A 110123-nucleotide genomic window follows, 5' to 3' on the forward strand; every position below is an offset into this window, starting at 1 on the left:
GTTACTGGGAGCACTGGAATGGGATGCAGGGGTTACTGGGGGCACTGGGATGGGATGCAGGGGTTACTGGGGGCACTGGGATGGGATGTAGGGGTTACTGGGGGCACTGGATGGGATGCAGGGGTTACTGGGGGCACTGGGATGGGATGCAGGGGTTACTGGGGGCACTGGGATGGGATGTAGGGGTTACTGGGGGCACTGGGATGGGATGCAGGGGTTACTGGGAGCACTGGGATGGGATGCAGGTGTTACTGGGGGCACTGGGATGGGGTGCAGGGGTTACTGGGAGCACTGGAATGGGATGCAGGGGTTACTGGGGACACTGGATGGTCTGCAGGGGTTACTGGGGGCACTGGGATGGGATACAGGGGTTACTGGGGGCACTGGGATGGGATGCAGGGGTTACTGGGAGCACTGGATGGGATGCAGGGGTTACTGGGGGCACTGGGATGGGATGCAGGGGTTACTGGGGGCACTGGGATGGGATGTAGGGGTTACTGGGGGCACTGGGATGGGATGCAGGGGTTACTGGGGGCACTGGGATGGGATGTAGGGGTTACTGGGGGCACTGGGATGGGATGCAGGGGTTACTGGGGGCACTGGGATGGGATGCAGGGGTTACTGGGGGCACTGGGATGGGATGCAGGGGTTACTGGGAGCACTGGGATGGGATGCAGGGGTTACTGGGGGCACTGGGATGGGATGCAGGGGTTACTGGAAGCACTGGATGGGATGCAGGGGTTACTGGGGGCACTGGGATGGGGTGCAGGGGTTACTGGGGGCACTGGGATGGGGTGTTAGAGGAGCCCTCTCCTCTTCAGGGAGGGCTGCTCCTCCAAGCAGCTATCCTGCAGGATTCCTTAATTTTTATATTTTTTCGGATATTCCACTCTTTAAGAGGAAAAAAAAATCAGACTCTCTCACTTCTATTCTGCACTGACTTCACTTCTCAACATGAAAATCCACCCTGTCCTTGTTTCCTGCTGGGATGGAAAAATCCATGTTTTTCTCCTGAAAATCCCAGTTTGGAAGAAAATCTCCATTTTGGAGAAAATACTAATTTTGGAGAAACCCAATTTTCCCTCTTCAGGAGTATGAAATTCCAGAAATCCAGTGGGAAACTTCTGCTCAGCACAGTGGTGGAGCTGCAAAACCAATGGCAATCATTCCAGAAAACCTAAAATTGTTCCATCCTGCCAAGTGCGAGTGGGAGGATTTCTAATTTTTGAGGACGGCATCTGTCACAAAACATGAGATTTTCCAAAGAAATTGTGGCTGCTCCGTCCCTGGAATTGTTGGATGTGGCTTGGAGAAATTCGGGTGTCCCTGCCCATCGAATTGGATGAATTTTAGGTCCCTTCCCACCCAAACCATTCCATGATTCCAAGATTTTTTTTTTGCCAGAGTCAAACCTTTTGGAAAGAGCTCGTATCTGCTGGCTGCAGCTGTATGTGGTAATGAGCAATAATTAATGTCAATAATTAATATTTAGACTCAATATTTCAAAATCAGCAGGTTTATACTGGAAAATTATCAGCTAAGCAGCACCAGGAATAGTTTTTAAAATTCTTTAAATTTTGTGGAAAATTATGGGGGAAGGGCGAGGGAATGGCAAAGACACTTAAAAAAAAAAAATGCTCTCCCATTCTTGTCATCTTTGAGTCATTTCCTGAAGATTCTGTGTGGTTTAACAGTTGTGAAAGCACCACTAAATTCAGATAAACTGGGTTTAGTTCAAGCCTTTTGTCAGGGCTGGTTTAACTTTAGGCCTGATTTTAAGAACCCACCAGAACTATTTTAAATTTTTTGTCGTCATCACCACTCAAGCAGCACCTTGGGTTCTAAAGAAAGTTGCAGGGTGCCAAAATTGTTAAAAAAAAAAAAAAACCAAAAAAAAAAAAAACCAAAACCCAAAAATAAATCAAACCAAAAAAGCAAAAAATCTTAATTGGGTTGTGAGCGCTGCACGAAGACACCATGAAAAAGCACCAAAAATTTTCCCCAAAAATCACTGCCTTGTTGTCAAAATTGGCTTCAAAATTCATGGGAGGGACAGAACCGATCACAATTTTTAGGAAATCGAGGAAAACCAAGCCAATTTCTGATGTCACAAATGATGTGTCAGGGTGGTGAGGCCTTGCAATGAAATTCCCAGAGAAGTTGTGGTTGCCTCATCCCTGCAAGGGTCCAAGGTCAGCTTGGAAAAACCTGGGATAGAGGAAGGTATCACTGGCCATGGGAGAATTCCTGGAATGTGGAATTAGGAGATGTTTAAGGTTCTCCAAACCATTCCATAAGGAAATAATAAATGAGATAAAACCAGAGGAATCCAGCATTTCCACCAATTTCTGGGATTAACCCAGAAATGGATCCTCTCTGGTCATGCTTTCACCCTGGACTGCTGGCACTGCCCCACACAGTCAATAATTAAAAAATTGAATTATTTGCTGTACCCTGATGTCATCAGGAGCTCCCACTTGACTCATTCCTTCACAGTGACCAATGGAATCAGCAGGGATCACTCAATTTTGGGTTTTTTTTGCCCCCTGAATAAAAGAGGGAAATAAAACTCCAAATGACTTTTTAAAATTCAGATTTAAGTACGCAAGAACCTTATGAGTCAAGGTTTCCAAGAAAATAAAGCCTTGCCAATGTGACATCATGGGCTTGGCCTGTCAACACCCAAAAAGCCACGAGGCACCGAAAAGGGACAGAGAAACTCCACTTAAAAATGGGCTCTGACCTCCACAGGCTCCAGCTCCTCTCCTCAGCAAAATTAACAAAATAATTAAGTTTGGAAAAGGTTTTTTTCTTTCCAGTCCAAAGTATCAGAAGCGCTGATAACAAAATCCCTTTGAATTCTTTGCTTTTCAAAGCACTGAAAAAGGTCACATGAAATTCTACATTTCCTCACCAGAAGTAGTTCCCAGCACGAAAATACTTGGACTTTCACAGGGACAGTGACTGAATGATCCCGCTGGAGGTGGAAACTTGGATGTTCTGACCATGGATCTGCTCCAGAGATGCTCCAGAATCTCCTCACATATCTTAGGTCAAGGTACAGGGCTGTTGATTTTCCCCCCTTAAAGGATAACCAGGAGCACATTTCTGTCTCAGCAAGAATTCCAGGTTTTTATTTACCAGCAGGAGCTCAAAAAAAAAAAAACAAAACCAAAAAAAAAAAAAAAAAAAAAAACAAACCAAAAAAAACAACCCCATGCATCTGGCATGTTTGCTGTGAAATTCGCTATAAACAGCGCCCTGCCCTCAAAAAAAACCTTTTTCTTCCCCGACTTGTTTTTTTTTTTTTCACTGGGCACTTTGCACTCTGCTGCTGCCATAGCAAATTCTTAGGATGGGGGAAATATCCATAAAGGCACATTCCTGACTTATTTGGGTAATAAGTGACTCATAAATGAGTCGTCCCATTGTCAGTTCCTTCTATTTCTGAATTTGTTTGCCAATCTTTCCTGCAAAGATCTAAATGGAGACACCAGAGCAAGGATCAGGAATCAGCTTCTCCCCAAGTTTATTGCGGATGCAGCACCATGGATTGATGTTGGAACCCTAAATTCAGGCTGGGATTTTTGAGCTTTCTGTGCTTTCTGGCACTGACCCCCAGGAGAACACTGCTTTGGATCTGAGACTTTGGAGAAAACTTCCAAAATTGAGTGATGGAGTAGAAATTACAGGGACGCAGATAAAATAAAAGTGTGTGATCCCACATGGTGAAGGGATTTAAATTTGAGGTTTTTAGAATATAGTAACAGGCATGGGACAAGATGGAGGATTTTTGGGTGTTGTCTCTTTCCGTCTTCATGATTTCAGGTAATAGTTCGTGGTTGGACAGTTAGTTCTGCACTGCAGGTCACAGGAGTTTGGTTATTGGGTCAAAAGTATAAATAATTTAGGTGTTAGCTCTTTATTGGAATGTTTAGCTTTAAAAGACCTTGTCACTAGCCAGATCCAGCTCCATTTTATTCTCTTTCAGCTGATAGCTCCAAGTGTTGCAGAACTCTCTGTACTTTAGATGAGATTTAATCAGCCACCAAGTCCAAACGTGAGAAATTCGTCTCCTTTGTGTTTTTAATCCTGACTCTGAGTGAAGACAGAAGAAAACAAAGACAAGCCACTAATTAGGTGACCCTTTAGAGATCTTGTTGCCAAAAGCACCTGGAATGCCAAGTGGAATCCCCTCCAAGCTTCGCTGCCCATCCAAACACGACCTGAACACGAAGATCAGGACAGGGTGTTCCCACCACCTCTTGTGTAAGAGGCTGGGCAAGCCCAGATCTCCCTGTTCCCTGTCCCCTGCTCCGAGGGCGATTGCGACATTTGCCGTTTGAGGCGTTTCTGTTGTTTCTGCCGAGCCTGGTGAACCCTAAAAAAAAAAAAAAAAAATGATCATTTGCTTCTTCTGTACCACGTAGGGTACAATACCGGGGTGAGGCAACTCAGAACCATCAACAGGGACTTTAATGAGCCCCTTCCTTGATCCCCTCAGGCCCTTCCCTCAGGGCCTTTCCCCATCAAATTTTATCTGTTCTGACCCAGTTTTCCCTCAGTTTTTCATTTTAGATCTTACCCCAGTCCACTTCTCCTCGTTCCTTATTTCCCTCACCCCTCTCATCATTCCCTGGGTCCTTTCCTTCACCTCAGTCCTTGCCCCTCAGAACCTTACCTCAATCCCCTCAGCCCCTTCCTTTGGCTCTTCCCTCAGGGCCTTTCTCCATCATTTTTTATATGTTCTGGCCCAGTGTTTTCCCTCAGTTTTTAATTTTGGATCTTCCCCCAGTCCCCCTCTCCTCGTTTCTTCTTTTCCTCATCCCTCACATTATTCCCCAAGTCCCTTCCCTCGCCTCAGTACTTCCCCCAAAATCCCTTCCCTGAGCCCTCAGCCCCTTCCCTTAGGGCCTTTCTCCCGTATTTCTTCATCCATTTTGTCCCTTTTCCTCGTTTTCTCACCCCATTTGTGTGTCCCTCACCTTCAGTCCTCAGCCCCATCCCTGTTCCCGACGCCCCCTTGTCCTCCATGGATCGGGAGAACCCCAAAGTCCCTCGCGGCATGGCTCCAGGACACCCCCCCCCAACCCCCCCAGAAATGGATGTTCCAGCAGAAAAAGGAGTCATCCAGGTTTTCTGCACCATCCAGAATCTGCCCAGATCAGCCCGGCAAAGGAGAGAAGTTGTGCACAAGTATCTGTGGGAAGAGCTGAAGTCAAGTATGGAGGGGCTAAAGGGGTCAGGAAGGGGCTGAGATAAAATACTGAGGGGGAAGGGCTGAAGGGAGGGAAAGGGCTCTGGGCCATGGTGAGAAATGTGAGGGGATAAGGAAAGGAATTTTGGGACTGAGGAAAGGCCCAAAACAAGGATCTGAAGGAAAACACCAAGGGGGAAGGTCCGAGGTGAGGAAAGGGTGAGGGAACGGGGTTATGGGACTGAGGGAAAATCAGAAACTCGGAACCAAGGGAAAACCCTGAGGGGGGAAAGACTGAAGTGAGGAAAGGAGCTCTGGCCATGATGTGAGGGGACAAGGGAAGGAGCCTGGGCACCGAGGGAAGGTTCAAACCACGGCTCTGGGGAAGGCGCCGAGGTGAGAACTCAAAGCAGGAGAAGGATGAGGGAAGGGGCAGTGGGAAGAGCCGAAGTCAGGCACGGAGGAGCCGAGGTGATCAAGGCCAGGGCGAGATCCCCACCAAGGGCAAACACCGATGGCCGAGCCCACGCCGAGGCAGCAGCGCCGAGGGCCGGCACGGAACAGGAAAAGCCGGGCAGCCAAGCGCCGATGACCGCGGGAAGAGGAAAACCCGCGGGCGGCCCCTCGCTGTCTTTCCGGTTCAGTTTTCACTTTCTGTTTTTTTTTTTTCCCCCGCCGCTCCTGCCCCTCGTCCCCTCCTTTTCTCCCGCCCTCCCTCTCTCCCTTTCTCTCTCCTCCCCTGCCCGCCCCATCCTTCCACTTCCTGGGGCCGGCGGATGGCGGCGGCCGCCCCGCACCGCCTCATGCCGCCGGCCCGCTAGCGGGGCCGTGCCGGGGGCCGGGCGGGGCGGCCGTGAGGGACAGCCCCGAGGGACAGCCCCGAGGGACAGCCCCGGCCATGGGCGAGAGGCGGCGAGGGGAGAGCGGCGAGCCGGGCACGGGTGAGCGGGGCCGGGCACGGGTGAGGCTCCATCGCGCCTTCCCTGCGAGTTGGGCGGTGGTTACCGGCTCCATGCCGCTCTTCCTGAGCCAGGGAAAGGCGACCGGCTCCGTGCCGTTCTTCTGTGGGAAGGGGCGGATTTCTGGCTCCATCCCGTTTCTCCTTTAGAGAGGGGAGAGCGACCGGCTCCATCCTGCCCTTCCTTAAGGAGAAGAGTGCTCCCGGCTCCCTTCCCTGAGGAGAGCAGGGTTCCCGGCTCCATCCCTTAAGGAGAAGCGGGCAGGAATGACTGGCTCCGTGCCGCCCTTCTCTGGGAAGCAAAGGGTTATATTTTCCCCCGGGGAGAAGGGCGCTATGCCGGCTCCATACCTCCCTTGGGTGGGCAGCAGAGCTCCGTGCTGCTCTTTCCTGGGGGCAAGGAGGGCTCCTGGCTCCAGGGCAGCCTTCCCTGGGCTACCATTGCTCCCAGCGGGAGCTCCATGCGGCCTCGACCCCGAGCTCCTGGAAGCTCCGGGACACGCCGGAACCAGCTGGCGTTTGAAATTCTTCTGGCTTTCCCGAGGACACGTTGGCTTTTCCATGTGGCTGATCCCAAGGCCCGAGCAGCTGGGAAAGGGGCGGTGGCTTTTTTTAAATTATTATTTTATTTTATTTTTTTTTTTTTTGGGCGCACCTCGGGGATGTAGGTGCCCTTCAGGAGTGGGATTTGGGAATGAAAACATCGTGGGTGGGGGATGATCCCTCCCTGGAGCAGCTGCAGGGCTGAATTTTGGCTTAATTAGGGGAGAAAAACCCTTTTGTGCCCTGGTCTTGCACAATTCTAATCCCAGATTGTCCTCAAATTATCCCACGAAGGTTTGGATTGGAGCGGAGTTTGCTCAGCTCTGGGTCTGCACTCCTGATAATAATTAGGATAATCTGGGATGGATGAAACAAGCAGCAGGTTGGGTGGCTCAAAAATAATGGTAAATCATAGGCCTTGCTCCATGGAAACACGAGTTGTTGTTTTTTGTTTTTTTTTTTTTTTTTTTTCTCGTTAAAAATGTGCATTCTGTGAAGATCCGGAATGATCCAGAACGATGCAGGAAGCGCTCTGCGTTTTTGGGCTACTCAATTCAGAACATAAAATGAATGGAAATTTTTTAAAATGAAAAATTTTTAGCAAAAAAAATTATCCCAAGCCTTTGTAAAAAAAAGGGGTAGTTCTTGGTGCAGCTCCAGACTCAGTTTGGTTTTTATAGAAGGTGGTCCAGTCTGGAAATCACCGCTCTGCTTTAGAAGGAATTTTTCCTGTCGTAAGTGAAATGTCTGATTTCACAGAACTTGTTTTCCAGCCCTAAAAAATTGTTATCAGAGCATTTCAGACGCCCTTATCTCCTCTGATAAGAGTTGTGATTAATTACAATTAATTGCCTCGGACCAGAGGCTGTTAGGTGGCTGTGAAATTGGTTTTATGTATAATTTGCTTTGTTTATTTTTAGTGTTCCACTTAGGCCTGCAGATTGCCTTTTTGGCAACAGCACAGCCAGCCTCAATACTCCCCATTCCCAGCTCTTCACCTTCAATATTTTTTATTTCAAATTTCCTTGAAATCCCACCTTGGAGCTGGCACTTCCCAAAGTGACCAATTCCTTGTTCTTGCTTAGAATCCCTATGAGACCAGAAAGTAAAATTTTGGTTTTTTAGGGGGGATAAATTCTGCTTTTTGCCCAAGCTGGAATTGTGGTTTGTTTTTTTTTTTTTTTTTTTTGGTTTTTTTTTTTTTTTTGATGGTGAGACCTCACTAATTGTGTGGGAATCTTTGGATTTGAGTGCTTGGCTTTGCTTGTCTTTATTGGGAATTTTCAGGGGTGTGATTTCCCCAGGCAGAGGATCCACAGGGAATTTGTTTTGACTGTTTTTTTTTTCCTTTTTCCCAGAGGGAATTTCTCTGCCTCAGGGAGGTTGTTCCTAACACTGCAGCTCCATGGAAAATCACTGATTTTGCAAACAAAATGTTGCTTTTTTTTATTATTAATTTTTTTATTGTGCACGTGCCAAAAAAAAAAAAAAAAAAAAAAAGAATTCCTGTGTTGGTGTCTTTGGAAGAGTCAGGTGTCACCTGGGTGATGTGACAAAATTGGGGTTTTGGGATAAAAATTCCTGAGATAAAAGGCAGCGAGAACTGATTTTGATGAATTAATGTGTGGAATGTGGAAAAAAAAAAAAAAAAAAGAAACCAACACATTTTGAATTTCGTGAGCAGCTGAGAGGAGCAGGAGGGAGGTGGTAAAATGAAAAAAAAAAAAAAAGTTACTCGGATTTTAGATGGAGATTTTTTTCATCAGAGTGGGGCAGATGTAGCTTTGTCCAGCCAGGGCCAGGGATGGCCAAAAATTTCCCTTTTCCAGAGGGAAAATTCCAGCTTCTCGTCCTCCACAAGGTTTTGGGGTTTTTTTCCTTAATTTTTCCTCCAACTCCTCATCCAGCCTGAACCTCCCAAGGTTTTTTTTTTTTTTCCCCCTTAATTTTTCCTCAGACTTCTCATCCTGCCACGGTTTTTTTTTTTCCCTTAATTTTCCTCCAACTCCTCATCCAGCCCAAACCTCCCAAGGTTTTTCTTCCCCTTAATTTTTCCATCTGCTGGTGCAAGAGAGGCTCTGTCATTTCTCCATCTGCAGTTCTGGATTTTTCCAGCTTTTCACTCCAGGGTGAAACTTTTCTTATTGTTGACACTGTTTTGTTGGAGCCACCTCTGGGTGGGAATTTGGAAATGCCCAGATTTGTTGTAATTTCTGATGACACAAAGAGCTTGGTTGGTTGTTTGTTTTTTTTTTTTTGTTTGTTTGTTTATTTTTTTTAACAAAATTAAGGAACATCGCCTTCCCTCCCCGTGAGGAAAGTGATAAAATTCCCTAAAATTCCCACCCGGTGGGATTTGGATTTTGCTGTGAGATCAAATCCCAGCTGGTGCAGCTCTCTGAGGGGATGCCAGAAATTCCCTGCAGCACCTAAAAATCCAGATTTTCAAATCCAAATCAATCCTGTAAGGCCCTGAGAAAGCATCCTGCAGCCTCCACATCCTCATTCCCAGTATTTTTTGATCCCAAAGGGAATTGAAAAGCCAATCCAGCACCTGGGTTTGCTTAGGAACAGCCACCTTGAATCAAACACAGCAAAAGGAATTATTCCACCCCAAGCCAAGATATAATTCCCAAGTTTTTGTGCCAAGGAGGATTAATTTAGGAAGGCAGAGCTTCATCATGGAAACTTTTTCCAGAGGAAAAGGTGGAAACTTTGCATTTGTGGATTAGTTTTTATTCCTGGGACAAAACCTCCAGGATAACCGTGGGTGCTTCCATCAGCCCAGTTTATTCCAGAGGTTTTTGTGCTGATCCTAAGGCATCCCATTCCCAACATCTACCTGGAAAATCCCACTCGTGTTGGATCCATTTATCCAGGGTTCCAGTAATTCCCTGTGTTCTGGGGGGTGGGGTGGTGTGGAAAAAGCAGGAAGGAAAAGCTGGATCATCCAGGGGGAGACTCTCTTTTTTTCTGGGAGATTTCAAAAGAATTTGGGAAAAAATGATCCTATGGAAAGAGCACAATCTGTTGTTTTTTTGTTTTTTTTTTTTGGGGGGGGGGCGGGAATACTCAAATCAAGAGAAAAAAGCTCCTGGATTTATCCCAAATATTTGGTGTAAATCCACAGTGGGATATGGTGGTGCTAGAGCTGATCCTGCTGGTGATTCCCAATATTCCAGCTCATTCCAGCCTTGGGATCGAGGCAGGAAAATTGCTGCATCATGGAATTTTGAGGATTTGCCAACATCCAGATGTCTGCAGGGAGCACTAATCAAATTTTAATATTAAAAAAAAATAATAATAATAAAAAAAAGAGCAAATTCTGCGCTTCCAGAGCCTGGAGTTTTCTTCCTGGGCTGGGAACAACTTCCTTGGAAGCTGCTGAGTGCTGAGGCCATCCAGAAAAAAAGGGATGAGCCGAAGGAAAATGCTGGAGTTTGGAAGCTTCAGCTGAGCCAGGGGAGGTTTGGATTTCAAGGGAAAATTTCTCCACGGAAAAGTGGTCAGGAAGGGCTGGAGTCCCCATTCCTGGAGGGGTTTCCCTGTGGATGTGGCACTTGGGGACGTGGTTGGGTTCCATCCTAGACAGTTTTCTTCTGACCAAAATGATTCCCTGGCTCCTGTAATCCTGTCCAGGAAAAGGATCAGCAGAATTCCAAGGAATTCCATCCTTGGAGGATGATTTCTGCACAGTAGGGAGGGAAAACTCTGTGTTCCTTGGGCTGGGGAGCTGCAGAATGCCTGGATGAATTCCCTGCTAAAAGAGTGGGAATTCCCCAGGACAAGCTGGGAATTCCCAAGGATTTCAGGGCAGGGATCATCCTTGCTGAATTTTCCAGTCCTGTGCCATCCGTGTTGTCTGATCCCATTCCCTGAGTTTACCAATGGATCCAGTACACTTCCCAAGTTTCTCCTTCCCCGAGTGCCATTCCCAAGTTTCTCCTTCCCCGAGTGCCATTCCCAAGTTTCTCCTTCCCCGAGTGCCATTCCCAAGTTTCTCCTTCCCCGAGTGCCATTCCCAAGTTTCTCCTTCCCCGAGTGCCATTCCCAAGTTTCTCCTTCCCCGAGTGCCATTCCCAAGTTTCTCCTTCCCCGAGTGCCATTCCCAAGTTTCTCCTTCCCCGAGTGCCATTCCCAAATTTCTTCTTCCCCGAGTGCCATTCCCAAGTTTCTCCCTAACTTTTTCTGATGGATCCAGTGCCATTCCCAAGTTTCTCATTCCCTGACTTTTCTCCATGGATCCGGTGCCATTCCCAAGTTTTGCCCCATGGATCTGATGCCATTCCCAGGTTTCTCATTCCCTGGCTTTTCTCCATGGATCTAGTGCCATTCCCAAGTTTTTCCTTATGGATCCAGTGCCATTCCCAGGTTTCTCATTCCCTGAGTGCCATTCCCAAGTTTCTCCCTAACTTTTTCTGATGGATCCAGTGCCATTCCCAAGTTTCTCATCCCATGAGTGCCATTCCCAAACTTTTCCTTCCCAAATTTTTCTCCATGGATCCGGTGCCATTCTCAAGTTTTTCCTTATGGATCCAGTGCCTTTCCCAGGTTTCTCACTTCCCCTGAGTTTCCCAAATTTCTCATTCCCTGACTTTTCCCCACGGACCCAGTGCCATTCCCAAGTTTCTCATTCCCTGACTTTCCCCCATGGATCCAGTGCAATTCCCAAATTTTTCCTTATGGATCTGGTGCTATTCCCAAGTTTCTCACTTTCACTTTTCCTTCTGCCTTGGCCACTTTCACTTTCACCTTCTTCTCCTCCCCTTGGACGTGCCGAGATTTGGGAATTGTTTTATTTTTCACTTTTGTTTCCTTAGGGTCTGGACCCATCTTCCCTAAATCCAGGAGGGAATTGAGGGGGTGCAACCACTTGTGCTCAATTTCCTCTCATTAATTTAATGATTTATTAATTATTTTATTAATTATTTTATTAATTATTTTATTAATTATTTTCAAACCCCCCCCCCCATCTGTCTGGATTTTCATTTCGAAACTGCGTGGAGGAAAAATTATCACCTGCAAAATTCCTGGATTTTTTTGTTGGATTCCCAAAAGTTTTCTATGATTAAAAAAAAAAACCAAACAACTTTTATCCTTGAGAATATCTGGTATTTTCCAGAAAAAGTTGTGATGCTCCAGTGTTTAAAAAAAAAAAAAAATAATAATAATAGGTTGTGTTTGGTCCTTTGAGCTGAGCTGGGATTTAAAATTCCATGATTTCCGTGGAAAAATCTGAGCTCTAGATGCAGGAAACACAGGGGGGAAAAAAAAGCAAGAAAAATGAGGAAAAATGAACTTTTCTGCTTCTAGACATGATGCTGAAAAAGAGCTGGAAAATCCCTTTACTTCCCATTTTTCTGCTCCTAATCTCCTTCTCCCCCCCCCAATTCCAAGGGAAATTAATTTTGGATTAATTTTAATTTAGGATTTAAAAACAAAAAAAAAAAACAAAAAACAAAAAAACCCCCCAGGATTCCTAAAAGCAGGAAGTGTAAAAAGTGAATTTAGAAAGGCACAAAAGACCCCCCCCCAAAAAAGGTTTAAATCAGAAATATATTCTTTCAGGGCTTTTCCTTTGTGTGCTCCAAATTTTGGGATTCTTGGATCATTTTTAGATCCCTCCACGTTTCTTTTCCTCATCTGGATTTTTCCCCTTCACTTTTCCCTGCTCAGCCTCAAAAAAAAAAAAAAAAAAGAAATCAATTTAAACCACCCATTTAAAAAAAAATTTTCAATTATTCTTATTCTTATTGTTGTTATTATTAATAATTTATTTACTTCAACAATTTATTATTATTTTAATTATTATTAATATTTCAACAATTTATGTTACTTTCCCTGTTCCTGAAATTTATCCTTTTGGTTTTTTTTTTCTTTTTTTTTTCTTTTTTTTTAATTAAGGGTAGAAAAAACCAAAAATTATTCAATTTTTCCTATAAAAACAGGGATCAAACCCCAGATTGGAAATATTTCATTTTTTTTCTGGAATAATTTGAGATGAATAAAATTAAATGTTTGGGTTTTTTTTTTTTTTTTTTTTTTTAATTAAGGGTAGAAAAAAACGAAAATTATTCAATTTTTCCTATAAAAACAGGGATCAAACCCCAGATTGGAAATATTTCATTTTTTTTCTGGAATAATTTGAGATGAATAAAATTAAATGTTTGGGGTTGTTTTTTTTTTTTTTTTAATTAAGGGTAGAAAAAAACGAAAATTATTCAATTTTTCCTATAAAAACAGGGATCAAACCCCCAGATTGGAAATTTTTTTTTTCTGGAATAATTTGAGATGAATAAAATTAAATGTTTGGGGTTGTTTTTTGTTTTTTTTAATTAAGAGTAGAAAAAAACCAAAAATCATTCAATTTTTCGTATAAAAACAGGGATCAAACCCCCAGATTGGGAATAATTTTTTTCTCCTGGAATAATTTGAGAGGAATTATTTGATTTTTCCTTGTTTTTAATGAAGGGGGAAGGAGAACCCCAAAATTATTCCACGTTGCCCTTAAAAGCAAGGATCAACCCCTGCGTTTGGAATCTGACGAATAAAACCAATTTTTTTAATTCATATCTGATAAATTCTTTCACTTCTGGCACCAGCTCCAGATTTATTTGTTTTTTTTTTTTTCTTTACCTTTCTGTTACAAAAGCCTTGGGGTGCCCGAGGAGCTGGGATCCATCTTTACCAAAGGATGTGTGAACAGATGGAAATTTGGGGATTTGGAATTACTGAAAGGAATTTTTTTTTTTTTTTTTTTTGCTTTTTCTTTTCTCAGCTTTCCCCGTGGAGCCTGAGGAACCAAATTCCCTTCTGCAGAGAGCAGTGGCTGTGCTGCAGAGCTCCTCCCTGCACGGATTCCAGCACAGCAAAGCAGTCCTGCTGGAAAAGGAGCTTTTCCTCAGCCAGGTGAGCTGGGCATTTTTAAGGGGGAAAAAAAAAAAAAAAAAGGGATTTAATTTTTTTTTTTAAATTTTATTTATTTTATTTTTTTTTTTTTTTTTTTTTGGAGCTGCCGGCTTCTGGAAATTCTGATTTCTTGGCAGCTTTGTTTCACAGAGCTCCCCTTGCAAATCCTGAATTTTTTTTTTTTTTCTTTGTTTTTCCCCTCCATCGCAATCAAGAATTAAAAAACTCTGTGCAGCCAATGGTGTTGAAAATTCCTTTGGAATTGGGGGAATTCCCTTGCATGGGTTGCATTTCTGCTCAGTGAGCTCAAGGCAGATGTTTGGGATTTCTCTGCCTTCACCTTTTCTTCTGCTTTTTCCACCTGCCTGGGCCACTTTAAATATCTCCACATTCCCACTTCCAGAATCCCTTCATCCCCACCTTGCCACTTTTCAGAATCACTTAATTCCCACTTTTCAGATCCCCACATTCCCACTTTTCAGATCCCCACATTCCCACTTTCAAAATCCCTTCATCTCCACATTCCCACTTGTAAAATGCCTTCCTTCCCACTTTCAGGATCCTTTCCTTCCCACTTTCAGGATCCTTTCCTTCCCACTTTCAGGATCCTTTCCTTCCCACTTTCAGGATCCTTTCCTTCCCACTTTCAGGATCCTTTCCTTCCCACTTTCAGGATCCTTTCCTTCCCACTTTCAGGATCCTTTCCTTCCCACTTTCAGGATCCTTTCCTTCCCACTTTTTAGATCCCCACATTCCCACTTTCAGAATCACTTATTTCCCACTTTCCAAATCCCCTCATCCACACTTTCAAAATCCCCAAATTCACACTTTTCACATCCCCACATTCCCAGTTTGAGAATCACTTAATTCCCACTTTCAAAATCCCCACATTCCCACTTTCAAAATTCCTTCATCCCCACATTCCCACTTTCAAAATTCCTTCATCCCCACATTCCCACTTTCAAAATTCCTTCATCCCCACATTCCCACTTTCAAAATTCCTTCATCCCCACATTCCCACTTTCAAAATTCCTTCATCCCCACATTCCCACTTTTCAAACCCCTACCCTCCCACTTTTGGGATAGCATCACCCCCACATTCCCATTTTGCTTGCCATGAGAAGCAGGCTGTTCTCTCTGGCAATGGAAATATCCACTCTGGTTAGCATGGATTAAAAAAAAAGAACTTTAAAAATTATTTCGGATGGAAAGGAGATCTTCAAAACATCCAATTCCCAACCTGCAAAATGATGAAAATCCTGGATAATCCCCCTGGGAGCTGGATTGAAGAAAAACCAAAAAAAAAAAAAAAGGAAATCAGGAATAATGTCTCGATTTGCCTGTGAGTTGTAAAAGCTAAAGGAACAAAAGGGATTGTTCTTCCCTCACCTCCAGGCCTCCCCCATTGCCATCGTCCCTGCCAGTCCAGGGAGCTGCAGCTCTGCTTGCCCTGAGGGATTTTCCCCATTTCCCCCGCGGAATTCCCGCCGTTTCCCCCCCCCCCCCCCCCGCGGAATTCCCGCCGTTCCCCCCCCCCCCCCGCGGAATTCCCGCCGATCTTTCCCGTTGCCGTCGTGTTTCGTTTTCCTTACGCCTCAATTTTTCCTTCCTTTTTTGTTTGTTTTTGGTTTTGTTTGGGCTGGGATTTTATGGCTCAATAATTAAAACCACAGCCAGGTGTTTATCCAGCTGTGCTGTCACTGGTGTTCCATTTTATATTTTATTTTATTGGTTTATTTTATTATTTTATTTTATATTTTACTTTATTTTATATTTTATTTTATATTTTATTTTATTTTGTTATATTTTATTTTATTTTATATTTTATTTTATTTTATTATTTTATTTTATTTTATTTTATTATTTTTATTTTATTTTATTTCGTTATTTTATTTCGTTATTTTAATATTTTATTTTATTATTTTATTTTGTTATTTTATTTTATTTTGTTATTTTGTTATTTTATTTTATTTTGTTATTTTGTTATTTTATTTTATTTTGTTATTTTATTTTAATATGTTATTTTATTTTAATATTTTATTTTATATTTTGTGTTATTTTTATTTTATTTTGTTATTTTATTTTAATATGTTATTTTATTTTAATATTTTATTTTATTTTTAATTTTATTTTATTTTTATTTTATTTTGTTATTTTATTTTGATATTTTACTTTATTTTATTGTTTTATTTTATTTTATATTTTATTTTATTTTGTTATTATTTTATTTTATATTTTATTTTATTTTATATTTTATATTTTATATTTTATTTTATTATTTTATTTTATTATTCTATTTATATTTTATTTTACCTCGATCCTGAAAAAACCAAACCAATTAGACAAAGAGTTTTTATTTTTTTATTTTTCCCTTTGACTCTCTGTGCTGTCACCCCCTACCAAAATTCCAACGTTCCTTTGATCTGGTTTTGATTTTTGTTCTTCCAGCTGCAAAGCAAAGGAGCTGCTGGAGGCAGCCAGGAAGGGCTGCAGGAAACGGTGACATTGCTGCTCTTGGATCAACACCACGAGGTACAAAAGGATGGAATTTCCACCAGAACCCGGGATCACAGCCTGCTGCTGAGTGATGGGATGTGGGATCCACTGGAATTCCCTTTAACCATCAGTTAGTTATTGATGGGATGTGGGATCCACTGGAATTCCCTTTAACCACCAGTTATTTATTTATAGGATTTGGGATCCACTGGGAATTCCCTGTAATCATCAGTTATTTATTTATAGGATTTGGGATCCACTGGGAATTCCCTTTAACCATCAGTTATTTATTGATGGGATGTGGGATCCACTGGAATTCCCTTTAACCATCAGTTATTTATTGATGGGATGTGGGATCCACTGGGAATTCCCTTTAACCATCAGTTATTTATTGATGGGATGTGGGATCCACTGGAATTCCCTTTAACCATCAGTTATTTATTGATGGGATTTGGGATCCACTGGGAATTCCCTTTAACCATCAGTTATTTATTTATAGGATTTGGGATCCACTGGGAATTCCCTTTAACCATCAGTTATTTATTGATGGGATTTGGGATCCACTGGAATTCCCTTTAAGCATCAGTTATTTATTGATAGGATTTGGGATCCACTGGAATTCCCTTTAACCATCAGTTATTTATTTATAGGATTTGGGATCCACTGGGAATTCCCTTTAATCTTCAGTTATTTATTTATAGGATTGGGATCCACTGGGAATTCCCTGTAATCATCAGTTATTTATTGATGGGATTTGGGATCCACTGGGAATTCCCTTTAACCATCAGTTATTTATTGATGGGATTTGGGATCCACTGGGAATTCCCTTTAATCTTCAGTTATTTATTTATAGGATTTGGGATCCACTGGGAATTCCCTTTAATCTTCAGTTATTTATTTATAGGATTGGGATCCACTGGGAATTCCCTGTAATCATCAGTTATTTATTGATGGGATTTGGGATCCACTGGGAATTCCCTTTAACCATCAGTTATTTATTGATGGGATTTGGGATCCACTGGGAATTCCCTGTAATCATCAGTTATTTATTGATGGGATTTGGGATCCACTGGGAATTCCCTGTAATCATCAGTTATTTATTGATGGGATTTGGGATCCACTGGGAATTCCCTGTAATCATCAGTTATTTATTGATGGGATTTGGGATCCACTGGGAATTCTCTTTAACCATCAGTTATTTATTGATGGGATTTGGGATCCACTGGGAATTCCCTTTAATCTTCAGTTATTTATTTATAGGATTTGGGATCCACTGGGAATTCCCTTTAATCTTCAGTTATTTATTTATAGGATTGGGATCCACTGGGAATTCCCTGTAATCATCAGTTATTTATTGATGGGATTTGGGATCCACTGGGAATTCCCTTTAACCATCAGTTATTTATTGATGGGATTTGGGATCCACTGGGAATTCCCTGTAATCATCAGTTATTTATTGATGGGATTTGGGATCCACTGGGAATTCCCTGTAATCATCAGTTATTTATTGATGGGATTTGGGATCCACTGGGAATTCCCTGTAATCATCAGTTATTTATTGATGGGATTTGGGATCCACTGGGAATTCTCTTTAACCATCAGTTATTTATTGATGGGATTTGGGATCCACTGGAATTCCCTTTAACCATCAGTTATTTATTGATGGGATTTGGGATCCACTGGGAATTCCCTGTAATCATCAGTTATTTATTGATGGGATTTGGGATCCACTGGGAATTCCCTTTAACCATCAGTTATTTATTTATGGGATTTGGGATCCACTGGGAATTCCCTTTAACCATCAGTTATTTATTTATGGGATTTGGGATCCACTGGGAATTCCCTTTAATCATCATTTATTTATTGATGGGATTTGGGACCCACTGGGAATTCCTTTTTAGTGATCATTTATTTATTTGTAGGATTTTTTGGGAACCCACTGGAAATTCCCTTTTAATGATCATTTATTTATTTATAGGATTTTTTTAGGAATCCACTGGAAATTCCCTTTTAATGATCATTTATTTATTTATAGGATTTTTTGGGAATCCTAAAAACCCACCAAAAAATACCCCAGAAAATAAATTTTATTGATTTTTAAAATTTGATTAATTTTATTTTTTTATTCCCTGCAGGTTTTTCAGAGCGGGATCCTTTTGAACAGCAGCTCCTTTTGCACCTTGGCAGATTCCAACAAAGGTAAAAATTCCTAAATTTTATTTATTTTTTAATTTTTTTGGGGGAAAACAAATTTACACTCTGAAAATCAGCAGCTCCTGCAGAAAACCACAACTCCTGAGGAATAGTCTCCATTTTTTTGGGAGTATTTTTCAATTTTTGGGAATGTTTTTATGTTTGGGGGAAGCATTTTTCATTTTTTTTTTTTTTTTTTAGGAATATTTTTCATTTTTTTGAGACTATTTTTGGTTTTTGAAGGAATATTCAATTTTTTTGGGACCATTACTAATTCTTTGGGAGCATTTTTCATTTTTTTAGGATTTTTTTTCATTTTTTTTTAGGAATTTTTTTCATATTTTTAGGAATTTTTTTCATTTTTTGAGGAATTTTTTTCACTTTTTGGGAGCATTTTTCAATGTTTTTGGGAATCTTTCTCATTTTTGGGGAATATTTTTTATTTTCCTGGAAGTGTTTCTTATTTTCTGGAAATATTTTTCGGGTTTTTTTTTCTGCAAATATTTCTCATTTTTGGGGAATATTTCTCATTTTTGGGGAATATTTTTCTGTCTCCTGGGAATATTTCAGATTTTTTTGGAATATTTCAGATTTCTTGGGAGTATTTTTGATTTCTTGGGAAAATTTTTAATTTCCTGTGTGTATTTCTCATTTTTGGGGAATATTTCTCATTTTTGGGGAATATTTCTCATTTTTGGGGAATATTTCTCATTTTTGGGGAATATTTTTCTGTCTCTTGGGAATATTTTTGATTTTCTTGGAATATTTATCATTTTTGGGGAATATTTTTCTGTCTCTTGGGAATATTTCAGATTTCCTGGGAATATTTTTGATTTCTTGGGAATATTTTTGATTTTCTGGGAATATTTTTTTGATTTCCTGTGCATGTTTTTAATTTCCTGTGCATATTTCTCATTTCCTCTGCATATTTCTTATTTTCTTGGAATATTTCTCCTTTTTGGGGAATATTTCTCCTTTGTGGGGAATATTTTTCTGACTCTGTGCATATTTCTCATTTCCTGTGCATATTTCTCATTTTCTTGGAATATTTCTCATTTTCTTGGGAATATTTCTCATTTTCTTGGGAATATTTCTCATTTTCTTGGGAATATTTCTCATTTTCTTGGGAATATTTCTCATTTTCTTGGGATATTTCTCATTTTCTTGGAATATTTCTCATTTTCTTTTGCTGCCTCTGCTCCCATTTCCGTGAGGAAAACTCCCAATTTACCGAATTTTTTGGGAATAATTTTCCCTGATGCCAAATAATTTCCATTCTTTGCATTCCCAGGGATTTATATTTCCAAATATTCTGATTGCCTGCAGCCCAGACCTTGGCACCACGGAAAATCAGGATACGTTGTCATCTGTAAACTGATCAAGGTAAAACCTTTTATCCCAAATTATTCTGCTGGGGTATAAAATCAAACTCCAGTTTTTTCCTTGGATTTTCAGGAATTTTGGGATGTTTGAGGTTTTTTGGTTTTTTGGTTTGTTTTTTTTTTTTTATTTCTTCCTTTTCTGGAGCTGATTCCAAACCCAAACTCCTGAAATTGGAATTTCTCTTTAAAGGAGATTTTGTTCCCAATAATTCTGCTGGGATTTAAAATCAAACTCTAAAATTTTCCTTGGATTTTTCAGGAATTTTGAGGATTTTTTTTCCCCCCCATTTTTAATGATTCTTTCCCTCTGGAGCTGATTCCAAACCCAAACTCCTGAAATTGGGAATTTCTCTTTAAAGGAGATTTTGTTCCCAATAATTCTGCTGGGATTTAAAATCAAACTCCAGAATTTTCCTTGGATTTTTCAGGAATTTTGAGGATTTTTTTTTCCCCCCCATTTTTAATGATTCTTTCCCTCTGGAGCTGATTCCAAACCCAAACTCCTTAAACTGGGAATTTCTCTTTAAAGGAGATTTTTGCAGCCATAATTCTGCTGGGATTTAAAATCAAACTCCAGATTTTTCCTTGGATTCTCAGGAATTTTGGGAAGTTTGAGGATTTTTTTCTTCTCCGTCTTCCTTTTCTGGAGCTGATTCCAAACCCAAACTCCTTAAACTGGGAATTTCTCTTTAAAGGAGATTTTGTTCCCAATAATTCTGCTGGGATTTAAAATCAAACTCCAATTTTTTCCTTGGATTCTCAGGCATTATGGCAAGTTTGAGGATTTTGTCTTCTTCCTTTTCTGGAGCTGATTCCAAACCCAAACTCCTGAAATTGGGAATTTCTCTTTAAAGGAGATTTTTGCAGCCATAATTCTGCTGGGATTTAAAATCAAACTCCAGATTTTTTCCTTAGATTTTCAGGAATTTTGGAAGGTTTGAGATTTTTTTCCATTCCTCCATCCCTGTGGAGCTTTTTCCCAACCCACCCTTCCACCACTTCATCCTCCCATCCCAATCCCACCTGGATTTTTGGAATTCCAGCAGCTCACTGTGCCCAAGGCCGAGCTCCCAGCAGTTCCATTTCCCAGGAATTCCAGCTGCTGGGAATGATGGTTTGGGGTTTTTTTTTCCCCCAAGGGCAAGGTGAGAGCCATGGCTGAGAGCTCCTCGGGCAGCTCCGCGTGTCCCTTCCCGGGCCACGAGTGCCACCCGTGCCCCCGGCCCGCCCGTGACAGCAGCCAGGTACCACAGGTGTCAGGAATGGGGGTGGGAAAGGATATGGGGGAGTGGGGAGAGGGGAATGGGAATAGGGGAAAGGATATGGGGGTGGGAGGGGATGGGGGAGTGGGGAATGGGGATGGGGGAGTGGGGAATGGGGATGGGGGAGTGGGGAATGGGGATGGGGGAGTGGGGAATGGGGATGGGGGAGTGGGGAATGGGTATAGGGGAAAGGGGATGGGGGAATGGGGAGAGGGGATGTGGGGGAATGGGGATGTGGGGGAATGGGGATGTGGGGGAATGGGGATGTGGGGGAATGGGGATGAGGAAAGGATATGGGGGTGGGAGAGGAGTGGGGATGGGGGAATGGATATGGGAGAAGGGATGGGGGAGTGGGGAATGAGGATGGGGGAGTGGGGAATGAGGATGGGGGAGTGGGGAATGAGGATGGGGGAGTGGGGAATGAGGATGGGGGAGTGGGGAATGAGGATGGGGGAGTGGGGAATGAGGATGGGGGAGTGGGGATGAGGATGGGGGAGTGGGGATGAGGATGGGAAAAGATGGGGGAGTGGGGAGAGGGGAATGGGAATAGGGGAAAGGATATGGGGGTGGGAGAGGATGGGGGAGTGGGGAGAGGGGAATGGATATGGGAGAAGGGATGGGGGAGTGGGGAATGGGGAGTGGGTATGGGGGAATGGGGAGAGGGGAATGGGGATAGGGGATGGGGGAGAGGGGAGAGGGGAATGGGGATGGGGAAAGGATGGGAGAGTGGGGATGGGGAAAGGGGATGGGGAAAGGATGGGGGAATGGGGATGGGGGAAAGGGGATGGGAAAAGGATGGGGGAATGGGGATTGGGGAAAGGGGATGGGAAAAGGATGGGGGAATGGGGATTGGGGAATGGGGATGGGAAAAGGATGGGGGAATGGGGATGGGGGAGTGGGGATAGGGAAAGGATGTGGGGATAGGGGAATGGATGGGGGAGTGGGGATGGGAGAAAAGGATGTGGGAGTGGGGATGGGGAAGGATGTGGGAGAAGGATAAGGGAAAGGATATGGGAAAAGGCTACGGCTCAGCTTCCCAGGGACAGGGATTCTCAGCTTGTACCTGGGGTGGTGGAACCCCAAATACTGGAATTTTCAGTTTTCCAAAGCTGGGAACTTTCCACTCCCCAAAACTGGAAATTTTCCACTTTCAAAAATGGAATTTTCAACTCGTGCCTGCGACTGGGGATAAAAAAAACCCAACCCGCAAAACCCCAACACCAAACACCAGAACTCCCAAAAATCCCAACCCAAATAACCCCAACCCTCCTGGGGGCTGAGGTTCCAGTTCTTGTTGGGCTTGGGGTTTTGGGGGTTAGGGGTTTTGGGGTTGGGGTTTTTGGGGCCGGGGGTTGGGGGGGTTTGGGGTTTTGGGGTTGGGGTTTTTTGGGTTTGGGATTGTGCTTTTTTGGTTTGGGGTTGTGTTGGTTTGGGGTTGTGATTTTTGGGTTGGGGTTGTGGTGTTTGGGATTTTTGGGTTCGGGGCTGTGCCGTTTGGGGTTTTGGGGTTTTTGGGGCTGTACCTTTGGGGTTTCTGGGTTCGGGGCTGTGCTGTCTGGGGTGGGTTGTGCTGTCGGGGCGGTGCCAGCGGTGCCCACAGCTGAGGGGCCGTGTTTGGGGTGTCCCGTGTCCCCAGTACTACGTGTACGAGGTGAGCGGGGGCAGCGCGGCGCAGCGGCTCCGGCAGGTCTGCCCCTACATCTTCCTGCACAGGGAGCACAAGGACACCCCCCTGCTGCAGCCCCTGCACGAGCTGTAAGGAACCCCACTGCTGCCCTAGAGCCCCCTGCTCCTCTGGGAGTGCTCCCTGAACTGCTGATCCCAAATATCCCCCCTGTTCCTCTGGGAGTGCTCCCTGAACTGCTGATCCCAAATATCCCCCCTGCTCCTCTGGGAGTGCTCCCTGAACTGCTGATCCCAAATATCCCCCCTGCTCCTCTGGGAGTGCTCCCTGAACTGCTGATCCCAAATATCCCCCCTGTTCCTCTGGGAGTGCTCCCTGAACTGCTGATCCCAAATATCCCCCCTGCTCCTCTGGGAGTGCTCCCTGAACTGCTGATCCCAAATATCCCCCCTGCTCCTCTGGGAGTGCTCCCTGAACTGCTGATCCCAAATATCCCCCCTGCTCCTCTGGGAGTGCTCCCTGAACTGCTGATCCCAAATATCCCCCCTGCTCCTCTGGGAGTGCTCCTTGAACTGCTGATCCCAAATATCCCCCCTGCTCCTCTGGGAGTGCTCCCTGAACTGCTGATCCCAAATATCCCCCCTGCTCCTCTGGGAGTGCTCCCTGAACTGCTGATCCCAAATATCCCCCCTGTTCCTCTGGGAGTGCTCCCTGAACTGCTGATCCCAAATATCCCCCCTGCTCCTCTGGGAGTGCTCCCTGAACTGCTGATCCCAAATATCCCCCCTGCTCCTCTGGGAGTGCTCCCTGAACTGCTGATCCCAAATATCCCCCCTGCTCCTCTGGGAGTGCTCCCTGAACTGCTGATCCCAAATATCCCCCCTGCTCCTCTGGGAGTGCTCCTTGAACTGCTGATCCCAAATATCCCCCCTGCTCCTCTGGGAGTGCTCCTTGATCCCAAAATTTCTCTTTTTTTCCTTTCATTTTCACTGCTAATGCCAAATTTCCCCTTTTTCCCCTATATCTGGGAATGTTCCTTTTATTGCTGCTCCCACCCCTGAATGTTTTTATTATTTATTTTCTATTAATTTATTTTAATATTTTATTAATTATTATGTATTACAAATATGTAAATATATTTATATATTTAATATTTATTTAATTCTTAATAAAGTTTATTGTTTGTCTTCTGCAGAGTGGAGAGAAACTACCAAGGTGAGAGAGAGCTGCAGGGTTTTGGGTTTTTGGGTTTGGGGTTGTGGTTTTTGGGGTTGTGGGCTTTGGGGTTGAGGTTTTTGGGCTTGGGGTTCCAGTTTTAGGGTTTGGGTTTGTGATTTTTGAGGTTGGGGGTTTTGGGGTTTGAGGTTGTGGTTTTGGGGCTTTTGGGTTTGGGGTTGTGCTGTTTGGGGTTGAGGATGTTGGGTTTGGGGTTTTTGGGGTGGGGGTTGTGATTTTTGTTGTGTTTTGGGGTTATGGTTCTTGGGTTGGTTTGTAGGTTTTGGGCTTGGGGTTCTGGTTTTTGTTTGGTTTGGGGTTTGGGATTTTTGGAATGGGGTTGTGGTTTTTTGTTGGAGTTGGGATTGTGGTGTTTGGGTTGTGGTTTTTGAGGTTGGGGTTATTTTTGTTGGGGTTTGGGGTTCTGGTTCTTGGGTTGGTTTGTAGGTTTTGGGGTTGGGGTTGTGGTTTTTGGAGTTGCAGTTTTGGGGTTTTTTGGGTTTTGGTTTTCGGGGGTTGGGAGTGTAGTTTTTAGGGTTGGAGTTGCAGTTTTTGGGGTTTAGGGTTCTGTGGTTTGCGGTGGTGGTTGTTGGGTTTGGGGTTGTGCTTTTTTGCAGTTTGGGTTGGGTTCATCCATGGACTTTTACCTCTTTTTCTCTCCTGTGTTGTCCCTCTGTCCCTGTGTCCCCGTGTCCCTCTATCCCTTTATTCCCTTTATTCCCCATGTCCGTCTGTCCCTCTGTCCCCATGTCCCTGTGTCCTCGTGTCCCTCTATCCCTTTATTCCCTTTATTCCCCATGTCCATCTGTCCCTGTGTCCCCATGTCCTTGTGTCCCTCTTTCCCTTTATTCCCTTTATTCCCCATGTCTGTCTGTCCCTGTGTCCCCGTGTCCCTCTATCCCTTTATTCCCCGTGTCCCTCTGTCCCTTTATTCCCTGTGTCTGTCTGTCCCTGTGTCACTCTGTCCCTTTATTCCCTTTATTCCCCGTGTCTGTCCCTGTGTCCCTGTGTCTGTCTGTCCCTGTGTCCCCGTGTCCCTCTATCCCTTTATTCCCCGTGTCCCTCTGTCCCTTTATTCCCTGTGTCTGTCTGTCCCTGTGTCTGTCTGTCCCTGTGTCACTCTGTCCCTTTATTCCCTTTATTCCCCATGTCTGTCTGTCCCTGTGTCCGTCTGTCCCTGTGTCACTCTGTCCCTTTATTCCCTTTATTCCCCGTGTCCGTCTGTCCCTGTGTCCCCGTGTCCGTCTGTCCCTCAGTGCCGTACTGCCCGTGGCGGGGCCAGCTGTCCATCCAGGGCCGTCTGCTGTGCAGCATCGCCCTGAGGAGCCCCTACAGCTGCACCGTGCCAGCCCAGCTGTGAGTGCAGCCGTGGGTACACCAGGGGACACCTCAGGGGACGCGTCCGCTGGGGACGCGTCATGGGTCACGGGACGCGTCCATCGGGGACGCGTCATGGGTCACGGGACGCGTCCATCGGGGACGCGTCATGGGTCACGGGACGCGTCCATCGGGGACGCGTCATGGGTCACGGGACGCGTCCATCGGGGACGCGTCATGGGTCACGGGACGCGTCCATCGGGGACGCGTCATGGGTCACGGGACGCGTCCATCGGGGACGTGTCATGAGACACCTCCGTCAGGGGACGTGTCATGGGACACGTCCATCAGGGGACACGTCACAGGACACGTCCATCAGGGGACCCATCCTTTGGGACCCATTGTATGGGACCCATCGTATGGGACGCATCCTGTGGGACCCGTCCTACGGGACCCATCCTACGGGACCCATCCTACGGGACACGTCCTGGGACCCATCCTACGGGACCCGTCCTATGGGACACGTCCTGGGACCCGTCCTACGGGACCCATCCTACGGGACCCATCCTACGGGACACGTCCTGGGACCCATCCTACGGGACCCGTCCTATGGGACACGTCCTGGGACCCGTCCTATGGGACACGTCCTGGGACCCGTCCTATGGGACACGTCCTGGGACCCGTCCTATGGGACACGTCCTGGGACCCGTCCTACGGGACCCGTCCTACGGGACCCGTCCTACGGGACCCATCCTGGGACCCATCCTATGGGACACGTCCTGGGACCCATCCTATGGGACCCATCCTACGGGACACATCCTTTGGGACACATCCTATGGGACGCATCCTATGGGACACGTCCTGGGACACGTCCTATGGGACCCATCCTATGGGACCCATCCCAGGATCCATCCCAGGACACTTCTGTCCTTCTCCCCCCTCAATCCTTTGCTGGAATGCTGGCACAGGCAGGAAGGTGTTGGGTCGCAGCTGAGTGAGGAGAGAAAATCCTGCACTTTTACAACAATTTCATTCTGACACCTCCCAGCAAATCAGATTGCTCCAAACCTGGCTTCGAACATTCCCAAAAGCTGGGGTTTCAGGATTTTCTGCTCTAAACCTGGCTTGAAATATTCCCAAAAGGTGGGATATGAGGATTTTCAGGATTTGAAAACTGGATCCTCTAATTATCCAAGCTGCACCTTTTCCAGAGGGTTTTTTTTTTTGTTTGTTTCTTGTGGGTTTTTTTTGTTTGTTTGGTTGGGTTTTTTTGGTTTCCACAGAAGTCCCAGCTCTCCTTAATCCTGAAATTTTGGTGTTTTATCCCCACAGGCCTCCCAACCTGGACATCAAGCACGTCATGGGATTGTCTGACTTGAAGAAAAAGCTGCCAGAAGCTGCATTTGGGAAAAAAAATTACACCAGGAATGAAGGTGGGTGTGAAATATTCCAATTTTCAGTGCTTCCACCAATTCTACCCCCATTCTTCCGGGACAGAATTCATGGGAAAAAGCACAGTTCCTACACCAAATCCTTATTTTTTCCTCCCAGTTTGCTTTCAGGGGATTTACTCCAGTCTCTATGAGGTGGAAATATCCAATAAGGATAAATCCAAAATGGATCAGCTGGTGGAAAATCTGAAGGAAAAGGACGTGGTGAGTGTTTTTCTGGGAGAAAAAAAGTGAATCAATTTCATTTTGAAATGAAATTTTCGGTGTCGTTATCCACAGTGAATGCAAAACGGATTGAATTTCCCTGCTTTCAGTGTTATTTTCCTACTTCATTGCTCTCAAAGATTTATTCTTTCTGTTTATCACCTGGAGATGAATGCCACGAGCTGGAGAACTTTCCTGGGGATGTATTTTTATGTTCTGTTTTTTCCAGCACACGTGAGCCTGGTGTCACATCCATCCCTGCTGGGGTTTGGGGCTGGGCTTTGCTCTTCCTGCTTCTCTCTCCCATTTGATTCCTCCTGGAAATCCAGGGCTGGAAATCCACAGCTGGGATCATCCTCCCCTGGCTCTGAAGTGCCTGGAAGTGCAGATTCCCCCATGGAATGTGCCCCAGGAAGTGTTGGTGGATCCCTGCAGGAAAAGCACCCGGACTCCCTGAATTCTGGAGCGATTTTCTGCTGCTGGAAGCGGGAGGAGCAAAAGGGGAATGGAGCAAAAATCTCTCCTTGCTGAGCTCCCTGCAGGGGCTGGGAATTCAGAGCCATCAGCAGAATCCTTCCTGCAGAGCATCCCCACCCCACGGGATTGCTCCAGGGCTGGAGCCATCCTGGGAGAGCTGGGAATTCCCAGGCTGGAGAGGGAAGGATCCAGAGAGAGCTTCCAGCACATTCCAGGGCCTGAAGGGGCTCCAGGAGAGCTGGAGAGGGGCTGGGGACAAGGCCTGGAGGGACAGGACACAGGGAATGGCTTCCACTGCCAGAGGGCAGGGATGGATGGGATCTTGGGAATTAGGAATTCCTGGCTGGGCTGGAATTGCCAGAGCAGCTGTGGCTGCCCCTGGATCCCTGTCAGTGCCCAAGGCCAGGCTGGACATTGGGGCTGGGAGCACCTGGGACAGTGGGAGGCCATGGCAGGAGGTCCATTTAAATTCCCTTCCCACCCAAACCATTCTATAATTCCATGCCAAACCAACCTGGATTAATCCAATGTCCCTCATTCCAGCCCCTTTGGGATGTGCTCCCCCCCTCCCTCTCCTTTGAGCTCTGTGGGTGAATCCAACTTTGGCAGCAGCTCCCAGGCAAAATTCCCTGGATTTCCTTTCCCTTGGAATAAAATGGAATTGTGGCTTTGGCTCCTGTTGGTGCTCATCTCCCTGAAAATCACCCTGGCACTGAGAATTCCCAGTTTTCCATTGGATTTTCTGGCTCTTAATCGCTTCTCCTGTCTGCTTTGAGCCACCCAAAGGAGGAGCTGCTGTCCCGAGTCCTGAATATTCCCCTCTGCATTCCCAAAGTTTTTGTGTTTTCCTGGAGGAACAGGCTTGAACCTGATCCTGTGTTGTGTCTGAGTGCCTGGCATGGGATGGGGGAGCTTCCAGGTTCATTCAATTCCTGGAAAATTCCTGAAAAGATGAAAGAAAAATCCAAATTTGGAGAAGGAGAGACAATCCAAACAACACCCAACCATAAGGAAAAGCTGAGATTTTCTCTCTTTAGCCATCTGCTCCTGGAAATTTGGGACAGAATTCCATGCTATTTTTACACTCAGGCATTTTGGTTTTCCACAAATTCATTGATGCTGAAACCCAAAATCCAGCTGAGCTCCCGCCAGGTGGTGCCTGGAATTTTGTGTTTTCCTGGCATTCTGGAATTTTGTGTTTTCCCAGGATGCTGGTAACAACCTTCCCCTTTGGGCTGCAGTTCCTGTCAGGGATGGATTATTCATCTCCGTTAATTAATCTTCATTAATTGCAGCCATCTTGATGAGGATATTTCTTGGTTTTAAGGAATTTTGATCCCAGATCCCGGCTGGCACAGGTGGCATGGAAGGGGTAGGGTTTGATTTTTTTTTTTTTTTTTCCCCCTGTGTATTCCAGGCAATCATCAAATATTTGGAGGACCAAGGAATTCTCATCCTCCTCACGTCCTCAGCCTTGGCACGAGAGGATGGTAAGGCTGGGGTTAGGCTGGGTTTAATTCCTGCTGTGTTTTGGGAGTTTAGGAACCTAAACTGAACCCTGTATCTTAACCTAAACCTGGTTTGTCAGGCTGAAACCTGGTTTCTCAGACCTAAACCTGGTTTCTTAACCTAAAACTTGTTCCTTAAACTGAACCTGGTTTCTTAAACTAAACCTGCTTTCTTAACCCAAATCCTAATTTCTCAAACTAGACCTGGTTTCTCAGACCTAAACCTGGTTTCTTAACCTAAAACTTGTTCCTTAAACTGAACCTGGTTTCTCAAGCTGAAACTCATTTTTCAACCTAAACCTGGTTTCTTAACCAAATCCTTGTTTCTTAACCCAAACCAGGTTTCCTAACTAAAACTTCACTTCTTAACCCAAACTTGGTTTCTTAACCAAAACCTGGTTTCTTAATCCAAACCTCGTTTCTGGACCAAAACCTGGTTTCTCAACCTAAACCCAGTTTCTCAACCTAAAACTTGTTCCTTAAACTGAACCTGGTTTCCTAAACTAAACTTGATTTCTTAACCCAAATCCTGGTTTCTTAACCTAAACCTGGTTTCTTAAACTCAGTCTGATTTCTCAAACTAAACCTGGTTTCTGAACCAAAACCTCACTTCTCTACCCAAACCTTGTTTCTCACACTGAACCTAGTTTCTTAAACCAAACCAGGTTTCCTAACCAAACACTGTTTTCTCTTCCCAGAGCAGTTTTTTGGCCCCAGAGCAGTTGTGGTGACCCAGAGCTGTTTGTTTTGCAGGGTTGGAGCCCAAGGAGCCCGTGAGCCTCCTGGCCCTGTTCCTGTTCCTCTCCCCCCGGGCCCTGGGCCCCCGAGGTAGGAGCTGCTCTCAGGCTCTGTTTTGGGCTGGAATCCACACTCAGTTTCTCATGAAAAGCTGATTTTTCTGCTCACAGCCACAGTGTTAAAAAGGGGGAGAGAAAATCTGCAGCTCTCTTGAATTTTGGGCTGATCTAAACCAGGCTTTGCTGGCTCATTGCATGTGATGGGGGTGACAAAAAATGATTTTTCAGGGAATGAGGGTGCCAAAAATTACTTTTAAGGGGATGTCAGTGCCAAAAAATTACTTTTAAGGGAATGGGAGTGACAAGAAAGTGACTTTTATGGGAATGGGAGTGACAAGAAAGTGACTTTTAAGGGAATGGGAGTGGCAAACAAAGACTTTTTAGGGGTTGGATGTGACAAAGACTCTCCAGGCAGTTTTGAACACCATGCACTTGATCCCTGAGCTCTCTGGGGTCCTGGCTCCTGCCCAGCTTGGCTCCCATCCCAAAACTCCACGTGGCACTTGCTGGACACAGCTCCAAAGGGGGGGGAAAAAATCCTCTGCTGAGATACCAAGGGAGAGGCCACTGCCTGGGGAGAGGTGGGGAAAGGGAACTTTTCCTTAAAACCAGGGAGGATTTGGAGTTCTCTGCTGTGGGATCTGTAAATTGGGGACCTACAGGGGCTGGGCTGAGCTTTGCTGCCAGCAGGGTGAATCTCAGCTCTGAGAGCTGGGAAGGGAATCCAGGCTCTTTGCATTCCCAAATACGCTGCTTTTCCTGAAGGACAAACTCAGGGAGCCTAAAAAATGCAGAGAGGGGGAAAATCCACTGTTTTTACAAGGATGGGGAGTGACAGGACACAGGGAATGGCTTCAAACTAACAAGGAGCAGGCTTAGATGGGATTTTGGGAAGGAATCATTCCTGTGAGGATGGGGAGGAGCTGGGATGGAATTCCCAGAGAAGCTGTGGCTGCCCCTGGAGCACCAGATCCCAGCCCTGGGGACAACAGCAGCAGGACCTGGAGCTGCTGGAGAGAGTCCAGAGGAATCCATGGAGCTGCTCCAGGGCTGGAGCCAGGCTGGGAGAGCTGGGAATTCCCAGGCTGGAGAGGGAAGGATCCAGGGAGAGATTCCAGAACATTCCAGGGCCTCAAGGGGCTCCAGGAGAGCTAGAGAAGGACTGGAAACAAGGCCTGGAGGGACAGGACACAGGGAATGGCTTCCTGCTGCCAGAGGGCAGGGATGGATGGGATCTTGGGAATTGGGAGTTCCTGGCTGGGCTGGAATTGCCAGAGCAGCTGTGGCTGCCCCTGGATCCCTGGAATGTCCAAGGAAAGGTTGGAGCACCTGGGACAGTGGGAGGTGTCCCTGCCAAATGGATGGACTTGAAGGTTCCATTCCATAAATCATCCCAAAAATCCCACTCTGTCCCTGAAAATGTTGTCCAAACATGCCTGGAATCTTGAAAATGTCCCTATTCCCTAAGGAGCCTGGTGAGTGCCCCAGCACCCTCTGGATAAATACTCTATTCCCAAAATCCAACCTGAACCTCCCTGGCCTGGCTCCTGTTCCTGTCATCGGAGAGCACAAACAGCATCAGGGACATCTGGGCTCGTCCTGAGGTGGAAAATCCCAAATCCCAAAGTCAATCCTGGCATCACCTGAAGCAGGGAAGTTGGAGGAGCAGAGGGATTTATTCCTGATATCCTAGGGGCGAGGAGAACAGGGAGCTCCTGGTCTTGTAGAGAGATTCTGTGGGAGAAGGAGCATCCCAGAGGGAAGAGAGCAGCAGCACTACTTGAAGGGAAGGGTTGGGGCAGGAAAACGCTGGATAACCCCGAGTGAGCGTTCCTGGTTGATCCAAACATGGATGGATCCCTGGGTGTTTTCCATTGGGAGCAGCAGGAATTGTAATTTCCTCATGGAATTACCCAAGCAGTCCTGCCTCTCCCCAACACCTCTTTTCCTGGGATTCCAAATGCTTGGGATGCATGGAGATCAGCAGGGATTTCAGATGGAAGAGGAGGATCTGCCCTGCCGTGGGGAGTTCCACATGGGAGTCATTCCCAGCAGAGACACAAATTTCCATATTTCCTGTTTCCCTGCAAGGCCAGGGTCTGTTCCCTCCTGTCCACACAGCCTCAGGAGGAATGGGAGCAGGAATTCCTCAGGAGCAGGTTTGGGATGTGTGTTGGGATCCATGTGGAGCAGGTTTGGGATGTTTGGACGTTTGGGATCCATGTGGAGCAGGTTTGGGACGTTTGGACGTTTGGGATCCATGTGGAGCAGGTTTGGGATGTGTGTTGGGATCCATGTGGAACAGGTTTGGAATTTTTGGATGTTTGGGATCCATGTGGAGCAGGTTTGGGATGTTTGGACGTTTGGGATCCATGTGGAGCAGGTTTGGGATGTGTGTTGGGATCCCCACAGGGATATAGCGTGATGAGTTTTTGTCTGGTGCCAGTCTGAACTCTCTGCATTTAAACAGCTTTAGAGATAAAAAATTCCAAGTCCTGGGTGCTTTCCGATCTCCTGGATGTTGGCTTTACTGGGAATTGCTGGAGTGAAGGATTTCCAAGCTGGAATTCCCTGCTGGATTGGGCTGGTTGATGCAGCACCAGCGTTCCCTTTTAGTTTTTTTGACCAATCACTTTTTTGGCTCCCACCTGGAATTCTTTCTTCCCTTAAACACCGAACCAGGACATTTCCCCCAGGGCTGAGCTTTTTTGCTTCCATGTTTTCCTTGCCTCTGCACCATGGTAGCGACGTAGGGAATGCAATCCTTTCCTAACTGGATTAAAAGCAATGATTATTTTCCTTCTACAGTTGGGAAGCAGGATCCCAGGGATGGCAAGGGAGGCAGTGCCAGGAGTGCCATATCCTTAAAAATCTCCTCCGTCCTGCCTGGGCTCCGCTACGCTTTAAGGGAAGCAGCCAATTCCTCAGGGAACAGCACGGGCAGCACCTGCATCCAGGAGCACCTCCGGGAATATTCCAGACTTCAGGAATGCTCTCAGCCCGCCAGCATTCCCTTTCCTTCCCAGGATGAAGGAGCTCACCCTTCCCAAAAACTCTGGGAGCCGTCCCTGGCGCAGCTGCGCCGATACCTCCACGACCCCAGCGACTACACCTTGGGAATTCCGGCTGCCTTGGAATGTCTCAGGGGTGCTGGCAGCAATCTGGGAGCTGCTCCCGGAGATTCCTCCTCCTCGGCGGCCCTAAATCCAGCTCTGGAGAGATGGACAAAAAGCGTCACCTCTCCCACCAAGCCCTGGGGCCGGGACAGCAGGAGGAAGTCCAGCAGGAGCGTCAGGAAGAATCCGAATCCGGCGGCCCCAAAGGCACGGGCGCGTCCCGGTGATGCTGGCAGCGGGAGCAGGGAGGCAGCCAAGAGCAAAGCCACGGCTGCTCCCCCTGTTGCCACAAAATCGGGATCCGCGGGCAATTCCAGCCAGGCCATGCTGAAATTGGCCAATTTGCAGTTGCCCCACGGCAGGAAAAGAGGTGAGTGCTGGGAAAATGGGATTGGCTTCTTCCTGTTTATCCAGCGTTGCGAGTGCCCGCAGCGTCGGGATAAATCTCAGGAATTGTCCTGGCTTGCGCTGCCGTGGCCTGAGCTGTTCCCTCCCTTTGCTTCCAGGTCAGAAAATGACTTTATTCCTGATTTTACTGGGAATAAGGAGAAGTAAAGTCATAAAAACAAACCAACAAACCCTTTCCCTCCATCCCTCCCTCTTCCCAATTAATTTTTAATCCGAAGAATTCCTAAATTTGCACAACCTCCTGCTTTTTTCCCTGTGCCAGGTGCAGAGGTGCTGGCTGCAGAAATTGTCCTCAAGCCCCAGTGTGAAGCTGCTGAGAAGGAAATTCCAGCTCCTGGTGCTCCTGGTGTGGAAGCAAAGAGGCCAAAAACTCTGGAGAATCTGGATCTGGACAAGAGGAAGATTCCTCTGGCTGAGAGTGCCACAAAGGCAGGGAAAAACAAAATGCAGAAAACCATGGAAAACAAAGCATCAAAAGCTCCGGAAAAGCAGCAGGAAGGGAATGGTGAGAGAGCTGCTCCCTTGGGAAAAAATCCCTTTAAAAGGAATTTAAAGGGGAAAAAAAATCCCTTTAAAAGGAATTTAAAGGGATTCAGGTGGATTGGAGCCCTGAACAGCAGGGATGAAACAAAGGGGTTGGGTTGAAACAGGGAAAATGTCAAATATTGGGGTGAAATCATGGAAGAGAATTCCCAGAAAAGCTGTGGCTGCCCCAGATCTCTGCAAGTGTCCAAGGCCATTCCAGAATTCCATGATCAATCAACAGCAACACAAAAAAAAATTATCAGAGTGGATCCTTCCACTCTGGGGGAGGAAGAGGAAAAAAATCAGTTTAAAAAGGGGGAAAATCAAATTAAGAAAGGAAAAAAACTAAATTTAGAAAGGGAAGAACTGAATTTAAAAAGGGAAAAACTCCATTTAAAAAGGGAAGAACTCCATTTAAAGGGAAAAAAATTTATAAGGTAAAACTAAATTTAAACAGGGAAAAAAAATATCAATCAAAAAAAAGTCAATTAAAAAAAATCAGAGTGGCTCATTCCTCTCTGACGTGGGGAAAGGAATGGAAAAAAATCAATTTTAAAAGGAAAAACTCAAATTTAGAAAGGAAAATATAAATTTAGGGAGAGGGAAAAAATCAATTAAAAAAAATCAGAGCGGCTCCTTTTGCTCTGGGGAAGGAAAAGGAAAAAAACCTAAATTTAAAAAGGAAAAAACTAAATTTAAAAAGAGAAAAAAAAAATCCCTCCACTCTGGGGGAGGAAAAGAGAAGGAAAAAAAATCAATTTAAAAAGGAAAATTTAAATTTTAAAAGGGAAGAAAAATAAAATTAAAAAAATCTGGAGCCTTTGGAGCTCTCAGAGTGCATCCAGCCAATGTCTTCCATGGGATGGCTCCTTCTAAGTGCCAAAAGAATCCCAAAAAAAAAAAAAACCAGTTTGGCTGTCAGAAACTCCCAGTTTTTTGTGCCTTATTCTGCCCTTCGCTAAAATTTAAAGCAAATTTTAATTTAAATTAAATTTCAATTTAATTCCCAGGTGTCTCAAACCCAGCTGGGATTTCAGGAGCTTTTAGATTTAGATTTTTCATTTTTAAATTTTTTTTTTTCCTTTTGTTTCCCTCTCCCAGAGCGGAAGGAGCCCCTCTGATATTTTTTTATTAATATTTTTCCCCTTTTCAAATTGAGTTTTTCCCTTTTTAGATTGAGTTCTTCCATTTTTAAATTTAGTTTTTCCCTATTAGATTTAAATTTTATAATTGAGTTTTCCCCTTTTTCAATTGAATATTTAAATTTAAATTTTTAAATTGAGTTTTTCCCTTTTTAAATTTGAATTTCATTCCAATTTAAATTTTTCAACTGGTTTTATTTTTTTTTCGCCTTTCTAAATGAATTTTTCCCTTTCCTTTCCCTCCTGTAGAGCCTCCGAGCGCAGCTTCGCCCCAATCCCAGAGCTCAGAGATCCTGAGGAATGGAATTGATCCCGCACAGATCCCGAGGGATGGGATTGATGCTGCAGAGATCCCGAGGGATGGGATTGATCCCACACAGATCCCGAGGAATGGAATTGATCCCACAGAGATCCCAAGGGATGAGGTCGATCCCGCAGAGATCCCGAGGAATGGGATCGATCCCGCAGAGATCCTGAGGAATGGGATTGATCCCGCAGAGATCCCAAGGGATGGGTTTTATCCTGCACAGATCCCGAGGAATGGGGTCGATCCCACACAGACCCCGAGGGATGGGGATGGGATTAATCCCTCAGAGATCCCGAGGAATGGGATTGATCCCGCACAGATCCCGAGGAATGGGGTTTATCCCACACAGATCCCGAGCAATGGGGTTGATCCCTCAGATATCCCAAGGAATGGGGTCGATCCCGCACAGATCCCGAGGGATGGGGATGGGATTAATCCCACACAGATCCCGAGGAATGGGGTTTATCCCACACAGATCCCGAGGAATGGGGATGGGGTTTATCCTGCAGAGATCCCGAGGAATGGGGTCGATCCCACAGAGATCCCAAGGAATGGGGTTTATCCCGTGGCCATCCCTGCTGGCTGTACCCTGCCCGGGGACACCTGCGAGCCCCACGCCTTGAACCTTCTGGCTGACCTTGCCTTGAGCTCCTGCATCCCCGCCTTTATTCCCAAGAATTGTGGGATCGTCGCGCTGCCGGGATCCCCGCAAGGATCCGGGGATTCCTTGGAGCAGCAAAACCTTTCCAGCCCCAAATCCCCACTGCGGGTGGCTTCCGACCATAAATACCACAGGGCGGATAAGCAGGGGAAACGATCCAGCTCCAGCGGGGTGTCCCTGATCCAGGAACTTCCTGAAAAAACAGATTCCTCTCCTCCTGGTGAGAAAAAGTCCGGAATGTTCAGTCGGAGCTCCGTGAATCCCAGCCCTGCCCTATTCCAGGTGTTCCCACCTCGGGAAGCTCCGGAGGTGAACCCACACTCCATCATCTCAGCAGAGCACTCCTACGCCTCCCCCATGCCCGAGGATCCCGGGAAATCCCCAGATCCCAAAGGAAATCCCAATCCCGGCCGGGCTCTTCCCAAAACCACCTCCAGGAACGTTGCAGCGGCTCCCTTGGTCGGGAAGGTGCTGCCGTTCTGGCACCAGCAGAGCCGTGCCTCGGAGCCCACCCGCAGCAGGAGCTCTCTCAGGAAAAAAGAGGATTTTTCCAAGAGCCACACGGTGAATTTCTGGGGGGATTCCATGAAGATCACGTGCCGCTGGAAAGGGAAATACCTCTTCCACCTGGACAGCAGGTACACCAGTAATTCCTTGGAGAAAGCTGTGGTCCGTGCCCTGCATGGGTAAGTCAGCCTCGGGAATTTTGGGGATTTATGGGCTTTTTCTATGATCCCTTTGTTTTCCATTCCCATTGGGTTTGTTCCCCGTGTTGGTCTGTGTGTTTTTCCTTGGGGAAAAAAGGATTTGGGGCACAAAGTGGGTGTGACCCAGCCTCGTGTGCTGGACCCAGAAATCCACCCCTGTCCTGGGCTGATCCTGTGGTGTGGGTGGCAGGAAAAGAGGGAATTCTGTCCCTCTCAGGGGAGACCCCATCGGCTGAGCTGCTCCAGGGCTGGAGCCAGCCTGGGAGATCTGGGAATGTTCCCCTGGAGAAGGGAAAAGGATCCAGGGAGAGCTTCCAGCACATTCCAGGGCCTGAAGGGGCTCCAGGAGAGCTGCAGAGGGACTGGGGACAAGGCCTGGAGGGACAGGACACAGGGAATGGCTTCCCACTGCCAGAGGGCAGGGATGGATGGGATCTTGGGAATTAGGAATTCCTGGCTGGGCTGGAATTGCCAGAGCAGCTGTGGCTGCCCCTGGATCCCTGTCAGTGCCCAAGGCCAGGTGGGACATTGGGGCTGGGAGCACCTGGGACAGTGGGAGGTGTCCCTGCCGTGGCAGGGGTGGCACTGGAGGGGATTTAAGCTCCCTTCCCACCCAAACCATTCCAGGATTCTGCAATTCCCGTGGCTCTGCAGCTGGAATTGGTACCTAAAGCCACAACCCCGAGTCATCCATCCCTCCTTTGGAGCTCAGATTTCCTCTGCTTTGTTTTTTTTTTCCTAAGAAAAGCTGGAATCTGCATCGAGCGATCTGTGCCCCTCTGCCTTGGGCCTGAGCCCTCCAGGGGTGAATTCCAGGGGTGAATTCCAGGGGTGAATTCCCCAGAGTTGAATGGGGAAGGGTGGAGATGGTTCTGACTCTTTCCTTCCCTTCCCAGGCCCTGGGATCCCAATCTTCCCGACGATGTGGAAGGGATGAAGCTGATCCTGCACATGTGGGTGGCTCTGTTCTACAGGAAGCCCAGCAAGCTCCTGAATAGCTCCAGGAAAGTGGTGGAGCACATCAATCCCAAAAAATTTGTCTCCATCAACAGCTCCAGTGGTTTCCTGGAGCTCAGTGATGACAGCCAGGACTGCTTTGGCTTCGAGACATGTCCTGCAGACTCCGGCTCGGATCCCGACCAGACCCCCAGCAGCTCCCAGGATCCCAGCACCCCTTCCCAGGGCGCTTCCCAGCCAGAGAAAAGTGCCGCGGATTCCCAGACGGATGCCGACGGAGCTCCCGGAGCTGTGGACAGCACGGTGTCCTCCTCCTCGGGGGAGCTGCCCTGCGGGGAGGAGGAGCCTTCCTCCACCAGCTGTCCCGAGAGCCTTTCCCTGCAGGAGCATTCCAGAGAAAAGCGGGATGTGGCAGGCAGGGGGCAGGAGGTGGTTCCCAAGGTGAGTCCGGGCATGGGGGCTCCAGGGCACATTGTCCTGTTAGAGGAGCAGGATTTCACTCTTCAAAGAGCAGGATTTTCCTGTTAGAAATGCAGGATTTTCCTCTTCAAATAGCAGGATTTTCCTGTTAGAAATGCAGGATTTTCCTCTTAGAGGTGCAGGATTTTTCTGTTATAAGAGCAGGATTTTCCTCTTAGAGGTTCAGGATTTTCCTGTTAAGAGGAGTAGGGTTTTCCTCTTAAAAGAGCAGGATTTTCCAGAGGAATCAAGCAGATATGCTTGTGGGGTACCCAGGGATGCTCTCCAAGGGGGAGAAATTCCAAATTAAAATAATGGAAATGTTGAGCTCAGCACCTGTTCCTGATTTAAATTCCAAATTTGTGTGTCCTCAACTGAGGAATCAGGGCAGCTCCCAGCATCCCAGAGCAGAATTCCAAATCCGGCACAGCCATTCCCATGGATTTGGAAAGCTGGGATTTGTTGGCTTGGAAGCTTTTCCCCCACACAGGTGCCAGTGCAGCGCTTTGCATCATTTCCCTCATCCTTCTGGTGAAACCCATGAAAATTCCATTCCTGTTAGAGCTTGAAATCAATTTTTGCACTTTCTCCATTCTGCACGTGATCAGGAGTGGAGATTCTTGGGGCAAACATAAAACATGGGGATCTGCTGAGATACTTCCAAGCCTGAATTATATGAAACAATTCCTTTAAAACTTGAACAAAGGAGGAGCTTTCTCGGGGCTGGAACGGTTTTGCACGAAGGAAAAGATATTCCAGTGGGTTTTTTCCCTGCATTTTCCTACGAGGTTTAACCTATGGATTGTGTTCCAGGAGGAGCCAGTCAAGGAGGACCTGCTGGATGCGGAGATCACCCCCAGCCCTTCCGAGGAGCTCGGCTGTCCCACCAAATTCCCGGAAAACCTTGGGAGCCAAGCCCCGAATTCCAGCACAGCTCCATGCACAGACACCCCCTGTGCACCCCAGGATAAAGGGGAGCGGCAGGAAAACCAGCAGGAAGCAGGCTCGGGGAGTGGCCCTGGCCCTCCTGAGGATGAGGAGGGAATGGGAGACTCTGGGCATTCCCTGGGAGCTGAGGATGGTGCTGATCCACAGCCTGCCTGCGATTCCATGCCCTCGCAAGCAAATCCTGGAAGAGCTGAGCCTGGGGGAGCCGCTGAGGAAGGAGAGCAATCCCAGGAGCCCCCTGAGCGCCCAGAAAAAGAGGAGAGGAGGGAGATGGAGGAGGAGAAGGAAGAGGAGTTGGAGGATGAACTCCCCTTCATGGGCCCTATGGATTTGGTGCCATCTGAGAGCAGCGACGCCGAGATGGAATGCGAGCAGAATCCAGGGAATTGGGTGTCTCCGGCAGAGTTGGGTGCTCCTGAAGAGGACCCCGTGCCCCCCAGCCCCAGCTCGCTGGCATCCCCCTGCCCCCACAGATCCTCCCCAGCGCTGTCACCTGGGGCCACGCCTGACCCCGGAGCCTTCCCTGAGGAGACCTCACAAAACCAGGACGAGCTCCCGGATCCCTGGGATGCTCCGGCCAGGCCGGATTTGGAGACTGACGGGGCTGGAGTGCCCAGTCCGTCCGAGGTGGGGTCACCCCACAATGACTGTGGGGAGCTGCCATGCCCCACTGAGCCCGGCCTTGGCCACGGGGCACAGCCTGACAGCGTTACAGACAGCCCCGGCCTGGCCGGAGACACCGGGCACGGCTCCGAGCAGAAAATCCGGGATCCAGCCCCCTCTGGAGAACGGTGGGAGCCTGCTGGGAGCGCGGAGTGTCCCTGCGGGCAAGGAGTGGCCCTGACCCCGTGCCCCGACTCCAGCTCGCCGTGCCTGACCTCTCCCGATGGATGTGCGGATCCCTGGGCTGCTCCAGAGGATCAGCACGAGGACGGCACCTGGTCACCATCCCAGAGCGACCTGGGGAGGAGCAGCTGCTGCTCCCAGCTGGGGCTGGGTGAAGCTGATCCCAGCCTGAATTGCCTGGATGCTGAGGAGTCAAACCAAGGTGGGAACGGGCTTTTGTTGGAAGAACAGCAGGGAAGCCTCTCTGCCATCTGTAGGGAGGAGCTGGATGATCCCATGGGAGCAGGAGATGGCCGGGACTCCCCCTTGGACTGCGCAGAGACAGGACATGACTGCCGAGCAGAGCAGAGGGAGGATGGGGCAGAGAATTCCTCTGGGAATGACACCGTGGAGATCCCTGACTACCATCACCTCCTGGAGTCAGAGCCCTCCTCCAGGGAGATCTCGGCCATCAAGGAGCTGCCCAGGCAGCAGCAGAGCATCCCAAACATCCATAGCGACTCAGCTCCTGCTTCTCCCGGTGCTGGAGGCTCCAATCCCGGTGTTCCTGCGGTGCGGGAGTCGGTGCTGTGCCGCCTCTGGAAGCCGTGCCGGGAAGGAGGAGCTGCTCAGGTCAGCGTGGCTGCCTGGAGCCTGGATGGCTCCTTCCATCCCAGCTTTTCCCAGGATCTGATGGAACCCCCAGCTCCCCGCTCCCCCGTGGGATCCACTCTTCCTTCTCTGTGTGATCCGTGGGACGATCTGGAGGCTTCGGAGCCGGGATCGCCCCTCCCTGAGGGTCTCTCTGGGGTGCTCCCTCTCACTCCAGACAATTCCCGATGGTCTGGGAGCTGTGGCAGCCCCGGGAGCCAGGCGGGAGATGCCAGAGGGAGCCCCAGCCAGGAGCCCTTCTCCCCTGAGGATCTGGAGGCAGGCAGCATTCCCAGTCCTGCCCCTTTCCCAGCCTGGGAATGTCCCGTGTGGGAGCACAACCCCGAGGGATGCCGGGCGTCCCCTGATCCCAACTGTGCCGAGGTGGGAGAGGGAGAAATTCCCGCTTCTCCCATTCCGGCGTCACCGTGGGATCAGCACGGGGAGCCCTCTATAGAAAACCTGGAGTTCAGTGATGCCGAGGATATCTCAGATGTGCTCCCGAGCCAAGACACACAGGAGGACTTGGCCTTTGAAGATCCCTTGGAGAATTCCTTTGGTGACTCAGACCAGGAATATTTTGAGGGGAATTCTCGCTCCCCGCTTCCAAGCAGGAGCTTCTGCATCATGAGATCCATGGATGCCGCAGGAGCAAGGACTAACCGGAACAGCTCTTCCAGGAGCTCCCTGTCCATGCAGGAGCACGGACAGGACTGGGACCGGGAGACCCCCGGGGATTCCAGGAGCTTTGTGGTCACCAGGCAGTGCCAGGAGAGGATGGAAAATTTCCAGTTTCCCAAGAGGCGCAGCCACCGCACCCGGGAATCTCACCTGGTGCGGTCGCTGCTGGGGACCTGGAGGGGCTTTGAGGAGATCACCCAGAACACTTTGGACATGGAGTGTCTGCGCTTCCATTATAAGCTAAAAGAAATCCTAAGGAATGGCAGGCCCCCCTTTTCTACCTCCAAGAGCATCTTCCCAACAGCCTTTTTCCCCCGGGACGCCCCCATCCTGCTGTCCCCACGCAGCAGGAGCCCCTTGCAGGTGACAATTGCCCCCTCGGGCACGTGGCCGGGCAGGCTCCAGTCCCACAGGGGCACTCGGGGCAGCAGGAGAAGAAGATCCCGGGCCAGGAGCAGGGATCCCAGGGCTCCTTTGCGCCTGGGGAAGCTGCGGTACGAGCGTGCCGTCCCCGAGCCGCGCGGGGACGTCGCCGACATCCTGGACGAGTATTCCCAGTTCCAGAGGGTGGTGCTGGACAGGGCTGAGGCCAGGAGGGATCCCCTGGTGCAGGGGGAGGCCGGGAGGGGCCGCGTTGGGCCAGGGCAGGCCGGCAGGACGGTGCCAATCCAGGGAATGGTGTCGGAGCTGTGCGGGGCCCTGAGCTCCCAGCTGCGCCGCGTGGCTGCCGGAGCACAGCCCGGAATGTTCTACCTGCTGGAGACTGGGAAGGAGCCTTTCTTCGACAGGGTTAAGGTAGGAGCTGCTCCTGGCCGGGGATGGAGCAGGATGGGCGGCTCCAGGGGAGAGCTGGGGGGTGGCAGGAGCAGGGAAACTCGGGCAACCTGACAGGGATGGCTGTCCTGCAAACCAGGAGTTGGAATTCCTGGCTCCCAGCACCAGGAATTGGAGTCACAGGTGCTGAGGTTGGGCAGGAGCCTTGGGATTGAGTCGTTGGAGAATCGTGGAATGGTTTGGGTGGGAAGGACTGTAAGGATCATCTAAAATCCCACCCCGTGGGCAGGGACACCTCCCACTATCCCAAGCTGCTCTACCTAGCCTTGGACACTTCAGGGACCAGCTTCTCTGGGAGTTCCATCCCAGCCCCTCCCCGCCTTCCCAGCCAGGAATTCCTTCCCAATCTAAAAGGGAAAAGCAGATTTAGATGGGATTCCTATCCCATCTAAAACTCCCCTGGTTTAGTTTGAAATCCAGCCATGCCCATCACTGACTGTCCCCAAATGCCACACCCACGTGCCTTTGGAATCCCTGCAGGAATGGGGACTCCCCATTACCCTGGGCAGCCTTTCCCCTCCTTCCCAGTAAAAACATTCCCCATGGCAGCCTCTCCCCTGCTCTGTGTTCCAGGCCTTGCTGAAGGCAGAGGGGTTTGTGAGGACAGAGCCCCCAGATTTCTGCGGAGCCCAGCGCCAGGACAGCGAGCGGCTGCTGGTCGTCGTCAGGAACGAGGACATCTCCTCCCACATCCACACTGTAAGCCTGGATCCCTCTTCCCCTTCTCTCTGCACTGGGCTTTCACCACAGGATCCATTCAAAAGGTTGGAGCAGCCCAGCTCAAAAGCAGTGGGGTTGTGCTTCCCCTGTCCAGCCCGAGCGATTCCAGGGAATGTTTTGTCTCCGTATTGTGCCCTGGGGTTGGGATGCGGAGACAGGAATGTCGGGATGGTGCAGGGGCTGGACTCCCTGGGTGTGGGAGCTGTTCCCAAAGCCCTGTTCCTGGAGCAGGTGCCGTGCCTGCTGCAGCTGAAGCACCGTCCCAGCGTGGTGTTTGCTGGTGTGGATGATCCCCAGGATGTGACGGGTGACACATTCCAGGAGCTCTTCCAGGCCGGAGGCTTCGTGGTGTCCGACGAGGAGCTGCTGGAAAGGGTGACCCTGGGTGAGTCTTGCTGACGTGTTCCCTTGATTCTCTTTGCAGCGGGGAGTTCCTGCCCTCTGTGTGACATTGGGATCCCATTGGGGTAGGGTACCCAGCTCAGGGGTCCCCAGAACATCCCAGTACTGGGCAGGGTCGTGCCAGGATGTTTGTTCAGCCTAGAGAGTCTTGGAATGGTGTAGGTGGGAAGAGACCTTAAGGGGTTTGTGGGAATCCAGCAGAGGCAGGGGATGGTTTGGCAGAACTCAGCAGATCCTCCGGGACTTTTGTGGCCTTCCCATTATCAGCAGTGGCTAAGAACCCACTGAGTGTTCAAACAAGGAATGGTTTGGGCTGGAAGGGACCTTAAAGGTCCTTAGTTCCACCCCCATGGGCAAGGACACCTCCCACTGTCCCAGGCTGCTCCAAGCCCCAGTGTCCAGCCTGGCCTTGGACACTGTCAGGGATCCAGGGGCAGCCACAGCTCCTCTGGCAATTCCAGCCCAGCCAGGAATTCCTTCCCAATATCCAGTGGAAAAAGGAGGAGAACTTGCTGCTGCCTTCGGCTCCTTAATGGAAGTGACAGAGAAAACTGAGCCACCTCTTTTGGGAGATGCACCTTGAAGTGACAGGGACAGGCTGCACTTGTCCTTCCAGATATCAGGGGAAAAGTCCACACCAGGGCATGATCCCAGTTCCCCATCCTGTGCAGTTGGAGTCTCCGTCCTTGGAGAGACTCCACCAGGCTCCCCTGGACAAAGCTGTGAGCACCCTCAGGTGGCTCCACTTGGAGCAGAGACCCCCCAGGTCCACTTCCCTACCTGTCCTGAGCTCTTGTGTCCCCTCCATGTCCCATTCCCATTACTCCCTGGCTCCTGTGTCCCCTCAGGCCAGCTGCAGGAGGTGATGAGGATGCTGGAGAGGCTGAACAGGAACGGGAGGTGGAAGTGGCTCCTGCACCACAGGGAGAGCAAGAAGCTCAAAGGAGACCTCAGGTAAGGGCTCTGCCTGGAAAACTGGGGATTTTTGGGATGGAGCAGCAGGACTTGTGATGCGGAGAGCATCAGATGGCCTGGAACATTGTCCTGGATGTGATCCTGGATGAAGCAGAACTCTGGCAGCTCTCCTTGCTCCCTGCTGGGTCTCCATAAGGCTCTTCCCAGTTTCCTCAGCAGAGGTGCCCTCAGGGAGTGCTGCTGGCTCCTGCAGAGGCACAGATTTCCCTTGAGGAGCTGCACATCCCCAGAACTCCAAAAGCAAACTTCCGTCCCTTTGCAGCAGCTCATCCCAGCTCCTGGCACACCCCCAGGAGCTCAGGGCACCTCCCTGGGGCTCTGTCCCTCCCCTCTGGTTCTTTCTCTGCCCCATTACATCTGGGATTTGGGGAGGGGCCTGAGCTGGGGATACAGAGAAGGAATCACCAGTGCAGTTCCCACCAGGAATGATTGAAGATGGAGCTGCTCTGGCCTGGGCTCATCCATGGCTGTCCCTGGGATGGGTGAAGTGAGAAAACTCTTGGGCTGGGATAAAGTTTAACAGGGAAAGGAAAAGCTGGGGAATCCAAGGAATCCATCCCCAGGAAAGCCAGGCTCCATCATCACCACCTCTTCCATCTTGCCCTGTTCCTTCTCCTCCCAGCTTTATATCCTGAGCGTGATTCCAGGGTCTGGAATATCCCCTGGGACAGTGGCAGTCCCCTGTGCTGGCCTTGTTCCCACCCAGGCCCTGCTGGGGTGAGTGAGGAGCAGCCTTGGCTTTTCCAAACTTCGCTCTAGCAACAATGAAACATCCCTGACTTACCCACAGCTCCCAGCACAAATCCCAGGAATGGCCCCTGAGGTGAAAATGAACCAGTAATGAACCAAAACCAGCACAGGCAGTCCTGGAGCAAAGGGGAATCTGTCACTTTTGATCCATGTGGAGCAGCAAAAATCACATGTGGGGCTGGAAAAGACACCTGGAAGGGCAGATCACATCTTCCCTGCTCATTCCCTGGGGAGGGATGGAATGTTGAGGCTTATGTTTTCCAGGGTTGGGAATAAATGAGCAAGACAGCATTTCTAGTTCAGACTCAGATGTTCATTAATTCTTATTTACATTACCGTCCCACAAAGTGTGAGTTCTGCAGCACTTCCAGATAACAAAATAAAAAATGGAGCCTTACTTCTCTCTCTGCAAGGCCTTTGAAGGGTAAATTGCCCAATTATGAAATGCCACCTAAGTTATTTTTACTTTTAACCCAATAACCAACCACCTGTGGTCGACAATGCAGATTTTTCTATCCAGTTACAAAGTCCCACCTAGACCCATGAGGAAGAAGGTGAAGAAGAAAGAAACCTCCACCCTAAACCCTCCATCTTGCTTTGTATATATTGCTATATTCTAAAACCTTAAACTCTTTTAAGTTTTCCACCCTGTGCTGTTGCACACTTCTGTTCAAACTACACACCCATGATCCCAGTTCTGTCATTCCATTTTGGAAGCCTTCTCCAAGTCCTCAGGTCAAAAGCAGTGTTCTCCTGGGGGTCAGTGCCTGTCAGCACAGAAAGTCTCAAATCCTCAGTTCCAGCAGGTTCCATCAGCCCTGCCTGTGGCCCTGTCTCAGCAGGGACGATGCCAATGCCCAGAAGAAGCAGCTGCTGCTCAGGTGCTGCCAGGGTGAGGAGCTGCTGGAGCTGCTACCCTTCCATGGCTGCGATTCCTCCCCGGCTCCCGAATCCCGGCGTGTCCAGTGCCTGCTGGAGCTGCAGGTGCAGCACATCCATGCCAGGTTCGCTGTGTATCTCACAGGTAAGGGCATCCCAAACCCCTCCAGGTCTGGAATTGCCCTGGAAGGGGATGGAGGAGGGTTAAACAATCCCTGTTTTCCTGCTGTTCCTGCGGGAATCACTTATTAGAGGTGTGAGTGGTGAAAACAAACGGATTTCTGGAGGTCGATAAATTGCAGCGGTTTTTGGAGCCTGTTGTACCTGAGCAACCACGATGGGATTTAGGGATATTTCCCATGGATTTAGGAACAACCTGGTTAGTTTGAATTAATGGAGCTGCTGCTCCTCCCCTTGCAGAGAATCCTGGCAGCAGCAGCAGGAGGGAGATTCTGGAAAGCAAAGGAATTCTTGTGGCTGACATCAACACCTTCCTGGGGACGGTGCAGAAAGTGGCTGCTCCATTTAGAAGAAGCTACTGGTAAGGGGGAAAAGCTTGGGATTGATCCCAGAAAGCTGGGAGCAGCTCGGGTTTGTCCGTGGGATGGCCAGCAGGGAGCTGGGATCCTATAGCAGAGCAGGGAGCATCCCAAAGTGCTGGATATGGGATCTGCCAGCACTCGGCACCGATTCCTGCAGCCGGATCCAGGAGAGCCACACGTGGCGCTGCTGGAAAACAGGAAAAACTCCAGGCCTGGCCCTGGGGAAGCCCTGCTGGAGGCTGGCACTGCCCAGAGGGAGCCGGGCACTGACTGGGCCACGCCGCTTGCGTTGCAGGTGACAGAGTGAGGACACGGCTCCTGCCCAGGCTTTGCGGCACCAGTTTGGGCATCCCAGTCCTGTGGGGAGCATCCCCACCAACCATCCCAGTGGATCCCCACCACCCGTCCCAGTAGATCTTGGCTGCTGCTGGGGGTGGGGGAAGGTCAGTTTTAGCTCTGTGCATAAATCTTATTTAAAGGTGGGAAATGCAAATCCTCAGGGGCTCATTCCCTGCCATCCTGCCTCTCACAGGAAAATTTCTTTTACGGTACAGGTAAATTATTGGAGTGGTTTCAAGTCTTTGTGGAGCTGCCGTTGGAACAGGCAAATTAATTTCCCAGAATGTACTTGAAGGTTAGGAATGAGGATAAATCCTGTTGCTGTTCAGGCCCACACTACATTTCAGCTCACCCCTGCTGCCTCCTGGTACCAGTTCCCTGCTGGGACTCAATCCTTGTAAATAGCGGGAAGCCAGGATGCAGGAACAAAATAAGCTCTTATTTATGGGGGAAATAAATATTCCCAACCGAGCTCCACGGGGCAGGGGCATCCTCCGAGTTCCTTTTTAAGTCTGAGACTGCCAGGCCGCTGTGTACAGGATGACTTTGTAAAGGGTTTGATTAATAAAACCTCCAAAATAACAATGCTTCACACAGCTCTGCTTTCTGGAGAGGGGATCCCGCTCTGCATCCAGCCTTTTCCAACAGGGAAAGGGAGGGCAGGGGATTTTCCAGCTGAAACAAGAGGTTGGCAGTCAGCAAGGAGTGAGCAAGAGCACGGTGGGCTCCTGGATGATGGATCCCATCGCAGGAAGGATGGAATAACCAGAGGGATAAGCAGGTTACAGCAGGTAGGGATAATGGGATCAGTTAAGGATTTATTTTCTATTTGCACTGGGTCTGGCCTGGTTTGTGGGCACTGCACTGGGGGATCTTCTCCAGCCCCACTCCCAGCAGCTGAGGGTGGGGAGTGTTGCTGAAGTGACAGCTTTGAGGAGGGAAGTACCAAAAGCCCCGGCTGGGCAGGAGAAGGGAAGCCCCAGGAGGACTCAGCTCAGCTTTGGGGATCACAGCCCGGTTCCTGTGGGAATGGCTGTGGCTGAGGAAGGCCATAGCACTGAGCCACCCTGGAATCTGCTCCACGACTGCTCCTGGGTTTTCCTGGCACTTGGCATTGCTGTGTCTGCCCCACTGCCAGCCAGGGTAGCAGGAAGGATTGCTCCAGACTGGAACATGTCACGTTCAGGATGGAGGCGGCAGAAGCTCCGAAGCAGGAATTCTTCACTGCTGTGGCACTGGGGTGGCTGCAGGGAACAGGGATGGTGCCAGAGCACAGCCTGAGCCACGCCTGCCCTGCCAAACGCAGCCAGAGCAGCACAGCCCCAACAGAACCACGGAACCAGGAAATGTTTCCCAGCAGGAAACTTTCCTGCAGGAAATGCTCCCGTCTCACCCCTGGCAGGCAGAGCTCCTGCAGGATCCCAGCCGGGAGCTGCTGCTCCCAAACTGAAGTGAATCAGACCAGAGGCCAGGACTGGTTTCCAGAATTTGGCTTTACTTCGCAGTACAGAAATCATTTGGAGCCTTCAGGAGACACGAGAAGCACAGGCTCTGTCATGCCGATACCGCAGCGCCGTTTGGTCCATCCGAGAAGCCACCGGGGGACAGAAAATACTTCCACATCTTGCCTGCTCTGTAATTTGTTCTCTCAATTTTATTAAGATTAAAACACAAAGGAGCCTTAGGCACAGCTGTGTCCCAACTGATGTAAACAGGTTTAGAAGCTTAAGTGGAGGTTAAGTTCTGTGCCCAGAACGAAGCCAACATTTGCTGCTACAATAGGTGTGGGCTTTGTCCATGATAACAACTTTGCCACAGAGTTAAGATTGATGGGAGAGACTTTTAGGGATGCTGTCCACAATAATGGAGTGCTCAGTTTCTATTTTCCTTGATATCAGGTTTGAGTGACATCAGCGTCACATCTACGAGCTCACCAGAAGCATAGGGTTGTGAAGGATGTTTTATAAATGATTAAAAAGACAAGGTAAGACACAGCTGTCAATGAGTTATTTCAAATCTGCACCCACGTCTACATCTGCAAAAATAACAATAATAATAATAAAGTTCAGTCTGCCTTTCGCTTACGAGGTTAGTCAGGATTCAGTCAGGAATTTGCCAGATTCTGGACAGCAGCCCTACTAGAATGAAATAATTAACACATGATATCCAAAAAGGGAACATTACCAGTGCAGTACTCTTCAATCTCTCAGAGATGGGATTACAAAAGCAGGCCTTACAATATTGAATTTCGTACAGTGTTCATTAAGTTCCTTATATATTCATATTAGCCGATTTAAACGTCTCCTAATTAGAGCCTCTCATTACTGCTGCTCCTCCTCCCCGTAGATGTCGTTTTTCTTGCGTTTCATCTCCTCAAAGTCGAACTCTGATCCCATCATCCTCTTGTAAATATCTTTGATGTCGTCGCACGTCGTCTCGAAGTGGGTGGTGGCGTCGTAGGTGCGCGAGATGAAGATCTGGAAGCAGAGGCAGCGTTGGAGCCCCGAGCTGGAGCCTGCCCCCTCCCAGCCCGGCTCAGCCCTCACTCACCTGGCTCTCGGTTCCCAGGTCGGTCGGTGCAAACAGGTCACTGATGCTCACAAACCTGCAGAAGGACAGGAAAAGCCTCAGGGCGGTTTTACAGCAGGAACGGTTCGATCCAAGGGCGACGCTCCAGCTGCTGAGGAAACTCAGCCTGAACAGCTCTGGGCGGCCAAACGGCTGCAGATCCCCCAGCAGAGAGGGACAGGGGCTCGCTGAGGACTCACTTCTGCTCGATGGGCTCCAGGAGGTCCAGGGCTGGCTTGATCTCCTTCTCGGGCTCCGCGGTCTCCACGGTGGTGCTGGCGATGGCGATGTACTTGCCCTGCGCCGCCACGTTGTGAGCGGAGGAAATCATGCACACGTAGATGTCTGGGGGGACAGGGCACAGCCTCAGCCCAGAACCTTCAGCCCAGAACCTTCTCCAGCAGCCCAGAAACTTCTCCAGCCTCAGTCCAGAAACTCCATGCTCATCCCAAAACCTCCCTCAGCCTCATCCTAAAAACCTGCTCATTCCAATCCCAAAGCCCTGCCCACACTTCTTCCCACTGCCCCGGCACTTGGCACCCTCTGCATTGTTCAGAGGACCTGGAGTGAGTCCCATCTCCTGCACACGGAGATCCCCAACATTCAGTTTCCCATGATGGCTCCTGAAATCCAGCAGGATTCCCAGTGCTCTGTCCCAGGCTGAGGCAGCCCCTCAGCCCCCACCCACCTTTCCCAGTCCTGCCGTATGTTCCTCCCAAGTTTTTCTGACCACAGGCTCCTCCCACCTCCCCTAGCTGCTCTGAACTGAGCTGAACCTTAGCCTTGCTGGCTGAAAAAGCAAAACCCCTAAAAGCTCCAGGAGCAGGCCACGAGGTGTCCATTTCCCTGTCTGACCCACACCTCACCCAGACAGAGGCTGGGAAGCACCGCTGCCCCATTCTGCACACACCTGACTTCCGGTTGACCTGGTTCTGTGGAATGATGATCTGGCACGAGTTGGCATCGTTGGTGTTCTTGATGGGGTGGCTCAGGATGCAGATGACCCGGATCACCTGACCCACCTTGGTCACGCGGTCCGACACGTAGCTGGGGTCGCAGATGAGCTGTTTGCAGCGAGCCACCTGAGCACCAACGTGGAAACACCGCCCAGTTTGCATCAAAAGCTGACGTTCCAGTAAGAATTTACCTTTGCATCAATCTGAAGCCTCCAGGCTGCACACACTTTGGTCTCCAGCATGGACTGGCACCTCTGCTCCCGGCCAGGACACGTCATTCCCACCCCAAGGGACACATTATCCCAGCAGCAAGTGCTAAACTGTCCTGTGAGTGCCCACTCCAGTCAGGAGCACATTCAGAGCTCCCAAACAGCTGCAGCATTCCCAGTTTTATCCAGCCAGCTAGAGGAGAAGCTGCAGGAAGGCCACGTGCCAGCTGTCACAAGGTTAGACACAAGGAACAGCTCCCTTCCTGATTTATTCCCTGCCAGCCCATGGAGATTTCATCCCAACTCCTGGAGTAGGGATGCTGAGGACTCCGGCCTCAGGGACCACAGGGACAACAGCTCCAGCCCAGCACATTTTTTGGCGGGGGGGCTTAAAAAGTGTTTTCTGTGTATTAGCTGTGATCAATCCCAAAAGGTCTGAGTTCTGATGGGAAGGTGTGGGGTGGGGTGCAGGGAAGTGGGGAAGGGTCCATACCTCCCCCTCAGACTTGACCCCGACCACTTTGCCATTCTCGATGACGATCTCCTCGATGGGCTTGTTGAGCATGTAGGTGCCTCCATAGATTGCACTGAGCCTGCAACAGGAAAACCCCTTCAGCACCTCCAGGGCTGCATCTCAACAGCCCTTCCAGCCCCCAGGCTCTGCTCCACTTGGATAAACCCCACCTCAGGCACAAACCCCTCAAAATCCTCTGTGTAAACACGCAGGATAAATCCTCTGCCAACAGCATCTCTGAGCAAATCCAGAGGTAAACAGGCCCACAGAGAAAGAATCTCACCAGGAGGAACCTCCTCTTAATTAAGTGAAAAGACATAAAGGACAACAGTATTTTATGCAGCATCACATTCTGGAAGCTCAAGCACTGGCTCCACCCATCCAGCTCTGCTCCACCCATCCAGCCCCACACTTCCACACCCTACTGGAGGAAACCCAGAGTCAAAGCCAAGCGCTCACCTTGCAAATCCCTGGGGCAGTTCTCCAAGGCCATAGAGGGGGTACAGGTAAGGGCTTTTCCCGTATCGAGCCAGCGACTCGCTGTACAGCTTAATCCTGTTGATTGTTTCTTGGCAGGGTTGATCTAGATAGCTGGGAAGGACAGTTAGACCATTTGGGATGTTTCCCAAAGCGGCACTTCCAGCAGAATACTATGGAAAGCGAAACACTGACTTCCCATGACATTTCCTTCCCTGCCCCCCAGCTGCTCCTGGCAGTTCCCTTTCAGGAGCACTCAGTGGCACAAGTTTTAAATAACCAATCAATCCCATCATAACCCCAAATCCTGGGATTCAGGGAGCAACTGACCCCTCACTTACTCATCAGTCCTGTAGAGAGCGAGGGCATGGCCTGTGAAGTCAATGACATCTTGGCCCAGGTCAAACTTCTTGTACACATCCCTCATGGTGGTTTTCTTGGGATCCACGCCCTCGAAGGTCCGCGAATCGTTCTCGTCAAAGGTGGACACGTACACCAGGAATTTCCTGAACCGGCGCTTCTCGAACAAACCCATTAAACCTAAAAACAGGGGTTTGTGGGAATCCAGCAGAGGCAGGGGATGGTTTGGCAGAACTCAGCAGATCCTCTGGGACTTTTGTGGCCTTCCCATTATCAGCAGTGGCTAAGAACCCACTGAGTGTTCAAACAAGGAATGGTTTGGGCTGGAAGGGACCTTAAAGGTCCTTAGTTCCACCCCCATGGGCAGGGACACCTCCCACTGTCCCAGGCTGCTTCAAGCCCCAGTGTCCAGCCTGGCCTTGGACACTGCCAGGGATCCAGGGGCAGCCACAGCTGCTTTGGAAATTCCAGCCCAAGGTCTCCCCACTCTCCCAAGGCCCCAGGAATTCCTTCCCAAGAGCCCATCCAAGCCTGCCCTCCTTCAGCCTAAAGCCACTCCCCTTTGTCCTGTCCCTCAAACCCCAAACACAAGGCTAGACAAGGCACCATTTCTGCACTTGAATTCCCCACAAACTGCAGAAGCAAGACTGGACCTGGAGAAACGTGAGGGCAGAGGCAGCACCTCCACTCCTGCCAGGATGAGTGTTTTGGAGACCACACAGGAGACGTGGCCAAACTGCAGGAATTCCTGACTCCTTCAGGAATATCTGCCGTGAGGAAGGCTCAGACCTACACATCTGGGCCCTTAACTATAGAAGTCTCTTTATCAGATGTTTCAGACGTGCTGCTGAACACATCCCACGTCTGGAGTTCATGGAATGCCCTCGAGATCCTAATGGATTTCGCCACACTGTTATTAGTTTTATTTGAGGAGAGAAACTGAAGTAGGCAACAGTTAAGTTTTGAGATGCCACACAACAGAATTAGTCATTCCAATTTGCCTGCAATGTTTTCCACACACACAGTTGCAACAAGGACATGACATCAAATATTTATGGCAGAGCTGGGAGCACAATCCCCAGATAGAACCTCCTGAGGGAGGAAAGCACTGCCAGGTTCTCACTAGAATCTCACTAACCAGGCAGCTTGGAAGCTCCAAGAAAACAGGACTCAGCAAACCCAAGGGGTGTTTGAAGTCCAGGAGGTGCAAGAGAACCCTGAGGATGCGCCTTAACACAAGAATATCCCAAGGGATGGGTTTGCCTCTGTTTAGGGGATCTGAGAAAACAGATAAGGTGCAGCTACTCACTGGAGGCTAAAGCTTCTGCCTCAGTGGAAGGAACTTTGTAGATCTTCCCTCCCTTGTAGACAAAGCTGCCCTCGATCACCTTGAAGTCCAAGTAACGAGTGACTTCTGTGTAGAGCAGCATCTTTACCAACTGACCTGCAGGGGGGTTTAGCAGAGTCAGACACAGACACAGCAGCTCCCAAGGCAGCTCCTCCAACACAACAAACCCTTCCCCATGCTCAATTCCCACAGCAGGCTGAAGATAAGCTGGGACTAAAGCAACCAAGCCTTGGCTGGGATCTATCAGTTCTTCCACTGCAGCAGCCCTGAGCCAGGCACAGAACAATCCCTCCATCCCTCCATCCCTCCCTCCATCCATCCATCCAGCCATCCCCTGGTGCTCCAGGATGACATTCCAGCATCCAGGGGATGTTTTTTGGCAAAGGGAGCTAGCTCTATGCTGGTAACCCCTTCACTGATTTGGTCTAGACCAGGCCAGTACTGGGATACATGGATACAAGGATGAGTACTGTAAGGAATGACAGTGCCTATCCTATTCCAGCACCCAGCACTAGCCCAAGGAACATGTGGGAGCTCAGGGTCACTCACCATTAGCCATAAGGAATTTTGGAATGAGGTCCACGTTCCAGTCTCTTCCCCGCCCCATAGATTCTGGTGGAGTTCCTGGGAGATTAAACCTTTTGTAGAGCTTTGGAGAGAGAATACAGAACTTATTATAGCCCAGGAAATCTGTCTGGGTGTCATTTCTCCCACACATGGACACACTTTCCACCCCCACAGCTCCAGGCTGAACACAAGCTCTTCAGAGCCAGCTTCTGGCTGCAGTTTCAGCTCCAGTCTGAGTTTGGAACATGCAAACGCATCCCATGAACTGTTACAGTAACAACCAGGCAGTGTAATTCTGCTCAACCAGGCTTTCTCCATCCAAGGATTTGGGAATTTATGAACCTGATGAACTGTCTAACATGACATTTCTTAATCCAATGTACAATTTGGCTGAAGAGTTTTAACATCCAGCTGTAACAGCTCTGGAATGCTCTGTACTAGGATTTGCTCAGATTCCAACTGGAATTACAGGAAACAAACACAATCTACCAAGTCCAAATACCCCACGCTGGACCTGGTGAGGAAATGCCATGAAACTCCCTTATTCAAAGGGAACCCTTAGAGTCATTAATTTGACCCCACCCCAAGGTTAATTTGGAATAAATCCCCTTCATGTGGCTGGGAAGGACACAAAGCTGGGTCTCTCTGCACACTTACATCTTCCAGGGGTGTAATGGATGCACTTTCCCCTCCATAGTAAGAGTTCCGATCCATGTGAAGGACTTTCTTTCCATTCACTGACATAATCCCAGAGAGGATGCATTCCTGCAGGAAGGAAAGGATGCAAGGGACAGGTCAGCTGCACTGGAGCCTCCTCCTTCCCCGTTTTCCTAAAGAAGAGCATGTTCAGATACCCACACAGCCCTCTGCAAACAAGCACAGCAGCTGCCTCATTCCAGAATTCAGGCACCTCTTGGAGGCAGATTAACCTCTTAATAAATTTATTCTGTGCTCTCGGCAAGCCAAGCAAGGGGCTAGAGCTACACAACCACCACCTATCAGGACTTCCCAGAGGAATTTTTTGGGAATTCCATGCATTTGAACCAAAGGAAAATCTGTCCTCTAAGGCACCTGCTATCAGTTTAAGGATGTCCACACAGAGGCAGCAGGAGCTGATGAAACCTTACCTGGACTTCAATCAGTCTCCTCCTCCTTAATACCTGCCACACTGGGACACTCAGGATAATCAACAGCTTCTCTCAGAGAGCAGCACAAAGAATAAATGAAGGCATTTGGGTGCTTCATCAGCTCAGCTCTGCTTTCCTCGCCATGTCCCCACTGAGGTTCCCTGGAGCAGCAGATCAGCTGCTGTGTCTGACTGCAGCACCGAGAGGCTGAGCCTCACCCCTGAGCACACACACAGGCTGCAGAACCAGCTCAGGCCTTGCACAACTAAATCCCCATTAAAACACGACTTTGCACTCGTGCTGCCATTCCCCAGACAAAGAGCTTAACAAAAACTTCAGTGTTTATGTGCTTAGGACAGCTTATCTTGGAGGTTTTACTGATCTCGCTCTGCCTCAGCTCCCTCCAGCAGCACAATTCTGGCTGCAACTGAGCTCTCATTCACCATCACCATCTCACTGGTAGGTCCTGGCCACATCTCACATGATGGGTGGGGCCTGTTGGAGGGGGCTTGGAGCAGCCCGGTCCAGTGGAAGGTGTCCCAACAGTGACAGGATGGTCTTTAAGGTCCTTTCCACCCAAACCTCGCATTGTTTGCAAACCCCCAGCCAGCTGATGAGAGATGCCAGCAGTGCACATCTGGCAGGATTCATCCAGGCAGCCTGCAGGGGCCGGAGTCTCCATGAGATCCTTCCTGTTTACTCCACAAGCACTTCAGTCAGGAGTCTCCTCCTGTGGCACTTCCCCCTCCCCTGGAGTGCAGGAGGTTCATTTCCAACTCCAGACTGACCAGTGCAGGTGTCAGGCAGGAAAACCACCAACACCAGGAGTTTCCCACTGGGGATTGTTTGTGTAAATCCTGACTCCAGTCAATCCTCGGTGGAAAGGAAGCCGTAAAACCAAGCTCCCCGGCCACAGCAGCTCTCAGGGGTTGTTTTGTTCTGAAGGTGCAGGGATTGCTGGCTGAGGATTTGCTGTGCTGGTGCTTCTAGGTGGTAATGGAAAAACCTTCTATGCTGGGCTTAGCAGGGCACTGCTGGCCAGTCTGTCACCCACCAGGATGGCACCAAAATCCAGGCCAAGGACCTGAGGAGCAAAGCGGGAGCTGCCTCACGCACAGCACGGACGCTCTGAATTCAGTGCCTCAAGTCATGGAAGATTTCCAGTACAGTGCCCACAAGGCTTCATGATCACCACGTGGACTGTGAGTAGCGAGCCACAGTGCTTCCCACAAAAGCTCTCCACGATCCATCAGCTGCTCCTTCCAAGGATCCTACAAGGTCTCTATTTTTTCCCACAGGATGGAGCAAGCAGAGACCCTCCCGGCAGATACAGCTGCACCAAACCTCGTGTGAAGTCACCACTCAAGGTCTGCAACGCTGAGCAACCACAGAAGTGAAAGTGGCTACGGGGTTAATGATTAACCACACCCAAGGCAGGACTGTCACACCAAGGGCACCACCACCAACCAGTTAAATTCACCGAGCTCTGTGGCTGGACTCCTTGCTAAACCCTGTGATTTATCTCCCCTGGAACATCTCCCAACACCCTGGCTCACCAGCTCTGCCAGATGGTGGCACAGGACTGCAAGTGTCCATGCTGGAGCTGAGCCACCAAGAAGCCAACCAGGATTTCTCAGCTAAGTAAACACCAAAAGAGGGCTGGAGCTCCAGTAAAAGCTGCACAAACTACATCCCTTGGTGTGGATGTCAGCTGATTGCAGTCACACACTAAATCTCAAAGCATTCCTTGCTCTGTCTTCCCAGAAGAGGAATTGTTCGTCCCTTCTTCAGGTCACCCATCCAAATTACCAGCTCTTCCCCTGGAGTGAATTTGAACAGCAGCAGCAGATGTAAGAGGCCTTAAGTACCTCTTCACTCCTCTTTCACACCCATTAAACACCGCTGTGGGGCCTGAGGTGGAGCTCTTACACTGCTATTTCACCCAAGGCTCACTGAACAACCCTTCCATCAGTCAGGCACCGAAATCCTGCACCGCCGTGATGGCCATAAAGCACACGGGCCGCACAATGGATTTATACTCCCAGCTCAGCAATTCCTTTGGACGCCGTGCTGGCTGCAGGACCAGGAATTGCTTGATGCCTGACGCTGTCATTTGGGTCAGGGAGCGAGGAAAACAAACAGCCTGTGCTGATAAGGGGAGGGCTGAGAAGAGTTTAGAGTGCAAATAAAAAAGGGGAAGTGTCAGAGTCCAAATCTGTGCATTTTTAGCAAAAAATAAACGTTGCCAGCACCAAACAGGAACAGGGAGCAGCTGCTGACAGAAGCAGCAGGACACAGCAGGGAGAGCTCCGGGTATGCGGATCCAAGAGAAACCTCATGCAAACTGCAGTCACGCTGCTATTACAATGCACTGCCTCCGCCAGTTCAGGTTACGAGGCTCCCAGGAGCTCATTGTGCTGCTGAATGAACGGCAGAGGAGTCTGAGCGCCACCGACGTCATCTGCAGCCACGCTCTGCTGCTGCAAATGGCCGGGGAACCAGGGAGAAGAAACCAGCACTGGGAATGTGGAGACAGCACATCCAGTGTGAATCCATGGAAATAAAAAAAAGGAGTAACTTGGAGGTATCGGTGTTTCCGTGCTTGCTTTAGACTATCAGCTCTTCCCTGGAGTGCAGGAGCTGGTCATGAGCAGACCTTGTGCACACAGAGGCCTTGAGGAATGGAGGGAAGCAGGGTGGTTTCCGTGGATTTTCTCCAAGTAGGGCGGCAGCTCAGAAAGGCTCAGACAGCCCGATGGAAACTGGAGCCAGCGCCGCTCCTGTAACGGCGCCGAGGGGAGGATTGGGCACTGAGCATCGAGCAAAACCCCTTCGGCTTCGGCAGCGGGCTCTGGCACCGCCAGGCTCTTTCTTCGAAAGGCAGGGCCGAGCTGTGCCCGGAGAGTCACACTCTAGGCTTGCAAGGGATCTCTGGAGATCCTCGGTCCAACCTAGGCAGGGTCACCTGGAGCAGGTGACTCAGGCAATGCCACCTGTCACCGCCTGACCCGAAGCTCTGCTCATCCCACAGACTGCCAAAACGACTGCTCGCTGCACTGCAACAATCCCCTCTGCTACCAGGGGACAATGACACTCCACAGGGTCCTCACAGCCACTCTGAGGCTCCTCTGGGCCTGTATGAATAAATATATCCTGAACCAATGAGTTTGGCTCCTCTGCTCCTACAGAAAGTGAATCTGTATCTTTGTGATGGATTTGAATAGCTTTAACATGGGGAGGCAGCTGGCAGGTAAGAAGCTTAGTTCAGCCCGCAAAGAGTGAAACCTCAGCAGGAACAGAGCATTCACCTACTGGGGATAAACTGGAAGGTTTAATTGTCCCCAAAATTCATGGGAAACAACTCTAGAAGCAAAGAAGGCAGATAACAGAGCCTGTCACCAGGCACAACACCCTGCTCTGAAATAACCCAGTGAGGAAGTACCGAGCCACTTCCACACCAGAGAGGGGGAAATTACTGTGACCCGGGAAATCACAGCAAACTGAAAAGAGAGGTGTGAAAATACAGCCATGAGGAGCTCTCCAGTCTGTGACCACTGCACCAGATTAAAAACGAGTTTGTGCACTAGCTCTGCGGGAAGATGATCCCTAATCTGCCACACACCACGCACATGGAAAGCCTAAGACAAGGACCTTAAAGCTATTAAAACTCCAGCAACCTGGAGAAGCCATTCCCACCAGGAAAGAGGCAGCTGGAAGATCCAGCAGCAGCCAGGCAGGCAGATCAGACTCATCAGGGCCTTGCAAACAGGGCCTGGCACTTCACACGGCTCCATGCAGCAGGAGCCATGGAGGTCACTGCAGCTGGTGGAAATCTGAGGGGTTGTATCAGCTGTAATTCAGGATTATTTTTCCCCACAGGGCTAAGACATCTCTATTGCAGCTGGCACTGCAAGGGGTCTCTGATTAGCACACAGAAGGGAAAAACTGAAATAGTGTGAGTGCCAGTAATCCCAGTCCTAAAGCTGCCTTTAGTCCTTCATTACTGGTTGAGGAAGAGATTAACACCTGAAATACTCATGTTTCACTTCCAGATCCATGCCAGTGGAATTTACAGGTGCACTCACTGGCCCCACAGACCCAACCAGAATGACCACTACAATGGATGTATTTGTGCTCTTTCACAAAGCCTCCAACGACTCCTTCTTCCTCTTTAAACCGACTAAACTTTCCCTTTAAAACCTCCATATCAGCAGCAGAGTCTCAACCTCAGAGCTACAACAGGGGCCTGATGGGGCTCCAGCAGCTTGAAGGAAAAGGTTGCAAACATCACCTCCATGACAGCTCCTTTGGAAAAAGGAAGGAACAACTGGATGTGTTTCCAGTCCCTTTTCCTCAGGAAGCCTTACTGTGCCAGCACTGGTGCCAAAGCTGGAGGAGCAACCTTCAAGCTTCATCTGAGTGCCCACAGTGCTCATCCTTCAGCCCAGCCTGACCCAGCTCCGCTCTGACACCACTCTCCAGCCACAATGGTTGAGCCAACACCAACAGCTCCAGCATGGCTGCACCGGGACCTCTGGTTTCCATTCTTTTCCACGTGAGCTGCTCAAGATAAGATGAAGTCCTCCCTAACTGGTATTTCAGAGGGAAAGCCATCAGATCAGAAGCAAAATCCGCACTCCTGGATATTCCCAGGCTCTGGAGTTTGGTCAGCACACCTTAAAACATGGCCCTAATTTATTCCTTTTAACTCAAGTGCCGCTCATTAGCAGGAGTTTGTCTTAAAAGTGATTTCACAAGAGGCCTTTTGTCAAATTTACACTGGCATTTGTCAGTTTAAGATTAAGCCCTGTGTTCACCAACTTGATACCCTGCTCACACTAAAGCATAAATTAACATTTTAATGGAGCTCGGATCTATTGGAGGCCCCTCCACTACAAGCTCATTATATGCCACCTCCCCAGAAGTCCCTTTCCCTTCTTTGCTGAGCCAGGGCCAGGCTTTAGGACAGACTCCAGCTTTCCCCATCAAAGGCAAGAAGCTTTTTCCTCCTAAGCCATTCCTCCACCTCAAAGGAAGAAACTGGAAAGGAATGAGAGCAACTGGGCAAGTTGGGTGTCCCCTAGAGCAGAGGCTCCCACACTTCACCCATTTCCTTTGTGCCACATTCCAGGCTTGTTCCCCTTCTTCCCAAACCCAAAAGAGGGTGATGATAATCCAGCTCTGCCTTCGGTGGGGTCCTGTGTCAGCAGCCACGATGCCTTTGGCAGCCCCGTCAATCATGGCGCCCAAACCACAGGAGGAAACTCGTGGATTTCAATTTAATCACCATCCCCAGGGGAAATGGGGGAAATCCCAGAGAGATCCTTTTGTCCAGCCACCTTTCCCCATCAACAGGAGGGAACAAAAACAGGAAAGGCCGTTGTAAAAGGAGGAAAACCTCTTCACTGTATTGGATTTTCTTCCCCTTTTCTCCAAACAATGCCTCGCATTTGTAACCTGCAACCCACCTTCCCGCGGTATCTCCCGGCCTCCAGGGATGCAGGAACCGGGAGAAATCCTCCCGCAAACCTCCCGGGCAGCGGCACTGCCATGTTTTGTTTTTTTTCCCCGGGGCTGCCTGCGGCGCGGGCTGCATCCTCCACAATAGGACAAAGCCCCACCACGGCTCACCCCCCTCCCTCCGCCGCACCCCCATCAACTGTCAGCTTTCCTTAGGGATCACCGGGATGCACCGACATGGCAGGAAAGGGTTTTTTGGGTTTTTTTTGGAAAGAGGGAATAAGGGAAATTTGACAGGCTCGCCAGCCTCCCATCCCCCTCCTGCTGCAGTCAGGGCTAGATGGAGCCGAAGGCTGCAAAGGCGGAGCGGGAATGGGGATGGAGAGGGGGGGGATAACCACGGCTGCCTCCACCCTGCCCGGACCTGCAGCCACGTTAGGTTTGTGTTACAGGGGTGGGGGAAGAGATGTGTGAAGGGAAAAAAAATGAGATAATAATGTAAAAAATAAATAAAAGGCAATAAATGCCCGTGGGCGTTTTATTGTCCGAGTCTCCCCACGCCCTCCCTCCGCAAAACAACCGCATTTCCTGGGGCCCCCTGAGAACGGCGGGGATATCCAAACACGAGAAGCTGTTGTAAAATATATAGAAACCATATAAAAACCCCGCCCGGGGGTCCAGCTGGGGATGGGGGGAAGGATGCAGGGTGGGGATGCGATTGGAGCTGAGGGGTGCTGTGAGAATGAATGATGGGGAAATGATCCCGGGGTCTCCCGGGGGGGGGGGTCCACACACACCAGAGCCAGGGGTAGTGTTGAGGGGAGGAGGGGGAGGATCCCAGGCTGGGCTGGAGATGAATGGGAAAGGATCCAGGGTGGGGGTGGGACTGAAGCCGAGGGGGTGCTGTGATAATTAATGACAGGGGAAAGCACACAGGGGTCCCCAAGGGGGTTACGTACACCAGACCCCCGGTAATACTGCGGATGGGGACGGGGGGAAGCACCCAGACAGAGGCGGGGGGGCTACGATGGCCAGGTGACAGCTGAAGAAAACGACCTGAATGGGGAAAGTGGGGTGATAATCAGGCGAGAGACTGGGGAGGGGACCGCACACCCTGGGGGAGGGGATAAAGACCCGAGGGCCCGAGGCGAGGGGGGGGGCTCAAACCCAGGCTGGGGGGCAGGATCAGGTGATAGACGGGCAAAAGGACAGCGGCGCCGGGGTGGGTGAGACGGGGAAGGGGGTCAGCCTCAGGAACCGGGGGATGGCGGAGGGGGGGCGGCGGGGCGGGGCAGGGCGGCGGCCGCCCGCAGCAGGCCCGAGGCACGAGCGGGCGGCGGCTGCTTCTCACCGTGAGGCCGGTGCCCAGCACGATCACGTCGTACTCCTCATTCATGGCGGCGCGCGGTGTCTCGGGGGTCTCTCGGCCGGGGCTGAGGCGAACCGAGCGCTACGCGGGGGCCGCGGGAGCGCGAGAAAATGGAGCCGCCGCCGTGAGGGGACCGCGCCGGGAGGGGCGGGACCGGGACACCTGCGCCCCGCCCACGAGCCTGCCAATCACAGCCCGATACACCACGCCATTGGCTGGCGGGGCCGTCGCTCAAGGGGCGGGAGCCTGCGCGCGCGAGCGGCGCTGCCACCGTGGTGGGGGCGCGGTGCGCATGCGTAGTTCAATGACCGGACTGCGCTCGGGGGGGGATCCTAAATTTGGGGGGGTTCATCAATTTGGGGGAGGGGCTCCTTTATTTACGTGGGGGGCACACTTCTGGTTAGGGACCCTCAGTCTGGGGGTGAGGGGGGTCTAAATTTGGTCCTTTATTTGGGGGAAGTTCTTTATTTGGGGTGGTCTCAGTTTAGGGGGGGGCCTTTAATGGGGGGTGGTCCTCAAATTTCGTGGATCCTCAGTTTGAGGGATTCTTTAGTTTGGGGAATTTCCTCCACTCGGAGTGGGGCCCTCGGTTTATTGTGGAGGGGTTCTTTATTTTGGGGACAGACCTCAGTTTGGGGGTGGGGGGTGGTTCCTCAGTTTTTTGGGGGATCCTTAACCTGGGGGGGTTCCTCTATTTAGGGTATTCATCATTTTGGGGGAGTTTTCAGTCTGGGTCCTCAATCTGGGGGGTTTTCCTCAGTTTAGGGGAGGATCCTCTGTTTGGAGGGGGGGGGTGGTTCATAATTTTAGGGGTCCTCTCGTTAGTGGGGGATACAGTTTAAGGGGGTTCTCTGTTTGGGGGATGTCCCCTATTTGGGGGAGTCTTAATTTAAAGGGGAGTGCTCAGTTTGGGGGGGGTCCTCAATTGAGGGGGTGCCCTGGGGAGCATCCTCAATTTAGAGAGGCCCTTAAATTAGGGGGAGGTTGTCACTTTAGTGGGGTCCTTAAATTAGGGGGTTGCTCAGTTAGGGGGACCCCATAATCCCTCCATATCCATGCTTTTCCACCCCATCCTAGGCACCCCATGAACCGCTTCTGATGGGAAATTTGCTAAAAAAACATTAATTAGGATGTGGTGCTACTTCCCAAAACCCCATTTTGGAAAAAAACCTTCCCTGGATGAATTTTGCAGGAATAAAGCTGAATCCACATTCATTTTCTGACCCTTAAAATAACGTGGTTTGTGTTTTGAAGGTGTTTCCCTGTTTTTAAGGAGTTTCCCTTTCGTGTTTCCATGGATATTTGGGAACATTCCCCAAATGCTGCTTTCTGTCAGCATCATCAGCAATCCCAGCTCCTCAGCACGGATATTTGGATGCCAGTTTATTATTCCAGCTATTCCATGATTTATTAAAATTATAAAAAGTGAGACTGAACCAGCTCCATGCATTTCCTGCTGTAGGGAGGCCTGAACTGGATTTACAGAAGGATCCAGGATTTTTAGAGGAATAAAACCTCACCCACCCAGGGGCTGATGCAGCTCCCACCAAAATTCCTGCTCCAGGGACAGCAAGGTGGGAATTTCCCACTCAAACCCAGCAATCCCTTCCTGATTTTTAACATCTGCCATCCCCAAAAAAGCAGAATTCCACCCATTTTAAAGTCTTGGCATTACGAATAGACAAGGACACGTCATTTTTCTATGGAATTTATAATTCCAGCTGCAAAAATCCAACAGCTGCAGCTGCTCTTACCTTGCTGTGTATTCCAGGCTTCCAAGAGAAGATTATTGGGATTTCAAATTCATCAGTGCTGGGAACTGCCCAGCATTCCAATATGGAATAAAATGGAATAAAATGGAATAAAACACCTCCTTATTTTAGTCTGATCCAAAGACCCTCGATGTCCTCACAAGGTTGAGGTCCCACTATGGATCCCTGTAGGTTTTGGGATCAGCTGTGGGCTACAAAAAAGATTTAAAAGGTCGATGCAGCTTCAAGAGTCTCCGTCCTACCCAAAGAGGGCACAAATTAAAGCAATTTAAGGGATTAGTGGAGAGCAGGTCCATGAAGAGCTGGAAAATCAATAATCCAGGTGGATCTTCTCCATCAGGATGTTCAGTGTGTGGAAATTCCCAGGAAAAGCCACCAGGATCCCTAGAAGTGGAACTTTCCTTGGGTGGTTCTGTTCCAGGGAGCTGCACGGCAAGAGGGGAAGCTCAGCCCTGGAATTTGGAAGTGAAGAAGAAAATTAATTTTAAAGTGGATCAGAGCAGGACTGTGAAAAAAACATGGAATGGTTTGGGTGGGAAAGGACCTAAAGATTATCTAACTCCCCATTAGACACCTTCCACTATCCCAGATTGCTGCAACCTGGCCTTGGATACTTCCAGGGATGGGGCAGCCACAACTTTTTTGGGGAATCTGTGCCAGGGCCTCCCCACCCTCCCAGGGAAGAGCCCAGAGCCATCACCTCCATTATCACTTTCAAACATTTCTCCTAAATCTTTTTCCCAAGTGCCAAACTCGGCTCCTCTGCTCAGTTCTGGATAAAAATCCCAACATTTAAATCAGGCAAGGGGTAACCAATGTACCACGTGGAAATAGGTTCCTCTTCTTCACGTGCTGACTTGTGCTCCCTGGAACACCTGGATGACTTCTGGCCTCCTGGCCAGCTGCTGTGCCAGCATTCCTGTGGCATCTGGAGTGTCCTGGAGCCCGGCCTGGAGCAGGATCCGAGCGGCCACCGCGCTCTGCCCGGCGCTGGCCGCGTGCAGGGCTGGGGACACACACACACAACACGAGCTGGGCTCACCTCCTGGCCTTGGCTCACCCTGCTTTGGGTGCAAACAGGATTCCCAGTGGGAATAAACAGATGGAGGGTGAATAATGAGTTTTCACGGTGTGGGATCACAGAGGGGTTTGGGTTGGGATAGAATCACAGAATTAATGTTGGGATGATTGAGCCTAACATTAAAGATCATCCAGTTCCACCCTCCTGACGTGGCAGGGACACCTTCCACTATCCCAGGGTGTGTATCCAAGCCCTGTCCAACCTTCCAGGGACACTTCCAGAGATCCAGGGGCTGCCACAGCTTCTCTGGGAATCCCATCCCAGCCCCTCCCCACCCTCACTGTAAAAAAAATCTTCCATCTAATCCAATACTGATCCCTTTGGATAATCCTGATGTGGATGAGAAGCTTCCCAAGGACGCAGTGACCCAAAGCCAGTCAAGGAGGGACCATAGGGGAAAACAAAAAAAAATCCCAGGGCTGGATGAGCTCAGCAGAGGTGGGATTTAATCACTGAGGGGGCGGACAGAGAGATGGCAACACTGAAACATGGCTTTAACCAAACCCCAGGGCTGGGGAATTTGCCAATTGATTAAACCATTTATCCTTTTCTATTTTTTTTTTCCGTTTTAAATTTACTTTTTGGGGGGAGATGCTGATGCAAGAGCTGCCTGAGCCATTCCCGCTGGGAATGCCGACTCTCCGGCATCGCTATAGCAACTCTATTTCCGTGCCAGCTCTCTGGTATTAATTGCTCATCAGCCATTTCCAGGCTGTTTGCTTAAGAATTGGATCTGGAGAGCTCAATCCTTATGTTTGTCCATCCAACCTGCTTCCAGCAGGATCGTTCCAGCCAAATTTGAGGGAGAGGAGGCAGCATCGGAGCTCCTCAGGTGAAAAATGAGCAGGGAATTCCCAGTTTGTGTCTCTGTTCTTCCCCCAAGGGAAAAGCCCCAGCAGAAATTCCAGCAAACTGAAAACCAGGGAATGCAAAATGCTCAAAACTCCCTGGGATGATTCATCATGTTGCTCCCAGAGCAAAGGTATCCCTGGATTTGGCATCTCCCTGCAGGCTGAGGTTGGGATGTGCTCATGGAAGCTCTTGTCATACAAAGCTTGGAAAAACTTTGGAATTCTCACCAGAACGGCCCTTCCCATCCTTAGCCTGGATATCAGCACCGAGGGACAGCAGGGTCTGGATGGTGTGTCCGTGTCCTTCCTGCAGAACGTGGAATTTGGGATCAGCTCTGTGCTCAGATCCATTCCAAAGCTGGAATTGCACAGACCTGCTCGGTCCTGGTCAGCTCTGGGGGTAGCAGGAGCTCCAGAGGATCTTGGAGCAGATGGAAATCAGGGTCAGCTGCCTGACAGGGAAGGTGGCAGGGAAGACCAGATCCCTGAGGCAGGAATTGTTCCATGGGATCAGCTGCTGTTATCCCATGGGAACTGGCCAGAAAGGTGCCACAAGGAACCTTCCTAAAAATCCCAGAATGGTTTGGGTTGGAAAAAATCCTTAAAGATCATCAAATTCCAATCCTTGCCATGGTAGGGACACCTTCCCCATCCCAATGTCCAGCCTGACCTTGGACATTCCAGAAATCCGGGAGCAGCCACAGCTGCTCTGGCAATTCCAGCCCAGCCAGGAATTCCTAATTCCCAAGATCCCACCCCAATCATCCCACCCCAATCTCCCCTTTCCCAATCTGAAGCCATTCCCTGTGTCCTGTCCCTCCATGCCTTGTCCCCAGTCCCTCTGCAGCTCTCCTGGAGCCCCTTCAGGCCCTGCAAGGAGCCCTGAAGTCTCTCCAACTTTGAGTTGCAAATCCCTCCAATTCCCAGGGGATCTGGACTTGATTTTTCTGGGGTTATTCCAGCTCAGGGAACAGAACCTGTTGCTGATCTGGTCTGCTGCTCATCTGCCTCACTCGGGCACTGATATTTCCCAAAGAATTCCTCCAGGATTTGTGATGCCCTGGGAGAAGACCCAGCCAGGATCCACAGTGTCCTCCCTCCTTCCTCTGCCAGAGGCCAATTTCAAATTCCACAGGGAAAAATCCAGCACAGCCCCCATCTCCCTCCCTCCCTCCTGCACAGGCTTTTCCAGAAATAAATCTTTTCTCCCTAAATAACACGCCTGATTTTGGATTTACATCCTCAAAGCCATGAATTGGTCTTTGTCCTGTGGCCTGGGAATGGGAAACTCTTTATTTTTATTCCCCCCTCCACTTCTCTTTTTTCCTCATTCCCATAGGATTCCACAGCATCTTCCCTGCTCCAGAGTCTCCTATTTCCCTGCAAACCCAATTCCATGGTAAAGAGACTGAGCCAGGAACTGCTGTAGCTGCCAGAGTCCTGGCAGCAAATTGAATTTAAAAACTTGATTTTCCTGTGTTTATAAAGGCAAAAGAATAAGAAAAAGGGGGAGATAAAAACACAACCCACCAGGCAAACAAACGGTGCTGTAAATACAAAGTGACACCAAGCCAGGGGAAGGGAGAGAATCCCATCCCGTCATTCCCAAATCAGCCAGGATTTCTCCAAGGCACATTATATTCCCCCAGAGCCTGGCTGTTCAATGTGCCCTTGGCAACCAGAAGGGCTTGGAACGTGGTTTCTGGGAGCAGGAGGCCAAGAAAATGGGAGAAAGGGCTCCTTTGTGGGAGCAGGCACGGCTGGATGGTGCCAGCATTCCCAGGGAGTGTCACGGATGGTTTTGTAGGAGCAGGGCATTGGGATGAGGTTTTATTCCTATTACAAAGCTCAGAGTGCTGTTAAAATCCTGGGTTTAACATCCCTGGATCTGAGCAAGGAATTCCTGTGCTGACAACTGGATCCAAGGAGGGATCCTAGTCAAGTTTTGGGATCTGCTCTGTGCTCCCAAGGGAATGTTGCAGAACCCACAGCTCTGCACCACACATGGGCTGGGAGGAGGAGAAAGCTCCAGTGGTTCTGGAATTCAAAACAACTCCAGTGTGAAGGACACAGATAAACTCTCGGGAGCTCCCCCCACTTTCCCAGCTCTCCTTTCCCATGTCTGGACATCTCCTGTCCCTCCTCTGCAGGCAGATGGACACAAACATGGGATTCCTAGGGTGGGAAGGACCTCAGAGCCCACCCAGTGCCACCCCTGCCACGGCAGGGACACTTCCCACTGTCCCAGGGTGATCCAAGCCTTGTCGAGCTTGGCCTTGGACATTCCAGGGATCCAGGGGCAGCCACAGCTGCTCTGGCAATTCCAGCCCAGCCAGGAATTCCTAATTCCCAAGATCCCATCCATCCCTGCCCTCTGGCAGTGGAAGCCATTCCCTGTGTCCTGTCCCTCCATGCCTTGTCCCCAGTCCCTCTGCAGCTCTCCCGGAGCCCCTTCAGGCCCTGGCAGCAGCTCTGAGCTCTCCCTGGATCTTTCTCTTCTCCAGGGGAACATTCCCCGCTCTCCCAGACCGGCTCCAGTCCTGGAGCAGCTCCACTGATTCCTCTGGACTCTCTCCAGCAGCTCCAGGTTCTCCCGCTGTTGGCCCAAGGGCTGGGACCTGGTGCTCCAGGTGGGGTCTCACCAGAGCAGAGCAGAGGGGGAGAATCCCACCCTCACCCTGTTGCCCACATTTCTTCTGATGCCCAGAAAACAGGGAATGGGACTGGTCAGGAACAGATGGGCAGTGGCAGAGATGAGCCAGGAATGCAAATCCTCCACGGTGGCACACACCTGATGCAGCCTGGTTTAGGTGTGTCTGGCAGAGGCTTTCCCAAGGGAATTTGGGCCCAGGGACAAACCTTGGCTGCGTAGTGCAGGGCTGGCAGCTCCAGGGATGTCGCTCTCCCGTTGACATCCACACCCAGCTCAGACACCAGGAACTGGATGGAGCCATCCTGGGCTGTCACAGCTGCCCTGTGCAGGGCCTGAGCACCCAGGGCATCCACAGCTGTGGGGCAGGCCTGGAATTAAGGAATATCATGGAAATAACACAAAGCGCACTCATCTCAAATGGCATCACTACACTCTGGAGGCACTGGCACGGCCAGGAAACCTCCACGAAGTTTCCCCGCTCTCCCACCCTCAGTGCCTGGAATGTGAGGTTAAAACCACAGAAAACTTCCCAAAACCACTGGGAAAATCAGCCATGAGGGGGCCCCAGCCAGCTGGGATCATCCAGCAATCAATCAATCTATTAATCATCAATAAATTATTGCAGCGCTCTGGTTCCTGCTGCACACAATTGGCTCTAATGGCAGTCCCTGGAGGAAATCAGGGATTTTTGGAAGACAAGCACAGGAGCAGGAGCTGCCAGGAGAGAGGGAGAGCAGGGAGGAGCTCTGGCTAACACAAGGATGGGACATTTCCATGTTATCCACAGCCACTGGAGCCTCCACGCCGAGTCCTGGCATTCCAAGAGCTGCTTTTGGCTCTGACACAGCTGCTCCTGGAGCACTGGGAATGTCCTGTCCCCTCCTGCCATTGCCTGGTGTCACCAGCCCACTCCATCAGCTCTGACAGCCAAAAGCTGTGGCTGTCCCTGGATCCCTGGAAGTGTCCAAGGCCAGGCCAGAGTGTCCAGGGGCTTGGAGCCACCTGGGATAGTGGGAGATGTCCCTGCTATGGTGGAATTAGATGATTTTTAAGGTCTTTCCAACCCAAACCATTTCATGATTCCTGCAGAAGAGCTGATTCCTGATGACCTCACTCAGCAAAATCCTTCCCATCTCCAGGGGAAATCTGCCTTTTGACACAATTTCCTCCTTTACAATTTGGGAATTTGCTTCCTTGCACTCCAGCCACGACAAACACGTGGATCACCTGTCCTGGCAACTCTGGCTCAGCTCCTGAAAGAGGCAGGGAGGAATTTTGGCACCCACCTGGTGTTTCTCCAGGAGCAGCCGGGCAATGCCCACGTGCCCATTCTGGAGGGCATCCATGAAGGGAGTGACCCCACAGCTGTCTCTGCTCTCAGGTTTGTACTGGCACCTGGAAGGGAAAGGAGAAAAACCAGGAGAGAGCTGTTGGCAGCTCCAAAATCCTTATGGAAGGAGACTCTCAGCAGCTGGGATTGAAAATGGAATATATAAATCTCATCCACAGACCACGGATAAACCTGTCCTGGTGTTTCAGGGCCTGGGGAATGATTTGTGGGGGTTTTTGGGGACCGGAGATCTGGTTCAGCTCATCTGGGCTCGTTGAGCCCAAATTTATAATTCCCTTTTTCCCTGGCCAGAGGATTTCCAGACAGGCCAAGGTGTACACTGGAAGCAGGGAATAACCAGATCCTCATGGAATGATACAGAAAATCAACAGCCCACCAATCTCATTCAGCGAAATGAGAGAAAACGGAATTCAAACTGAATTAAAGCCTGGCTTAGATCACAGAGCTGTTTATGCTGGGCCAAGCATGGACAGGTTGGAATGAGCTGCAATTCCCAGGGAAAGCTGCTCCAGCTCTGGGAAAGGTACTTAGGAAGAGAACAGAGCTGCTTTAAAGCCACTTCCCAGCAATTTCCCAGGAAAGTAAGGAAAAGCCCAGCCTAGTGAAGCTGCTCCCAGGGACCCCTCTGGTCATTGTCACATGGGAGGCACCGGGAATGAATCAGCAGGGAAAACAAACCCAGGGCTGAGTTACATAACTGGGATTTGTGTCATAACCAAGAGGGAACCCATCCCGAGGGAATCCAGCTGGGAAAGACCTGGAGCATGAAGAAACAGCCTCGGGATGGGAGGGCAGGGCAGCTGTGCTGTGCTTGGAGTGGCACAAGCATCCTTTGTGTCCAAATCCTGGCAGGGAATGGGAGGCGGGGCTGGAAAAGATGGAAGAAGCCTGCTTACCGTTCCAGGAGCAGCTCCACAACCTGGTAACATCCGTGCATCGCTGGGAAAAACGGGGGAAAAAATGGGAAAAACATTGATTGTTTGTGGTTTTATAGCATTGTGCTCCTATAGTGAGGCACACGCAGGCTGCTGATCCTTTTGGGATGAGGGAAGGGGCTCCAAGGGGTTTTAATCCCATCCACTTTGTGGCGGGATTAAAAAAAGGCTTCCCTTTTTTTACCTTTCCCTTTTTTTTCTTCCCTTTTCCCATCGGGAAATGTGAGGTAAAGCAGGGAAAAGGTGTGGAACAGGCACTGCCTGGCTCTATCTGCCACAGAACTCAGTTGGAACAAAGAGGGTTTCTCCCAGTTATTTGTTCATTCCCCAACTGGGATCTGGGAGAAGCAAAAGGAACACAAAGCAGGGAGCTGGGGAAATGCTGGATAACATTCCCAGCCCTCCTCAGCCACTCCCATCTCATCATCCTCACCCATCTCAGAGGGAAAATAACAACAGAGAGGGAGGATTTGAGCCCGAGGCACTGAAATATTCCAGCTTTTTCTTGATATTTTAAACATTTCACTTCACACAGCTCTGATCCAGCTGTTTTGTTTTTAGAGTTGTTTTTTTTTTTTCCCCTGCAGGTCATTTTGCAAAACAAGTGGGATATATTCAAAAGAACAAGATCAAACCAAGGCTGGAGCTGCTCTGTCAGGTGCTGGAAAAAGGGTTCCTGGGAAATGTGTGCTCCCAGGAACAACTTTCAGCTGGAATCCCAGCGAGGGATTCCCAGATTTTAGCTCTTTGCTCCTGCTCCCTGCCTCTTCTACACCTGAGCTGATGGAAAATCCAAGTCATGAGAAGAAAAATCCCTCCAAGCACCAAAATTCCATCTTTTATAAGGAACAGAGACATGAGAAAGCTGGGATCCACTGCTACATTCCACTTCCTCTAATTACCTCTTTCCAGTTTTCTTCCCTCGGGATAGAAGAAGCAACAAAGCTGAAGGAATCAACCATTACTAACATAGGAAATAATTGCAGGAGGGAGACAATGACCCTTCAGCAATCCAGGAAGGCAGCTGGCCTGGTCACGGGTTAACGTGCTCAAACCCACACCCCTGGGATGGATGGAAATCCATGGAAAAGGCAGTTTGTCCTGACGTGATTTCCCCCAGCAGCTCCAGCACCATCTCTGGCCCCTCACTGCTGCCTCAGGAACTGGGAATATCCACTGGGATCAGTTGGGGGATACCAGGGAGCAGCAGTTTGGGATCAAAGTCCACCGAGGGCAGTGGCGGGGGGCGGGGGGGGGGTTTAAGTCTTAATTCCCTAATTCCGTAATTCCAGCCTTTTCCCATTCCCACTCCAGATGCTGCTCCAAGGTTTGGCTGGATCAGGAAATTACAGAAATCCACCCAAATTGTGGATTGGTGGCTTTGCCAAAGAAAACACAGGTGGAGACACCTCTAGGAAGCAGAATCCAGGTGATGGATCCCAATTATATTCCCATATCCCAAGGCAGGGAGAAAACTTGGGCTCGAGATCAAAATTCTTCCTTTGCCACAGGATAATCCGAAATCCCAGAGCTCACCCTGCTCCTGAGCCTGTCCCAGACTCTGAGCTCCCAGATCCCAAACCAACATCCACCTCCTGATGCGACAGGAGCTGCCAGCTGCATAGAAACAACACTTGGAACTGGGCAGGGATGGGAGAACATAAAAAAAAAAAAAAAAAAAAGAGGATTAGCCACTTCAGGCAACCTGCTCTGATCCCACAAACCACTCATTCCCTGCTTTTTTCATTCCCAGGTCAAGCACAATGACTCAGTGGTGCCCAAGGGCTGGAATTGTCACTGCTGATGAGCCAGGAGTGATGGAACAAGGGCTGGAAAAGCACAGCAGGGGCTCCTCCCAACACCTCGGGTTCTTCCAGGGAGTCAGTGCTGATTAAATTCTTTGGGAAAGGAGTTTGGGTATCCAGGCCTTATCTCTCCTGCTGAGACCTGGAATACACAACCTGATTCCCACTCTGGCTGTGGTCTGAGCCCTTGTGCTTCCCAACAATCCTGAGGATGGCTGGGATTCCCATTCCTTTTAAACAGCCCTTAAAAGCAAGGAAAAAGGAATTGGACACGGTGGGCTCCAACAACAGCTCCTGTGTATTCCCAGCAGGGATTGTCCCTCCCCTTTGCAGAAAGGCCCTCTGGAATTCTCATCATGGGATGAGAGCAAGGGAACTCCAAAATTTGTAATTTCCCATTGGAATAGTGGAGTCATTTTGGTTGGGAAAGTGCTTGAGCCCAACCATTCCCAGAACTGCCCCGTGTGCCCAAGTGCCACATCCACATGGATTTTAAATCCCTCCAGGAATGGGGACTCCAGCAGCTCATTCCAATGCTTACAACTCTTTCCAGGAAGGAATTTTCCCAATATCCAGCCTGATATCACAGCTTGAGGCTGTGATAAAGAAATAGATCCCCTGGCAGATCCCAAAAGGTTCCTCTCTTTGAAATTCCTGAAAGCTCTGCTGCTTTCAGAAATTTCCAATGCTGGCATGTGCTTGGGGCCAGGGAGGTTTTCCAAGAGCAGGTCCCAGCTTTACACAGCAGGAAGGAAAATCATATCCATATTCCAAGTGAAGGGAGCCCAGATCCACCTGTGCCAAGGAGAGATGAACTTGATCCAAAGATCCCAAAGATCCCAGGACGGATGCACCTCTTCCCTTTCCCTGATTTTTTTCCTTCTCCAAATTAAGCTGGAACAACATCCCTTCCCCACTCAGCACTGCTCCACCTGGCAGATTCCCTGGATCCATGCCTGCTGTACCTGCTGTGTGCAGAGGAGTTCTCCCTGTGCTGCTCTCCGTGTCCCAGCAGCTTGGGGACACATCCAGGAGGTACTGGAGCACCTCAGGGTGCCCTTCCCTGCTGGCAACGTGGAAGCAATTCCAGCCATCCTTATTCCTCAACAACGGGTTGGCTCCATGCTCCACCAGAGTTTTGATCACTTCCAAGTTTTTCCTGGTGCAAGCCATCATCAGGGGAGTCCTGGAAGAAGATAAAATAACCTGGGACAACAAATCTGATGTCCCACCTGGATTCAGGAGCTCTGCCTAAGGAGCCAGGAGATTTTACAGCAGTTTTTCCAGGCTGGGAATACTCCAGCTCTTTTTCCATGCAGTCAGAGCATTCTGTGTTTTTAAGGCAAATGAGACTTTTTTTTCCAAGGGTTTGGACATGTGTTAGGAAGCACAGAGCTTCCCTGGTTTAAATCTATGGCACTGCCACACAAATCCAGGCTCATGGAATCTCAGCCTCAGCTCCAGGCTGGCACAGCCTCAATTCCCAGCTCTGGAATGCTGCCTTTGGATTTGTGGCAGTTCAGCTCCATAGCACCTTCCCAGGCTTTCATCTGGGACCTGGGGAGAATCCTTGTTCTCTTTTCCCAGAAATCCCCATCCCTAAGGGAAGAGTGGACCAGTAATTTACATCTTTTAGGAGAAATGGGGGGGGAAAGCAGGGAAAAGGCTGGAATTTCTCCCAAAACTCCGACTGGACCCACACTGTGGGCAGCAGGGGAAGGGAATTCTGAGCCTGTGCTCCAGTCAGGTGATCCCACACTGTGCCTAGCTCTGGGATCCCAATGTAAGGTTCTGGAGCTGCTGGAGAAAATCCAGAGGAGCTGCTCCAAGGGCTGGAGCCAGGCTGGCAGAGCTGGGAACGTTCACCTGGAGAGGGGAAGGATACTGGGAGAGCTTCCAGCACATTCCAGGGCCTGAAGGGGCTCCAGGAGAGCTGCAGAGGGACTGGGGACAAGGCATGGAGGGACAGGACACAGGGAATGGCTTCAGATTGGGAAAGGGGAGATTGGGGTGGGATCTAGGGAAAAAAAGAATTCCCAGAGAAGCTGGATACCTGGACGTGTCCAAGGCCAGGCTGGACACTGGGGCTTGGAGCACCCTGGGATAGTGGAAGGTGTCCTAAGTGACACTGGATGATCCTTAAACTCCTTCCCATCCATTCCACGATCCCAGCCACCACCTCCAGCGGCCACATTCCCACCTTCCCTACCCAGTCCCAAATCCCAGCACCCACCAGTCAGCCTTTTTCAAGCAGTCCACGCTCGCCCCCCTCTCCAGGAGGAAGGCCACACATTCCCAGTGTCCCATAGAAGCAGCCTCATGGATAGGTCTCTTGTAGTCCCCATTGGCCACCTCCACGTCGATCCCCAGCTCCTGGACCAGGAATTCCAGCACATCCCGGTGTCCTAAGCGAGCTGCATGGTGCAGCAGGGAGTCTCCCAAACGTCCCCAGCGCCAGCTGGAAGCCTCTGGAATCTCATCCAGCCTCAGCTCATCCCGTAGGAGATCCAGGTTCCCCTCCCGGACCAACCTCAGCAGCCGCCGTGGCCTCTCCTGCTCCGCCATGGAGCCTGGCCTGAGAGGAAAGAGACAAAAAAACGGCATTTGGGGGGATATCCTGGTTGGTTTGGGGGCTTGGGATAAGCAGGAATGAGGTTTTCCCTCAGGAGAAGCAGAGCCTGGTGTCTGCTTCCAGAAAAATGGGAATTTTTCCCTCAGGAAATCCACAAATCCTGTAGGAGATCCAGGTTTCCCTCCTGGCCCAGCCTCAGGAGCCGCCGATTTTCCCTCAAGAAAAACAAAGCCTGGTGTCTACTTCCAGAAAAATGGGAATTTTTCCTTCAGGAAATCCATAAATCCCACAGCACATCCAGGTTTCCCTCCTGGGCTGCCATGGAGCCCGGCCTGAGGGGAAAGAGGCCAAAAATGTGGGATTTTGCGGGATAACCTCATTGGTTTGGGGGGTTGGGATAAGCAGGAATGAGGTTTTCCCTCAGGAAAAGCAGAGCCTGGTGTCTACTTCCAGAAAAATGGGGAATTTTGCCCTCAGGAAATCCACAAACTGGCCTCTCCCTCAGGATGAGCAGGAATTTCCTTCTCCCTCAGGATAATGAAAAATTTCCCTTCAGAAAAGCAGGAATTGGCCTATCCTTCAGGAAAAGCAGGAATTTTCCTCTCCCTCTGAAATTCAGAAAACAGCCACCCCTCAGTAAAAGCAGAAAAATCCATTTTTCCTTGGGAAAATTAGGAATTAGTCTCTCCCTCAAGAAAATAGGATTTCCTTTGGAAACCAAGGATTTGACCTTTCCCTTAGGAAAAACAGAAATTCCCTCTTCCCTCAGGAAAACAAGGAATTAACCATCCCCACAGGAAAGAGATTTTTGTTTTTTCATAGGGAAAACCAGGAATCGGTTTCTCCCTCAGAAAAAAAAAAAACAAACAGGAATTGATGTTTTCCCTCAGCAAAATTAGAAATCAGCCTCTCCCTCTGGTAATACGGAAACTCCAATTTCCCCTGGGAAAACTCCAAAATTCCTGCTTCTCTTAGGAAAGCCAGAAAGCAGCTGGAATTCCATAAATTTCCCTTTCACTCAGGAAAACCTGAAATTCTCTTTTCTTTATGGAAAATGAATTACTTCCTTTTTCCTGCGGACAGCCAGACGCCAACCCCTCCCGCAGGAAAAGCAGCAATTCCTTCTTCTCTCCCAAACGAACGGGAAATTCCCTTTTCCCTCAGGAAAAAACACAGAAAATCGCTTTTCTCCCAGGAAAAAACAGAAATTCCCATTTCTTTCGTGGCTTCCAGAATGGGGGATCCCCCCCCCCCCCAATATTCCCTCCCCAGCTCATGCCAAGCCGCGAGATTCCCGCGGAAAAAAATTCCCGGTTTTCCCGACCCACCCGCGCACCGCGGAGCCCTCCTGACGTCACACGCCGGGCGCGTGATGTCACCACAAGGGGAGGTAAAGAAACCCCGCCCAACCCAGAAGTGCTTCACTATTGGACAACGCTAGGGACGGTGCCGGCTTCGGATTGGTCGGTGGGGAGGGGGCGGGGCCGTCGGGGCGGGCGGGGCCGCGAGCGCCGGGAGTGGGTGAGTTTGGGGGGGAGGGCGCGACCATTTCTGGGCGGCGGGGGGGGGATCGGGGGAGGGGTTACCCCGGAAATGGGGTTTCTTTGGGAATGAGGGAATCCTTGGGAATGAGGGGTTTTCCCTGAGGGGAACTATGGCAGTGGTGGAGGATTGGTACCCAAGGGGCTTTTCGCACTGCGCGGGCCCTTTGGCATTGAGGGGGCCTTGGGAATGGGGCCTGCTTTGGAAATGGGGGATCCGCGGGAATGGGGGAATCCTTGGAACTGAGGGGTTTGGGAATGAGGGGACCTTTGGGAATGAGGGAGGATTTAGTATTGAAGGGGGGTTGTCCTTGAGGGGGAGCCCGAACACCGAGGGGACCTTGGGAACGGGGGCTCCTTCGACGGCAGGGGACCCTTGCAATTTGGGGAATCCTTGGAATTGCGGGATTGGGAATGAGGGAACCCTTGTTAATAGGATGGGGGTGTGAACAGAGGTTATAAAATGAATTCCTTGGTGTTGGGGTAATTCCTCGGGAATGAGGGAATCCTTGGAATTGGAGGTTTGGAAATGAGGGGAACCTGTGGATGGGATCCGTGCATCCATGTGGGAAAGGGGTTTGGCAAGGACGTTCGGGGGGAAAATGGGGAGCAGCTCCCAAATGTCCCTTTCCTTTCTCCCAAATGTCCCTTTCCTTTCTCCCAAATGTCCCTTTCCTTTCTCCCAAATGTTCCTTTCCTTTCTCCCTCCCAAATATTCCTTTGCTTTCTCCCTCCCAAACGTTCCTTCCTTCCTCCTTCCCGAACATTCATTTCCTTTCTCTCTCTCAAATATTCCTTTCATTTCTCCTTCCCAAATATTCCTTTGCTTTCTCTCTCCCAAATATTTCTGGTCCCTCTGGAGCTTTCCCCCCGTGCTCTGATCCTTCCCCTTCCCAGCTGGAATTCCATCTCCTGGCTGACGTTCCTCATGGGATGGAAGGCACAGATCCTGTGCTCAGCAATGGGAAATCATGGGAAAACAGGGGAAAAAATAGGGATGCAGGTGAAGCCTGAGTGAGAAATTCCATTTTTCAGTAGGATCCTGGAATGATTTTTGTTGAAAAAGATCCTTCAGATAATCAAATCCAGCCATTCCCTCAGCAGTGCCAAAGCCACCACATTCCTAAAAGCCACGGGATTGTCTTGGGTTGTTGTTTTTTTTTTTTTTCTTTTTTCCTTTTATTTGCCTCGTTTTTCATATTTTGAGGAAATTGGGATGTTGGAATCCCCAGGGAGCTGAATGGTTTTAACTCTGCTGAGCTGAAAAAGAGGAAGCAGCACATCCATAAAATCATTCAGATTTGATTAAAAAAAAAAAATAAAAAACAAAAAACAACCCAACCAAACAAACCCACAAAAATCATCCAGTCCAAGAATTATCCCAAGGAATAACCAGGGTGATCCTTGGATGCTGCCCTGCAAGGAGAGTGAATTTTTTGTGCAAATGTGCTAAAGGGAAGTAGAAATAAATTAAAGGAAACAAAAATGAAGATGCTGATCCTGGCAGGAGGGAGCATTCAGCCATTCCTGCTGGTTTTGAGTTCTTTCCTGAGCATTTGTAATGGAAAAAAGTTGCATTTTGTGGAAGTTTTTTTTTTTGGGTTTTGTTTTTTTTTTTTTTTTTTCTGGCCAGAAGAGAGGAGTTTGCACCTTTTCCAAATGAGGTTTGATTATTTTATTGGAATAATTCCCAGGATAATTTTGTGCTGCTTCTTAACTGCACATGGTTTAAATTTCCTCCATAATGGATGATCCCAGCTTTACATTTTTCCAAAGTTTAAGAAGGGATCAAAGGGACAATATCTAGCACTGGGGTGCCTGAAAAATTGCTCAGAATAATTTTCTTTTATATATATATATATATACATATATGTATATTACATTGGTTAAATGCAAGCTAATGAGGATTATATAGATTTCAATATTTTTGTGAGTTTATATGTCCTGGGAATTCTTTTGCTTGGTTTTGACCTTTGACTTTTCTGCGTGTTGTCCCATAAATACAATGAATTTTATTTTTTTATTACATGAATTTAATTATTTTTTTTAATTTAATTTTTTTCTTGAGGCTCTGTTTTGTTGTTTTGACACTTGTTGGTAACTGGAGAGTTAGTAAATTTTGGTGTCTTGATTTTTATCACTTCGATAAGATAATCCACAAATATATTGAATTAACATAGTTATTTTATACCATTATCTGAGTGAGTTACATAAATAAAAGCATTTATCATTACAGAGTTTCTGTTTTAACACTGTGCAAATGCCTAAGCTATAATATATATATTATATATATGAGATAAAATATATATATATTTTATTGTTGTTTATATAAACTATATAGTGCATATAAAAGCTGACAGGTTGTATATCTATAAAGTACCTAAAAGGGATTATAAATAGTATATAATAGTGTAGTTATTATAACTATATAAATAATAAATTTAATTATTTATATTTATTAAAATCACTTCAGAAGTACGTTATATATGAGTATATAGAAAATATATATATTCCAATTTTTAAAATATGTACATGTTATATACAATGTTATATATTTATATTTGTATTTGTATTTATATTTATTTTTGTATTTATATATGCAATTTTTAGGTATTATATACAGTATATACATATATTATTGTATAATGTATATAATAGATACTATACACTATTGTATATAATCTATATTTTATGTATTATATAGATTATGTTGTATGTATTACATATATTATTTCTTGCATACAATATATAATATTATATATTGTATATTATATAAATATGTGTAATGCATGGAGGTTTTGTGCTTCATAATAATTTGTAAGATGTGAAATGAATAACTGTATTGTCATTTATAGCAAGGGGCAGCCACAGCTTCTCTGGGAATTGCATCCCATCACCTCCCAGGCAGGAATTCCTTCCCCATATCCAAACTAAATCTGCTCTCAGCCATCACTCCAGTAAAAACCCCTTGCTGAAAGGCTGAAAATCCCAAATCCAAACCCCCGGAAATCTCAACATCTGCGAGGAAGGCAGAGTTTTGTGCGTGTGGATTCAGCGTCACTGTTCCCTGTTGCTTGGATTTCCGGAGTTCTTGTTATCTTTCCTTTTTTCCAGATGAAAATGTCACCTCACCTTTTGTTTTTCAGGGATGAGGGGGTCCAAGAGGAGGCACCTGACAGCTCCAGAGTGCCAAGCCCTGGCCCGGAGCACCGAGGGTTCTTCCCCCCTGAGGCAGCCCCTGAGCCTGGGCCGAGGAAGAGGAGGAGCACAGCGAAGCCTTCATCCCATCCACGGGACACGGAGACATCCCAGAGGTGCTTTGGGGAATTTTGCCACGGGACTGGGGACACCTGAGCCTGGTGTCACATCCATCCCTGCTGGGAGGCTTTGCTCTTCCTGCTTCTCTCCTCTGTTTGATTTGTAGGTGGTTTTTTTTTTTTGGTTTTTTTTTTTAGATATTTATTTTAATTGTATTTATTCGTATTTATTTCATGTCAGATTTTCATTTCATTTCTATTTTTTTTTAATTTTCTTTTTTATTCTTTTCTTAAAATTATTTTTGTTCTAAAAATCTCAAATTCTGCTCCCAAATTTTTCTTCATTCCCTGATATCTGTGGAATTCCTTCCCACTTTTTCCCTTTGTGCAGCAGCAGGCTGGCACCAAAATCCAAAATTCCCAAAATTTTTCCTCATTCCCTGATTTCCATGGAATTCATTTCCACTTTTCCCCCTGTTTGCAGCACCAGACCGATCTGGGATGTGACACCAAATTTTCCCAAATTCTTCTTCATTCCCTGATTTTCATGGAATTCCTTCCCACTTTCCCTCTTCATGCAGCACCAGGCTGTGCTGGGACAATCCCAGATTCCCAAAAGTTTTTCTCATTCCCTGATTTCCATGGATTTCATTCCCACTTTTTCTCTTTGAGCAGCAAAATTGCAAATCCCCAATCCCAAATTCCCCAAATTCTTCTTCGTTCCCTGATTTCCATGGAATTCTTTCCCACTTTTCCACTCTGTGCAGCTCTAGCTGTGCTGGGACAGTCCCAAATTCCCCAAATTCTTCTTCACTCCCCGATTTCCATAGAATTTATTCCCACTTTTCCACTCTGTGCAGCTCTAGCTGTGCTGGCACAATCCCAAATTCTTCTTCACTCCCCGATTTCCATGGAATTTATTCCCACTTTTCCACTCTGTGCAGCCCCAGGCCAGCAAAGGAACATCCTGGATTTCTTTGGGATCCCAAAGCCAGCCCAAGTGGGACCTGCAGGGATGCAGAGCTGTGGGATCAAGGAAGAACCTCTGGATCCCTTTTTCCCTGGATCTCAGAATTCCTTCAGGAACACCAGCAGCAATTCCTCACTTCTGCATTCCCAGGACTTTGTGCTACCTCCCAGTGGACATTCTAGGAAAAGAACTGTTCCAGCTGCAACCTCAGGAATTCCCAACCCAGAGCAGGATTTGGGGAAGGACCCTGAGGAGAAAATTCCAGAAGTGAGGAGGATCAAGCAGGAATGGGAAGAGCTGGAAGTGGAACCTCTTCCTGATTCCCACTTTGGGCTCCTGGGCACTCGGAACTGGCAAGTTCCTCAGGGATCCATGGATGATCTTCCTGCTGAAATCCTCAGGAATATTTTTGCCTTCCTGCCAGTGCTGGATCTGTACCAGAACCTGAGCCTGGTGTGTCACTACTGGAGGGAAATAATTTGGGATCCACAGGTAAGGAATACTCTGGGATTGTCCCATGGCTTCATCCGTGCTCTGCCTTTGCTTTGCTCCTTTAAATCCCATGATTCTTCCCACAATCCAGGAATTTTTAGGTCTCCTGCTATTTTTTTTTTTTTTTTTTTTTTGTCTTCTAGACCAAAAGTTGTTGCCTTGTATCCAAAATCCATATTGGAGCAATGTTCCTTCCCATCCATGGAAAAGTAAAAATCTGGATGATTCCAGAAAATCTCCCTTCCACTGCAGCCTTTTTTTCCTGCCAGGAGTTACCCAGGGAATTCCTGCTGTGTTCCCAAACCTCTGGGTGTGTTTGTGGTCACCAAATGGATTTGGAGGAAAACCCTGGAGCTCTGTTTTTATGGATTTTGGTTCATCTGGAATCGAGGCAAACAAATGGAAATTGTTTTGCCTGCAGGAATGATCCCTAAATCCCACAAAAAGTGACTTGGGAACAGCCAGCACTGCTCCAGAACTCACCATTCCCAAAAACCCAGCCCTATTTGCAGGCTTTGAGTATTTTCACCTATTTTTCTCTTCCCTTCTCATTTTTTTTCCCATCTCTCTCTCATTCTTTTCCCCCCTCTCTCCCTCTCATTTTTCCCCCTCTCTCCCTCTCATTTTTCCCCCTCTCTCCCTCTCATTTTTCCCCCTCTCTCCCTCTCATTTTTCCCCCCTCTCTCCCTCTCATTTTCCCCCCCCTCTCTCATTTCCCCCCCTCATTTTCCCCCCTCTCTCTCATTTCCCCCCCTCATTTTCCCCCCTCTCTCTCTTCCCCCCCCTTTTCTTTTTTCCTCTCTTTTCTTCTTCCTCTCTCTCACTTTTCCCCTCTTCCCTCTTTCCATCCCCATCTCCTCTCCCCACCTATCTCCTTTTTGACCCCCAGGACTTTAGGGGTCCCCTGGCTTGTCTTTTTCCCCCTGGAAATCCCAGTTTGGAATGCCAGGAGGTGAAATCCACTGCTTTGTGCTTCCCATTCCAGTTTATTCCTTGGAAAAAGCTCTACCACCGCTACCTGAAGAGGGAGGACTGGGCCCTGCAGAGAGTTGAGCAGATCCTGCAGGAATTTTCCATAACCAAGGAACAGCAGGGATGTGTGCTGGGGCTGGTCAGGTGAGTCCAGTTTGCACCTGTGGATCCTCAGGTTTTCCTTGCTTTGGGATTTTTGGGTTTGTCTTCTAAACAGGTGGGAGATGTGCAGGAAAATGGGGAGGGGAAAGTGGTTTTTATAGGGAAAAACATCTAAAAATGGACAAAACTTTTCTTTTCCTTACTCTGTTTGGATGCACGATCCTGGAATCCTGGAATTGTTTAGGTTTGGAAGGACCTCTAGGACATGGAGTCCAACCATTCCCAGCACTGCCAGGGCCACCCATGTCCCAAGTATCACATCCACATGGATTTTAAATCCCTCCAGGGATGGGGACTCCACCACTGCCCTGGGCAGCTCTTCCAATGCCTCACAACTTTTTCCATGAAGGAACTTTCCCTAAAATCCAATCTAAACCTCCCCTGGCCCAGCCTGAGGCCATTCCCTCTCCTCCTGTCCCTGTTCCCTGGGAGCAGAGCCCAAATCCCTCCAAGAATTCAGGGAGTTGTGCAGAGCCTCAAGATCCCCAATGAGCCCTCTTTTTTCCAGCCCCTTTCCTATCCCCCTCAACTTTTCCAGACCCTTCCGCAGCTCCATTCCCAAGCCCAAAACTGATCCCATGATTCCAAGGATGAAATCTGGGAAGATGGAAAAGGGCTGCAGTTACTCTCCTGCCCTGCCTGATGAGAAGCTGCAGAGACCAGGATTCCATGATTCTATTTCCAATGAAATTTTTTGTGCAGCACCAGGCTGAGCTGGGAACTGGCACCAAAATCCCAAATTCCCTAAATTCTTCTTCATTCCATGATTTCCATGGAATTCATTCCCACGTTTCCACATTGTGCAGCACCAGGCCAGCACCAAAATCCCAAATTCCCCAAATTCTTCTTCATTCCCTGATTTCCATGGAAATCCTTCCCACTTTCCTCTTTTCCCATTCCCGGCAAGCAGTTTTCCTGGGTCTGCACTGATTTATCCCCCACAGCTCCCAACAAGCCCAATCCCAAGAGAAATCTTTGTTAACCACAAGTGCTTTGCTCTGATCCCTGTAATTCTGTGTGGTGGAATTGGGTTTGGAGCAAGGTGGGTCTGGCTTCTGGAATCATGGAATGGTTTACATTGGAAGGAACCTCAAAATCATCCAGTTCCACCTCCTGGGCATGGAATTCCACTAAAGGAAATTCAGAGACAGCCAGAAGGAATCTCCAGGTTAAGGGCTGGATGCACGAGTTTATTCCAGCCCCTCTGTGTCACAAAACTGGGAATTCTTGGCTCCTGGCACTGGGAAGGGCTGGAAATCCATTTTTCCAGCTGCTCAAATTCCATGGAAAACACAGCAGGGATTAAAAGAACCTTCTGCAGGCACGCTGGGGGTGCTTTGGAGGAGCCACAATTTCCTTGGAGAGCCAATCCCTCGTTGCTTCTCCTGCACAGGTTGGTGTCATCCACAGGACCCAGGGTGGATCCCAGCGGGGTCCTCCAGATTCTGGGAACTCATCCCCTCTTCCCAAAGGCTCAACTCTGTGTCCTCAGGAAATTCCCAGATCTACAGAGCAAGCCTGGGGTGAGTTTCACTCTTATTTCTGCTTTTTTGTTTTTGTTTTGGTTTTTAACAAATTCCTGCCATGTTCCCAAATCTCTTGTCACCAAATGGATTTAGAGGGAGACCCTGGAGCTCTGTTTTTATGGGTTTTGGTACATCTGGAATTGAGGCAAACAGCTGGAAGTTGTTTTGGCTGCAGGAATGATCCCTAAATCCCACAAAAAGTGACTTGGGAACAGCCAGCACTGCTCCAGTCTCTCACCATTCCCCTGGGGAGATCCAGGTTTTCCTTTGTGCCATTCCCATAAATTTAGATGGATAAAGCTGGACTGGATGCAAATATGGGATGTCTCCTCCCTCCCTAACACATCCCAGAACTCTGCTTGTTTTGGTCACTCTTCCCTCCCGTATCCCAAACCTCTCCCTCTTCCGCGTTATTTGGGATAATTCAGATTTAGGATTTAACAGCTCCTCGTGGAATTTTCTCACCTCCAAGTAGGATTTTCCATACTCCTGGCAGCTCCAAGATCTTTTCACTCTTTCCTTTCCTTTTTACAGCCTGAGATGATGTGGGCAGTGGTTGCAGTCATGGTGCTGTTCTCTGACGGTGTCCGTGACATCCAGAAACTCCTGGAATGTTTTGGGAGCCCCCGCTCCAAGGTGTCCGTGCTGGAGGTGACAGAGGTGCTCCACTGCATGGCCACGCTGCTCTTTGCCATGAGGGACAGGAGCATTCCCATCTCCAACAGGTCAGGAGCTTCCCATTCCATCCCTGCCCTGCTTCCCACCAGCCCAGCTTGCTCCAGCCTGGCCTTGGATGCTTCCAGGGAAGAGGCAGCTGCAGCTTCTTTGGGAATTCCATTCCAGCTCTTTCCCCCCCACACCTGTTTGTTTTTTTTTTTTTTTGTTTGTTTTTTTTTTAATCTTCCCTCCTCTCTTTTTTCCCCCCCTTCTCCTTTTCCCCCTTCCCAGCTGCAGTTGGGAATTCCATTCCAGTCCTTCCCTACCTTCCCTGCCTGGAATTCCTTGCCAAAAAATCCTACCTCAGTCTCCCTTTTTTATCAATCTGAAGCCATTCCCTGTGTCCTGTCCCTTTATGCCTCATCCCCAGTCCCTCTCCAGCTCTCCTGGAGCCCCTTTAGGCCCTGGAAGGGGCTCTGAGGTTTCTCCAGCTTTGAATTTCAAGTCCCTCCAATTCCCAGGGGATCTGGATCTCCAAGCTGGCCTTGGACACTTCCAGGGATGAGAATTCTCTCTAGGAGTTCCATCCCAGTGCAGGAATTCCATCCCAATATCTCATCTATCCCATCCCTCTGGCATTCCCCCTTACCCTATCACTCCTTTCAGGATCCAATATTAAAAAAGCCAAAACCATTTTTCCCAAAATAAAAGCAGGATTTAAAGAAACTTCCTGCTCAGCTTTGATAATTTAATGTTTTTATTACCTCCTCAAAGTTTATTTATTTTACTTCATCCCAAGTCCTAGGAGTTTCTTCCCTCATGATCCTTTTGTTCCCCCACAAAAAAAAAAAAAAGAAAAGGATCTGACCAGAGATTCCTTCAGAATTGCAGTGAGGATAAGGACACAGGGAAATACTTGGGAGAAAATTGGGAAGGAGCTGGAGTGGGAAATGAAAATAGGCAGGAATTAGATGGCTCTGGAAGCTGTGAGTTCTAAGCCAGCCTGTGGGACAGGGAAAGGTTCATCCCCTCCTTCCTGAGGGAATTGGGATGTTTGTTTGGAGTGTTAATGATTAATAATTGCTGGATAAAGTCATTAACCTGCAGAAAGCCTTGGTCAGCAACAAGAGCTGTGATCCAGGTCAAAATCCAGGGATTTTAGAATTTCCATCTTCTTGGGCAACCCAGACCAGAAAAAGTAGGAATTCCTCCTGGGAATAAGGAGGAAATGTGTCCTTGGGGAATTGCCTGATGCCTGTTTGCAGTAATTAATGAGTCTGAGGGTCCAAATCATGATGACAGACACAAAATCTGCCCCAGAGGGGTGGAAGAAAGGAACAAAATTTCCCTAAAAGAAGGGAAAACTACAGTGGGAAAATCCTGCTGCTGGATAATCCAGATTAATTTTACACCAATTGTCGTCAACACAATTAAAACCAAAGAATCTCTTTGCTCTTCCCTCTGCAGTGAAAAACCTCCCCTAAAACCATTCTGAACCAAGAACTTCTTTACTCTAAAAGCCCAAAGCAGCCCCAAATTCCCTCTGAGCTCCCCCAGCCCCAGCTCTGTCATTAATTGTGGCTCAGGAGAGCAGAATTATCCCCTGGACTCTGATCCCAGACCATGTTTGCATGGAAGACCCTGGAATACAAACATGGCAGGGCTGAGGGAGAGGCCACGCTCAAGGAAATTTTGCTGTCACTTTCCAGGGCAGAATTAATTAAAAAAAATAGCATTTTAAAATAGTGATAATTTCCTGCAGATCTTGAGGCTGTTTGATTTTTTTTTTTTTTTTTTAATTATCCAATACATTTCTGGTGTTTAAGTGACTGCAGAGGTTTCATTTATTTTTAATGATTTCTCAGTGGTAATTCCTGGTTTATCCTTTTTTTTTTTTTTTATTTCCAGGATTCACTACAATATTTTTTACTGTTTGTCTCTGATGGAAAATGCCTCTGGAATTGTGCAACCACTGGAAGAGGGAAGAGTGGATTTGTGTTCCAGGTGATCCAAGCAGTGCCTTGAGGGAATGCTGAGCATTCCATGGAGTGGGGAGCAAATATTCCACAGCAGGAAAAGGTGGAGATGTGGCACTGATCCATCTCCACCTTCCCGTGAATTCTCAGAGGAAAATCAGGATTGGGCCTAGAATGTGGAAAATTGGAATTGCTGAGTTTAAATTCACTGCTGGGTCTGGCTTGGAATCGTGGAATGGTTTGGAATCACCCAGTGCCACCCCTGCCATGGCAGGGACACCTCCCACTGTCCCAGGTGCTCCCAGCCCCAGTGTCCAATCCTTCCTTGGACATTCCAGGGATCCAGGGGCAGCCACAGCTGCTCTGGCAATTCCAGCCCAGCCAGGAATTCCTAATTCCCAAGATCCCATCCATCCCTGCCCTCTGGCAGTGGGAAGCCATTCCCTGTGTCCTGTCCCTCCATGCCTTGTCCCCAGTCCCTCTGCAGCTCTCCTGGAGCCCCTTCAGGCCCTGGCAGGGGCTCTGAGCTCTTCCTGGATCTTTCTCTTCTCCAGGGGAACATTCCCAGCTCTCCCAATCAATAAGGAATAAAACACCTCTCTGGCCTTTGGAGATCCAAGCTTTATTCCTTTTCTGCTGCTTCATTGAGTCATTTAATTCCTTATACTCACCTGGAGAAAGGGAATGGGATAAATTAATCCATCACTGAGGTGAAGCAAAGATAAAACTGGTTTTAATGAGCTTAAGGTGCCAAATTCATCCTTAAAGCACGGCTTAATCCCTTGAAAACATATTTTCTTTTGTTTGTGTGTGATATTTTCCTGGATTCCCTAAAAAAAATTTCCCAAGATTTTTTTATTTTATCTCCAGTGTTTTCTTATTCCATGCTTTTCCCATTTTCCCAGCAACTGTGTTGCTCCCAAGATGGGATGGGATCAATCAATCTCTCATTTTCCTCTTAATTTGTTTAATGTTGGGTGGATTTATTTTTGGGATTTTTAAAGGATTCATTTCTTTCTCACTTGTTGATTGGAATTTTTCCCCTGTTTTTAGTGGAAGGGCTGATGTCAAACTGACCCACGAACAGCAGAGGATTTTGAATCACAAAATTGAGTCTGGCCAAACAGTGAAAATTATGGCATTTGCAGGTAAGAGCCCAAAATGATGTTGGAAAAATGACAATTTTGGACAATTTCTAATCAACTCCTTCCCTTCCTGAACCCTCGGTCCGAGGGATTGTGAGATCCCAAGGGGATCAATTTGTGCCTCTGGGATAACAAATTTAAGGGGAAATCTGCCAAAAATTGAGGTGGAATTAAAAGAGGAGAGAGAGGAGTGGGAAAATGTGGAACTGCCCTGCAAATCCTGAGATTGGGAAAGGAGGAGGAGGAGGAGGAGGAGGTGTTCCAGGTGCTGGAGTGGGGATCCCTGTAACCCTGGAGGAGCAGTTCCTGAGGGACTGAGCCCATGGAAAAAGGGATCCAGGCTGGAGCAGTTCCTGAGGGACTGAGCCCATGGAAAAAGGGATCCAGGCTGGAGCAGTTCCTAAAGCTGTGCCATGGAAGGTTTAAGTTGGATATTTGGAAAATTCCTCCATGCCAAGGTTTGTCCAGCCCTGGCACAGCTGCCCAGGCAGGGATGGAGTCCTCATCCTTGGAGGGATTTAAAAACCCTGTGGATGTGGCACCTGGGGACATGGATGACCTTGGAAGTGCTGGGAATGGTTGGGCTTGACCTTAAAGAACTTTTCCAAACTTAATAATTCCCTGATTCTCTGAAATCAGGAGTGAAGTGGAATGTTGAATTTGGGACAGCAATAGAGGGAGATGTAAAATATATCAATATATGGAATAATTCATTCCTGATTGTGGATATTTTATTCCTTATTTTCCTCTCCTCTTCAGGCACAGGGAAAACCTCAACTTTGGTCAAGTATGCAGAGAAATTCCGGGAGCTGAAATTCCTTTACCTGGCTTTTAATAAAGCTGTGGCAGAGAAAGGGAAAAAGGTTTTTCCAAAGAATGTCACGTGCAAGACCTTCCACTCTTTGGCTTTTGGAAGCATTGGGAGACAGTGAGTGGGGAATTCAAATTCCTTTGTGGAAGCAGGGAAAGTGCAAGGAAAGAAAAAATGGTTTTGAGGCAGCACAAATAGTGGGGGGAAAATTGGAATTTATGGTTTCCAAATGGACGCAGCGGGATGCTCCAGGGATTTTAGCATCCCTGGGAGCACCTCAAAGCCCAGGAGCTCCTCACAGGGAGGTGGAGGTTTTCCACCTTCCCATTTCCACTGGAATGCTACGACTGCTCCAAGTGCTGCTTTTCCTGAGCAGAGGCTCACTTTCCTTATCCTGAGCTGTTCTAATGATTCAATCTCTGTCCAGTTCTGGCCCATCTAAGATGGGGATAGAAAGGAAAATGAGCCATGACCTGGAAAAAGAGGGAAATCTCATTCCCTGGCTCTGCAAACGCTCTGGAATTCCAGGGATGAGCTCAATTTTCCATCTCTTAAGATGAATAAAATAACAAATCTGTGCTTCCACCAGGACAAATTTGTGCGGATTTCAAGGTATTGAACTGGGAAGTAAATCTGAGCTTTTTTCCAGGGATAGTTAACCCAAAAAAAAGGCATTTCTGTGTGGTTTAATTTTTTTTTTTGTCTTTTCATCACGTCTGGCACAGCTACAAAGACAAAGGCAAACTGAACTTCTCCAAGATGTCAGTTTATTCCATCAGCTTCCTCCTCCAGAGCCGGAAGGGCCAATCCCTGTTTATAAGAGGGAAACTGGTGTCCAAGACCTTGGAAAATTTCTTTTCCTCCTCAGATGAGGAGATCTGTGAGGAGCACACACCCCTGTGGTTCAAAAACACTCATGGGCAGATGGAGCTCATGAGCAGAGAGGAAAAGAAAGTGAGTTTTTGGGATGGAGCCTCTGGAATTTTCTGAGGTTGGACGGGGTTTGGAGAAATCTGGGATAGTGGGAGATGTCCCTGCTTGTGGGTAGGGTGGCACTGGATGGGCTTTGAGGTCTCTTCCAACCCAAACCATTCCATGATTTTATACAATAATTCACCGTCATCCCCTTCCCAAAATGTTGTTTCGCAGGGATCTTCCCATATTTTGCTGAAATTTGGGAAGAAAGATTGGTACTGGGGGATCCTTCAGCCAGAGAAAGGGCTGGGGGAAATCCTGAGCTCTGGAAGAAAGCAGAGGCTGGAAGCAACAATCCAAAAGGAACTGGGAGGAGGAATCCAAAAGGAATTGGGAAGAGGAATTAAAAGTTTGGGAGGAAAACTGAGAAATTGGGAGGAGGAATCCAAAGTTTGGGAGGAGGAATCGAATCCAAAAGGAATTGGAAGGAGTAATCCAACAGGAATTGGGAGAAAGAATGAGAGATTAGAAGGAGGAATGAGAATACTGGGAGGAGGAATCTAAAGTTTGGGAGGAAGATTGAGAAATTGGGAGGAGGAATCCAAAGGAATTGGGAGGAGGAATCTGAATATTGGGAGAAGGGATTAAAAGACTGGGAGGAGGAATCAGAAATCAGGAAATGATTGGAGGAAAACGTCCCTTTCTGTGGAGGGGGTGGGACTGGATGGGCTTTGTGGCCCTTTCCAACCCAAACCATTCCATGCTTTTACTTTCATCCATTCATTTTAATCCCAATCCTCCTGTTTCCCCATTTTAGATCAGTGTGGAAGAGGCCAAAGAGATTTGGCACAACATGAAGAAGCTGGATGGAGATGCAGAGAAGAGATACAAGATGACTTGTGATGGTAAAAGAGATGGGAAATCCCTTGGGAAAAGGGGATTTGGTGGTGGAAAAATCCATGGATTTATTATTCCTGCTTCTGCCTGAGCATCCAAAAGGAGAAAATCCTTTTTTTTCCTGCTGCTGGCTTACCAGGGAATATCCCTGTGGCGCAATTTTTCATCTATAAAACAAATTTGTGCTCCCACCAGGGTAAATATGTGCAGATTTTAAGGATATTTCCTTTTTTTAGTGGCTAAAAATCAAGACCAAAATGTAGAAGTTGCTTCCAGCACATCCTTTCCCTGGATAGTGCTGGAGATAACTGGAAAAACATTTTTTTAAATTTTTTAAATTTTTCCTGGGTTTTCCCTGGATTATTTTTCCCCCGGATTTATTTTTTTCCTGGAATTATTTTTTTTCCTGGATTTTTTTTTTCCACTTTCCTGGATTTTTTTTTTTTCTTTCCTGGATTTTTTTTTTCCCCCTGGATTTTTTTATCCCCCTGGACTTTTTTCCCCCCTCCCCTCCGGATTTTTCTTTCCTCTGGATTTTTTTTAATGTACTTCTTGGCATTTTCAAGAAATTTGAAATCATCACATTTGGGCTGCCAAGGGAAACAGAAATTTTTTGCAACCCTTCCGAATGTGGAAATTCCAAGCGGGAAGTGAGGCCAGAAATATTACAAAATTAAAAACAAAATAAAGGGGGAAAAAAGGATTTGATTTAATAATTCCAGTGGTTCATGCTGAGAAAATTCCCCTCTCCCTAAAATTCCTGCTTTTTTTCCCTCAGGATATTTAAAACTTTGGCAGCTCAGCAAGCCCCAGCTCTCGGGGTACGATGCAATTTTTGTGGATGAAGCTCAGGATTGCACTCCAGGTGAGTTGTTCCAAAAGTTGGAGCTCAAATCCCACTTCCAGAAGGGATTTCCAGGAACCTATTGGAATTATTTGAATTTAAACACTTGGAATTTCAGCTTGAACTTTTTAGCCCAGATTTCACTTAGGTTTGGAGGAGGTTCTTCCCTCATCGACTGGAAATTTGGTTTTATGTTACTTAATCAGTGATTTGGTTTTATTTTTGTTGTTGTTTTTATTCAGAGCCGGGATTAAAAACATCATTTTTTTTGTGTTTGGGCTTGGTTATTTATTAAATGTTATTTAAAGTACAAAGAGTTGTGTAACACTTTTAGGTGAAAGCCAGTAGAGTGGAGGTTGGAATTTAGCTCATTACAAGGTTTTTTTAAAGCTGAGCAGTCTAAAAAAGAATTAATCATTATTAATTAATTCATATAACTTATTTGCAGTTTTGACTCAATAACTAAACTTTTGTGGCTCGCAGTGCAGCACTAATTGTTTAGCTAGAAACTACTGCTTGAAATTATGAAGAAGAAGACAGAAAGGAGATAACACTTAAAAAACTTTCTATTTTAAGAATCCCATTATTTATTTATTTATTTCTATTTATTTTTATTATTATATTATTATTTATTATGTTATTTATTGTATTTTTTATCGTATTATTATATTACTTTTATTTATTATTTAAGAATCCCATATTTAATATCCCATTTATTTATCCCATTATTGGATATATTGGATATATTTATCCCATATTATTGGATTTTAAAACTTTATTTTAATTTTTATTTTTTTTTTAAAAACTTTGTTTTAAAAATACTATTATATTTGAAAACTTTTCAATTTAAAACACTTTTTTAACCAACTTAATTTGTAACCAATTTAATGAATCCATTTGAAACCAAATTTAACCCATGTGAAATTACACACTCTTATTTTAACTGCACACTTGTGAACTTGAATTTCATTACTCAAATTTGGAAACCTTCTCTAAGGAAAGTAGTGTTCTCCAGGTGGGGCAGAAAGCTCAAAACCCCCAGCTATCTGAGTTTCAACAATAATCCTATTTATTAAATTTTTTTTATTTGAAATAATATTTTTTTTTACAATAATCCAATTTTTAATTTTTTTTGTCCCCCCTCACAGTCAGAAAGCTCGAAACCCCCAGGTATCTGAGTTTCAACAATAATCCTGTATTTTAATTTTATTTTTTTTTAATAATCAATTTTTTTTAATTTTTTTTTTTTTTTTCCCTTCACAGCGATCGTGGATATTGTGCAATCCCAAAAATGTGGGAAGATGCTGGTGGGAGACCCTCACCAGCAGATTTACACCTTCAGAGGAGCTGTGAACACCCTGAACTTGGTTCCTCACACCCACGTGTACTACCTGACCCAGGCAAGGACAGCCTTTTCCATGGAGAAATCCCAAATCCCTGGAAAATGTGGAGCCCTGGGATGGTGGTGGTTTAGTGGAGTGATCCCATCCTGGGCCTGGAAAAGTTGGGAGTTGAGATAGAGGCTTTGTTTTAGGGAGATTGCCTTGGTTGGTTGGTTGGTTGTTTTGAGGGGATCACATCTGGGATGCTGAATCCAGCTGTGGGTTCCTGGGAGAGCTGGGAATGTTCTCCTGGAGAGGGGAACGATCCACGGAGAACATCCAGAACATTCCAGGGCCTGAAGGGGCTCCAGGAGAGCTGCAGAGGGACTGGGGACAAGGCATGGAGGGACAGGACACAGGGAATGGCTTCCACTGCCAGAGGGCAGGGATGGATGGGATCTTGGGAATTGGGAATTCCTGGCTGGGCTGGAATTGCCAGAGCAGCTGTGGCTGCTCCTGGATCCCTGGAATGTCCAAGGAAAGGTTGGACACTGGGGCTGGGGGCAATCTGGGACAGCGAGAGTTGTCCCTGCCCATGGCCAGGATTTTTGGGGAAATTATTGGAATATTTTGGGGATTTTTGGAGAAAACTTGTCCGGGAGGTTAGTGGGAACCACATAATTTGGATTTAGGGATGATTGGCATTTCCAGGAATATTTTGTTGGGATTTTAATCTTTTTTCCAAGGGAAAAGTTTTCCAGGAGGTTGGTGGGAATCACATAATTTTGATTTAAGGATGACTGGGATTTCTGGGAATATTTTGGAGGGATTTTGATCCTTTTTCCAAGAGAAGGTTTGAAGAACAACCAGGATTTATGGGGCTGTTTTGGCAAGATTTTGATATTTTTCCATGGAAAAGTGATCCAGAATGTTGCTGGCAATCTCATTCTTCCATACAGAGCAAATCTTTTTTGTAGATTCCAACAATTTTCCTGCTGATCCCGGGATTTTTCTGTGCAGAGTTTCCGCTTCGGGCCCGAAATCGCCTACGTGGGATCCACAATCCTGGACGTGTGCAAAGGGATCCGCAGCAAAACCCTGCTGGGAGGGAAACACGAGGGTGAGCTGGGAGTGGGAATTCCCAAATGATTACTGTGGAAATCTGGATTAATGAGTTAATTAATAACTGGGAATGGCCGTGGATAACTGGGAATTCCTGCTGGGAATGGCCATGGATAACTGGGAATGGCCATGGATAACTGGGAATTCCTGCTGGGAATGGCCATGGATAGCTGGGAATGGCCATGGATAACTGGGAATGGCCGTGGATAACTGGGAATGGCCGTGGATAACTGGGAATTCCTGCTGGGAATAGCCGTGGATAACTGGGAATTCCTGCTGGGAATGGCCGTGGATAACTGGGAATTTTTCCTGGGAATGGCCGTGGATAACTGGGAATTCTTCCTGGGAATGGCTGTGGATAACTGGGAATGGCCGTGGATAACTGGGAATTCCTGCTGGGAATGGCCGTGGATAACTGGGAATTCCTGCTGGGAATAGCCGTGGATAACTGGGAATTTTTCCTGGGTATGGCCGAGGATAACTGGGAATTCTTCCTGGGAATGGCCGTGGATAACTGGGAATGGCCGTGGATAACTGGGAATTCCTGCTGGGAATGACCGAGGATAACTGGGAATTCCTGCTGGGAATGGCCGTGGATAACTGGGAATGGCCGTGGATAACTGGGAATTTCTGCTGGGAATGGCCGTGGATAACTGGGAATTCCTGCTGGGAATAGCCGTGGATAACTGGGAATTTTTCCTGGGAATGACCGAGGATAACTGGGAATGGCCGTGGATAACTGGGAATTCCTGCTGGGAATGGCCGAGGATAACTGGGAATTTTTCCTGGGAATGGCCGTGGATAACTGGGAATTTTTCCTGGGAATGACCGAGGATAACTGGGAATGGCCGTGGATAACTGGAAATTCCTGCTGGGAATGGCTGTGGATAACTGGGAATTCCTGCTGGGAATGACCGAGGATAACTGGGAATGGCCATGGATAACTGGGAGTTCCTGCTGGGAATGGCTGTGGATAACTGGGAATTCCTGCTGGGAATGGCCGTGGATAACTGGGAATGGCCATGGATAACTGGGAATTTTTCCTGGGAATGGCCGTGGATAACTGGGAATTTTTCCTGGGAATGGCCGTGGATAACTGGGAATTCCTGCTGGGAATGGCTGTGGATAACTGGGAATTTTTCCTGGGAATGGCTGTGGATAACTGGGAATTTTTCCTGGGAATGGCCGTGGATAACTGGGAATTCCTCCTGCAGGGGACGTCAGGGGCGGCCGGCTCGGGAAGGTGGCGCTGCTGTCCCGCAGTAACTGGAACGTTTTTGAGGACGCCGTGGAATTCTCTGGGAGAGACCCCCCGGCCAAAATCCACATCATTGGGGTGAGGGCCAGTCAAATTCCCTGTCCAATTCCTAGGATTTCAGAGAAATATTCCAGGAAAAAAACTGGAAATTTTTTGTGCCCGGGGATTCCGTTATTCTCCAACCTGTGGAGGCCTCATCCAATTTTTTAGGACAATTTATCCCATTTTCATGAGGGATGGGGCAGGGAAAGAGGGAAGGACAGGTGGGACAAGTTGTTCCAAGGTTTTTAATAAATATTCCAGGAAAAAGCAGGAATTCTCAGGAAAAAACTGGAATTTTCTGTGGCCATGGATGCCGTTCTTCTCCATCCTGACCAGGCCTCATCCCGTTTTTAGGATAATTTTTCCTTTTTTAGGATAATTTTTCCCATTTTTATCAGGGATGGAGCAGGGAAAGAGTTTTGGAGCCTGATTTTGGGTATTTTTGCAGGATTGGATCCTTGGGAATTTTAGGCTGGTATTTCAAATTTTCCATTATTTTTCCACCCAAATTTCAATTCAAGGAGGGACTGGAATGCTCAGGACTGAAAATATTCTGCAGTTTGGAAATTGTTAAATGGATTAAATTAAACAACAACAATCTTATTTTATTCTGGTTTATTTTTTTCTCATTTTTTTCTCATTTTTTTCTCATTTTTCTCTCTAAATAAAATTTATTTATTAAGAATAAAATCCTTAATTTATTAAGAATAAATAATTGTTTTATTGTTTATATTTATATTTATGTATTAATATAATTTTTATTTATTTATTTATTTTTAATTTCTTTTTGTTAAGAATAAATTATTTATTTTATTCTATCATATTCTACTTTATTTTACTTTCTTTTGCTTTATTTTATTTATTATTTTTATTTCTAATTTTTTTATTTTTTATTTATAAGTTTGAATATTTATTTTATTTTATTTTATTTTATTTTATTTTATTTTATTTTATTTTATTATTAAAGTACATTTTTCTTCATTTCAGGGACTGGGAAGATTTGGCCTGAGCAGAATTTATGACATTTGGAAGCTCAGCCAACCTGCAGAGGTCAGGAAAAATTGTAAGTATTCCCTTCTCATTCTTTTTTCCAGGATTTGTTGGGTTTTGCTGGAAATCAAAACCCTTTTTTATTAATTGGTTAATTAAATTGGTTAATTGTAGATTTCCTAATTAATTTTTTGTTTGAAACCTGTTTTTTAAGTTTTTTATCACAGTCTGGGCTATTTTGGCTGCTTAATTCCAGAAATCCCAGAATTTTGGATATTTTTCCCAGAATTTTTTCAAATTTTAGATTGTTTTTAATTTATCTTCAGCTTTTCCTGGATTATTTTGGGTGTAAAGCTCCTTCTTTTAAAAGTTCTTGTAAAACTCAGGATAAAATTCAGGATCAAATCCTGGATTTCCTTTTAAATATGGAATAAAGTCCAGGATAAAATTCAGGATTTCCTTTAAAGTTCAGGATTTCAATCAGGATTTCCTTTAAAATATGGAATAAAATTCAGGGTTTCCTTTAAATATGGAATAAAATTCAGGATAAAATTCAGGATTTCCTTTAAAGTTCAGGATTTCAATCAGGATTTCCTTTAAAATATGGAATAAAATTCAGGGTTTCCTTTAAATATGGAATAAAATTCAGGATAAAATTCAGGATTTCCTTTAAAATTCAGGATTTCAATCAGGATTTCCTTTAAAATATGGAATAAAATTCAGGGTTTCCTTTAAATATGGAATAAAATTCAGGATAAAATTCAGGATTTCCTTTAAAATTCAGGATTTCAATCAGGATTTCCTTTAAAATATGGAATAAAATTCAGGGTTTCCTTTAAATATGGAATAAAATTCAGGATGAAATTCAGGATTTCCTTTAAAATTCAGGATTTCAATCAGGATTTCCTTTAAAATATGGAATAAAATTCAGGGTTTCCTTTAAATATGGAATAAAATTCAGGATGAAATTCAGGATTTCCTTTAAAATTCAGGATTTCAATCAGGATTTCCTTTAAAATATGGAATAAAATCCTGGATTTCCTTTAAAATATGGAATAAAATTCAGGGTTTCCTTTAAATATGGAATAAAATTCAGGATAAAATTCAGGATTTCCTTTAAAATTCAGGATTTCAATCAGGATTTCCTTTAAAATATGGAATAAAATTCAGGGTTTCCTTTAAATATGGAATAAAATTCAGGATGAAATTCAGGATTTCCTTTAAAATTCAGGATTTCAATCAGGATTTCCTTTAAAATATGGAATAAAATTCAGGGTTTCCTTTAAATATGGAATAAAATTCAGGATGAAATTCAGGATTTCCTTTAAAATTCAGGATTTCAATCAGGATTTCCTTTAAAATTCAGGATTTCAATCAGGATTTCCTTTAAAATATGGAATAAAATTCAGGATAAAATTCCTGATAAAATTCAGGATAAAAAACCAAGATAAAAACCATTCCTTTAAAATCCAACCAAAAAATCCAGGGTTTTTTTTATGAAGAAAACAAAAAATGCACCAACTTTCCACAAATAATCAATCACGCCAACATTATTCCCAATTTTTGTTTGGGAAAATAAAAATTTCCCAGCAAAATTCCCTTGGCAGTTTGGGAATGAACACAGCGTGGAAAAATCTGAATTAAACCATGGAATAAATGAGAATCTATTCAATAAATCCAACCTCCCTCCCAGCAAACCTCGAGATCGAGGATTCCTTCATCAGAAAATGGGAAGAATCCGAGGGATTTTTGGGATTGAAGGAATACGCTCAGCGCGTGGACGACAGAGACCTGGAAGGGAAAATTTCCATCGTGGAGAAATACAGGGAGAGGATCCCAGAGCTGGTGGAGAGGATCCAGGGAAGCCACGTGGCCCAGGAATCCCTGGCAGGTGAATTCACATTCCTGGAAAAAATCCAGGATCATTTTCTAATCATCTGATCCTGGGAAAAAATTGGGATGATTTTGCAATCATTTCATCCTGGAGAAAAAAAAAAATCTGGGATAATTTTCCAATCACCTCATCCTGGGGAAAATTTGGGTCATTTTCCAATCACCTCATCCAGGAAAAAAATTGGAATGATTTTCCAATCATCTCATCCCAGGAGAAAATCTGGGATTGTTTTCCAATCATCTGATCCTGGGAAAAAATTGGGATAATTTTCCAATCATCTTATCCTGGAAATAATCGGGATAATTTTCCAATCACCTCACCCTGGAAAAAAAATCCAGGATTGTTTTCCAATCACCTCAAACTGGAAAAAAATCCAGGATTGTTTTCCAATCATCTCAAACTGGAAAAAATCAGGGATCGTTTTCCAATCGCCTCATCCTGAAGAAAATGGGGATATTTTCCAATCATCTCATCCCAGGGGAAAATCGGGATAATTTTCTAATCATCTCATCCTGAAAAAAATCTAGGATTGTTTTCCAGTCACCTCACCTGGAAAAAATAAGGATAATTTTCCAATCACCTCATCCTGGGAAAAGTCCAGGATGATTTTGCAATCATCGCATCCTGGAAATAATTGGGAAAGTTTTCCAATCACCTCGAACCGGAAAAAAAAATTCAGGATAATTTTGCAGGCACCTCATCCTGGAAAAAATCTGGGCTCATTTTCCAATCACCTCACCCTGGACAGTTCCTCACCTTGAACTGGATCGAGTTGTTTTTTTAGGAAGGAACAGGAGATTTTGGGATTGGAATTCTCCTGTGCTGGAGCTGGGAATGTTCCCCTGGAGAAGGGAAGGATCCAGAGAGAGCTTCCAGAACATTCCAGGGCCTGAAGGGGCTCCAGGAGAGCTGCAGAGGGACTGGGGACAAGGCCTGGAGGGACAGGACACAGGGAATGGCTTCCATTGCCAGAGGGCAGGGATGGATGGGATCTTGGGAATTTGGAATTCCTGGCTGGGCTGGAATTGCCAGAGCAGCTGTGGCTGCCCCTGGATCCCTGAGATGTCCAAGGAAAGGTTGGAGCAGCCTGGGACAGTGGAAGGTGGAACCCCTTCCCATTTGGGATTCTTGTTGGAGTTTGGGGAGAGAGATGTTGTCAGGTGCTGAACATTGCTTCTTTGGGAATGTGGTTGGAGCTCAGGATTCCAAACAGGAATCTCCCTTGGTACAAATTCCCTTCATCCATCCTCATTCCCCACAGAGGAGCTTTGCCTTTATTCCCTGATTTAAATCTGGGAGAAGGGGAACGGACGGAGAATGAAATGAAAGAAAAATTTAAAAATACCGTTTTTGCTGCCAAGACTGATCCTTTTTCCTTGTTTTTCCCAGATTTTCTCATCGGGACCGTGCACCAAGCCAAGGGCCTGGAATTCGACACCGTTTGTGTCGCGGATGATTTTGTGCAAATCCCTTCAGTCAGTGGGGAATTCCTGAGGAGGATGAACGTGGCTCTTGGTGAGGGAACGGCTCCGTGGGGACCCCAAAAAGTGGGAAAGAAAAGGGGCTGGAGAGTGGGAACAGAGCTGGGAAAGGGTCTGGAGAAGCAGGAAAAGCTGAGGGAGCTGGGAAAGGGGCTCAGCCTGGAGAAAAGGAGGCTCAGGGGGGACCTTGTGGCTCTGCACAACTCCCGGACAGGAGGGGACAGCCAGGGGGGATTTGGGATCTGCTCCAGGGAACAGGGACAGGAGCAGAGGAAACAGCCTCAGGCTGGGCCAGGGGAGCCTCAGGGTGGATTTTAGGGAAAATTCCTTCATGGAATTACCAAAGGCATTGGAAGAACTGCCCAGGGCAGTGGTGGAGTCCCTGTCCCTGGAGGGATTTCACAGCCCTCTGTGGATGTGGCACTTGGGGACATGGGTGGCCTTGGCACTTCTGGGAATGGTTGGACTCCATGTCCTAGAGGCGTTTCCAAACCTAAATAATTCCATGATCTTGTGTCCAAACAGAATATGGAAAACAAAGATCAAATATCTTTTTTTGTTTTCCTTTTTGTACCTATTTCTAGAGCCCTCCCAGTGATTTTTCCCATTAAAACAACTTCCTCATAGTCCTGCACACCTTTTCCAACCCTAAGGATTCTCCCATTCCATAAATGTTCCCACAGCCAAGCTGGGAGTTGTATAGCAGAAAAACTCAATCCAGCTTTGGGAATTCACTGCTTCCCTGAGGCTCCTGTTCTGGGGGAGCTGCTCCCTTCCCAGTGAGCAGAGGGAATCCAGAGACTGGGACGCTCCTGCTGGCCTCCAAAGTGGACACCAGGAATTTCCTTCTGCCTTTGCTTGGAGGGAGGAATGTGGGATGAGGCAGGAGCTGCCCAGCAAACACAGTGGCTGCAAATTCCTCCTTTTCCAGAGAAAACCCCACTGTCCTTCCAGAACTGGAATCCTGGAATGGTTTGGCTTGGAAGGGACCTTAAAACCCATCCAAATCTATGGGCATTGGACACTTCCCACTATCCCAGCTTGCTCCAAGGCTCATCCAAGCTGGTGAAGCATTGAAGGACCACAGAGCTGTTGATCCCTGTTCCCTAAATCCATGGATTGTCTCTTCTCCCTCCTAGGCAGGACCCCTGAGGATGAGTGGAACCTGCTCTACGTGGCCGTGACCAGAGCCAAGAAGTGCCTGCTCATGTCCAAATCCCTGGAAAACCTCCTGACTCTGGCTGGAGTGAGTGAAACCTTCCCAGGGCAAAGGAATTCTGCTCGGGGGTGATTTAAGGCACCAAAGGATTATCCTAAAATCCATCCTGATCCTGGGATTCATGCCATGGACTACTCCTTGTGCTGGCACGCACCAGAAGAGCAGGAATCAGTTTTGTTCCTGCATTTTACTGCTCCATCAGAGATTCCAGTAGGAAGACGCAGGATTGCACTGGGGTTTTTCCATAGTTCTTGCATTGGATGTTGTTTTCCACAGATCCTGGGTTTTTATCTCCATGGAGCTTCCCTTTTCCCTTCCTTCAGGACCTTCCAGCTCTTCCTTGATTCCCCTTCCTTCCTTTTCTTCCTTCATCTCTTTCCTGCTGTTGATTTCTGATGGAGCTTTTTCCTCACCAGGAATCTGGGGTTTTGTTCCTTCTTTAAATCCCATCATGTTCCAAGTTGCTTCCTTATGGGTTAAAAAAGTTACCGAACAACCTTCAGCTTCCCTCAGCTCCCTCTGAGGGGTGATATTCCCTTTTTTTCCATGTTTCCTAGGAGCGTTTCCTGCGGGTGGAGCTGCTGAGTGAGGCTGGGAAGGACAAGGATGGAGCTCCTGTCACTTGTTGTGTGTCAGGATGTACAGAATCCCTGGAATTCAGCTCGGGGCTGGTGGTGAAGAAGCTCCCGTTGACTCGCGTACGTCACTTCCCTGGGATTGGGATTTGGGATTTGGGAGCCTTCCCAAGTCATTCCAGTCCTGTTCTGAGCAGGGGTCTCAGCTCCCCATCCAGTTCCTTGTCCTCACAACCAGGGGTGAATTCCAAGGGTGATTCCAGGTCATTTTGCACTTCCCACAGATCCACTCAGTCCCGAACATCCCATCTGGGACCTCAGATGGATCCAAGTTTGGGGTTTTGTTGTGTCAGATCCCATGTGTGATTCATGGAATATCTATGTGGGATTGGCACAGCACCTCTGGCCCCAGTGACAGTCCAGCTTTTGGGGCCAGGTTTGGGTTTGATGGCACTTGGATCCTTTTCCGGAGGGTGCTGGGAATGCTGAGTTCCATAGGGAACACGAGGTCAATCTGTGGAGCTCCATGTCCAGGACAGCCTCAGGCTGTGCCGGGGAGCTTTAGGCTGGATATTGGGGGAAATTCCTTCATGGAAAGGGTTTCCAAGTATGGGAATGGGCTGCCCAAGGTGGGGTGGAATTCCCATCCCTGGAGGGATTTCAAAGTGGCACTGTGGCATTGTGGATGTGGCACTTGGGGACATGGATGACCTCGGAGTAGCTGGACTCCGTGTCTTTGAAGATATTTTCCAGCCATTCCATAATTCTGTTTGGGATTTCCTTGCTTTGGGCACATCATGGCTCCCTTCCCTGGATTGTGGCAGAGCTTGGAAGCCGAGGTTGTGTTCCTGCAGCTTCCTCTTCCCTGAAATCTCCTCTTTTCCTCCCACAGAGCGATGGCAGCCGGGATCCAGGGGGATTCCTTTGCCAAGCTTGCACCCAGCAGTTCTTTGGCTCCCTGACTCCACTCACCTCTTTCCCAGCAACCAAGGAGGAGCACATCCAGCTCTAACAAAGCCCTCCAGCTTCCCAGAGCCATCCTGTATGTGGGACAAATCCTGTTGGCACATCCCAGCTCCAAAATCAGGCAGATGTTGGCGCAGGATTTCAGCCCAGCTCCAAATTCCAGGTGGATGTGGGAGCAGATTTCAGCCCAGCTCCAAATTCCAGGTGGATGTGGGAGCAGATTTCAGCCCAGCTCCAAATTCCAGGTGGATGTGGGAGCAGATTTCAGCCCAGCTCCAAATTCCAGGTGGATGTTGGGGCAGGATTTCAGCCCGGCTCCAAATTCCAGGTGGATGTTGGGGCATGATGTTCCCAGCTCCAGAGGGACTTCCAGGCTCCCTGGGGATGCTCTGATTCCTCTCCAGCCCTGCCTCATGCTCCAGGAGCTGAGAATGGGATATCCAAAGGAATCTGCACTTTAGGAATGGGATCAGACAGAACAGGGTTCATATTGGAGCATTCCCCCTCTTCCCCTTCTCATCAGTGTCCAAACTTCCTGAAAATCCCATCATTCCTGGAAATCCCTCTGACCCACTGGAAAAAGAAGAAACACAATGCTGGAAAGTATCCAAAGGAAGTTTATTTATTGGAAATGAAGTGTTCCTGCCCAGCCATGGGAGGAAATCCTAAATCTCTCCCAGATAATTAAATTTCCATCCTTGCAGCTGAGGGATTTCCCTGGACTCTCCCTTCTTCCTGCAGCCAGTCAGGAGGGAAGAAGTGAGGCAGCAACAGAAAAATTCCTTTGCTTTGGTTTCAGCCCAACTCAGGGACAAACTGGAGAGGGATTTCCAATCCTAAAATTAAACCTATAGCGAAAAAAAAAAAACCCAAAAAAAGCCCAGACACTTCCATTGTGTCTCTCCCTGCCTTTAAATATCCTTTATTTCCTGGTCTTCCTGGGAATGCTCAGGTGGGTCACACTCTCCCTGCTCCGTGCCACAATTCCAGAGCAATGGGAAATCAAAACTGAAAGTGATTCAGAAAGGGGAAGGGCCACTGCCTGGAGCTGTGGGCTGTGCCTGCTACAGGAATCTCATGCATCCTGGTTTTTTCCCATTCATGGAGCTGCACTTTTGACTCCAGGAATGCATTCCCTTTGAGGGCAGGAATTCCCCCAGACTCTTGGATCCGGGTGGGAGCGCAAAGCCTGGAGTGGGTGTTGGATCAAGCACCCCCAGTGCTCTCTTCCAGCCTCTCCTGTTTCCTGAGCGTTCCTTGGGAACATGTTCTCAGATCAGAGGCACAAAAAGGACAAGAGCAGCCAGGAAAAGGAATTTCAGCTGTTGGATCCCTACTGCTTCCCAAGCTTTTTGAGAACTGCCAGCTGCTGCTGTGCTGTCACCTCTGGAGGATGGGAATGAACCCTTCATTTCAGTAGTGTCCAATGGGAATGTCCTTGGTGGCCTGGGGCTGGATTCATCCCAGTCCAGTCCTTCCCAGATACATCCAGGTCAAGAAGCCACTGCTCTGTTATTTTCTATATAAAATATATATATTTATACATACAAATAGAGAGCTGCCTTTTCTGGAGTGTAAGGAAACAAGTGGATAAAATCTGGATAAGGAAACAAATGGATAAAACCTTCTGATGGATAAAGGGAAAAACACACAGGAAAATATTCCCTAAATTGTGTTATTTGGTCCTTGATGGTGTCTGTAGAGAAACTGCTCCAGCTTGGATTCCCTGTGAGCTGGAAGTGCTTCCAAAGGATCCCTGAGCTCTGTGTGAGGGTGGGATGGTCCCACCACCTTTGGGTCTGGCTCAGTGCCTGGAAGAGAGCAGGAAAGGGATGAGGATGTGGGGAAATGCTTGGCTGGATCCCTTTCTATCTAATTTCTGGGACTGGGGACAAAGATGGGAAAGGGATGAGGATATGAGGGGATGCTTGACTGGGTCCCTCTCCAAACATTATCTGGGACAAAGCTGGGAAAGGGATGATGATGTGGGGAAATGCTTGGCTGGATCCCTCTCCATCCATTTTCTGGGATCTGGGACAAATCTGGGAAAGGGATGAGGAGGTGGAGGGGATGCTTAGCTGGCTTCCTCTCCATCTAATTCCTGGGATTTTGGACAAAGCCAGGAAAGAGTTTGGACAGGTATCCAGCTAATCCAACTCTGTCCATGCTCCTGGACAGAGAATGGGAATTACCTGGGGCAGGACAGCTCAGCTTCGTCCCAAACCCCATCCCAACCTCCTGACCCTCTCCCTACTCACCACCAGCATCCCCATGGCCGATTCCCCCAAATCCCAGCTCCCAGTGCAAGACACCCACCCACCTTTGGGATCATCCATGGGAATCATCCGTGTTCAGGCCGGAAAGAACAGCCACACATCCCTGGCTGCTCCGTGTGCTCCGCCACCCCTCAGGGGAGCATCCAGCATTCCATCCTCCGGCATCCCTCGGGAGGGCGGGTGCCCCAAGTGTCCCCAGGGTAGGTGCTCAGCCCGTGGGGACAATGACAGCAGGTGCCACCTCCTCATTCCCAGAGGGAAGAGCCCCCATGGGAATGTCCATCTCCGTCACTGTGTAGCCCTGCCTGGTGCACCTATGGAGGGGAGGAGGAGCATCAGGGCTTTTCTTTGGAAAGCACAGAAGTTTTAGAAAACTCCTTCCTGGGATTTGGTTTTGATGGCACTTACTTCCTCCTCCAGCTGCAGGCAGCTGCAATTCCAATGGCCAGCAGCACCAGGAATCCTGTGGGATGGACACATGGAGTAAGGAGCATCTCCCAACCCATGGCTGATGAATGCCACCAAAATAACTCCATAAGGAGCCAAAACCACTCCAGGCACCATCACAAAATGCCCTCCCCACCCCTAGAAGAAGGGAATTGGGAATTCTTCTTTCCAGGAAGAAATTTGGGTGCTGAATCCTTCCCCCCCTCCTCTCAGTGGCATTCCCATTAGAATTTATCCCCATGGAATAAAGCTCCCACAGCCCCCAAAAGGGATTTTAAGCTTTAAAAAATAAAGTAAGCCCCTGTTTCCTAAATAAGCTTTTTTTCCCAGCTTACCAATGGAAGAGGCCACGGTCTGGATGGAAACTGGAAAAGAGGAGAGAAAAGAAAATTTTGAGCTGCCAAGGTAGGAAAGGGGTGGATGCTGGGAGGAGCCTCACTAAAAAGGAGGGTGGAGAGAAGGAAAAATTCCATTGGAATAGCAAAAGAGCCTTTGTGGATGTAAGAAGCCCCAGGGGAGATTTGCATTCCCTTGGAAATTGGCCCAACCTGCAGCATAATCCGTGGGTGGGATGGGCAGCGGGGTTGTTTGCTCTCCCAGCATGGATGTGTCTGGTGTTGGAATCATCTCTGGTGGCCTGGATCTGTCTGGTGACAGCCCATCAGGTGCTGGTGGCACAGGTGTCGGTGTGGAAGCTGGGGAGGGGCTGGAATTCAGGCTGGCACGGGTGGTTCCTGCTGGGAAAACGATGGGAAATCTTTAAATTCTGCCAATCCAAAGGCAGCGCTATTATTTCTGTGCACTCCAACAGAACTCTGGGATTTCACCCCACGGGGTGAATTTGATCCCACCATGGGAACGTTGTGGTTTCCACACCCTGGAGCTGTGGCTTTGCCATGGCAGCTCCAAACCCAATCCCAACCCTGTTCCTCACCCCTCTGGGTCGTGCTCTCCGTGAGCGGCGCCCGCGGCAGCTCCAGGCCAGGGGTTTCCCAGGAAAGAGCCGGATCTCCTTTGGGAAAATGCAGCAGGGAGACACCATCAGCTGGGAAATGAACTCTCCAGCTGGTTTGGTAAGATAGTCAAAATTATTTTATCCAATGTCAAGATCTGGGGGAAATCCCACAAATTCTGGATTCTCTTTGTCACATTTTAACAATTTTTACATTTTAGCAAAAAAAGAATTCATGTTCATTGGCTTCAAGTTATTAATTACCATTCTATCATCTATTGATTAATATTTTGTCCCGTTTTAATTATCCTAATTAATCCGTATTTTAATTATATTTTCCCAGATTGGGCACCTGTGATTTATGCAAAGTCTCTTTGTGATTTATGAATTCCACATTCCTGGTGTTCCATCCTCAGCAATAAATTAATTCCTCTCCCAGGTTTCAACTTCCTCCCCCAGGTCTGGGAGCACCAATGGATGTGAGACCCTAAACTTTTGTTTTCCTAACCCATGGACATCACCCATGATCCGTAACGAATTCCAGGGATTAAATTCCTCTCTGTGATTTCCCCCCATTTCTGATTCTTTTGGAAGAAACAGATTTTTTTGGGGTGTTTTTTTACGCTCGCGTTTCTTCCCGATTTCCATTTCCGGAGTTGTCCCAGCTCCCAAGTTCCCAGTAAGGACTTACGGATGCACTGGAGGGTGGGGTTGGTCCAGCGGGGCTCGGATCCGTTCCAGAGAATGCACTGGATGAGGCTGGAGGTCCCGGCTTTCCGTTTGTACCCGGGGTTGCAGGAGTAGCGCAGGCGGGAATTGAGTTCCGTGTGATTCCCGGTGTCGATGTGAGCGTTGGCCACGGCCTTGGGGCGGCTGCATCGCACTGGGATGGGAACAAAAAAAAACATGGAATCGCAATGGGGAGATCGGACGAGCTCTGGCTCATCCCAAGGCCAGGTTGGATGGGGCTTGGAACAGCCTGGGGTAGTAGAAGGTGTCCGTACCCATGGGATCACCATGAGGTGAGCCCTAAATTCCCTTCCAACCTAAACCTTTCCACAGTTCTATAAAATCCTGCCTAGGGGTGGATATAGGGGTCATCCATCCTGCAAAAATAAAGGGACTCTGTGCTTGATTCAGCTCCTCCAGAGGCTGGAGAAAGGGAAAACTTCCAGCATGTTTGCGGTTACTTGTAGCAGCTCCTCCAGCCAGCAGGGAATTTTTATGGAATTCCATCCTCTTGCAGTGACTGTCTCAGGCCAGCAGCCCCAGCTGCATCCACCCCCAGCTGCTGAATTCCGGCTGCACTCTCCACCCCTGTCCTTCTCCACTCGTTTCACAGCTGGACATGAAAAACTCCAGCTGCTGGTGAGTCCTCCAGCCACTTCCCAGGGTTTTTTCTCCTCTGGGAGGTGGCAGCTGAAATCCAAGTATCCCAGGCAGTGGGACAAGAATGGATTTTGAGTTGTGGCTTTGCTTTTTCCCAAAGGAGCTCCCGCTTCCCTTTTGGCCTCAGGATGAGCTCGGTTCCATACCAGGGTGCTGACATTTCCCATCTTTTCAGGTGCAAGGGGCAAAATTTCCTGGTTGCTCCAAAACTGTGCCAGCACCTGGATCCCTGTGATGGTGTGGGAATAGCTTATCCATGATCCTGGCTGCTGGAAGCTCTCCTATCCCAATGGGAGCCAGCACAGAGAGATGGAGAGATGTACAATGGGAATAACACAAAATACAGCTGGGAGGGAGTGATGGAGGGCCAGGATGGGGTGGATGACCAGGATGGAGCAATGGATAACTGGGATGGGGATGGGGATGGGGATGGGGATGGGGATGGGGATGGGGATGGGGATGAGGATGGGGATGGGAATGGGGATGGGGATGGGGATGGGATGGGATGGGATGGAGCAATGGATAACTGGGATGGGAAGTAGGGATAGGATGGAATGATGGAGATCTGGGATGGGAAGGATGAATTGATGCCTGGCATGGATGGAATGATGTCCAGCTGGGATGGAGCAGTGTCCAGCCAGGAGGAACACACAGCTGGGCTGGGATCATTATCAAACAGAGATGGAAGAACAGTGGGAATAGGAATGCCTTGGCAGTGGGAACAGCACCACACAGGGATGGGAATGTGCCGGTGACAGGGCCAGGAGTGTGATGGCAGCGGGGATGGGAGCAGGATGGGGATGGGGACAGTGGGAATGGGAGCAGGGTGGAAATGGGAGCAGGATGGGGATGGGGACAGTGGGAATGGGAGCAGGGTGGGAGTAGGAGCAGAATGGGAGCAGGATGGGGATGGGAGCAGTGAGAATGGGAGCAGGGTGGGAACTGTGGAGATGGGAGCAGGATGGGAATGAGAGCACAATGGGGAGAGACACGGTAGGAATGGGAACATAGTGAAGGGTTGGAAGGACAGTGGGGATGGAAACAAGACGGGGAATAATTGGTAACAGTGGGAATGGGAGAAGGATGGGGATGGGAGCAGTGAGGATGGGAACATGACAGGGATAGAAACAGAGGGCATGGGAGCAAAATGAGGAATTGGAAACACTGGGAATTGGAGCAGGATGGGAAGGCGACAGTGGCACAGCAGCAGTGGGGACAGGACCACAACATGTTCCCACAGCACCCAAAACATCCAGGGATGAAAATCCCCATCCTCAAAATCTCCTGCCCCAATCTGTGGTCCATCCTCAGAACATCCCAGGAGGAGCCTGCTCCATTTCAGTGCCTGGGTGGATCCGGGTGTGATCCTGGCCAGCGTGGCCAGAGGATACAAGTCACACGTGTGCTGAGCACAGCAGCTCTTGGTCTCTTCTCAAGACTTGGGCAAAATTCCTGGAATCAGCAGCTCTCAGAACCGGGATTCAAGGAAATGTCCAGCAGGGGATGTTTTGCAACAGCCTCTCAGTCCATCTGGAACTGTGCCTTTAGAGAATGAAAAACCCTCTTGGTGCCAATTCCAGCTGCTCGTCCGAAGGGAGCACAGCAGGAAATCCAGGCAGAAACACCAGAGATATCCAGGAATAACAGGGATCTATGAGCTCTGCTGCTTTTAAACCTGCTCTCCTCATCCCAGTCCCTCCAAAGAGGGTCTTTTTTTCCATTTGGTTGGAATTGGAAAAATGCCCAAGCTGTTCAAACAAGATCCCAGCAGCGCCACTGTCCAGAATCACAATCTGGTCTTTTGTGCCATCTGTGGATTTCAGCTTGTTTGATGAGAGAAAACATACCAAGGGGGAAAAGGGGAGCAATCAGCCATGGAGATGTAGGATTTAGGCTTTTATCTCTCAGCAGTGAGTTGGAATTTCCCATGGATCGACCATCCCAGGTTCTCAAAGGCTCATCCCATCCTTGGCCAAACCTCCCGAAGGAGCTGCGGTGCTGGGAACCAACCATCCCAGGAAAACACCTCCAGCTGCTTTATTTCCATCTGCATCCTGCTGGGATTACATACCAGGTTGAAACATGCCCATTATCCATGGATTTTGCATTTCCATGGATTTTTTTACTTGGCTTTTTCTTGTCTTTCTGCATCAGCAACTCCAACGATGCCGGTTTTGGAGGATGAGCTCATTCTGGCACATGGGGAAGCAGAACACACAACACGGCCAGGATGATCCCAGGCGTGGAGATGCTGACGTGTGATGTCATCCCATGTCTAAAAAACCACAGCTGGACACTGGAGAACCCACACCAGGAAAAACTTGGCTGTTCTCCTTAAAAAAATATCAGGGAAAGACCCAGAGGGGTGGGGTTTTCCTGTTCAAAAATTTAAGGCCATGAACCAAAAAAAAAAAAAAAAAAGTGGAGAAAAAGGAATTTCTCAAATCTGGAAGCAGGAAAAATCAGTAAGAAATGCCAAAATCACAGAAATTCATAAAACTTCCATGTTTTAACTCAAAAATATTTCCAATTGACCAGGTGTGCCAGGGATGGAAAGGAGGTGGGAACATCGTGGGATACAGCAGCACATCCCACATTATCCATCAAGTGAACTAAAAGAAATGAAGATTCTTCATTTTCTCTAACACCCCTAAACCCACATTTTTTGCTCCAAAAAATGATCCTGGTGGCAGCACTGCTGACTGGAATGTTGTCTGGAGGTCTGAGATGGGTGGTCAGTGGGGAATGACTCCAAGGAGGGTTATTTTTAGCTTGTTCCTGAGGCTCAGGGCTCATGGCATCCCAGCACATGGGGATCTTCTGGCTTATTTTTGTCACCCAAGATAATTTTACAGCCCTGGCCATTCCCATCATCCCTTTATAAATAGAGATAAATTCATTTTCCAGGACTTCAGGAACACACAGGAGCTTGGAGAAAAGCAGGCACCAAAACTCTGCATTCCCTTCCACCCTCATTTCACAGAATCCTTCACAGTTCCCATATTTTCAGTGAATTAAATATTTCCTAACATCTTGCTGCTTCCAGTGGGGGGATGAATCTAGGGGTAGTTCCAATGTCTGAGCTGTGATGAGATTTTTCCCAAAGCTCCAAGAACAACAGAGCTGGAAAGGGTCTGGAGAAGCAGGAAAAGCTGGGGGAGCTGGTGAAGGGGCTGAGCCTGGAGAAGAGGAGGCTCAGGGGGGACCTTGTGGCTCTGCACAACTCCCGGACAGGAGGGGACAGCCAGGGGGGATTTGGGATCTGCTCCCAGGGAACAGGGATAGGAGCAGAGGGAACGGCCTCAGGCTGGGCCAGGGGAGCCTCAGGATGGATTTTAGGGAAAATTCCTTCATGGAATTACCAAAGGCATTGGAACAACTGCCCAGGGCAGTGGTGGAGTCCCCGTCCCTGGAGGGATTTCAAAGCCCTGTGGATGTGGCACTTGGGGACATGGGGCAGTGTGACTTTGGGTGACTTTATGATGCTGAGTTGTGTCCCCATTCGTCTGTTTGGGCCAGAAGTAAATTCTGCACCTTTAAGGTTGCTCCGAGAGCGAAGAGGGGCGGAGAGAAGCGCGGAGTTTGTTTTCAGGATCAGCGCTGGCTCCCCGGCATGCCCGCTCACGGGCTGCGTTCTCTGCAGCACGGACAGCGGGACTGAGCTCTCCTTTGCTTTTAGTTAATTCTGT

The 110123-nt window shown here is 48.2% G+C and overlaps 4 protein-coding genes across 5 annotated transcripts; 2 read left to right on the forward strand and 2 right to left on the reverse strand.

Annotated features, from left to right (window-relative positions):
* The first annotated feature begins 18280 nt into the window (after positions 1 to 18280).
* On the forward strand, positions 18281 to 25139 carry LOC134043807 (protein TASOR-like). The gene is made up of 6 exons (XM_062492539.1): positions 18281 to 18302; positions 19588 to 19679; positions 20818 to 20922; positions 22577 to 22695; positions 23760 to 23779; positions 25036 to 25139. The coding sequence occupies exons 3-6, from the start codon at positions 20833 to 20835 to the stop codon at positions 25137 to 25139; spliced, it is 333 nt and encodes a 110-aa protein (XP_062348523.1). The 5' UTR covers positions 18281 to 18302; positions 19588 to 19679; positions 20818 to 20832.
* Positions 25140 to 47836: 22697 nt separating this feature from the next.
* On the reverse strand, positions 47837 to 61444 carry GDI2 (GDP dissociation inhibitor 2). Of its 2 annotated transcripts, XM_062491457.1 has the most exons (11): positions 61299 to 61444; positions 54018 to 54125; positions 53343 to 53442; positions 52755 to 52889; positions 51427 to 51625; positions 51068 to 51199; positions 50588 to 50687; positions 49840 to 50011; positions 49130 to 49274; positions 48912 to 48966; positions 47837 to 48838 (listed from the first exon to the last, which is right to left on the reverse strand). In XM_062491457.1, the coding sequence occupies exons 1-11, from the start codon at positions 61341 to 61343 to the stop codon at positions 48683 to 48685; spliced, it is 1347 nt and encodes a 448-aa protein (XP_062347441.1). In that variant the 5' UTR covers positions 61344 to 61444; the 3' UTR covers positions 47837 to 48682. The 2 variants fall into 2 exon arrangements, with proteins under 2 accessions (XP_062347441.1, XP_062347442.1); XM_062491458.1 differs by lacking the exon at positions 52755 to 52889.
* Positions 61445 to 63089: 1645 nt separating this feature from the next.
* Positions 63090 to 74356, reverse strand: ANKRD16 (ankyrin repeat domain 16). Its single transcript, XM_062491459.1, has 8 exons — positions 73998 to 74356; positions 72730 to 72950; positions 69921 to 69963; positions 68960 to 69068; positions 67880 to 68041; positions 65249 to 65327; positions 63910 to 64094; positions 63090 to 63540 (listed from the first exon to the last, which is right to left on the reverse strand). The coding sequence occupies exons 1-7, from the start codon at positions 74327 to 74329 to the stop codon at positions 63934 to 63936; spliced, it is 1107 nt and encodes a 368-aa protein (XP_062347443.1). The 5' UTR covers positions 74330 to 74356; the 3' UTR covers positions 63090 to 63540; positions 63910 to 63933.
* Positions 74357 to 78959: 4603 nt separating this feature from the next.
* On the forward strand, positions 78960 to 101599 carry FBH1 (F-box DNA helicase 1). Its single transcript, XM_062492384.1, has 20 exons — positions 78960 to 79191; positions 80079 to 80596; positions 81582 to 81712; positions 83124 to 83253; positions 83791 to 83981; positions 85822 to 85917; positions 86943 to 87037; positions 87794 to 87962; positions 88571 to 88799; positions 89578 to 89665; positions 90436 to 90522; positions 91765 to 91901; positions 92844 to 92943; positions 94160 to 94281; positions 95233 to 95308; positions 96929 to 97126; positions 98519 to 98644; positions 99750 to 99856; positions 100387 to 100527; positions 101297 to 101599. The coding sequence occupies exons 1-20, from the start codon at positions 79026 to 79028 to the stop codon at positions 101414 to 101416; spliced, it is 3027 nt and encodes a 1008-aa protein (XP_062348368.1). The 5' UTR covers positions 78960 to 79025; the 3' UTR covers positions 101417 to 101599.
* The last annotated feature ends 8524 nt before the right edge of the window (positions 101600 to 110123 follow it).

The sequence above is a fragment of the Cinclus cinclus genome, chromosome 4 (genome assembly GCF_963662255.1).
Source record: "Cinclus cinclus chromosome 4, bCinCin1.1, whole genome shotgun sequence".
Lineage (NCBI taxonomy): Eukaryota > Metazoa > Chordata > Aves > Passeriformes > Cinclidae > Cinclus > Cinclus cinclus.

Excerpts from the sequence above, each read along its gene's own strand:
- LOC134043807 (XM_062492539.1), top strand. The coding sequence starts at position 20,833 with ATGGCTGAGAGCTCCTCGGGCAGCTCCGCGTGTCCCTTCCCGGGCCAC. Across the intron at positions 22,696-23,759 it reads CTGCAGCCCCTGCACGAGCT|AGTGGAGAGAAACTACCAAG; the intron begins GTAAGGAACCCC and ends TGTCTTCTGCAG. Across the intron at positions 23,780-25,035 it reads AGTGGAGAGAAACTACCAAG|TGCCGTACTGCCCGTGGCGG; the intron begins GTGAGAGAGAGC and ends TCTGTCCCTCAG.
- GDI2 (XM_062491457.1), bottom strand. The coding sequence starts at position 61,343 with ATGAATGAGGAGTACGACGTGATCGTGCTGGGCACCGGCCTCACG. Across the intron at positions 54,126-61,298 it reads TGCTGGGCACCGGCCTCACG|GAATGCATCCTCTCTGGGAT; the intron begins GTGAGAAGCAGC and ends TCCTTCCTGCAG. Across the intron at positions 50,012-50,587 it reads GGGTCAAGTCTGAGGGGGAG|GTGGCTCGCTGCAAACAGCT; the intron begins GTATGGACCCTT and ends GTTGGTGCTCAG.
- ANKRD16 (XM_062491459.1), bottom strand. The coding sequence starts at position 74,329 with ATGGCGGAGCAGGAGAGGCCACGGCGGCTGCTGAGGTTGGTCCGGGAG. Across the intron at positions 69,964-72,729 it reads AACTCCTCTGCACACAGCAG|CGATGCACGGATGTTACCAG; the intron begins GTACAGCAGGCA and ends CGTTTTTCCCAG. Across the intron at positions 65,328-67,879 it reads CCCTGCACTACGCAGCCAAG|GAAGGACACGGACACACCAT; the intron begins GTTTGTCCCTGG and ends CACGTTCTGCAG.
- FBH1 (XM_062492384.1), top strand. The coding sequence starts at position 79,026 with ATGAGGGGGTCCAAGAGGAGGCACCTGACAGCTCCAGAGTGCCAAGCC. Across the intron at positions 97,127-98,518 it reads GGCCCAGGAATCCCTGGCAG|ATTTTCTCATCGGGACCGTG; the intron begins GTGAATTCACAT and ends TGTTTTTCCCAG. Across the intron at positions 98,645-99,749 it reads GAGGATGAACGTGGCTCTTG|GCAGGACCCCTGAGGATGAG; the intron begins GTGAGGGAACGG and ends TCTCCCTCCTAG.